Consider the following 144,179-nt stretch of genomic DNA (forward strand, 5'->3'; position numbering starts at 1 on the left):
AAGACATTCAGAGTCAAGGGAATGCTAGACTCCGGCTCAATGGCTTGTACAGTAAACGAAACAACGGCATCTAGGATGCTAGAAGAAAATGTAATTACTACTGACAAGCAGTTAAATGAGAAAATCATCCTGATCGGTTGTGGGGGTCATCAAACTCACCCTAAATGTGTGTATGAAGTGGAGATAGAAGTGTATGGTGTACAGTGTATCGTTCCCATTCTTGTGGTCCCAGGGCAGAAAGATGACCTCATTCTCGGATCTAACGTCATAAAGTACATCATGCATCAAATGAAGAGCAGTGACGATTATTGGAGGGTGACCGGTCAGAGCTGTGGCATGTCGTTGTCTCCTGACGCTTCTCAATTCCTTGACATGATGGCAGGGTTGACAAGATGGCAGGGTGTCGATACTCCTAACAAGATCGGGACTGTAAAGTTGACACAAGCTGTAACACTCTTGGCTAGACATGAGCATCTTGTATGGGGCAAACTGCCGAATAACACCCCTATGTCCCCCGGCAGCACAGTGGTTGTCGAACCCACATCTTCAAAATCCATGCCGCGAAACATTATGGTTGGACGGGTGGTTACACCCATGTGGGGTGACAGATATGTCCCCATGAGGATAGTGAATCTCTCTGATCGGCCTGTGACTTTGAAGAGGAATTGCAAGTTGGCCGATGTATCGCCCTGTATGGCAGCTGAAGACTTTACAGTTTTCCAGAACTCCAGTCAGGTTGAGGCTGGTGATCAAGCAATGAGGTATCCCGAAGCAAGCAATGAGGATTTTGAGAAGAAACTTGCAGAAGCTGGTCTGAAAGATCTAGACCTCAAGTCGTGCCAAGTTAGTCACTCTATCAAAAGGGAGTTAGTTCAGCTTTTAGTCAGCTATAATGACATCTTCTCAAAACACGCTTTGGATTGTGGTGAGGCAAAAGGCTTCTCTCATCGCATTCGCCTGATGGATGAACGTCCATTTCGCCTTCCTTACAGGAGAGTTCCACCAGCTCATTACCAAAAATTGAGACAGGTCTTGACAGAAATGGAGGATCAGGGCATAATAAGGAAATCTACCAGCGAATTTGCCTCACCATTGGTAATGGTATGGAAAAAGGATGGCAGTTTGAGAATTTGTACCGACTTCAGGTGGCTTAATGCCAGGACTTTAAAAGACGCACACCCACTCCCGCACCAATCAGATTGTCTGGCAGCTCTGGGCGGAAATGTCTATTTTAGCACAATGGATTTGACCTCCGGCTTCTATAACATCCCCATGCACGAGGAGGATAAAAAATACACAGCATTCACCACACCACTCGGATTGCATGAATACAATCGAATGCCACAAGGTCTGTGCAATAGTCCGGCCTCATTTATGCGAATGATGCTGAGTATATTTGGTGACATGAACTTCACCCAGCTGTTGTGCTACTTAGATGACTTGCTGGTATTTGCAGCCACTGAGAAGGAAGCCTTGAGTAGGCTAGAAGCGGTATTCCAGAGACTCCGCCAGCATAATCTGAAGCTCAGCCCGAAAAAGTGTCACCTCCTGCGAACTTCCGTGAGATTTTTGGGACACATCATCGAAGGGGGTGGAGTTGCTGTGGACCCCGAAAAGGTGGGCGTCATTTCCCGCATGACCAAGAATGATCTTATGGAGGATGACGGAGTTACTCCTTCGGTAAAAAGAGTTAAATCCTTTCTGGGGATGGTCTTTTATTATCAACATTTCATATCAAATTGTTCTGCCATTGCCAAACCATTGTTTGCCCTCACTGCTGGTCAGAAGAGGAAGAGTAGAGGAAATGTTGCAAAAAAAGCTGGTACTTTTAGAAAATTGAAGGCCTCCGACTGGACAGAAGAATGTGACATGAGTTTCAGTGCTTTGAAAGAGAAGCTGTTGAACTGCGCAGTCCTGGCGCATCCTGATTTTTCAAGACCCCTGATATTGTCCATTGATGCTTCTCTAGATGGTTTAGGGGCGGTATTGTCTCAAATACCTCTGGGCGAAGACAAAGCAAGGCCCATCGCTTTTGCAAGTAAGACACTTAGTGCTTCCCAGAGGCGATATCCAGCCCATCGTTTAGAATTCTTGGCCTTAAAGTGGAGTGTTTGCGAGAAGTTTAGTCATTGGCTTAAAGGACACACATTCTCTGTCTGGACGGATAACAATCCTCTGACGTATATAATGACTAAACCGAAGCTTGATGCCTGCGAACAACGCTGGGTCGCGAAGCTAGCCCCTTATACCTTCGAGATACGTCATATAGCGGGCAACAAGAACATTGTGGCTGATGCTCTTAGTCGAGACCCTTTTTCAAAGACAATCGGCCATAGGCTGCTCAACGAACAGTATGAGAGTTTGCTGTCTGAAGCTGAGGGAGTCAGTGAGGAAGGGATACAGGATACCTTTCGACTGAAAGTTCAATGTCAGCGGCAGGGGTCGGAGACTGACCCAGAAGAGATCTTTCCTGTGGCTAGCTCAGGCACTTGTAGTGTTGGTGCCGTTCATGCTGTTTGTGAAGCTCACGACAATTGGGAGCTGGCAGCAGAGTCCAGAGCGGTGCAGTTGATCCAATCTGTTCAGCAGTTTACACCATCAAGTCTGGACATGTTGCCAGAACTCTCCCTACAGGAACTTCAACAAAGACAAGAACAAGATCCAAACATATCTGTGGTTGTTCCTTTTGTGGTTCGTAAAAGAAGGCCTTCTAGACGTGAGAGAGAAAACTTCAATCTAAGTGCACTTTCTCTCAGCAAACAATGGGAGAGACTTACCTTCCTGGATGGCATACTCTATCGAGTAATCAAGGACCCATTGAGTAAGCACAAGAGATATCAATTTGTGCTCCCAAAGAGTCTTAGAGCAAAAGCATTGAGTGGCATTCATGATCTCGCTGGACATCAAGGGCAAGCAAGAACTCTTCATTTAGCGAGGCGGCGATTCTATTGGCCAAAGATGGAGCAAGACATCAAGTCTTATGTTAAATGTTGCCAAAGATGCATTCTCGCTAAGTCGCCTGAGCCATCTGCTAGAGCCCCGTTGGAGAGTATCAGAACCTCAGCACCCATGGAATTGGTATGTTTGGATTTCTGGAGCGCAGAAGACTCTAGGCAGAACTCTGTTGATGTGCTGGTGGTCACTGACCACTTTACAAAATTAGCTCACGCATTTCCATGTGCAAATCAGACAGCTAAGCAAGTGGCCAGGAAGCTGTGGGATCACATTTTCTGCGTCTATGGCTTTCCTGAACGTATACACACCGATCAGGGCGCTAATTTTGAGAGTGGTTTGATTGCCGAGCTACTTAAATTGTCAGGAGTGGCTAAGTCGCATACCACAGCGTATCATCCAATGGGCAACGGAGGGACTGAGCGATTTAATAGGACTCTAGGAGCTATGTTGCGTTCTTTGCCCCTCAAAGCTAAACATCAGTGGCCCCAACAAATCCAGACCCTGACATTCGCTTATAATGCCACTGTGCACGAAACAACAGGTTTCTCACCTTTTTACCTCATGTTTGGCCGTGTGCCGAGACTTCCGGTAGACGTGATGTTCAAACAGGTGCTCAGAGATCCCGTGGTGGTTGATTACAGTAGTCATGCCAAGACACTGCTCTCCCATCTCCATGAAGCAGCAACTATTGCACAGCAGCATGCTGTCAAAGAGCAGAAAAAGCAAGCTGAGGGATATAACAAAAGAGTGAAGGGTACTCACCTAAGCATTGGAGATCGTGTGCTGATTGCTAACAAGGGAGAGAGAGGGAGGAGAAAACTCGCCGACAAGTGGGAGTCAACCCTGTATGTTGTCATCAACCAGAATCCCCAGACGCATACCTATATGGTGCAGGATCAAAAAGGAACAAGGAGAGTCGTACATCGCAATCTCTTGTTGAACATCAGCTTCTTACCCATTCAGACGGAACTCGGAGGAGCCAGTAACCCGTATCTCAATGACTGTGATGATGATGGGGAGTCAGTTGCTCATCCGCAGCCTCAGGATCTTGCAGATTGCTTGGAGAGTGAAAGTTCAGAGAGACGGACAAGCCTCTGGGTATTAGATGAAACGGAACATTCCCTGGGTCAAAGCTCACTAAGTGAAACTGGATCTGTGCAGTTCCATACTGAGGGAGAACAGCAGAGTCAAGATGGTGATTGTTCCGAGAAGTTTTGTGATGAGGACGGTCATATTACAGAGCCTTGTAATGTTCAGACAGACTGTCTTAGTCTTGATGGTGACAGAGCCTCCTCCATGGTGGAAACAAGAGACATGCCCAATACGGAACAGCCTAGTCAAGAGACTGGAGACCGAGACACTCTGGGTGTAGAAAATACTCAAGAACGAGTTACACGTGCTGGAAGAGTGGTTAAGAAGGTCAATCGTCTTATTGAATCTATGGCACAAAGGCAGTTAAAGATTAAATCACTTACAAACACATTGGGTAGAAAGTCCCAGTCACTACTCACCTTGTTTTAAGAGGTTTTCTATAGTCCAAGTCCATATTCTCTGATACATTTGAGTATTATCCCTGTGGCCGTAAAACAATCCATTTGATGTGACTTAGAGATTTTATACATTTGATTTAAAGATTTGGGGTTTAAAACCCGGTATGGTGTAAAAGGCATCATTTTATTCTGTGAGTTTTTTAAGGCTTGATCACCCTTGAACTTCTCTCAACCTTTTAAGAAGGTAGCATTTTCAGGCTGAAATTGGTAAAGAGACATTTTGGAGACATCAGTCAAGTGTATAAATGAAGTTGGTTGAGTCTTTGGGATTTTGGTGAATTCAGAAGGGGGTGAATGTAACAGGTATTAATTATAACTTGTGTTTTAATTTAGATTCACACAAAATCCTAGTTTTTCTATTACATATGTACGTGAGAAAAGAAAAGAAAATGTATTTTATTGTGTCTTTAGTAAGTTTTGCGTTCGTCGCAGTTGTGACGTCATTGGCGCGTCGCGCCGCTCGCACGCGCTCTCTCGCGCTCTCTCAGTCCGCGGGAGGTCTGAGCAGAGCGAGGTATGCATTGTGTGCACTCCTGTTCAAAAGAGTGTTAGAAGTGAACATAATCACTAATTAGTTTATTTGTTTCGATAAAAATGTCAATGAGTATGCACTAGTATGTAATCTATCCTCTTAAAGATGTTTTTCCTGCATAAGTGAGAGTTTAACCGAGTGAATGCAGTGTCACGTTGTATTGTATGTTAGTGTGAAAGTTGGCCTGTGAAGCGTGTCTGCTGATATCTTTTCTATGTTCAAATGTTTGACAGGAGAGGGCTGATTAACTTTGCACAACACTGAATGCAACATATTTACTGCATATTTTCAACTCATGCAGGTATGGTTATGAATTGTTTTTGTGATTTCTTCGTTATGTGTTCAACCATATTGGTTATATAAAATGCTGGAATGTGGGTGATTTAAAGATGTATATTATATGAGTTTGGTTAGTGTGTATATATATATATATATATATATATATATATATATATATATATATATATATATATATATATATATTGTATTATTTCACTGACTGTTGATAAATCTGATGTGATATTTTCTTTATATTTTCTCTGACTGTAAATGAGATTGTGTATCGTGAACTCGCCTCAGTCCGCGGGAGGTCTGAGCAGAGCGAGGAGAGGGCTGATTAACTTTGCACAACACTGAATGCAACATATTTACTGCATATTTTCAACTCATGCAGATAAAGCAACCTTTGGACCAGCAATTCGACTCCAGTCTTTATTCTTAACACAACACAACGCAGAGGGGTAGCCGAGCTGTAGTGACAGAGACACACGCGAGGCGCAAACCGGCTACACTCGCACCGGAGGGATTTAGATTTATCGCTCCCCCGTCTCTCAACCTGTTCCACCCAGAAAGCCTTAACAAAATAAAAAATAATAAAAAATAAAAAGTATAATTAAAAACTAAAAATAAAACAGGGTTAAAATGAAACACATAATTAAAGTGCAAGCAGTTCGGACAAAGCACAGAGCTCATTGAGTAAATGCATAAGATAAGGTGCAATCAGTCGGACGTACAGTGGCATAGCTCATTCAGTAAATGCACAGCTAAACAGATGTGTTTTGAGTCTGGATTTGAAAGTGGCTACTGTTGGAGCACATCTGATCTGTTCAGGAAGCTGGTTCCAGCTATGGCTGGCATAATAGCTAAAAGCACACTTTCCTTGCTTTGAGTGAACCCTTCTAATTGACTTGATCCTGATGATCTGAGTGATCTGTTCTGTTAGTATTTAATCAGCATATCTGCAATGTATTGAGGTCCTAGGTCATTTAGTGATTTATATACAAGTAATAGTACTTTAAAATCGATCCTAAATGTAACTGGAAGCCAGTGTAAAGACCTGAGGACTGGTGTGATATGGTCATATTTTCTGGTTCTGCTCAGAATCCTGGCAGCAGCTTTCTGTATGAGCTGCAGCTTTCTAATGGTCTTTTTGGGAAGGCCAGTGAGAAGACCATTACAATAGTCCACCCTGCTGGTGATAAAAGCATGAACGAGTTTCTCTAAGTCTTGCCTGGAAATAAAGCTTCTAATTCTTGCAATATTTTTCAGATGATAGTAAGCTGATTTAGTTATTGCTTTGACATGACTACTGAAACTCAGGTCTGACTCCAAAATCACACCAAGATTCCTGACTTGATTTTTTGATTTTAGACCTTTAGCCTCAAGATATGCGTTCACCTTGAGAATTTCATCTTTGTTTCCTAATGTAGTGATTTCAGTTTTGTCTTTGTTTAATTGAAGAAAGTTTTGGCACACCCAACTGCGAAAGATTACTGTAGCTTTACGAAATCTGTATGGACAATAACCAATATGGTACCACTATATTGTGAATCTCTAGCAGTCCCTCCCCCAGGTTTAGTCTCAGTCCATAACTCTCTGTAGGTGTTTGGATGTTATTTTATTTTTGTCTCATACTTGTATCACTATCATTATCAGGCTTTCGATTTCTCCAAGAAAGTCTTAGGACCCCTATGGTGTGGTGGTGAATACAATCAGATTGAATCTATGAAGCTCATGTGGGTGTGATTGTGTTTGAATGAATGTATGTTCATGCATGTGGTTAATGCGTGAGAGAAGAAGCTAAGCAAGACTATATATTAAAAAAAAAATCCCTCTATCCTGAGACCTCTTCACCTCACTCATGTCCACCCATATGAACTAATCAGACTTATAATTACGACCTTGAGCGGCGCACAGAACACAGAGCAAATTCAATAAACTGCAGCCTCCCAGCTGATAGAGGGATGGATTTCTTTTGTCATGGTGTTGCCTTGCCATCCCAACATTATTAGAAAAAATGTTTTGGCAATGAGATTTGTTGTTTATTTTCAGAGATGACAGGTATGGGGAAAAGATCAAAACGTATCCGGAAAATCAATGAGTACCCCTTGCTTCTTTTCACCCCTACCATGTCATTGTTTCATTAAAACTCACTTTAGATCTTTATCAGGCTTAGATGTTTTATGTGTTTTGAGAGTTAGTAAAGGGACCGTTCACATTCAGCATTCAAATGTTTAAAATTTTGTTTTAGTAGTCTCTTATGCTCACCAAGGTGCCATTCATTTGATCAAAAATATTGTAAAAACATATTGCGAAATATTATTAATTATTTAATAAATATTATCTTGAATTAATATATTTTAAAATCTAACTTATTCCTGTGATTGCAGAGCTGAATTTTTGGCAGCCATTACTCCAGTCTTCAGTGTCACATGATCGTTCAGAAATCATTGTATTGCTGATTTGGTTCTGAATAAGTAATTTCTTATTATTATCAATTTTGAAAACAGCTGCTTAATATTAGTACCTAATATTATTGTGGAAATTGTTTGTTTGTGTGTGTGTGTGTGTGTGTGTGTGGTCCAGGTATACCATACATTATGGGGACAAAATGTCAAGTGATGTTTTTTAAAAAATGTAAAACTGCAGAAAGTTTCCTGTGATAGGTAGGTTTCCTGTTATGTCTATGGAATGTCCCCATAAAAACACAACAGTGTGTGTGTGTGTGTGTGTGTGTGTGTGTGTGTGGTTCTGGTATACTTATGGGGACCAAATGTTCCCACAAAGATAGTAATACCAGTCATTTTTTATCTTGTGGGGACACGTTTTGAGGAAAACCGCTTGTTTCATAAACAATGTTTTTGGAAAATGCTGAAATTTTTCTGTGATTGGAAGGTTTAGGGGTAAGGGATAGAATATACAGATCTTTAGCTCCTCTGGTGGAAGATAAAATAATGTTTGATTAGGAGAAATGTTCAGGGCTCAAAAATTTCCCATGCGTTGCACAGAGTGGGTGCTGGCTTTTTCATGGCTTTCCCTTTTTATTTTGTTTTCTGAGGGAAAGATATATTGTGGTGCATGACATTTCATAGTGCTGATCAGCAAAAGTGTGATTTTCAGTTAGATTATTAAGTATCTCAGTGTTAATTTAACTTTTAGCCTAACCTGGAATCGTATTGCACAGTTTATGTTTAATATTGCTGTGGGGTACCCATGCAGTTTATGGGGATATTACTTTTTAAAGACCATCTTCTGGTGATTTATATACACACACATTGGATTTCCATGTTTTATGGGGACTTTTTATAGAAAAGTTTAATGAATTCCCCATAAAACTCTTTTCAATTTTATGATGGCAAGAAACCTGACTTTGCTTAAATAATTTCTTTAAGATTCAATGTTGAGCTTCAAATGGGTTCAAGATGCATCAAATGGGATTAATTAATGCAGGATACAGAGAATGGATCTCTTTGGATCCATGCTGAAAATGGATCTGTTGCACAGTCCAACACTTAGATGTTCTACTTTTCTTGAAAACTTCACTTATAGATTTAGACCTCATAAGTGGTACAAAGCACAATGAAATCCCACGTCAATAGAATTGATTGCGGAGCAATTCACTGATGCCCCTTGTGGAAAAAGATGGATAAATAGGGAGAGAAAATTGCTTTTCCTGACCTCTCACCTCTTAAAAAGAATCCCTTTAAGAGGTAAATATGTTTAGAAAGGAAATTAGTGATCAGGCAACCAAGTTAATGAACAGTCAGAAATAAACTCCTTAAATGAAGGGTATGAGGGGTATGAAAAACAGGGGTATGATTTATTTTTTGGAAACACTGAAGTTTTATTGACCACAAAATCTGTTCCCTCATTGAACGCATCTAATCTTGGTCTCATTTCTAAAATATTGTTATTTTCCCCCCACAGGTGTCAGTGTTCAGCAAAGACAAAACTGGAATATTAGAAATCAAATTTGTTGCCTGGTTTAAAAATATATATATATATATTTTTTTTTTTTTAAATCTAGAACTAATTTAGTCTGAAACATAAATTAAGTAAATTATGAAAAACTTAATATATGTACATACAATATGCATCTTTTTTTCAGGTGACAGCTCATGTAGGTTGCTACTTACAAAAACATATTAAAATCTTAATACAATAATTGATGTGATTACTAAAGATGTCATTATATTAAAACAACAACAGTTTTTTTACTATGGGTTTCAAAGCTCTTTCAGAGTTTATCTTGGAGTAGAATTAAAATCTCTGCTTTAATTATAATAAAATTAATGTAATTAATATAATTGTTTTTAACAATGAAAACTATTGTAATATTGTGAAAATGAACAACAACAACAAATTGGTAAAAAGTACAGTGAATGTGTTTTTTTTTTACCTCTGACCCTTAAAAGTAATTTTTTATGTTGCAATCTAATGGATTTATGAAGATTTTGTCCAGTTTTTACGTGATTAAATGCAGTTAATTTATATTTTACCACATGAGTCATATTTAAAATGTATACCTCATCGAGAAAGAGAAAGGTAACACAACCATATTAAAATGAAAAGAAAAAAACATAAAACTGCAGGAATTTGCTAATAAATCAGCATTGTGCTTTCAACAGACTTAGTTCACTTGCTTAGGCTATTTCATAAAGCAAGTTTCCATGTTGCAGCACAGACTACAATATAAGGTAACGTAAAATAGTTTCATAGCTCGTTTTATGTCAAAAATTAACCTGGGTTCATTAAGTAATTTTCAGGTTCAAATAAATATATAACATACCTTCTTATTTGCACATTTTACTTGTAGGCTACTGTTTAGATTCCTGTATGACTTGACCTATTTAACTCTTTAATGCTTTAATTAGCATTTTGCATTTTAGTCAATAAATAAGGAATGGCTTTAAGGGTGAAAAGGGAAAGAGGAAAGAGTGACATATTGGCATATGAAGATCGGTGGCTTGAGACGTAGACGTCAGCTAGGCGGGGGGTAATAAAAACTCCCATTCATCCCAAGGAGGGGCATAATTGGCTTGACCACATCTTGAAACCTCTATCTGTGGCAATAATGTACTTCTGCATTTAGCGTTTGGTGAACTCTAGTCCCAGTGAAATAATGGGTTAGAAAACCCTCCACCGAATTTACAAAGTACAGACTCTCGTTTCAAAACCAAACTGACTAAATCCTTTACATAAGCCATAATTAATGGTGCAATGATTGAGTCCAACGTGAGTCGGAGTTGCGCGTGGTGCGCTGGAGGAGGTGACGGGACCAGCGCGCATTTGGATGAGAATCACTCAACACACACTCTGAGTCCGACGGGACACTTGGTGGTCGCGGTGTTCCTTGGATTCATCGGAACTTTCGGGTTTATCAACAACACGCTCGTTCTCATTCTGTTCTGTCGCTACAAAGTGCTGCGCTCGCCCATGAACTGTCTTCTGGTGAGCATCGCAGTCAGCGATCTCCTCGTGTGCGTCCTCGGCACTCCGTTCAGCTTCGCCGCCAGTACGCAGGGACGGTGGCTCATCGGACGCGCGGGATGCGTGTGGTATGGCTTCATCAATTCATGCCTGGGTAAGTCTGTGTGTTACAGCGATGTCAATCGATTAAAGTTGGATTTGCATGCAGTTGCCATATTTTGGTACTTTTGAATCACGCCTCGCAAGCCAAGCTACGTTGCAAAACGCGTTTTAATTGTGCAAGTGTTATGATAACTCGTGTGTGTTCGATAGGCTTCTACAGATGTTTACCATTCTAAATGCGTATTTCCACAACGTTGCAGAAATGTTTTTTTAGCACGTTCCATTTGGAACGCGTTGGGAACCTAGTCTTTCAATGTCTTTCGAAGTAAAATTCTACCAGTAACATAACAGTGTGAGAAAGAGAGAAGGATATGAGGTCTATTTTTTATATTTCTTCATGCTAACTTGTCGTTTTGAACTGGTCATGGCGTTCTAATCGTATTTTCTTAAAAAAAATTATCCTTACCTTTAGGTAACCCATACACTTCAATGTTATCAGAAAAGCTATCGTGTTTTTTTTTTTACATCGTTTTATTCAAATTATTTGTATTATTTATCGTGAGGTAAAGCGTCTCACCTCAGAAGCCTCCTGTCAGACTCGTGCTCGCGCTGCTGTAGAATGTTTGTTTGTTTTCGCCAGGCAGATAGGCTAGCCTACTCTACGCCGTTTCCATTCCAAAAGTTGAAATAATATGAATAATTGCAACTTATTTAAGTTAAATGTTTGCAGTTGTGGTATTGTAACAGTTACAATACAACGCCCCACCAACGTTGTTTGTATGACAGTATGTAGGCCTATGACACATTGAAATCGACATATTCTTTATGAAAAAGATTTCTTCAACACTTAACATTTTTTTTATTCTATCCTTTCATGTTTTATTTTTTTTACGTAGTTTCTAGTTTTTTTGTTGTTTATAGCACAGAATCCAAAAATGAATGCACCTGTAATATAAACATATCCGCTTAATCCAATGTATCATATGTTTACACATAATAGGAAAGCAGCAGGATATAACTCCCCTCGGTCCATAGATGGCAATCAGTTTAAAATGATGTTTTCTTGTAGACAGATTAAACTCCATGCACTGGTTGTGCTATAGTTTATGGAACATATGTTGTGCGCCTATTGCACTAACACAAAAAATGGTTGTAGTACCATGTTTCTGGAAATGTACCACAGTAATAGGCTTACATATTCTTTGCATGATGTGCTATTCCAAAGTATATGAAAGTATTACCATCTGATGCCATAATGTGGTGGCGCATAGTACATTTTTGTAGGGATGTAAACAAAAAAGACACCAAAAAGAAACGCTTGAAAGTACACTGTAAAAAAGTCAACTAACAGTTTTAATTTATTTACTGATGAAGAAAATGAAGTTGGAACTATTAAATGAGTTAAAAACTGTAGATGATGAAAACGTGTACAGTTGAAAAGACCCATAAGTGTGTTTTCAGATACAAAGTTTACAGCTTTATTAGCACCCCCGAAAAGGCATAAGGTCTGTATTTGTTTACTGTTAGTTTTATGAGTGTTTTTGTATAATTTGCTGTGTGTGTTAATGATAACGCAATGTGGAGAGAGAGTTTGTGAATGAGACGTTAATGTGCACTTCTTATGCTTTGTTTTTGTTCAGCTCTTACAGTGATTTTTTTGAAAGAAATAAAGTGAGGAACTTCATAAACCATCAGTTAAGTTTGGCCATCATTCGGAGGGGGTCCGGAACATTCTGTGTCCAAAAACAGCGTGGGATAAGGTTTTCACACTGACAGCTGTCATTGTAAGACAATTAGCAACTCTGTTTGTTTGTCCGAGCAACATTAACTAAGGGGGTGGGGCTTACTGGTCAATTGGAAAGACATTAGATAAACACACCATGTGGGCAGGGCTGGATTTTTCCTGATTGGGGTTTAGCACTTGACCTGAAGGCGTGGAGAACTGTATTCAGGGAAAAGAGATGTGTGCTGTCCTGTACTTGACCCATAACACAGGCTCTGATGAGGCAGAGATGATGAGAGTAGTATTTCCAGTCAGTAGAATAGCTGTTTTGTTGTTAATTAACAGGTGTCATTTTTCTGGTGCCAGCAGCCCTTAAGATCAAATTGATCTGTATTATATGACAACATTTTTTCACATAAGTGCTTATAAACTAAGTGCAATCAAAATAAAGAACGTTGCCGACATTGTAACTGACAAAAACTAAATGACCGGTCAGGGACCTCGGCTAAGCAAAGCAGAATGAATCGCCATTGGTTCATTAAACTACGCTTGTTGGAGAACTAAGTATGCTTTTTATGGAGAAAAGCTCTGTAATCAGCTCCACTCCTTGAACGCCTGATGACAAATGCTTCTCATTGCTTTGAAAAGGCTCATTACTCCCCTTCCTGATTAGCTTTCATCAGGAACCGCAATGCTTATGAGAGAAGTTTCTATACTCGTTCACAATGTCTAATTTCATAATGATGTTAATTGTAAGCAGTGGACTATACACTTGTTTCACGGATTATTTCCCTTGAATAAATTACACACATAAAAGTGCTACAATGCTAAAATTTGTAAGAAATGTCAGCCTTTATTCGTTGAATCATCAGTATAGCAAACACATTGTCAGGCTCATGAGGACGTAGCTTCATCCAGATGTTACACAGTGTAGGTTTTATACACACACATATATCAGGCTGGGAAATATGACATTCAAAATGTTCTTGTGATATATATTTTTCAGGCTTATAGTTTAAATATTCAAGCTTATAGACTCTTTGAACGATTTTTGAGCAGTCTTTCTAAGAAGCTTTCTTTATGGTTAAGATGGCAGGATTTTAGGAGATCATTTTCATGAAATGATCTCCCAAAGAGTTTCCGCAAGAGACCGGAAACACAAGTGCACGTGAAAAAGTTTTCACTGCTTAGCAAAGTTTGGTGAACTCTGATCGGCGAATTCACGGAGCAAAAAAACCTAAACATCAAAAATTGACCTCTTGGCTTAATTAGTATTGTGGAGTCCTTGTTTCCTTGCTCAATTAAAGGGATAGTTCACCCAAAAATGAAAATTATGTCATCATTTACTCACCCTCAAGTTGTTCCAAACCTATATGAGTTTCTTTGTCCTGCTGAACACAAAAGAAGATATTTTGAAGAATGTTGGTAACCAAGCAGACAGAGCAACCATTGACTACCACAGTATTTTTTTTCCTACTATGGTAGTCAATGGTTGTTCTATCTGCTTGGTTACAAACATTATTCAAAATATCTTCTTTTGTGTTCAGCAGAACAAAGAAACTCATACAGGTTTGGAACAACTTGAGGGTGAGTAAATGATGACAGAATTTTCATTTTTGGGTGAACTATCCCTTTAAGCCCAATGGTAGTACCATGTAGTGATAGGTAGACCGAGGCTTCGTGAAACACTGAAACAGTTGAAGCAATTGTGCCGTATTGTGTCGAAGATTCGAAACAATCCGACACCTGTCTCCACGGTGACCCCTGCTGGTCAGAACTGTGTAAATGTAACAAAACCCAGGCCAAACCTTATGGGCCAAACCTGCATAAAAACCCTTTTACAAATCTATTGTAAATGTTTTATTGAAAATAAAATCTTTCAAATGCAATTAACTAATCATCTACTAAAATGAATTATTAAGTGTCTATATGTTCTTTTATAAATTGCCAGGGTTTTGTTGGTTCCATGGATGGCTCTGATAAACAGGCCAATATGACATTATTAACTACTATCATTCCTTTTAAATATACTTATGTCTAATTAAAACATCTACAAATGTATAAACTGATCAGAGATCAGGTAAAACATACGGACAGTTGTGCAATGGTTCTCAGTGACTCCTTATGATTCATGGGTTCACAGCGATCGTCGCCTCCTATCGGTGAACCATTGACATTTTGAAGTGTTGAAACAGTGATGACGTAACGAAGCCTCATTTACTGAAATCACATGACTTTGGCAGTTTGATACACGATCCAAACCTATTGATTCGAAACAGAAGATTCGTAAAGCTTCGAAGCTTCATGAAGCAGTGTTTTGAAATTGCCATGACTTGTAGCCTACCATGTTTCTGGAAATGTACCATAGTAATACTAGGATATACTTTACAAGAAGTGCTATTCCAAAAGTACATGGAAGTATCACCAAAAAGAAATGCTCGAAAGTACACTGTAAAAATGTCAACTAAACGTTTTAATTTATTTACTGATGAATTTGGAACTATTAAATGAATTAAAAACTCATAAATTGGAAACAAAGATGATGAAAACATTCTTACACTGTACTGTTGAAAAGACCCATAAAGTCTCCATAATTGGAAAGTTGGCTTACTTTAAAAAAACTAAATAACATAGTGTGTATTGTGGAGTCCTTGTTTCTTTGCTCAATTAAGCCTAAAAAGGCCCTTAAATTTGAATAATGAATATGGTAGGGTTGCAACTTCTGACACTTTTATGTTATTATAATCCTGTATTTGTTTGCTACAAATGAAAGTAGTTCCTAGAGTTCAGAAATCATGCACTGAATTGAGTCTGAATTGAACTGTTTTGTTATTGTTTATTGCAGTATCAACTTGGTATCAGCACATTTGAAACCCTTACTTGGCACTATTTCGCAATACATTTGGCTTGATCGTAATAATACACACTCCCTTGTGCCTTACCAAGAGACTTTGCAGTTAGACACATCTCAACTGAGTGTGAACACCTGCTCTTCACAGTTACAATGGCAGGGACATGATAGCTGCCTTCGGGTTCAGGTGAGCTATTGTTAGAACCCCGTGAGTTTTTTGGTTTTGCCAGCACAAATGGCAGTACACTGTACAATGACAGAGGAGGAGTGCACAATAAAACAGAAGTGTCCCTTACCAGATGCACAAAAAGCTGTCTACATGTGTATTGTGTAGAGCACTGATAGCGATGCTTGCATTGTTCGGTTCTTATAAGACTATAAATCACCAATGTAACTCAGCTTCCTCTAACAACAACAACAACAATACTAAAGCAAGGTTTCTAAAGAGGAACTCGATAAGATAAATAACACTTGTTAGTATAGAAAGTCCGGTTCTTATTACGTATGGCACTGTAATAAAAGAAGAAAAAAAAGAAATTTACAATAAAAAGGCAGCTGTGGTTGCCAGACCTTAACTGTAAAAAACGTGGTTCCAACACTTTCAAGTTTTACCAATTTAACTGAACTTTTTTCAGTAAAATATCCAAAAACCACTAGGCCAGTGTTATATATTTTGTTCAGTTGAGTACTTAAGATATACCAAATGTTTCCAACTATTTGTAAATCATGAGAAAATTGCTATTTTAACCAAGGAACCGGAACACGCCTGTCAATTGCGTCATATCTGCGTTAGCCTCGGTTTCCGGTTTTATTTAGCAGAAAAGCTTTACTCTTACTACAGTGTGAACAAGTGTCATAGCAGCCACTGCGCGAACGCACAGAATAACGTCATAACATAATTTTCAACACACACAGATGTATCTAATATGATGAACAGAGCTGCGTTACCTCATACTCATGACTGGCAAAGGGTAAATGGCACCGGCGACTGTGGTATAATAAAAGCCCCGCTGGCGACTATGCCATAATAAAAGTCCCGCTACTCGCAAGGCGTGTGTTGCGCTCTTCTTATTAACAATCGCTCCTGCGGCCTTGCTCGGCTCCCACAACACTCGGCCCTGCTCTGCTTCATACTACAGTAACGTTAATAATCGCATCCATGAACATGATTTCTGCCCGAGTCCTATCCCGATTATTTTCCACCGGCTGTGAGGTGAAGACCACATGTCCCAAGATTCTGCGCTCAAATTTGGCGTCATCAAACTACGCCTTTGTTTTGAATAGGCGACCTCTAGCGGACTGAAAAGTTACATAGTGCACCTTTAAAATACATTTAATTACCTGAAATAATGCTTATAGGATATCAAATTACTGAAATTACATTTTTACCTTTGAGATAAACTGACAACCACCTAAAAAACACAGGTGGTGAAGAATAAGCCACATGATGAATCAAAGTCCAATACAAGTAACTTTTCCACAAGCTGAGGTAGCTGCAAAGTGCATCTAAATTCTCATTTTTTTCCTGTTAAGCAAGGGAAACCCACATCACTGAGTTTGATGTATGTTTGCAGTGTATGCAATAAACTTACAGATTTGGCCTTTTACTTGATGTAAACAAACCCTCAAAGACAATAAGGAACTGTAAGCAACCCAGGACCGCAGCTATTACTCATAACAGAGTGTTGTTTTGTCTGTATCTCTCTTCTGTTTGCACAGGCGTCGTGTCGCTAATCTCCCTGGCGGTGCTCTCTTACGAGCGCTACTGCACAATGATGGGGGCCACGCAGGCCGACTCTACCAATTACAGAAAGGTGGCCATGGGTATTGCCTTCTCCTGGATATATTCCATGGTTTGGACTCTTCCGCCACTGTTTGGATGGAGCTGCTACGGTCCAGAGGGTCCCGGCACCACCTGCAGTGTCAACTGGGCCGCCAGGACGGCCAACAACGTGTCTTACATTATCTGTCTGTTTATCTTCTGCCTTATTCTCCCTTTTATCGTGATTGTCTACAGCTATGGCAAACTCCTCCAGGCTATCACACAGGTAGGTGTCAAAAAACATAACCGTATACTACAGCTGATGAGTTATTGATTTCAAAGAAGCTTTATGCCTAATGTTGCAGACCATTATTATGGGATTTTTATAGAGACTTGGCTTGGATGCGTTACCTGTTGCAAATTGGCCAGGCTCAGTGACGTTAACTGATTAGTAAATTATGAATTAAGTGCTTTTCTTTCAAGTTACTGTTTGAGTAATGCTACATCATTGTTTTCAGACATTCATTTAGTGAATAATTTGCTCTCATCCTTCCCTCGGGTCATTTTGACCCAAACCAAAAAAAAACGTGTTTTTATTCGAGTTTAAATTTTTTATTTGAGTGTTCATCGGAGTGGTGCAAGACCCTAGGACTTTTGTTGTACTTGAACTATGAATACACACACACACAAATTGACTGGATTCAAGTTTTGTGGTTGAAATAATAAAAAAGAGTCATAAATCCTTCCCTCACTAGTCAATTTAACCCCCTTAGGAATACATGGAATGTAAGGAATGCTTCAGTACACATAAAAAAAAACTAAAAATGCTCAAATATCACACTTAAAATTCAAAAACTTTTCTAAAAAATGTATTTTATAATGTCTACATGTGTATCCGAATGCATACTGAAGAGAAACTGATTTTAGGACCCAGTGGAACAGCTAATTTGCTCCACTTAGAGCTATTGTGTAAAGGCCATCTAGTGGCAAGAGTTATGAAATATCATGTTATATTATTATTTTTCCTCAAGAGGTGGGCAAAGACACCCAATGTAAGATATTTTGAGCTGCATTAAAAGGGTTATGCATGAAATTGTGAGTTATTTTGAATTTAAGTTGAAAGAATGTGTTAAAATTATTATTTATAAAATAATATATTATTGATAAAATATAGTAATTTAAAGATAAATACAATAACAAAAAAATCTATATTATCAAAATGAAATAAAATAAGTACAATAAGGACCAAAAAAAAGTATAATATTAGGGCTTCGGCTCTTTTTGACCCGTGATTTGTTACAAAGTGCGAGGGAGGGATGAGGGTTAATGCAAACAGCGTGTGCAAATAAACAATGCAATAGTTTGTGAATTTCCGCAACAAAAGTGTAGATTAAGGCATCTGCTTTCATATTTTATCAAGAAGTAATACATCATATTGTATTAAAATGTATGTTATACAATTGCTCTCGATGATCTTGAGTGAAAAACTTTACACTGCAGCTCAATATTGTAACAGAAAATGCAGCAAATGATGTATGCAACATTAGACTAGAGGAACAGTTACCTTGACTAACTTCAACTTCAGTTAGCATAATAGTCATAAATGATTCGTTTTCACAATGACCTTTTTGCAACATTAATTGACAAAACCACTCAGCAGTCCTCTCAACGTGTAGTTTAAATTAAAAACAGTTTGAATATTTCAGCTCACGGCAGTTTCCTGTCTGTGTTCCTCTATCAGTTCTAATTTACCAGCGGAAGCAAGATTAATTCTTTTTCGACTGCTCGACGGGAATTGTCCCGTGTTGTCCGATGATCAACACCGGCAGTCAGGAACAATTGACAATTATTTTCAGTGGTTTTTTGCGTGAAACGTCTTGAATGCAAATTAAGCACCTATTACGTCAGGCACAGAGCAAATCATGTCAGAATTTGCATGAGGATGGGATGAAAATAACATTTCAATTTAGAAGTAGTTTTTATTTGAATCCCCAGTGGCCCAATTTTCTGAAGTAAACACAAAACAAACGCTCTAAAGCTCCAATAATTCCTTTCCTCCCTCCTGCTCCTTGCCGAGTGGGTGAGTTAACCGAGGCCACCAACTGCTTACATCAAATCCTCTGACACAACAAAGCGATTTGATTTGCAACCGAATTACTTTCAATAGCAACAATGAATGAAAACTCTCTTAGTGGAGTACAATGTATGGAATAGATGTTTCAGCACTTTTAATATACTGTGATGTACAGAGAGAGTTTGGAAATTAAAACATTCATGTTTATGCAAATTAGCCCTGTCTAAAAGGGGCCATTGATGCTTTCAGAACTGGAAGCGTCACCTTTTCGTTTCACTTCATTCAGCAGCAACTCAAATCGCTCAGCCTGTGTCATTGCATTAACATAAGCACTTTCTCCATAAAGGTTCTTTTGCGGTGCGAAAACCCTGCTGAATCTCATTTCTGTCTGAAAGTCTTCTGTAGATTCATGCACAGTGTCATCCGCAATGTATGTGAAGACACAGTTATACTGTATGTGTTGCATACTGTATTTAGGTCAAGACTTATCGCTAGACATCAGTGGTGTGATCTAACCTCAGTGGTGAAAAGACTTCTCTGACAGATACATTGTTGTGCAAGCAGATAACTTTGAGTCTGGGCTTGTGTTGATAGATGCAGGAACAAAGGGAGGTCTCTCCTTAAGCCTGAGCGGAAATCATTTCCAATTAACGAGTCACTATCTCAAAAGGGCAGGGAGGAAAACGAACCTTTAGAATGGGCTCCTCACAGGGCTTATGACCTTGCGGTCTCCTTTTATTTAGTCTGTCTCAGAATATGATATACATTCAATTTCTAAGCATTATTATTGTAGAAAATTAGCTCACGGGGAAATATGAATAATTAATTATAAAATATTTGGAACTGTTAATAGAATTAGCTTGATGTAGCAGAATTAATACCATATCAACAATGTTCGCCCAGCAAACGTTCAGTATTTATTCATTATTAATTCTAAGAAAGGAAAATAACTTTATTAAAGGGTTAGTTCACCCAAAAATGAAAATTCTGTCATTAATTACTCACCCTCATGTCGTTGGACACCCATAAGACCTCCGTTCATATTCGGAACACAAATGAAGATATTTTAGTTGAAAGCTGATGGCTGAGAAAGGCTTCACACAGGCCTCCATTGGCATTCAGTACATTGACACTTCCAAGATCCATGAAAGGCACTTAAAACGTCGTTACAAAGTCTATCTCACCACAGTGGCTCTACAATAATCATACAATGCGACGACAATAGTTTTTGTGCGCAAAAAAAAATCAAAATTCCAACTTGTTCTTGTCTTCCGTGTGCGCCTCCACGACGCATGCGCGAGAATATGACGTAGCGCCGGTGTTCGGGAATCGATGAAATACACACTGAAGCCCCATTTTGAGCACTACGCCGAGACCTAAAGCACGATCAATGTAGAATCCAACAGCTTAGACACGCGCGTCTTCCTCTGCTCGTAAACAAATCGCTTCTGGGTCATATGTCCGAACGCCGGATCTGCGTCATATTCTCGCGCATGCGTCGTGGAGGCGCACACGGAAGACAAGAACAAGTTGGATAAAGGTGTTATTTTGATTTTTTTTTGCGCACAAAAACTATTGTCGTCGCATTGTATGATTATTGTAGAGCCACTGTGGTGAGATAGACTTTGTAACGACGTTTTAAGTGCCTTTCATGGATCTTGGAAGTGTCAATGTACTGAATGCCAATGGAGGCCTGTGTGAAGCCTTTCTCAGCCATCAGCTTTCAACTAAAATATCTTCATTTGTGTTCCGAATATGAACGGAGGTCTTACGGGTGTCCAACGACATGAGGGTGAGTAATTAATGACAGAATTTTAATTTTTGGGTGAACTAACCCTTTAATGTACAGTACCACTCAGAGCATGTAGCCAAAATCGGCATGATTCTCAGTATATGAGCATGAACCACATACAACTTTACACGTGACACAAACAAGACTTTATTAACTAAACGCTTAAGGCCTCGTTTCCTCCGAGTGGTATGGAACGATTCAGTACAGTACAGTACGATTCAGTACGGTAAAACCCTGCTTGTGTTTCCACCGCCAACAGTACCCTTATGATAGGCGTGGTGTAGCGATTGACGTCATTCTCGCGTGAAGAAGAAAGCGACACAGTAAACAACAATGGACAGCATACAGCTGATCTTATTCTTATTATTGCGTCCTGGCATGATGCTGTGTTCTTCAAAAGAAGACACGTTTTATTTGAGCCAAGGCTGCAAGGAAAAACACAGCCGAAAAAGCACAATGTGAAAAAGCAAGTGACGATTCTCTGTCAACCAATCAGTGTTCTGCAGTGAGTCTAGTTCCAGCCTTTAGTACTGGAGTACTGTGCTAGGTACCACAATGGAAGGGTGCCAAAAAAATGGTATGGTATGGTTCAGAATTAGGGTACCATTCACAGCTTCTGACAATGGAAACGGCAAAAATTGCGTACTGTACTGAACCTCACTGCTCAGTGGAAAAAAGCCATAAGACTAATCTAACACACACAGTCACATGCATACATTTTAGCAATGGAAAGAGAGCTGAAGCAAAATAAAGGAAAGCAAGAAGTTATTTCTTGTATTGTTTAAAGGGGTCATGAACTGGCTTTTTTTTTATTATTATACTGTTGTCTGAGGTCAACTTATTGCATTTGCGCGGTTTTTACATTCAAAAACTAGCCTGGATGCCAGCCGAACTTAGCCCCGCCCACAACATTTTTACTCGGGCAGTTCGGTCTGGACTTGATCGGTAGAGAAGTAATTATGCCCGAACAGAAACTGTTCGGACCAATGAAATTGTCAGGGTGGGCTTTAGACGATGATGGACAGATGATCAACATTAACGTAATCATCCACGTCACCAAAGGCGCTTGGGTTGAGTTTGTTCTAATCCTAAATGGAGAACTTGTTCGTATATGCATTCACCTTTACTATTTCTCTCAGAAATGATGATCGTGTTGGTAAGTACTCTGTGTATCATTAAATTCTTTTTTTACAACACCGGCAAAGATAGTTTACACTCATCTTTTTCTTCTAACGTTAGGCTACTTATTCCAGCGTGCGTGCAGGTACAGGGTTGCCAAGTTTTTACAACAAAACCCGCCCAATTGCTAACGTTCCTCAAAACTAGCCAAAAACAAGCCAAATAGCTTTCCGGGGGGGTTCTCCGGGAAAAAAGGCATTTGGGGGGTAAAATACGTGTTATTTTGGCAGGGCTGGCAGCTAAAAATCGCATTCCTGGGTCTGTATATCACATAATTGGGGTCGCTTCAACCCGCGTACATGGCAACACAGTGCAGTTGAGTTCTGTTGACATTTGACAACTAACGTGATGCGTCGCTCCGTTGCTCTGATTGGTTGTAGGTCTATCCAATTGAGGTCTTTCCTGGTTTGGTTGAAACACGCCCCATAATCACAGCCCAACGGAGCAGTATCAGACTCATATTCTGACTAGAATTGAGTATGACGACGTCAGGCTATTCAAAAACATCATAATGAATAAATAATAGGCTCTTTTCTGCCCTGGTTTTGAGGCTCTCTCCTGCACGCTCGGATTTTATGGGCGTGCCGCACTGAAGACTTGGAAGTAAACGCCCACGGCTAGGATTGGATAAGATATGCATATTTAATGAGCTTCAGCTCCCCTGTCAGTGAAAGTGTGTGGCAAACGGCAACCGGAATGAATCGCCCAGCCCACAGCCAGGGCTCGCAAAATGTCTTTATCAAACAAACACAATGATTCATCTCTCATCCACCCGCAATTGATTGGAATTATATGTTTAATTAACGTTACTTGGCCCGTCCGATCAATGAATATAACCACGCGCGCGCGCCCTTCAAATATCGAGTAAAGAGAGTTAACAACGCACATCAAGACAGTAATGAACCAAGAACACCACAAATAAAGTATTCTCCAGCCTGTGACAGCATGCTAGACACGTACACATAATTCATATATATCAAACGATCTGTAACAATGCAATACTATCACATATACAAAACAATTTTTTACTCACTTTAGTGTGTTGCTTCATTCATTCATGTAATCTCATCCTGTCTGCAAATCCAGTCTCTTGTTTACAAACAGCTCCGTGGTTAAATGAACATACGTGCAATGTCTTTCCCACCCCACGTGAGCTGGATATTCATTAAAAATAGTTTCATCCATGCATTCATAATATTGGAAATCCGAATGAAACTTATGTGGTATATTTACTGCTTAGAAATTCAATGCTGTTTAGCTCTATGCTGCTCTTAGCCGTCATGTTAGTGGCACGAGTCGGTGGGCGGGGCTACAGAATGTACAGCTTTTGTTTGACTAACAAGGAAGTTTTCAGCTCTGAAACTTACAGGATATTCTTATATTACCATGACCTTTTATATATCATAAGCTTAAGGGAAAGTTGATTTCTCAGTTCATCACCCCTTTAAAATTCAGCAGATCAGATTCAGCAGTTTGTGCCAAGCCAAATATCCTCTGACTCCAACTGGTTCTCTCAAACCAACAGTTACTTAATGTATCAAATTACGAATCAAGTTTTATACTTGCATGTCTCGGCCATTTGAATAAAACTGTCCTGATGCAATTTGTTGAGGCTTCAGTTGATCTTTGCTGATGTTGTTGAGAGAGAGAGAGAGAGAGAGAGAGAGAGAGAGAGAGAACCCGTTGGAGTCAGAGGATAGGGGTCCTATAGAAGACTTCTAGCTCAGCATCATCTTCACATCAGAAATGCTCAGAATCCACCTGGGATATTGTTATCAGTGATCTTTTAAAGTGTGAAGATGTCACACCCTCGGGAGGTGAGTGAGCCAATAAGGAGTTATTCCTTTGGAGGGAAACATTACAATCCTTTGTCTTCTAGCAGAGTATTTGCATATGAAATTGGATTGGGTGTTTAAGAGAAGATTCTTATAATATTAATGTGTCACAGAGTTAGAAAAATGTAGTTGTAGTAAGGTTAGTTGTTATGGGAAGAAGGAGGTGGGAACCGGCGAACAACTTTAATAAATCAAAATAAACAAACACAAAGTGACAGCCCCTCTCGGATGACTGCCGCACACACACACACACACACACATAATACATTTACATTTACATTTATGCATTTAGCAGACGCTTTTATCCAAAGCGACTTACAACTTGGGGGAACAATAAGAGATTGGTCGTGAAGAGTCGAGTGAGCGCAACAAGTGCCTGACATACTTGGTCCGTGTACATTTCTCAGTGTAGCACAGGTTAGAGTAGGGAGGGAAAGAGGAGGAAAAGAGGAAAGGAAAGTTTTTTTTTTTTTTTTTTTTTTTTTTTTTAGGAGGTTAAGTGCTCACGGAAGAGATGAGTTTTTAGTTGACTTTTGAATGTTGTCAATGAATCCGCATTTCGGATGGCGGTGGGCAGATCGTTCCACCAGCTGGGAACGTTGAATGAAAATGTTCTGGAGAGGGATTTTTTGCCTCTCTGTGATGGTACCACAAGCCTTCGCTCCTTAGCTGAACGAAGGCTTCTGGTGGGAGTGTGGCGACGTAGAATCGAGTCAAAGTATGCAGGAGCTGAGCGCGTGGTGGCTCTGTAGGCAAGCGTCAGCGACTTAAACTTGATGCGAGCAGCGAGTGGTAGCCAGTGCAGAGAGATGAAGAGTGGTGTGACGTGGGTCCTTTTGGGCTCGTTGAAGACCAGACGTGCCGCTGCATTCTGGATCATTCGAAGTGTTTGGATCGCACAAGAGGGGAGTCCAGCCAGAAGCGCATTGCAGTAGTCAAGTCTAGAAATAACCAGGGCCTGGACAAAAAGCTGTGTTGCGTGTTCTGTTAGGAACGGTCTGATCTTCCTGATGTTGTAGAGCGCAAACCTGCAAGAGCGAGCTGTCTTAGCAATGTGATCTCTGAAGGACAACTGGTCATCAAATGTAACTCCAAGATTTCTGACTGATTTTGAAGGGGAGATCAGGGATGCACCTAGCTGGATGGTGAAGTCATGTTGCATAGTGGGACTGGCCGGAAAGATGAGGAACTCAGTCTTTGCCAGGTTGAGCTGTAGGTGATTTTTACTCATCCATGCAGAGATGTCAGCCAGACAGCCGGAGATTCGTGCAGCTACTGTGGGGTCGTCTGGTTGGAATGAAAGGTAGGGAAGGTAATAATAAAACATAACACAGCGTAAAATCCAGGCCTGATCCTCTCTCGTCCTTCACTGTCGTCGCTTCTCCTTTTTTGATTAAATAAATGCAGCCTTGGTGAGTATAAGAGACTTAATTTAGAAACATTTGAAAAATCTTAGTGACCCTAAACTTTTGAATGGTATAGAATTGACGCACTTCCTGTTTAGGCCAACTCCCACAACTGTCTTAATACCTATATTTTTGTAATTGCAGGTATAGATGCGTACAGATATTGCCTTTGCTCTGCATCCTAACACTAAGTTTCGTCAATTGAAAAAAACCAAAACACAGCTAGTCTTACAAGTTAGTCATCTAATTTTTTCTTTAATGGGGACATTGGATGCCCCTTTCACAAGATGTAAAATAAGTCTCTGATGTCCCCAGAGTGTGTATGTGAAGTTTTAGCTCGAAATACCTCACAGATAATTTTTATAGCATGTTAAAATTGCCATTTTTGGGGGGTGAGCAAAAATGGAAATGAGCTGGTGCTCCCGGCACAGAGGGCGGAGTGCTCAAATCCACTACAATCTCTGCCATGCTCCGAATTTTTTTTTTTTTTTTAAACAATCCACTGCGTCTTCAGCGGCACTGATGTCGGGAGTATATGAAGACTGTTATGTTTACTCATACATCCAATGGGGCGGGATAAACGGTCTTTCAAATTCCCTCTGCACACAATTGGATAGCGCCATGAGCGCCACAACCAATCAGAGCGAAGAAAAAGGTGAAGCCGACCTAAAGTTAGTTGATAGACTTTCGCCGTATCCGGTAGGCAAAACTTTGAACATATCTTCCTTTCTTAAGAATGACTTCAGTGCCGTTCTTTGTTCTTTTCTCAAAGAAAAGCTTAACTCCAAGTCTTCCAGAGTCGCGGCCAAAACCGATTCAAAAGACCGCTGTTCGTCAGCTTTGTTTACGAGTAGCACGCAGAACCTCCACAACTCTGCCGTGACGTGTCGTCATTATGTTAAGCCCGCCCACCGACTCTACACACGCTGTGATTGGCCTGACCAGAGTTTGGTTTTTCCAGCTCTCAGCTCTACCGAGAGTTGCTAGACTACACTCGCGGCAAAATACATTTTCTGCCGCTAGGGTGCGTCTAGATTTCTAGGCTAGTAGATTGGTCTGATTTGAATACAAAAAGAAAGACTGATTAGCCCTAACTAATTGCTAGTTTTTAACAGCTATCTTTATGCAACTGGCCCCAGGGATTCAATTGTACCATTAGTCCCTTTGCAGCAACCCAGGGTTAAGTGCTTAAGTGCTCAAGATTTGCAGTTTTATAGTCACCTCTACATGACTTTACACTTTATACCGCCATTCAAGATTTTAAGGGTTATTTAGGCCTGTAAATAGACCATTAGTAACGTCATTGCCATCATAACACTTGATATGATTCATGTAGATGCTTAGAGAGCATACATAAATGACACCTCACACAAAATGATTTGCATAATAGTCCTGAAGATGATAAAATCATTGAATTTGATCAAAGGCATTTTTCCTAATCCGCTGCCTTCAATTTGTTTAGATGTCATTTAATGCAAGCCAATTATAGGCCAATCGTAGCATGAGATCAGATAACTAGAGTGCCGTCTCCACTGTGTAAGAGTGATTGTAGCTCCTCACCGATGGTATTGAACCAAAGGCGCAGAGACGGAATGCTGATAAGCTCAGAGTCTTTTAGACAATTAGCACCCTGTGTGTTTATTCGAGATGCGACTCTTGACGGTTCGATGCAGTGGAGTCCTAGGGGGACAGGTGTCAAATATTCACCCTCCACTCTGATAAATCTCAAAGGGGGTGATAAAAAAAAGCTACATGATGTTTTATTACACATTGACCAGCTCTTTGATTAAGTTAAATCAGTTAAGTTAAAAGGCTCTTTTTAAGTGCATGCATCACACGCAGTCGATTGGATAGTGATTCACAATCAATAAGACCACCTTAGGCTTTCATTGAGTAAACTAGAAAATGATAACATATTACAACATGCTACACTCTTAAAATCACCATGAAATGAATTGACAATTCCTATTTTTCTATTAGAATGTTGCAGCATTTATAATAAATTATTTATCCCTGCACAATATGATTTTTTTTTTAAAGTCCTCGTAATCTTTCATCAGAATAAATTCCCCTTACAGCAATTTCACTTCTCTGTTTTTATTCTCTGACATATTTACTGGCACGAGGGCGGGACAGCCTGTCACTCACATGAGATCAGAGCAACAGCAAACCACAAAGATCCAATCATCCCGATGGACAAAATGTCCCGTCCTACATTTGTACTTGTTCGAGAAGTCGTTTCACTTGGATATACGTTGAAACCAGGAAGAAAAGACTATCCCAGCTTCTGTTATGGCCATTTTAAATTCGTTATTGGCGTCTATGGTTCCATGAAGAACCTCAAACATCCATGGAACCTTACAAAACGTTCTTTTAAAGTAGAATAAGGCATAGAATAAGTGTTCTTCAAACTAAGAAAAAAAAAATATTTTAAAGGAGTACTTCAGCGCTGGAAAGATGAATGTGTATTTAAATTGGGTCATTTATGTAGTAGAAATGTGAAATTATTTTTGAAGTTGGTGCCTTCTAGACTGATAAAAGCCAGCAAATGTATTTTTGGCTCATGTCGATGAAAGACAACAACTCCCAGAATGCACTTGCTTCGCTGCCCTATGAGGCCACTCCCAAGCCACGCCTACCGGTTACATCTCTTGCCCACCGTGGCAAAACCCCACCGTCGTTTTGATTTTTATAGTAATAAAATAATTTAGTTCAGTTAGAGAACCGACACTGCAATTAAAAACTGAACGTGTCTGCTCAATACAGCACGAGCCGAATGAGTGTCGCCGCACAGACCAGCAGCAGGAGTCAGACCAGATGATCGCGTAAGATTTGGTTTCAAAGAGAAATGCGCCTATTTTAAGTGAGTTTCTCATTGTACCGTTTTGTAGTTGTATTTTCATGAACCCACAATTCAAGCAACCCGCCCCCGAATTGCCGCTAACTAAACTAAATGAAACTAAAATGAGCACAGCCGATCGGCATTCACTCATGGCCGCATTGTCATTCACCTTGCACAGGGCCAGACCAAGCCCTTATGGGGCCCTAAGCAGAATTTTATTTGGGGGCCCCTCAGTGCCACCATTACAATTGACTATTGTCAATTCTTGATAATTCACACACCCAGTATCGATGTTATTAATTGTAGCTGTGTTGCTTACATCTTGTCTGCCTGTCATGTTTTTACCCTTATACAGTTTTTAATTGTGACAGTAGCAAACCCACAAGTGCTCAGGTGTTAATATTAAAAGTCTTACAGCACTACAGTTCAGATTGGGATATGTACTTTTTAAAAAAAGAAGTCTCTTGTGCTGAATCTGCTCACTTTTCCCCAGGATTCTTTGATGAATAGAAGGTTCAAAAGAACAGCATTTATCTGAAATAGAAAGCTTTCAAAGAATCCTAAAAACATCTGTACACATCTGTTTTCAACACTGATAATAATAATCATAAATGTTTGTTGAGCACCAAATCCCATGTGACACTGAAGACTGGAGTAATGATGATAAATTCAGCTTTGATCACAGGAATAAATTGCACTTTACTAGCCTATATATTCAGAAAACCTGTTTTACACTGGAACAATATTTCACAATATTACTGTTTTTACTGTATTTTTTGATCAAATAAATGCAGCCTTGGTGAGCAGAAGAGACTTATTTTAAAAACAAGAAAAGTTGATTTTTTTCAAACATTAAATTTGGCGGAAATAATTTTTTTTGCATTCCATTCGACTGTGTAGAAAGAACCTTTTTATTTTCTAAATAAAAACGTCCAAATGTTGAGCGGGGGAAGCATGATCATTCGAATATACTACTGGGTTTCTACTGATACAGAGCTTAATGCGAAATCGTTGAAGTAACCCTTTGAGAACTATTCACTAAAAGGTTATTTGGGTAACTTGAAATGTTTTTTCTATGGCATTGCTGCAAAAAAAAACCTTTCTGGAAACTTTATTTTTAAGAGTGCAGGGTGGATACTGACAGTCTGAATGTTACCTACAGTAAGTAGACCTACAGGCTTTGTCCCTTCGTCCACCAGAAAGTGTCACATTGTTATATAAGTTTGAATGAAGATGTGACAGTTGCATATTCACTGTGCATAGAGCACACACCGTTACCCTCCCAGCTCCTGTCGCTCCACTCAGCCGTTGACTAACCCATCCAAAATGTCACTTGGTAGGGGGCCGCTGTCCCAAAGAACTGCCTCATTTGCTCGGACACGGCCTGTCTCTTTCTGTAAACTCACACTGCGGGTGGAAATGAGCACACTGGGGGAAACGTAGGGAGAAAAGCCCAGCGGATTTACCACGCTCGTTTTCGCCATCCTTCCAGATCCAGAACTGTCCGTTCGCACAGAGGTTGGCTGGGTAGACAGAACAAGAGAGAGAAATGAAGTTCACATCTGCTGCATGTCACGTTGCCAGCTCTGAAAAGTTTTGACCTCAAGTGAGGGTTCAAGAAATAAATTTTGCAGATGAATCAGTTTGATTTATTTCGATAGGTTCGGATTTGAAGGCTGGGGTTGAATGGTTTTCGTCAGGGTTTACTGCTGGCTGTCAGTGCTTTCTAACTTCTAAAATTGCATTTCTTTAAAGGGATGGTTCACCTAAAAATTTAAATTCTGTCATTTACTCTAGCTTTCTTCAGCAGAACAGCATTTCAACTGATTTTGCCTATAGAATGAACATCAGAGGGAAACGATGTTGGACCCTATTTACTGTCATTGTATGGGCAGAAAATGTAGATTTTTCGAAATATTATTTGTCTTCTACAGAAAAGAAAACACAAGAAATAATGTAGGAAGGCATGAGGATGAATAAAGGATGACAGTTTTCATTTTTCGGTGAAAAAACTTTGTGAATTTGATAGAGGTAGCTGGATATGGGTATCGTGTTAACTACTTTTTAGTTTAATTTGTTTTGAAGTTGAGTCTGATGACTTACAACTCAATTTGTCTGCAATTTACAGTGCAGTCCCTCTTAATTATGAGCCTTCAAATGACATTGGCAATGAAGTAAAAGGTTTTTTAGAGAATTGGCATTCTAGATTAAGTGGCCATATGTTATGAAAGCTAAAGTTGTACTGTCATGGACTTCAAAGACCAATGATAGCTTGATACTCACAGCAGTTGGTCGATATTAGCCAAGGGTGTCCTGAAGGGTCACTATCCGTCTCTGGTTACGTATGTAACCTCTGTTCCCTGAGAACAGGGAACGAGACGCTGCGTCAGCTTGACGCTACGGGGAACGCCTCCAGCGTGACAGGTGTCTGAAGCTACTATCGAATCACATCAATCCTATTGACCATTAATATGCGACCCGGAAGTATATAAGGGCGCCGTGCCAACACATACACATCTTTCTCGTCTGAAGGGACTGTATGGCAGATAGGCCCTGAGGCATGGAAAAGCGACACAGCGTTTCGTTCCCTGTTCTCAGGGAACAGAGGTTACATACGTAACCAGAGACGTTCCCTTTCGAAAGGGAACTCGCGCTGCATCAGCTTGACGCTACGGGGAACGAAATACCAACGCCGCCATGCTGAGGGGAGTGTCTGAGGGGAGTAAGGAGGCCGGAGAGGCCTACGGTCTGATCTAACAGGGAGACCTCACGAGAGGCCTACGACCGTCTGACCAGGCTCAGGCGGCTGTGTGCTCATAGTCGACCCTCAGTGAGGGGAGCAGCTGAGCCTGCCTGGCGGGTAACCTCCAGCTGTAGGCCCAACTATGACCAGTTCTAACACAGAGAACTGGTAACCAAGAAGTGCCTAACTTGGGAACTTCGCCTTCAAGGAGGCCCCGTGGGCCTACTACCTGATAACGGGTTTGTCCCCCAGGGAGGCCTATAAAGGCCTACTACCTAACAGCACGCCATGCTGGCAACCCGAGCATCCTGGCTCGGGAATCCACCCTCAGGGAGGCCTAGTGAGGCCTACTACCTGACAGCAATATATGCCAACTTACAGAGCATTCAAGCTCACCTTCAGGGAGGCCTAGAGAGGCCTACCACCTGCCAGCGAAGCATGCTAACTGCTGAGGTTACGTCTAGGGAGGTCCCGTGGGCCACCTGATAACAGTTAAAGCTGTCTGTCAAGGCTAGAAAACTGAACTTGTTTTCTCAAGGAGGCCTAATGGAGGCCTACTACCTGACAGTCATGCTACGCAGGCTAGCCGAGCATCCTGACTCAGGAACTCGCCCTCAAGGGAGGCCTATTGAGGCCTACTACCTGATAGCCAGCCTTTAGGGAGGCCTGGAGAGGCCTGCTACCTGTTTGCGCCTCGTGCTAACTGTTTCTCAGGTGACTGGGCCCCAGGAAAGCCTTAGGGAGGCCTAATGAGGCCTACTACCTGCCTCTGGGTAAAACCGGTGTGGGCCTACTGTCAGATAGCAATTTATGCTACTGTTCTAGTGACCACAACCTGGGAACTCACCTTCAGGGAGGCTTTTGTAAAGCCTTCCACCTGTTTAACCTGCTAGGCCGCAGACCCGGACGCCGTGCGCCGGTGCTCGCCTTTGGAAAGACCTGGTTAAGGCCTTCCAACTACAACAGGCCTTCAGGGAGGCCTGATGAGGCCTGCAACCTGCTAGCCGGCAGGCCAGTTGTCCCGATGTGACCATCGGTACTTCCTCCAGTGAGGCCTGGTCGAGGCCTTCCAACTGACAATGTGCCTTGTTCAAGAGGCCTATTGAGGCCTTCCACTTGACAGCCGACCCTCAGGGGAGCGTAATGGCTCTTTACAACCTGATAGCCAGCTAGGCTGGCTCTACCTCGATGCCAAAACATTGGTACCTGCCTTCAGGGAGGCCTGATAAGGCCTACCACCTGAATAGCCTGCCAAGCTAGAATACTCCCGATGCCCACACATCGGTACTTGCCTCCCGGGAGGCCTGACTGAGGCCTTCCACCTAACAGCCGACCGTCAGGGAGGCTTAGTTTGTGGCCTATACCCTGATAGCCAACCGGGCTATTTTTCCCCGATGCCCTGCATCGATACTTGCCTTCCCAGGAGGCCTGGTGAGGCCTACCCTGATAGCAAGTCATGCTAGCTGCCCGGGAAACCTACTCCGGTAGCTCACCCTCAAAAAGAAGCCTGATGAGGCCTTCTATCTGATCGCAAGCCTACTAGGGAGGCCTAGTGAGGCCTACCACCTGCTAGCACTAACTCAACCATGCTAGCCGTCAAGTGACTGAGACTCAGAGCACTCCTCCAGCGAGGCCTAGCTTCAGAGGCCTGCCAACTGATAACAAACATTTTGCACAATGTGAGAGTAACAAAAACCCTAGGGGCTCGTCTCCACGGAGGCCTGATGAGGCCTACCACTTGATAGCCGTCAGGCTAGCCATACCAATGTCACACATCGGCCCTCGCCCTCAAGGAGGCCTGAAGAGGCCTACTACCTGATAGCAAGCCATGCTAGCTCCCCGAGTAACCCACTCAGGAACTCGCCTCCAAGGAGGCCTGGTGAGGCCTACCACCTGGTAGCAAGTTTAACTGACTGCTATGAAACCCTTGACAGTTAGACCACTGGCTGACTAATAACTATGGCTGCTTTGACCAAACGACTCTCAAGTGAGAGGAGGCTGACATCCACAGGGATGGTACAAAGGGCTCAGAATCACAAAGTGAACGGCCAGAGGTGACAGTGCCTCAGCAACGCAGCTCCCTCATCCACATAGCCTAGGCCACATGCACTCCATTCTCCCAGAAGGGTGTGCTACCGCTTAGTATTCCGCAAACATTTCAAAGAAAAGAGCGGCGGCCTAGACACCACTCTCACCCTGAGAGGAGGCCCTAATTACATACATATGATACCATGAGCGATGGCCTGCCTCGCGAAACCTTGATCGCCAAGGGAAAGCCAACACACTCTCAAACAGCACCTGGTGCTGTCATAAGCCACATACAGGGGAAAACTTCAGTTAGCTCCGTCTCAGAAAATCCCATACTCCAACAGGGAATGGAGGTCTGTAAGAAACACATTCTTTAGTGTTTTAACACAAAAATGACCACTCTCACCTGCGGCACGTAGAGCGAAGACTCACCAAGCAGCTATCACCGCGATCTTCTACCGCCCTTGCATGCCTGAAAGCGGCGCTCTCACTAACCAAGCTAAAGCGGGCCGTCAGAACAAAGTTCTAATCATCATAGGCCCGCCTCAGGCCTGATGTAAGAAGCGCCTGGGAATTAAAAGACATAAAATGATGTTAGAATGTGCATTAAAAAGGCCTTTAAAAAGGAAAAGGGAGAGGGTAGGATTGAAATCCCCTCAAAGGAGGTGACCCATTACCAACGCCGGGCGCGTTTGTCCTGGATCACCTCCCTTAGATCCCTTTTCCTGCGGGACTGGCGTCTCCTCTGTGTCCTACTCCTCACCTGAGGAGGGGCACGGGAGGAGACGCTCACTCTCTGGTCCATTCTACGGCCCTCGAGCCGCGATGGACCAGGTCCCGCCTGCCTGGGTGTGGACGCAGACCTCAGCGGTATACAGGTCTTGAACGCGGCTGAGCGCGCCTTCGCCTCCCTGAACATCCCAACCACCGCCTCCACGGAGGTGCCGAAAAGTTCAGTGGGCGAAACTGGTGAATCGAGGAGAAAGCTTTTCTCTTTCTCCCCGATGTCAGCCAAGCTCAGCCACAGGTGCCTCTCCGTGGCCGCCATCGATCGCCCGATCGCGGCAGCGGTTTGTTTAGTGGCCCGGAGAGCCAGGTCTGTGGTGCGGTGCAACTCAGCCACCGCCTCAGGGGACAGCCCCGCCCCCTGGTCGAGGTCTCTCAGCAGATCCGCCTGGTACGCCTGCAACACAGCCATCGTGTGCAAGGTCGCACCAGCCTGACCCGCTGCCGCGTACGCTCTGCCATTCAACCGCGAAGTCGCCCTCAGCGGTCTGGATGGCAGAGTCGGAGCTCTCAGTGTCGATGTACGCCCTGAGACGAGATAGTTCGCGAACGTCTCGTCCATGGGGGGCATCGACACATACCCGTGCTCACCCATCCCCTCGACATCAGCGAAACTAGCTCGCTGATGTCGGTGGATGCGGGCGGAGTACGGGTTCTTCCATGCCGCCCGGAACTCATCATTAAGGTCCGGGAGGAATGGAAGGCTCGACTGAGGTACTGGGCTGTGACCGGGGAGAAATCGATCGTCGAGCCTGCTGCGCACGATCTCTCCCCTAGCGCGCCGCCAAGGCAGCCTCAGCCTGCCTGCGGCGCGCTCCACAGCATCCAGCAGCTCAGTGTACGCGGGACAGGGTGGCTGAGAGGGTCCAGGCTGATCCTGGTCACTGTTACCACCCTCCTCAGCCATCTCCTGCCCGTCCAGAAGAGCGCTCGCTGCAGAGCTACGTGGGGAACTGCCATTCTCCACGTCGACCTGCAGCTCACTCTCGTCAGCCACTGGATCGTCTGAGAGAACAACGCCTCTCTCCAGATGATCAGCGAGCTCCATCTGGGAGCCCCACGATGTGCGTAGCCGCTCCGCCTCAGCGCGAGCGGGACTCACATCGGTGGCGCCAGATGAAGTGCCCCCTTCCCTCGAGAAGAGGGCCAAACGAGAGCGGAGAGTTCTCAGCGGAAACCTCTCACAGTTTGCACAAGCAGAACCCTCAAGAACTGCTTGTGCATGATCTTCTCCCAGGCAGAAAACGCACAGAGTGTGTGTGTCTTCCGGTGTCAGAAACCTCTGACACGGGTCGGCACACTTTCTGAAGCACTGCCTCTTCTCTGTGCGTTTCATCTCAAGTTAAGTCTTATTACCAGGATCCGTAGAATTACGCTTCGACAGACAGTCCCTGAAGACGAAAAAGATGTGTATGTGTTGGCACGGCGCCCTTATATACTTCCGGGTCGCATATTAATGACGTCATGGGCTGTCGCCGGTCAATAGGATTGATGTGATTCGATAGTAGCTTCAGACACCTGTCACGCTGGAGGCGTTCCCCGTAGCGTCAAGCTGACGCAGCGTGAGTTCCCTTTCGAAAGGGAACTGCAGAGTTAGCTCCATACAAATATTTTATTTCAGTTAGCATGTAAACTTATTTTATTTCAGCTAGTTGCCAAGGAAATATTTCAAATTTTCATTCAATTAACAAAAATGAACAAATACTGTAACAAATGTACTGTTCATTGTTTGTTTGTTAATGTTAGTTAATGCATTCACTAATGTTAATGGGATATATATACACGTAGCGCAGGCACTAATGAGGGATCTATGTATATATCTATGATTGCGCTGGTATTTAGCATGTATATTGACCTTATTCGCCGGAAGTGATGGCGCGAGGACGGCTCATGCAGAGCCATATACATTTTTTTTTTTTTTTTTTAAATATGGATATTTTTCTACACAAACGCATCGATTCGCTTCAGAAGGACTTTATTAACACCCCGGAGCCGCGTGGAGCACGTTATTTGACGGACAGATGTATTTTTTATGGACTTCAAAAACAAATTTTGCTTGGATTAGCCAGAACATTTTTAATATAACTCTATTCGTCTAATATAATTTTATTTGTCTGAAAGAAGAATGTCATATACACCTCGGATGACTTGAGGGTGAGTAAAACATGGGCTAATTTTCATTTTTTGGGTGAACTATCCCTTTAACAAATGGACCTTATGGTAAAGTGTTACCAAAAAAAAAAAAAAAGACAAAATCACACAACAAAATTACTAAAACTATCAAAAATGGAAAATATAAAATCTATTTCAAACTTAAAATCTATAGTAGCCTAGTATCTAATTTATACTAAAATAACACTGGAACCAACTAATAAAAGTCTTCTTACTGGAACCTTGCAAGTTTGTTGAGGTGGGTTGAAGCTAAACTCTGCAGGACAAATTCCCCCCCTCAGGAGCAGGATTGGACACCCCTGCTCGTTGCTAGCCATCTCTCTCCCAGGCTTTCCACATTTCCTGTTTCGTTTCAGACAGAACAGACAGCCCTTAGGATGTCAGAAAATTCACCAAAACTCTGTTGTCACATGTCCTTATTATATCCACTGCTGAAATGCTACTCTGCACTCCTGAAAGAGAAAGTTATGAGACAATTCTGAAAATGTGCTGCGCTGTCATATTCTGGCTTGTACTGTTTAGAGCAGTGTTTGTTTTTGTTGTGTTTGGGCAAATGTCTCAGCAGTTCTAATGTGGACAGGTGGAATGAATGGGTATGTTAAATGGGAGGGACTTCTGCAAAACGAATTCAGAATTTACTGACTTACCTGGGTAATTTTACTCAGTAAGCGGATAACTTGAGGTAACTACTCAGGTTATGCAAGTAGCCATATCAACTTACTCTCTGAACATAATCTGCTCCTGAGCAGGTTAGTTTACTTCAGAGGTATTCACATATAACTGATTAAAGATTAATGAAAAAAAAAGATTGCACAACTGCCCTGTAGGTGGCGATATGCATTAAGAATTTAAGTCGCCATTAAACAAAAGAAGTATGGCGCCAGATGGTGCACTTTTTAGACGCTCGGTTGAGAATGTCTTTGCTTGTATCCGAAATCACATACTTCCCTACTACACTCACCTAAAGGATTATTAGGAACACCAAACTAATACTGTGTTTGACCCCCTTTCGCCTTCAGAACTGCCTTAATTCTACGTGGCATTGATTCAACAAGGTGCTGAAAGCATTCTTTAGAAATGTTGGCCCATATTGATAGGATAGCATCTTGCAGTTGATGGAGATTTGTGGGATGCACATCTAGGGCATGAAGCTCCCGTTCCACCACATCCCAAAGATGCTCTATTGGGTTGAGATCTGGTGACTGTGGGGGCCATTTTAGTACAGTGAACTCATTGTCATGTTCAAGAAACCAATTTGAAATGATTCGAGCTTTGTGACATGGTGCATTATCCTGCTGGAAGTAGCCATCAGAGGAAGGGTACATGGTGGTCATAAAGGGATGGACATGGTCAGAAACAATGCTCAGGTAGGCCGTGGAATTTAAACGATGCCCAATTGGCACTAAGGGGCCTAAAGTGTGCCAAGAAAACATCCCCCACACCATTACACCACCAACACCAGCCTGCACAGGGGTACCAAGGCATGATGGATCCATGTTCTCATTCTGTTTACGCCAAATTCTGACTCTACCATCTGAATGTCTCAACAGAAATCGAGACTCATCAGACCAGGCAACATTTTTCTAGTCTCCAACTGTCCAATTTTGGTGAGCTCGTGCAATTTGTAGCCTCTTTTTCCTATTTGTAGTGGAGATGAGTGGTACCCGGTGGGGTCTTCTGCTGTTGTAGCCCATCCGCCTCAAGGTTGTGCGTGTTGTGGCTTCACAAATGCTTTGCTGCATACCTCGGTTGTAACGAGTGGTTATTTCAGTCAAAGTTGCACTTCTATCAGCTTGAATCAGTCGGCCCATTCTCCTCTGACCTCTAGCATCAACAAGGCATTTTCGCCCACAGGACTGCCGCATTCTGGATGTTTTTCCCTTTTCACACCATTCTTTGTAAACTCTAGAAATGGTTGTGCGTGAAAATCCCAGTAACTGAGCAGATTGTGAAATACTCAGACCGGCCCGTCTGGCACCAATAACCATGCCACGCTCAAAATTGCTTAAGTCACCTTTCTTTCCCATTCTGACATTCAGTTTGGAGTTCAGGAGATTGTCTTGACCAGGACCACACCCCTAAATGCATTGAAGCAACTGCCATGTGATTGGCAGATTAGATCATTGCATTAATGAGAAATTGAACAGGTGTTCCTAATAATCCTTTAGGTGAGTGTATATAGTAGGTTTAAAACAGTATGTGACAAGAGTTGAGTCCGAATACACGGTACAAAAAGGACCCGGGTGACCTGCTTATTCTGAAAAGGTTCAGAAGTGTGCATACGATGGATACTTTACTATCCCATGAGGCCACAGGAGAGGATTTGTCAGTGATAGTGCACTGACGCTGCGAGGTCACATAATGTCAACATGGCAAATGTAGTACGTCCGGATTACAATCAAACTACACACATACATGCTTTATAGAACATCTTTTTTTAGGGGTTAAGTAAGTACTTATTCAAAATAGCTACCTACTTGGGAGACTCTGGGTTGACTCAACCTGGATACTTCAAGTAAATAAGGTTTGGGTTAATCAACTGAGAGATATGTGATGTTTTAACCTTGCTTTCTGAACAAACCAAAATATCAAAATGATTTGACTTTTTTCAGAAATACATAAAGGTTGATACAAGTTGATATGGTGTTCTTTCTGCTCAAACATGCACGTATACTATGACATTCTGTAGGTGGTCTTGGATGTAGCCACCCGATGATTAAAAATGTATTTCTCAGGACTGATCGCACACACGTGTCAGGGTTATGTTCTGTTTTGTCTTAGTTTTCATTGTGTTCAGTTGCTGTTTTCCTTTGACCTATGTGTTTCATTGATTCATCCTATTCATGTGTGCCTAGTTTGCACCTTTGTTTGCCCTTTGTACTTAAGCCGTCGGTTTCATTCTGTTCTTTGTCCTGTATTGTTTATGGTCTACGTGTAATGTGATTGTATATTTTCCTGAATTTTCTCCTGTTTGGTGTGTTGATTATTAGATTAAAGTTTATTCAAGTATCTCCTTCCGTATCAGTTCCTGTCTCCCAGTAGATTTAGTTAATCATTGCAGGAATATACACTGTATTGCCAAAAGTATTGGGACACCTCTCCAAATCATTCCAATCACTTCCATGGCCAAAGGTGTATAAAATCAAGCACCTAGGCATGCAGAATGCTTCTACAAACATTTGTGAAAGAATCTCTCAGGAGTTCAGTGAGTTCAAGCGTGGTACCGTGATAGGTTGCAATAAGTACATTTGTGAAATTTCCTCACTACTAAATATTCCACGTTCAACTGTTAGTGATATTATAACAAAGTGGAAGCAATTGGGAACAACAGAAACTCAGCCACGAAGTGGTAGACCACCTAAAATCACAGAGTGGGGTCAGCGCATGCTGAGGCTCACAGTGGGCAGAAGTCGCCAACTTTCTGCAGAGTCAATAGCTACAGACCTCCAAACTTCATGTGGCCTTCAGATTAGCTCAAGAACAATGCGTAGAGAGCTTCATGGAATGGGTTTCCATGGCTGAGCAGCTGCATCCAAGCCTTACATCACCAAGTGCAATGCAAAGCATCAGATGCAGTGGTGTAAAGTGCGCCGTTACTGGACTGTAGTTCAGTGGAGACGTGTTCTCTGGAGTGACGAATCACGCTTCTCTGTCTGGCAATCTGATGGATGAGTCTGGGTTTGGCGATATGAAGGAGAACGGTACTTGCCTGACTGCATTGTGTCAAGTGTAAAGTTTGGTGGAGGGGGGATTATGGTGTTGGGGTTGTATTTCAGGGGTTGGGCTTGGCCCCTTAGTTCCAGTGAAAGGAACTCTTAATGCTTCAGCATACCAAGACATTTTGGACAATTTCATGTTCCCAACTTTTTGGGAACAGTTTGGGGATGGCCCATTCCTGTTGCAGCAAGACTGTGCACCAGTGCACAAAGCAAAGTCCATAAAGACATGAATGAGCGAGTTTGGTGTGGAGGAACTTGACTGGCCTGCACAGAGTCCTGACCTCAACCCAATAGAACATTTTTGGATGAATTAGAGCTGAGACTGTGAGCCAGGCCTTCTCGTCCAACATCAGTGCCTGACCTCATAAATGCACTTCTAGAAGAATGGTTATTCCCATATGGAAAAATTCCCATAAACACACTCCTAAACCTTGTGTAAAGCCTTCCCAGAAGAGTTGAAGCTGTTATAGCTGCAAAGGGTGGGCCAACTCCATATTAAACCCTTACATATTAAGAATGGGATGTTATTAAAGTTCATGTGCATGTAAAGGCAGGCGTCCCAAAACTTTTGGCAATATAGTGTATGAATTATGTTCTCTGGCTGAATAGTTCGGATTTCATTATTGAGGAAATTTTAGAGTCCAGTCCAGTGAGTGATATTCCCTTGTACACTCCAGAAAGTGAAATACCCGAGTCTGAGAAAGAGAAAGCAGTTTCAGAGCCTGCTCCAGAGGAAACTGTTTCAGAGCCACTTCTTCCTGTCTGTTCTGACATGATTGAAGAGGTGGTCATTTCTCTATACATTGCTGCTATGTTTCTGGGCCACACACACACAACCACTCCAGCCCATGAGTTAGTTCCAAAGCCTGCTCCAGCCCCAGATCTCAGTCACTTATCTGCTCCAGCCACTGAGTCTGCACTGGAGCCCACTCCAGTCCATGAGTCTGCACCGGAGTCCGTTCCTACCCAAGAGCTCAGCCAAGAGGCCACTCAAGCCCCAGAACTAAGCCCAGAGAAGGCAGCGCTGTACTTGATGGCTACAGCCATCTTGTGTGTGTGCAGGGAGCCAGCCTTCCGGGAGGGGGGAGTAATTTCAGGGTTATTTGTCTTAGTTTTCATTATGTTCAGTTGCTGTTTTCCTTTGACCTAGTTTTCCTATGTCTTTCATTGATTCATCCTATTCACCTGTGCCTAGTTAATTAACTTGTTAGCTCCTTTGTTTGCCTTTTGTACTTAAGCCGTCAGTTTCAGTCTGTTCTTTGTCCTGTATTGTTTATGGTCTACGTGTAATGTGGTTGTATATTCTCCCGGATTTTCTCCGGTTTGGTGTGTTGATTATTAGATTAAAATCTGTTCAAGCATCTCCTTCATCGTGCACTTCATTATAGCCACTAACCGTGACAAGTCGCTGTCCAATTGAAACATCCTGTACAGTTTAAATAAAAAGGATAAAATGTGACTCATTTATTTATAATGCATTCATGCTTTTCTTATCAACTTATCTCTCTCTCTCTCTCCATAAAACTCCCGCACAGACCTTGTGTAATGTATATCATTGCCATTTGATTGGGTCAAATATAATTATAAGTCTATAATTAGTGGACACTGAATTTCATCAAAATGTTATGACAAATAGAGGGATATACTGTAATTACACACTGAGAAAATGAGATTAGTGGTGGAAGGAGTGTTTTTGTATTAGAGAACACACCCTTGACCTCATCATCAGTTTACATGAGGACAGAGAATAGAGTGCAGACGTGAATGAATAAACTAATTTTGCCAGACTGTTTACTCAAAGGCATTGATTTATGTATGCACTATAAGAAACTAGCTGCTTAAGAGAATAGAAGGAGACCAAGAGTAATAAAGAAAGAGAGGCACAGAGCAACACACTCTCCTGGGAGCTTTTTAAGCAGCTGTACTCACAACTGTTCTGCCCACCTGTCAGGCAGAAGATTTAATGATCTAGTCCACTGGATTTGTTTAGTGCGGGCGGCGACGGATCAGGTTATGCCCCAAATCAATCAGGAGAGGATCGCCAGGCCCTATTTTACTGAAATGGGTTGGTCTAGAATGTTTTAGCCTTCCTTCTCCCTTGTCACTCTACTTCTACTCCTCATCAATATACTGTACAGTTACCTTTTTTCTCTCTCTGGCTGCTACTTTCTTTAAGTCTGTTTTTGACCTGTTTTTGCTCTGTGCTTCTCACTCACTCACTGCTCAATCTGTCACTCCAGCCATCCGTCTTTCAACTATCAACTCTCTTTCTCTACTTGTTTTCTCTCACTTGTTTGAGAGAGAGAGAGAGGGAGAGAGATTTTTGAGTTCCTTTTTTGTATTGAATTATTTTGGTGTTTTTAGAAAAATGTCCTTTGTTACTCGCGAATAATTATTTTAATTAGAACTTAAATACAGGCACTTTCTGAGACCACATCCAGCCATTTTTCTTTATCTATTAATATATATATATATATATTCACTGTTATACTGACAATTTGTTATGGATATAATAAATAAAAAATTAAGAGAAAAAATCTAAATAGAAGCATTTTACTAGTGTTCTCAGACTTTTGTACATGTACAAACAAGTGTTTTAGACTGTACAATACGTTTTTATTTGTTAACATTAGTTAACATTAGTTACATAAACTAATGTTAATCTCAAAATGTACTTACACATTATTAAAGGGATAGTTCACCCCAAAACTAAATTTTTATGTTTATCTGCTTACCCCCAGGGCATCCAAGATGTAGGTGTCTTTGTTTCTTCAGTAGAACACAAATGAAGATTTTCAGTTTCAGTTTCAGTGTGATAGTCTATAATGCATGTCAATGGAGATATTTTAGAGTATGAGAGCAATGAGAGTAAAAACACATAGACATACGAATCCATATTAACCCATGCGGCTCGTGGCAACACATTGATGCCTTAAGACACGAAACGATCTGTTTCTGCGAGAAACCGAACAGTATTTATGTTATTTTTTTACCTCTTATCAGACGAATGTCATCTAGTATTCCCAGCGCCATAACTTCCGGCAAATAAGGTCAAAATACTGGCGCGATCAAAGATATATATACGTAGATGCCTCATTCGACTGATCCGCGCAAGCACTAATGAGGAATCTATGTATATATCTATGATCGCGCAGGTATTTTGCATGTATTTTGACCGTGATGGTGCGGGGACGGCTGATGCAGAGCCATAGAAAAAAATGTAATACATTTTTAAATATGGATATTTTTCTTACACAAACGCATCGATTCGCTTCAGAAGGCCTTTATTAACACCCCGGAGCCGCGTGGAGCACGTTATTTGGGACAGATGCATTTTTTATGGACTTCAAAAACAGAGCAACGATTACTGCTATTATAATGCTTGGATTATCCAGAACATTTATTATTTAATATAACTCTTTTATATTTCATTCGTCTGAAAGAAGAATGTCATATACACCTTGGATGACTTGAGGGTGAGTAAATCATGGGCTAATTTTCATTTTTGGGTGAACTATCCCTTTAAAGCAAACATTGTATCTGTTAACATTAGTTAACGTGTGAATTAACATGAATATGAATATCTTTATTAACAAAAGTTATAATAAATACTGAAAAAAATACATTGCTCACTGTTATGTAAGTTAATGCATAAACTAATGTTAACAAATGAGACCTTATTGTAAAGTGTTACCAGTGTTTCCTAAATTAATTCTCTCTTTTAAAAACTTTGGTAATTGCGCAACTCTATTATATTTAATGGTGTAAAATATATAGCTGGGGATGCACAGGACAATATTCGTAATGGAGTGATGCTGATGTCATAAATGTCAGAATTTTATTGACAAATAAAATTTCCCATTATAGGCTTTAATGATTAAGAGGCCCAGAGGGAATCTGGTGATTTATTTTCTGTGTTTATTTGTGGGGAAATCTGCCAAATGGATTTAAGCAAGGGAAAAATGTGTTAATCTGAGCTGAGAGTATTGGTAGCTGAAAACATAATGAAATTAGCCCAAATATGTAATTATATAGCATGACAGGGTTGGGGGATGTGTAGAACTTGCTGAACGAAGAGTGTTCTAGTTCTGTGGAAATCTTCTGTGAGTGCAGATTGTGTGTGGGCCCGCTGATTACAACTGTTCTATCGCCAATTTTTTGTTCTTTTTAATGATTACATACATTTGTGTCATCAAACAAATGTGCCTCTTTTCATAATTGATATATGGAGACAGTTACTGTTATTTCACTACAATAGCATGCTCAGAGAAATTATTTAATGATAAGAAACCATACTCTGTATCAGTTTTCATGAACTTCATGGAAACATTCAGACTTATATCAACTGGTAACTGTTATTTCTAAGACTGGTAGCAAGTGAAATTTATATTGTGTATGTGTGTGTGAGAACAGTATTCATGATCATTTGTACTGTGAGGCTGGATACAGATTTACAGATACAGATTTTTTGACTCAATATGATTTTGATTCAGAAGTGCTCAATTTAATTGTGATTTGATTCAGATTCATTTGGGCATATTTCAGTTATAAATTATAATATAAATTTGGATAAGTCGACACTAGTTGCCAAGGGCCAGTCTGGAGAGTGGACTACACTCTTAAAATAAAGGTTCTTAAATGTTTCTTTGTCGGGTTGTATGAACCTTTAATATCCAAAGAACCGTTTCATTGCACAAAAGGTCCTTTGTGGTGCAGAAAGGTTCTTTAGACTATAAAATGGTTAGGAAAAAATTGTTTAAAGAACCTTTCCAAAAACGGTTCTTCAGGGTACCATCAATGGTTCTTATATGGCATCACTGTGAAAACCCCCTTTCTTCTTCAACAAGGGGGTTTGGTGTCACGGCATTTGTTTCCAGGAGGACCTTTAAAGAACGCAACACACGCGTCTCGCATATATCCTGTAGAATTCAACCAATCAGATGATGACTTTGAAACTCCTGAAGTGTTTCCAGATAAGTGTGCCATATGCATCAGATGTCACGCCCACGGACCGTTGGCTGAACGTCTGATGCATATGGCCGAAGCCCATCTTTATGCAAATTAATCCATTGAACGCGACGCGACTATCCAATAGAAGTAGAGTGCAAGGAGACTGAGGGAAGTCTCTCGCTGGTTTGTTTTTCATTCCCCGCTGGCTTAAACGCACGCCCATAGCAGTAAACTTGAGGAACGGCCATCAACATACACATGATGGGAAGCGTCACAACACCACGCTTCAGTCGAGCCGCAAAAGTGGATCTGTACCGTAAGAGTTGACAGACTTCACAGAAATTTGCATTGTGTATGATGGGCACTGATTTTTTGGACTTCACATTATTCCATCCAGTCTGAGGGTATCAAGCATTTATGATAATTTGAGCTGAGTTTTTTTTTGTCCAGTGTCTCCTAGCAATGAGGCGCATGTTTCTGTGTGAGTTTGTGATCGAAATAACCTGAAAGTCTAGTGTGTGATCCTCAGCTTGAGGCTTATACCATGGAACTGACAATGCAACTGTTGCAAATCTATTTGTACTTCGTGTCAGATGTTGCGCAAGCACTTACTAAAGACACACAGTGAAAAATATGCGCTGAAAAGGTGTGGACATTTCTCATATTTTTGCGGCTGACCTTATTGCATATTGCATTTGTAGGAGTTTCCCTTTCAGACACAAAATATATGGGAGGATTTAAATGAATCACACAAGCATAGAAAAAAAAACTTGAGTATCACCATCTTGCTTAAGCCCTGTTGAATTTAACCCACCAGATCAGCAAAATATCAGGTTCACTGGAGAACAGGAAGATTTAGTTCCCATGTTCCCCAGACTGCTGACAGACATTTCTTTTTCTAAGGGAGACTGTTGCATTAGCAGGATCAGAGAAGACCACAGAGATCTCCAGCAACCAAGTTTATTTTGCTGATCTCTGCTGTGATCACAGCCACACAGCATTCAGAATCCTCTTGGCAACATAATGTTTAACGTCCACCTGCCCACATACCCGAGGGATCCTCCCTGACCAAACGCTCTCTGACAGGCACAGGATCTGCCACGCGCATTAGCATCTCCTTCACAGCTCTCCATCCTGCTGGGTTTGCCACCTTCTGACTGCAGGGCTCACACACACCCCGAGGGGAGAGCCTCATTACCACAACACCACCACAACATCGGGGTTAGGTGTGTAATGCACGCCTGGATTTACATAAACTCGCCCGCTCTAATGATGCAACTTTGAGCACGGTTGCAGTTTGTCTCTCCAGGCACATTTTAGAAGTTTGACAGCTCTGAATGTCATCAGATTGTGGTGTTTTTTAGTTTTTAATCTATTCGATCTCGATGTCTTGTTTTTCGGGAGCTAAAGAAAATGTATTTATGCTAATAAGGGCTTGAGCCATTGCCGTGTGATTATTGTAATGTTCCCAAAGCCTATTTTCTGTCCTACTTAGACAAATTTTCCCTATTTCACAGTTTATTTGTTTAATCCATTTAGCATTTCGGCACTTTTAAATAATCGCTTATAATTGCTATTCCCCAGCAATAATGTTTCATCAGGAGTTGTGCTGTAATTACTGGAATTCATCGGAGAATTACGAAAAGCGGACACACACCTACACAGACACACGACAAACTCGCGGTCTCCTATTGTGATTCACATCTGAGGTTGTCCGTCTTTAGTCTGCTGGGCATTTCCACCTGCTAATCGATCTCCAAATGTGTTGAAGTTGTGGATGACTTGCCACCTCGGACAGCCATCACGTCTTCTCTCCTAATTGGTAACGGCTGCAGATGTGCCACTGGCTGTGGCCTCCAGTGATGTTCTTCACCATGACTTCACACCCCCGTATGCCTTCACACCTCGCAGGCCGTGTTATTCACAGCCTGAACCCCTGCGTGGTGCCCTTCTGTGCATATAGGACTTTTTTAATGTAACCACTAAAAAAAATCCCAAAACTGTGGCTCAACTCAATGGGGAGCCTATTAGCAACTTGACATTGATCTGACATTCTGCTAAGTAATAATTTGTCAAGTTGCGGCTTCTGCTCAAGGTGGTCGGTGGAATCGAGGGTGTCTAGCGAGGAAAGGGCTGCACACGTTCCACTCCAATGCTCTTAATTAGCTCTTAGTCAAAGCCCAATTATGTTACTCAGGGCTCTGGATATTACATTACATTCCAGAAGCACAGGCCCATTAGGAAGAAATGTGTTCACGTTGTAATTTAAAAATAGCATATAATTCAAAGTGCTGTATGAGTCTGATCATTAAGTTGCGTTTGAGGAAATATTGCTTAAAGTAGAGGTGAATTCTTCACATTTTAACTGGGTTAGGCTACTTCCCGATGCATGCTTTCGCTCTTTTTCCCACCAGCTTTATTAATTTTACTTGAATAGTTATTTTTGTGTTTTCTTTTCGGTACCCCATTTTTTTCCGTTTAAAGAATAAATCTAACAAAATGTAGTTAAATTTAACCTTAAAACAAGAAAACAACATTGTTAGGTAATTTCACATATGGGACCAAACTGTATGTAAAACATTTATATCATGAAAGCAAAAAAAATGCTTTCATTTAAAATAATTTATGTTGATTTAAATATGCAATACATTTGCATTTAGCAGAAACTTTAGTTTGGTTGCACAATATTTTAGGCCTATCGCGATTGGTCCATACAATCGACTGCCTCGATGCTGTTAATTATGCTGCGTCGCAGGCAGGTTTTTGAGCCTGTGAATTACAACTTCAAACCACGACTCACGACTTTGTAGTGTTCCAGGCAAAGTCACGCCAAACTGCCTGAGCGCAAGGAATTGTGTCGTAGTTAGATGTAAACAAAGGACCGTAGGGGGTGTATGCGAAAGGTGCTTACTCCTTGCTTATTTGAGGGAAACAGAGGAGAAAAACAGCGCAGACTGCAAGAAAAGCTGTTATACCTTTTATTTTACGTTATTTGTATATTTATTTCATAAACACTGCATCCGTAGGGGGCTGCCATTGTTGCTTCGCGGGCTATGTGACATCAAAACTCGTAACTGAGTACATCGATCTAGTTCGAGTTCACGGGTGGGAAGTCACGGGTGTGACTGCCGTTCCAGTGCACTTTCACGGGTAGAAGGTTGGAAAAACACGGGTTACGGGTTGCCTGGAACGCGGCATTAGTCTACGTCAAACTGTTTAAGTTTGGTACGATATGAAATTGTATTAGTACCGGTAGCCTACTTTAAAAATTACAGCACTCTAATAAGAGCAGTATTTCTTAATCTGCGTCGATGTGTGACAGCAGGAGTGAGGACGTGTGTGTGAGCTCTGCTTCCACTGAAGTTTCATTAAACAATGGAAGCAGAACAGTCAAATGTATATGCGCAGCTCAGGAAAAAGAACGCAACAGAAAAGTGCGGCGCGATCAGGACGTGCTCGCCGGACTCTGACCTGAAGCTCACGCAGCCGCCTTTCACTCAGACAGATCGCAATGCCAATTTCACGGATAATTGGGTTTGAATGGGAAAAAATATGTAAAAATGCACGTCCTGGCGAGTATTCGGGTAAACGCAGTCAGATATGTCTTTAGTGAACGTATACAGAGTTGAATGAGAAATCGGGTGTTACAATGAATTTGGTCTGTGCAGCTCTTAAAGGGCTGGGCCTAATATTCTGTGTGAAGCAGGGCAGGAACATGCCGGCCAAGCGAGTTTTTAGGGTTTTTTAACCCTAAAACAATGATAAAACAATGAATAGTAAGTTCTGTCATATTATACAATTACGTTTACAGTTTTTTGCCATGGTATCGATTCAGTATTGAGGTATTTTAGTCTGGTATCGTATCGAAGTCATCATTTTGGTATTGTGACAACACTATTCTTTGCTGATATTCTCTTTTTTGTTATGTTGGTTTACAAATTTGTACCTTTTTACATTCTTACTCTTTTAGTTTTAAATTTTGTCAAGGGCTTGTTTACATTTATACTTTTTTATAGTACACTACTGAATGCCAACGTTGCAAGTTAGATTAAATGTTTTTAAGTAAAATTGTTGAAAATAATTGTGATAAATTAGTCGAAAGATTAATCGATAAATTTGTCGATAGATTAATCAATATAAAAATTATTGTTAGTGGCAGCCCTGCAATATTTGTCCTCAACCAGTGGCATTTGATGTTTGAAGATCCCATGACCAAAGTTGATCACATAAATTACTACACATGTTTATAATTTACATACACTGCTGTTCAGTTTTTTAAGAAGTCTCTTATATTCAAAAAAACTTAATTTACTTAATCAAAAATACGATACAAATACAATATTGTGAAATATTACTACAATCTAAAATCTATCTGTTTTATATTGTAAATGTAATTTATTTCTCTGATGGCAAAGTTGAATTTTCAGCATCATTACTCCAGTCTTCAGTCACATGATCCTTCAGAAATCATTCTAATATGCTGATTTTAAGAAAAAATACATATTGTCACTGATGAAAACAGTTACTGCTTAATATTTTTGTGGATGTTTTTTTTTCATGATTCTTTGATTAATAGAAAGTTCAAAATAACATATTTATTTAAAATAGAAATCTTTTGTAACTTAATTAATGTCATTAATGTCTTCACTTTTGATCAATGTAATGCATCCTTGCTGAATTGAAGTATTAATGTAAGTAAATGTATCTGGTGGACGGTTTATTTTACTGAAAGAAAAGACAAAAGCACTGATAAAGAAAATGACTCCAGATCCACTTTGCGTTCTGAGAGTAAATAGCACTGCAGAGCGCCACTGCACCAAACTTCAGGGACTAAAGTTCAACCAAAGTAGCAACTCTCAGCTCTTGGGCACCTACACCAAAAGAGCACTTAGCAGCTGTCAGACAAAGTGCTACAACACTGAGAAAATGGTGCATCATGCTCAGTAGGCAATTCTACAATGTGTAATGGGCCTTCTGCTCACCCATTGTTGTGTTTAAGGGTCTATTATAGACCAGAGTGATCGATTCACAACTGTATCCATTTCTGCCCAGCTGGCCTGAAGCTAAATGCTAACGTTCATCTAATCTGTGAATGTCTGCATGTTCAGTTTTATCACTTTGCTCTAGAAGCAATGACACAGCTGCTTGATGTAATGTCATGTTCCTCACATCTCTTTCATTTTTCTTTGTCTCCTTTCCCCTCTTATTCCTCTTCCCTCATTGCACTTACAAAGGTGAGCCGAATCAATACGGTGGTGAGTCGTAAACGGGAGCAGCGTGTGCTCTTCATGGTGGTCACCATGGTGGTGTGTTACCTGCTGTGTTGGCTGCCCTACGGGATTATGGCCCTTCTAGCCACGTTTGGGCGGCCCGGCCTGGTCACACCAGCGGCCAGCATTGTTCCTTCTCTGTTAGCCAAGAGCAGCACTGTCATAAACCCCATCATCTACATCTTCATGAACAAACAGGTGGGTAACAGAAAAGCTACTAATAATAGTGTATGTGTATGGCTGCTATTTTTGTTAGATGTTATATTTTTGTTATTGAGATTTTATATTTGCATTAGTTTGCATCCAAGTTTAGCACATACTGTAAGTATTTGAAGGCTAAAGTCACTTAAAAATGGATGAATGTCATTGCAAATTAAGAAAACACACTTTAATGCTAAACATTTCATTGTGTTAAGCTAAAAATAACCTTCAGTGCTTGCAAACATGACTAAAGACCCATTCACACCAAGAACGATAACTATGAAGATAACCATAATGATAACTTAAGTAGCGTCCACATCAACGGTGTACATTCTAAGTGCACTCTGTAGGTTTGTCGTCTGCTGCTTTAAATGCTCAAGCTCTTTAAAGTCCCCATGAAATCATGACGTTTTTTGGCTTTTAGTATGAATAGGTTAGTCTTACTGTTATCTATAAGCTAATGTGCTCCAAAACAATGACAAAATTCGCATTTAGAAGATATAAGCATTCAAAACTTACAGTTTCTCACTTTCGCCAATATGGATCAGTGATTTTGATGACATCACCCTGCACTTCAGCTTCTCATCAGATTTTCTGTCCAATCAAATCCTCTCTAGAATCTACAGCGTCCCGCCCCCAAATAGACGCTGAAGCTCCGGCTAAAATCGATCACTTATTTACACATTTACTATTTTCTACATGGTAGATTGCAAAGAGTGCACTACATAAGGAACGATTCAGACAGTGTAAATATGATTTCCATTGGGGCGAATTAAGTCTGGTTTCCCGTTAGTGTCACGTGACCCGTTGCAGTGCGCAAACAGTTTGCTCCAGTCCAGAGTTAACTTTATGATGCCCGCGGTGGTGGCTTTCGCAAATTTTGTAGAGCAGATGTAGAGGGGGGGGGGGGGGGGGTGTCGTCGCATAGCAGAAAACATATCGGACACATTTTTATTCTGCACAGAATGCTATATTTTAAAGCAATATGGCAGAAGCAGTTCGATATTATGAGGAAACGGCTTTACCGAGCTCAACGGCACTATTGGCTATTTTAAAAAAGGTGAGGAGCTCTTCGATATGTCCCGCCCTGTCTTCCTGTTTCACTGGAAATTACATCAACCCATTGAATAACGCTGCTGGAATGGATTCTGATTGGCTGTCAATATTTGTATCGTTCATCAGCTGGAAAAGTGATTGCAAGTGATTTTTCGGTTATCTTTATAGTTGTGGTGGTGACTATTCTTTTGTATTTAGAATTATTATAATTATCTTCCTTGGTCTGAAGGGCCTTAAGAAAAGCAATGTCAGTTTAACATGTGTTTGCATCATTCATTTAGTTGCTATTTTGTAAGCCAATGCATTGAAATTAATGCAAAGCATGACTTAACTCACGGTTTGCTTTTGTTGCTACTGAGTTTTTTGCATGCTATTCTTTGCTATGTTTAGACTAACAGTTTTTCTTTCAAATAACACACTGTCAGCAGGATCACTTGAGGTCTGTAATATTTCATAAGGTTTTCAGTTGGGGTGTAATTCCCAAAAGCACATGATCAACACCTCATTTTAGGACGTGTATTTAACAGCACAGATCGCACAAACTAATTAGTTAAACTCATTTTTGGACAAGTAAGTCCAAACTGCTTTTGAATGTGAAATATAGCAGCTGTGTTTTGCTTGGGAACTTTTTTTTGTCCAAAACATGTGTGCTGAAACAAATGAAAAGGCAAATTTGTATGAATGTCTGGGTTGCTTAAGTTAAACTAGCACCATAAAAATAAAAAGTCCACTTGTTTCCTCTAGTTCCTCTAGTAATTATAACCTTTTATAGGTTATGTATTGAAAAATTACAAGGCTGTCATACAAAGACCATATGATTTAAACTGTACCATTTGAATATTTCATTAAGCAGTAATATTACAATTTTCAGGTTTGGTTTTTCACTGGGGACAAGAAGATGACAAAGAATCTGAATAAGTATTTGTTTGTTTGTTTTTTACTGGTTTTGAATTGTTTTCTGCTCATAACATATAATATCTCTCTTTCTGCTCAATCTTTTCCTCTCTTACTCTGCACTGTAAAAAAAAAGAGCTGTACTTGAGAGCAAAACCTTTTTTGATTAGTTGAAATGATCTCATTTTATGCAAATGTACTGAATGAACTTAAAATGTCAAGTTTACACAAACTGAGTTTATATATTGAGATTTATTTAATGGATATTTCACCCAAAAATTAAAATTCTGTCATTTACAGTGGTGTCCTTACAAACCTGTATGACTTTATTTATGCATGGAACATAAATTAAGATATTTTGAGAAATAGCTCCGGGTTTTTGGTCCATACAATGGAAGTCTGTTTTATTACCAAAATTCTTCAAAATATCTTATTTTCAGTTGCACAGAAGAAAGCAAATAATACAGGTTTGGAACGGAATAAGAGTCAGTTATGACTGAATTTTCATGTTTGGGTGAATAAGCTTGAAAAGGGTCAGCTTGCAAAGAGTTCTATGCAGACTTTTCCTTTTATTTACATGGTTTTAAATTGTTCAGTATTATTTTCTTTTGTACTGTTCATTAATTGGAATTAAACTGGCAAAGGGCCAAACAATGCAACCATATTCCAGCTCCATTGAATGCTGGAAAGAGAGAAAAATGAGACTGAATCAAAACCATTTTTTTTCTTCCAATTTTATTTGAGCTAAAAATGCATTAATCCAACTAACCTTCTAAGTTTGTCAGAGAAGCTGCTTTGAGATGCATTACTTTTTTTTCCTGAAACCAAAAAACTACAATAATCAAGTAAATCATTGGTTGTTTTATGTTGTTGTTGTTGTTTTAGTGTTTTTTACTTTATCTTTGGATCATATTTTACAGTGTGCATTCTCCTGTAAATCCCATGCAGCTTTGATGGCTGGTTTGTATTACATTTGTATTTTCATTCTGGCTGGACAAAACAATGAAACTGCAAATAGTTTTGCTAGTCTTTGGAAGAATGCACAAACCATTCGAGTGAATATAATCTTCCAATGCTCTAGGATTGTATCAGAGTATGCTCAACGAAAGTTTTCAAAGAAACTTTTCATTTAAAGAAGCACTTCTTATTTGATCAAACTGATACAAGATGCACATTTTATTGTTATTTCTGAACCTGTGTACATGTAAACAAGTTTTGTAATATCTCTTCTGTATGGGTTTAAGCTTCTGCTCCAAACAATTGCTTGTGATAAGACCGGAGATGAAGACTTGGAGGAACTAGTTTTGACTGTCGGAGGAGACACCAGTCACCTGTATGTCATTTTCAGTCTTCAATTCCTCCCAGCCCGTAACCATGGAAACTGTGAGTTGAGGCGAGTTGAAGACTTAAAGTGCTGTACAGATTCAAGTATCTACTCGGCATGTGTCGATATGACCAGCGGAGATTGAAAGACAGCAGAAAATGGAAGAGTATGAAAAAAAAAGAGTGAGTTTTGGAGTTCGAGAGAGCTGCGAAGTCCCTGAGCCCGTGAGTAAATAACTGTACTGTTATACCGCCCGGGTTCAGGAGCTGTCATGCTGTGTGGTAATTGCATTTACTGCTTCCTTTTTCCTGGGACGCAAAGAATTTTTTGGCACATTTCACATTTTTTCCCTTATTAAGAGCACAATGTGTGCTTAGGGTAAGCATCAGTGCACTGAAAACCTCCCTTGTTCATTAGATGGCAATAAGAGTCACAAGCACATGAAAATTGGCATGCAAAAAAGTCATTTTTTTCATTATTTTTGTCTTGGTTTCCAAAAAAAAACAAAAACTTCCTTAAAGCATCCTTAAAACAATATCTATTTTCTTGAGATGCAAAACTGTGTATTATAATAAGTGGAAATATCTTGAATTAAGTTTCTTACCACACTGGCACATTGCTTTGTTTTATTTCAATCATGGCAACTCTCTGAATAGTTTTAGCATGTTATTGAATATGCCGGTATTAATGTTTTTGGTCTTGGCGGACTAGATCTGCTGCGCTGTTGCTTTTGCTGCTGAGCAAGTATGGACTTGCTATAAATTCCATAGCAGACTAGACAGGTGGAGCTGGGGGAGGAGAAGGGTGTCAGAGGAACTCTGATAACTTGTTGCAGGACTAGCTTACTAGCTTATAGTGTTGTCACGATACTGGAATTTCTAACTTCGATACCTAAAAAAGTATCGATATTCGATACCACGGGGGGGGGAAAACGCTGCATATACTGTCAAATAGATATTTTTAATACAATTTATTTTTTTGTCCGTCTATTGAAAGTCTAGGCAATTAAAAATTTATTTTGAAGATATCAGTTTATATAATCAAGCTTTTTCTTAAATATAAATGTTGATCAATTACCATTACAATTATCTCACAAATATTTGCTACCTAATTGTTTTGCAATATCTTACATACAGCACAAGGAAGCTTGATTTCAAATTGAATTTAAAAAGACGAGTAAACAGTAATAAAATAAGAACAAATTACAAACAATAGCACAAACAAATACAATAGAATAAAGATACAAATGAGATAGACTGCTTTATTTTTTCAGTTAGGTCTAACATTATTCAAGAAACTGAATTTAAAAAAAACAAAGTAATCAAATTTAAAATAACATTGGATAATCTTCATAGTAAAAAATGTAAAACAGATTAATCCATTAAAGTTACACAAGTTAATGAGTCAAGAGCAGTAGGTGATCGTTTGTCTTTTTGTAGTTTGAATAATTAATAACTGCTGTCCCTTTAAGACCCGACACGCATGGATCCCAAACACTGTTCCTGTTACACATTCTGAACTGGTTACGACTGTGTTTACGTTAATACTCACCAAGATGGACATTGAGACATTATTTGAGTGTATTTGACCATTAATAAGCTGGAAAAAGGAGCTCATTTTTGCACTTGTATGTCAGAGGCGGCTTTATTACATGGTATATGTGTGTGCTTTAGATGAGAGCGCGAAATCTGCAAGAATTAGTAGAATTAACGTTGTGTGCAATCCCGCGCGAAATTCAGACCAGTCACACCAATACTAACACGCAGTCATGAAGAAAAATTCAGCAGAACACGCGTTCACCGTGTTCAGAGGGTTAACCGGACTGAATGAGAGGCGGGTGCGTGTCAACTCTCTGTCGGTCGGATCGGAGAGGAGAGCGCAGCTGGTATCGATACTCTAAAAAAGGAGTATCGTATCGTTTCAGATATTTCAGTATTGATACATATCGAAATATCAATGTTTTTGACAACACTACTAGCTTAATAGAGTTGCTATGGCTATGTACATACCCTGAAAGTTACCTCTGTTTTTGGAACTGAAAGTTGAGGTTATCCTGTCACAACCTGCTTTCTGGATTACCCCCCTGAACAAAACAAACACAAAACAATTAGAAACCATTGTGAACCAGACTATTTAAATGTTGAGAAAGCAATCTCATTGGCTGCAGGATCAGCAGAGGCCAATCAGCTTGTGGCATGCGGTAATGATGAATTGCTTGCAGATCTAGCCCTCTAGAGTTTCATGACTGAACTAGACGTTTATTTATTTGTTTGTTTATTTATTTATTTTGTTTTATTTTTCATTGTGTGATGGGGCTACAATTGTTTTCATAAAAATAACATTTAGTGAGGTTTATGCTTAAAACAAGAAACCAAATTTGTACAATTAAAAATAATAATAATAATTCTCCTTAGTCTTACACCATTTTTCTGCTCTGGTAGAGTATCTTTTTGTAGGAGAATTTGATGTCTTTACTGCAAAACAAGACAAAACTATAAGTATGTTTTTTTTGGGGGGGGGGGGGGGGGTTTGCTGTAAAAGTGACTGCAAATAGACCTTTTATTGTCTACACTATGTATAAGAGGATAAGAAAAACAAAACTGCCCACGTCCGAAGTAAGAGCTTTCCAGAGAGACAGGCAGTTCATCCAAGTACTGGGATCAGTTATTCCGGACCACCTGTGAACAGTTGTAGCATAATTGGCGAGAAAGTTCTGTCCTTATCTCCCAAGCTTCTCAGCACCCCGCAGAGAGCTAATCATCTCCTTTCCAGGCCATCATCTGCTCAAAAGTCTGCTACCCAGCAGTCCTCGTTGATCCGAATTGTACCCGGCTACCCCGGCCAAAAGAACATGCACTTATTAAGAATGAGTATACAGTGAAATTATTGCCCATTATCAGCCCTAGATGAGAAAGATTCCCTAAAGCCCAACTACTTAAGTCAAGTTCAGACCTTTAGGAGATTGCAATTTGCAAAGATATTTTTTCCCTCCAGCTTCAGTTGGAATTTTCATGCTTGGAGTTATGAGATGTTCACATCATGTGGAACATGTAATCGCAAGCTCTGCTGATTTCTGCAAAATACTACATGTCCTTCATCACTTCCTCATTAAATATTTTGACTAATTTGATGAAAGCTTTTAGCTCACAATAAGAGTAGTAGCTCCAATGATACTGACAAAATAACAAAGTTCTGAAATCGGCTTTTTATCTTTGACTTACATCCTTGAAGTTTCTGTGCTTTGCCTACAAGCTAAGCTTTATTGACAGAATTTGTTACATAATGTCTGGAAATATTTGACTCATTTTATTTAAAAATGCAAAAATGTGGTTAGAGTGTCACAGACTGGTTACTGTGGTGACAAACTGACAGGGGACAGAAGATGACAGGAGTAATTAACAACTTAGAAGCTAACTAGAAACAATGAAAATGAAAACCGAACATACACGTGACATTACACCCACCCTCCTGGAAGGCCAGGGAGGGGCCAGCAGCTCAGGGACAGCCTCCTTGGCCATGTCTGGGAGAGCAGGAGGTTCTGAGACGGCCTCCTTAAAGGAACACGCCGACTTTTTGGGACTTTGGCTTATTCACCGTATCCCCCAGAGTTAGAGAAGTCCATACATACAATTTTCATCTCTGTGCGTGCCATAACTCTGTCTGACGCACCCACCACTAGCCTAGCTTCGCACAAAGACTGGAGGTAAACGGCTCCAGCTAGCCTACTGCTCAAAAACTCAGAAAAAAACGTCAACATTTTCCTATTTACATGTTGTGATGCGTATAGTCACAGCATGTACAAATAACAAGGTTACATGAGACACAGCCATCTTATAAACGTATACATACTGTATACAATCTAACCCTTACACATTTCATCTGTATATCTTTTAACATGATTGCCTACAATTATTTTATTGCTTATTAAAGTACACTCACTGAAACAGTAAAAGTAAAGATTACAGATTTGCAAATTTAAGGTCAATTTGTTGTAAACAAATAAATATTAATAATTTAGCATTAACAATATATAGTTAACTTACAACATTAGCCATAGTGGTATGCGGCTCGCTATGCTCTACTGAAGCAGCAGTAGAGTCACCTCCTCCAGCTGTTGAGATTACAATATAATTAATAATAAATACAGTATGCAGAGTAGATAAAACACATTAATTTTAAATTAATATTAAAGTACAATTAAGTACAACATAGTGAATTATGATTATAAAACTACATTTTTTATTGGCAAGAGGAAAATTAGCTATATGTTGAAGTTGCGCACAAAACTATTCAAAAGAAAGGCAGTGGGAAATATTTACTTGTGTCATCTCTGGTGTCAGCCTCCTGAAATGTTTCTCCACGACCACCAAAATATTTAAGAATGGCTCCTCCTGAGAAAGTGACATTTTGTTTTTTACAATTATGTTAAGGGTAAATTAAAAGAAATCCAATGTTAAATTATATTATTTAATTATTGGTTGATTAACTCTGACATACTGTTCATATTTTAAACCTTCACAGCATGGAGTGAGATATTTTTTACCTTTTATGATTACATACAGTAATACATTCACTATAAAAAAAAATCAGGTGCCCAATTGAAAATTTTCTAGTGAACCATCACATCTAAAATTTTCAGTTGGCCAAATTTAATTTCTTGAATTTTAATTTAATTAAATTGCATCAATTCACATTAATTCAATTTGGCCAACTGAAAAATTTAGATGTGATCGCTCACTAGAAAATTTTCAATTGGGGACCTGCTTTTTTTTTACAGTGTTCTTTACTAAAATTTACCACAAATCCATTTTGCTTTTAGGTGTCTTGTATCGATCATCATTCAATAATGTTTCAGAGAGGACACTGTGTTTTCTTTAGGTTTAAATGTTCTGGGCGATTTAGCTTAACAATATATAAAATATTTCATAATAGTATATAGATTAATATTTATTAATAATCTTTAATTGCCTATTCAATTAAGACCATAAGAAAAAGCTTGTATTTAACCGCTTTATTTTAAACTTCATTTTGATTTTGACTCATTTTGACAAATGATTGCTCTTTCTCTTCCTTTTTACTTTCTTTCTCTCGAATGTTCAATAATTAAACTATTTTTTATTGTAATAAGCGTCTATTGAGACAAAGATTTTTCGTTTTTTTCTTTCCCAGAACTAGTGTAGGTCATGTAACGTTAACTGTTAAAAAGAAAATACATTCATAGGAGGTGGGTCTGTCTCTACGCGGTCTGTAGCCCAGAGCTGGGGCCGACGGCTGGACCATAGCGCAAGCAATGTTGATTCAGCATAATCGACGGACAGCTAACGTTATGCTGCGTTCACACCAAACGCAAATAGAGTGTCTGGCGCGAGTGATTTGATTTCAATGTTAAGCCAATGGAAAGGCGCGTTGACGCGCGTCTGGAGGTCCTGCGGCGCGGAAGGCGCTTTTCGCGCGGTGCGAATGACGCGAATTGAGCGTCTTGCGTGATAAACTGCGGCGACGCTGGCGAGTGCAATCTGTAGTTAGGGGGCCCCCTAGTGGCGGCGGGGCTCTAAGCAGCCGCTTAGTTCGCTCATAGGGAGAGCCGGCTCTGTTTACAATCATGGGTGGTCGGTGTATTGTAAAGAACTGCGACAATAAACAGGAGAGAAAAGGTAATACCATGATATTTCATAGAATTCCAATCCAAAACGCTGACCAGATGAATCTATGGCTGCTTGCTCTGGATATAGGCTAGATCCAAAAACACCTGAAGCCATCATGAATATTTGCTCAGAACATTTAACAGAGGACGACTATTTTGAAAAAATTGAATTTGCCACACGGACCATGAAACGTGTGCTGAAGGATACGGCCATTCCATCGGTAGTAAAGACAGGACAAAGCGGATCACCTGCGGTATGGTAAGTGTTCCGTTATGTTTTTAGATGACTAGCCTACTGTAACAGTGCCATTAGCTACATCTAATGTAACGTTAGTGACACTAAGAATAGGGTGGTCACTACTGTATTGCATTTGTTGCCGTGCTCCATGTATCCCCTGTAATGTTAGTATTGTGTTGTCACGAACGCGCTCTGTCACAGTAACAAATGAGTGGTGCTAGAGTTAATTCGGCGTCTTGTCTATCAGCTTCCAAAGTTGGTTTTGTTGACGGAAGTACCAACGGGGCTTCTCAGGTGCTGCGAGCAAATCACTCCGCAGAAGTAGAGCAGTGCTGCGCCTTCTGAGAATATAGTCCCCGGTATGTATACGTTTATAAGATGGCCGTGTCTAGTGTAACCTTGTTATTTGTACACGCTGTGACTATACACATCACAACATGTAAATTGGAAAATGTTGGCGTTATTTTGTGAGTTTTTGAGCTGTAGGCTAGCTGGAGCCGTTTACCTCCAGTCTTTGTGCTAAGCTAGGCTGGCGGTGGGTGCTTGTGTGAGACAGAGTTATGGCACGCGCGGAGATGAGAATGGTATGTATGGACTTATCTAACTCTGGGGGATACAGTGAATAACCCAAAGTGCCAAAAAGTTGGCGTGTTCCTTTAACCGTTTCTGGGATGGCCTGCATGGCCGTGTCTGGGAGAGCGGGCAGCTCTGGAAATGATGGGAATCATGGTCAGCATAGCAGTTGCTGGGCTCTGGCTGGTGTGGATCTGTGTGTGGCCCAGACACGCATAAATGTTAGAGCCTTTATGGACTGTGCAATGCTCTCTGGGTTGGGCTCTGGAATCTTCCTCACTGGAAAAGACTCTGGAATTTGTTTCACTGGAACAGACTCAGGAACTTCTCTCACTGGAACAGACTCAGGAATTTCAAAATCAGGAATGGACTCTGGAACATTACTCACTGGAGCGGACTCGGGAAGATCACTCACTGGAAGCATTATGACCATTGGAATCAGCAATGCTGTAATCCTTGGATCAGGAATTTTTCTCACTGCTCCTAGAATCATTTTAAGTGGTCTGTCGCTCTGTCACAGGCTGGTTGTAGCAGAGATGAAACTGGATCTAGTGCAGCAGTCTTTATTGAAAATAAAATCAAGCTAACAGAATGTTGGGGTAACAGCTTAGGACCCAGGACCAGTAGTGAAAAATGAAGACCAGGAGTCAGGAGTCAGATTAATTAAAGAAAATTTTACTGAAGAATAGTTTGCAGTTTCATCAGCAGAAGCCAGCTCAAGAGGAGTTTGTAGGCCACGCTCCCTCTAACAGTCTCCCCGCCTCCGTCTAACGTACATACAATTTTCTGATTTCTGAATATATACAATATTTAAGTTCTCATCTTGTTTTATTGAAGACCTTAATGAACGCATGGCTCAAATTTACAAAACATTGAGTCAAACAAGTTCTGTAGCTTTACAAAAGGAATATGCTACAACTTCTGAAAAAACGAATAAATAACTTCCAGTTTTACAGAGGGAGCTATACAAAACAGACATTTGAGTGCTTCCAATGCGCAAATTGCAATCTCTTAAAGGGTTAGTTCACCCAAAAATGAAAATTCTTTAATTAATGACTCCCCCTCATGTCGTTGGACACCCGTAAGACCTCCGTTCATCTTCGGAACACAAATGAAGATATTTTAGTTGAAATCCGATGGCTCAGAAAGGCCTCCATTGGCACAATGAACTGTGCACTCTCAAGACCCATAAAAGGTACTAAAGACGTCGTTACAAAGTCCATCTCACTACAGTGGTTCTACAACAACTTTATGAAGCGACGAGAACAGTTTTTGTGCTAAAACCTATATAACGACTTATATAGTGATGACCGATTTCAAAAAACAGCATCATAAAGTTTCGAAGCGTTATGAATCAGCGAGTCGATTCATGATTCGGATCGAAATACGTGACTTTGGCGATCCAAACCGCTGAATCGACTCACTGATTCATAACCCTTCGAAGCTTCATGATGCTGTTTTTTGAAATCAGTCAAAAATGAAATCATGCTAGCCCCGCATATTTTGCACGCGGAAATAGGCAATTTACGTGGCGAAAGTGCGGCGTATATGAAAAAATGCGGCCCCCGCATAAATATGTGGACTTTGGCTGATTATGCATTAAATCATGCCATCTCATAATCAAGTTTTTCTGGAGGGACTGAGAACTCTCGGTTGATTAACCCAAACCAGGCTTACTCGAGGTATGCTGGTTCCAAAAACGTGTCCGTGAGTAAGTTCAGACATCTCAGAGTATGTCAACCATGAACAGACAAAACATTCTCAACAGAGCAACGAATCAATGATTCAACATGGAAACAGACGCTAAGAAAAAGTGTGCCATTCTATTTTCTTCTCTTGTTTAATGGCGATTTACATAACCTACTTAGTGCACATCGCCACCTATTTGGTGGTTGTGCAATCATTTTTCAATATTTTTGTTTAATAAGTATTCTTTATTCACTGAGAATAAGGATTTTATTGTTTGGTTTTGATGATAATTAATTGAATGCAGATCCATGTGTGAGATGACAATAAAATAAATAATACATATATTTTAATTGAATTAACATTTAAACTTTACCTTGTTATAATAGTGATTTAGAAATAATATATAATGTTGTATATTATTTAACTGTAACTATATAACAAATTTGTTTATGTTAATATAACTACATTAATTATATAACACGCATCTGAATTCCTCTTAAGCAAACTAACCCTGGTTATGTTCAAAGAGTAAGTTGCAATGGCTACTTACATAGCCTGAAAGTTACCTCCGTTTTTGGAACTGAAAGTTGAGGTTATCTGCTTACTTACTCTTAAACATACCCAGGTATGTCACATAACCTTCTTTCTGGAATACCCTCCTGAACAAAACTAACACAAAACAATTAGAAACCATAGTGACAAACTGACAGGGGACAGAGGATGACAGGACTAATTAACAACTTAGAAGCTAACTAGAAACACAACAATGAAAACTGAATGAAAACAGAAAATACACGTGAGTGACGTGACATAGAGTAAGGCACTTACAATTAAAGCAAACACTGCTGCCATCCAAAATTTGCAACTTGTCAGTGCATTTACATTAATTCATCCATAATTTTTTTTTTATTATTAGAGATGTAAAGATGTCTAAATAATTTCTGTGAAAAATTAACCAATTATTCACTAACGTAATATCTGTGGGTGGCAATTATAAGCAACATTTATAGTATCATGAAAATTAAGCTGTAATATTGAATTATATATGCTAACGTCTATAATATTTAATTTTTGTGGCTACACTATACTCATGGATATAAACAGTTGTTGTTTTAATACTGCCTGGCCCTGAAGGATCTAAGGATTCTCAATAGCAATGCGTTACTTTGAGAGAGAGCAACCATACATCTGGGTTGTTTTATTTTCTTTTTTTTAGTTTGTTTTTTATATGATTTAATTATATATTTATATAAAAAATTATTAGTCATTTATGTAGTTGTCATTTGATTTATCATTTAATAAATTGCCATTTCACATAAAATATTTGTCATTTTATGGTTTTATATTACTTTTTTTTTGCTAATGCTTGCTACTTAATCTTATGATTGCACGGTTTTAAAGGGATAGTTCACCCAAAAACGAAAATTTGACGTTTCTCTGCTTACCCCTAAGGCATCAAAGATGTAGGAGTCTTCGTTTCTTCAGTAGAACACAAATTAAGATTTTTAACTCCAACCGTTGCAGTGTGTCACTCATATAATGCTTGTCATTGTTGTCAATGGGGTCGAATTCTATTAGAGTAAAAAAAACATGGACAGACAACTTCAAATTGAACCCCGCTGCTCGTGACGACACATTGATGTCTTAAGACACGAAACGATCGGTTTCAGAGAGAAACCAAACGGTATTTATGCAATTAATTTCACCTCATATCAGACGAATACTTCAGCTCTCCAGACTGCCATCACTTCCCGTGAGTGAGGTCAAATAGCAGCCGGGTCATAGATATGTGTAGATCCTCATTCGAGCGATCCACGCAGGCACTAATGAGGAATCTATGTATATATCTATGACCCGGCTGCTATTTGACCTCACTGACAGGATGTGATGGCAGTCTGGAGAGCTGAAGCATTCGTCTGATATGAGGTGAAATTAATTGCATAAATACCGTTCGGTTTATCTCAGAAAGACATCATTGTGTTGTCACGAGCCGCGGGATTAATTTGAAGTTGTCTGTCCCATGTTTTTTTTACTCTAATAGAATTAGACCCCATTGACAAGCATTATATGAGTGACACACAGCAACGGTTGGAGTTAAAAATCTTAATTTGTGTTCTACTGAAGAAACGAAGACACCTACTAGAGGGCTGCATTGGGATTGAGTCCCGCCGGGTCCCGCGGGACCCAACGTAAATCTCGCGGGAGCGGGCGGTTTGAATTTTGCTGCGGGCGGGAATGGGCGGCTAAAAAAAACACAGCGGGAATCGGCGGGATAGGGAGGTTGCCTAATGACATGATGGAGAAGATGTCAATAGATGATGTAGAAAAGAACCTCAAACGAGGTATTTACAGCACAAAAGCTAAGCAAGGAAAGTCTGACATTTGGAGAAGTTTCTCAATTGTTTTGGTAGGCAAAATCATGCGGTATAACGTTATATGTATCCACATTTTGCGCAGCTGGCAAATACATAGCTACTTGATCATACCTCACCAAAAACGCTCAGCACTCCCTGCAGGTCAAGTTGACTGTTTGGTGTTTTTGACAAACAATACATAGAAGTTTAGTGAGTGGAAATGGGTTGTTTCTAAATGTCCGTTTGCTATTTTGTGTTCACATTACGTTCTGTTGAAGCATGTTTTCTCAGGTTTCCTTTCAGTCGGTCACGTTCGACGTACGTCGGAACTGACCGACGAATTGGGATCTGTTTTTTGTTTCTCAATCTGTTTTTCTGTTTTGCAAAGCAGTCTATTTTTATGTGCAAAGTTTTTGATAAAAACGAAATTATATTTGAATGTATTTGTCTTTGTTGTTTTTTTTTGACATGCAGGCCAGGGAAACTAAACAAACAACCCCATGAATCTCTTTAATAATATCAATACAAATACGTGTGTTTTTTTCTCCTGCGGGACGGGAGAAGACACAAAATCAATGCATCTCTATTATTGAGCGGGAATAAATTCTCAGAGTTTTGCGGGTGCGGGCGGGAGTGGACATACATATTGCGGGAGCGGGCGGGAGTGTAACACATACGTTGCGGGAGCGGGCGGTAATGGTCAGAAATTCGGCGGGTGCGGGCGGGAGCGGGATGAAGAAAACAGTCCCGCGCAGGGCTCTAACACCTACATCTTGGATGCCTTAGGGGTAAGCAGAAAAACATCAAATTTTCATTTTTGGGTGAACTATCCCTTTAAGGGATATTTGTTTAATTGAGTAAGAGATAAGAGAATGTCTCCTTTTCAAGGTTTTTAACATCACAGGACAATGTTGTGAAGCAGTCGTTTTCCATTGTTTTTGCTGTGTTATAATAACACTTGTTTTGATTTGTACTGGTCAGATGAAATCTGAGCATTGAAACATACGCAACTAAGATTATTCAGTTAATCACGTCTCCTGATTCTGCTCTCCCCTGGCTTTCTCAGTCTTCTAATCTAATTTATGATCTAATATATTTGATATGTCTGACGTAGAGAGCCATCCGATCTATCAGCCCATGTACTTCCCTTGTAGATGCCTTACTAAAACTATGGGACGAGTCAAAAGTATTTTCTCTGGTGATCAACATTTTGCCACAAATACTGGCAATAGAGTTTAATTTTCATTTAAACCAGGAACATTACTTATGAATGAAATTACACACACTAATGAACAAAACTAATGTCATCTAATCCTTGTAAATTCAGTTAATGACCATATCAAATCAGTGTTCCATATGCGCAAAATCTGATTCTGATGGAAACACCCAGCCAGATAGTTGTGTTAACTGTCTTACAGCATGTCCAGATGCAAAGCCACCTTCTGTGCCACCTTCGTCATCACCGCGGGGTTCAACAGACCTCCTGCCAGCCCCTGTAATGAGAGTGTGGATCTGAATCCATTTATAGACTCGTTCCTCCCACCTCATCACATTCCTCACCTGCTCGCTCGCCCCCCAAAAAAGCTGCACACCTGCGATGGTTGACAGCAACATGACCAATTTTCAGATTCATTATTATAGGTCATCTGTGCCTGTAGAAACGCTAAGGACATGCATGTCTGGACTAGCTGTGGATTTATGGTGGAGGCATGAAGAGCGTTTTGGGAGGACTAGCGCTGTGGTCATGCATGATTGCTTCCCATCAGCGCAAACAGAACACTGAATAGCCATTAACAGGCTCACTGAAGTCAGATGTCTTGGGAAAAGTGTGTATCTGCAGTCTGCCATTAACCGTGACCCCTTGACCCCAATCTAAACCCCTGCAGTGGACTTCTTTTTTTGTTGTCGTTCTATTTCAAAGGCACTTATAATAGCTGTATTAAAACATACGTGATTTTTTGATACTCAATGTTTCAGTATATAATATACAACGAGACATGATGGTTCTGCAGTGTTTGGCATCTTCTGAGGAAATGTAGTAGACTATAAGTATACAGTGAACATGGACGTATACTAAGTACACTACGTTTTCTCAAGGGGTGAAATCTCGCTCTGTGTTTTGTGGATTATGTAACTAAAATGTGCAGAAAATCATTGGAACAGCAAAAAATGACTTTTACTATTACACTAATATTTACTTCTATCATTAAGGAATGCTACAAAAACGTTCTTTTATCTTTTTAATGGATTTTATAAAAATCTTGTTTCGAGTTTAAAGGTTTATTTTACAAGAAATATGTAATTAAGTATTTCTAGGTCACAAAAAAAGTATGTCAATAATATATATTGTACAATAATGTTTATAGAAATTCTTTAGAAATACACAATTACATCTTGTTCATTTTATGTCCTAATGTTTGTGTTTGTCAAACACCTTAAAGCTGCACTATGTAACTTTTCCATCCGCTAGAGGTCGCCTATTCAAAACAAAGGCGTAGTTTGATGACGGCAAGTTTGAGCACAGAATCCTGGGACATGTGGTCTTCACCTCACAGTCGGTGGAAAAGAATCGGGATAGGACTCTGGCAGAAATCATGTTCATGTGATTATTAACGTTACTGTAGTATGAAGCAGAGCAGGACCGAGTGTTGTGGAGCTGAGCAAGGCCGCTGGAGCGATTGTTAATAAGATGAACGCAACACACGCCTCGCGAGCAGTGGGACTTTTATTATGACACAGTCGCTGGCGCCACTTCCGCTTTCCCGGTCATGATTATGAGGTAACGCAGCTCTGTTTAACATATGAGATACATTTTAGTGTGTTGAAAATTATGTTATGACGTTACTCTGTGCGTTCGCGCGGTGGCTGCTATGACACTTGTTGCACACTAGTAAGAGTAAAGCGTTTCTGCAAAATAAAACTGGAAACCGAGGGTAACGCAGATATGATGCAATTGACAGGTTATTCCCTCACACGTCCCGGTTCCTTGGTTAAAATAGCAATTTTCTCATGATTTACAAATAGTTGGAAACATTTGGGATATTTTAAGTACTCAACTGAACAAAATATATAACACTGGCCTAGTGGTTTTTGGATATTTTACTGAAAAAATGTTACATAGTGCACCTTTAAATTTAATTTATTTCCAGGTTGAAATTAGATTTTTGAATCCCAGCTTTTCAGTGTTTTTCAAAAGCCACTGTTCCAGAATCAAGGAGGTTTTTAAAGGGCGGATTAGTTACACTCTCCTTCTGAGGGAACAATTCATGACTAGCCATTCATCTAATCAACACTTGCATGAAATCCTTTTGCAATCTGAAGGTGGTATAGAGCCATGGCCATACAAACATTTCTTCTATAAATGGGTTTGCTCGGAGCAAAATATTTTGCTTTGTCATTGTTTAAGGTTAAAATAGGTGTTTCGGGTACAGAAATGGAATTGCTGAACCTTTGTGACTAATACGTTCACCTCTGCGTTTTAGTGTTCATAAAACTCTCCTCAAAGTTTTGGCTGAATTTGACAATTTAATGGTGAAGGTTGTTTTGTGAGGAGGTGTTAAACCTCTCGCGCATATCAACAAAACACCTTCTCTTGGAAAATTTGTTTTTTCTCCTCTGAGACCTTTGCAGACAGTTATGATTAATTACAATAAGACTTTATCTATAATGAAAAGTGCAGCGTAAGAACGCAGACATAGCTTTGGACCGTAATAAATTTCTTTAGCGTTTTTTTGAGTATCCACTGTGCTGTAAGTTGTTTTTTTCTCAGCTTAAATCAGCCCACTTTGCTTTCATCTGTGGTGACCTGATGGTCAAAGCCCGCAAGCTGTTTCCTCTGAGTGTGTGATCCGCTTGCGGGGGAATGTAGAGGTATATACACAGACGCTCAGTGAGGGATTGGCACCTTCCAACAGGCATCTCCATCACTCTCAAATAATCACTGCCTATACACTCCTGCTGAGAGGTCCTGCCTCCGTTAATGAATTTTTGTTCACGGAGAGCTTTCAATTTGCAAACAAGCCTGTCCACATTAGAGGAGACTGTTGTTCCAGGGCTGATAATTCCCACGTCTGGCTGGGTTTTTATTCTTCCTGCTGTCTGTACAGTTGCAAATCCAGCAAAGAAAGGGAGAAATGAGCTGTGCTGTGCAATCAAGTGAACATCCAGGCGTTGTCTTGTTTTGCCATCTTGGAATTATAAGGTTCTATCTGCATTCTGAGCAGTTTTGATATATTGAGCTTCAAAGTTTTTGCATTCCATTTGACTTTGTAGATAGAACCTACACAACATAAAAAGCATCACATAATGTACATAAGCTGTCACAGAATCTGTGAATAACTCAATTTTGACAAAAATGTCAGATAGAACCTTATATTTCCAAGGTGATGGTTTGTCTTTTGACTGATAATGTGCATCTCCTTCTCTTAAAGTTTGTTCCAAATATGTTTGACATTCTTCTGTGGACCACAAAATAAGATATTTTGAAGAAAAGCTTTTGACCATACAATGTGTTTGACAAAACAACATTGGACCCCATTGACTTTCATTGTATGGACAAAAAACACTAAATGCCTGTTCGCACCAAAAACAAGAACTATAATGAAAACTATATTCGTGGTATTGATATCGTTGTATGACTGCCGACTCTATAGAACAGTGTCAAGGGAAATTGAATGTCCGGCGAATATGTCCGCTCTCTTTATAAATAAACCACAGATTTGAGCTTTAAACAACTACATTCTCACCTGAAAAAGTCTTAAAACTACCTTTTGTGACACAATAGTAGTATTTTTAAATGATGCAGGGTTTCTCATCACGTCACTTTACCACGTGACCGCAGCAAGCAGGCTCCTGATTGGTTAACGCGACGCGAATTGACGGCAAAGTAAAAAAAAATTTAACTCGGGCGTCAGACGCGAATTTGCTTCAAACGCGTGAATGCACAAAAAGCACCATTCGCGCGTATCGCGCAAGATGCTCAATTCGCGCGTATCGCGCAAGATGCTCAATTCGCATCAAATTCGCTCCAAATTCGCGCAAACTGGACGGCGGCATCGCGTCCATCGCGCCGCGTGAAACGCGTTTATCACGCAGGACCTCCAGACGCGCGTCAACACGCCTTTCCATTGACTTAACATTGAAATCACTCGCTCCTGACACTCTATTCGCGTTTGGTGTGAACGCAGCATAAAACTAACTTTACGCTAAAAAAATTAAATACAGCACACGAGAGCCCCCTAGTGGTCGGGAGCATATCCGTTGTGTTGTGGCTTGATTTTGTTTTATTGTGGCTTGATTCGTTTGTGTTGTACACTCCTGGGTCACTGTAGAAACATCTCTTTTGCCATTAAAAAACTAATATCAGGATTTACTAAATACACACAGTGAAAAATTTGCTCTGAAAAGGTGTGGACAAAGTAATTTTTGCGGCTGACCTTATTGCATATGCATTTTAAGGAGTTTCCCTTTCAGATGCAAAATTTATTGGAGGAGAGTATTTAAATGAATCATGCAAGGTGATTTACTAAGGTTTGCGCTAGTCAATTTACTGGTATTTGTGCCATTATTTAACAGCCAAAAAAAGCACCAGAAACACAGCGTCTGTGTGCTTTAATTTGCGCGTCATCAATAGATCACAAGCAGAACCTTCGACTTCCCTCTGCACTTTTTTGGAATTGCGCTCACGCTATTTGCCCTGTTTAGTAAATCTGGCCCTTAGTGTGAACAGGCATTTTCCAAAATATATTCTTTTGTTTCCACAGAAGAAAGATACCCTAGGTTTGAACCGACATGAGGGTGAGTAAGAAAATGGCAAAAATGTTCTTTTCTGTGTGAGCTATCCCTTTAAGGATTAGAAATGTAATCCCTGCTCTCTCAATCTGTCTTTGTGTGTCAGTTTTGCAGATGTTTCCATGCGCTCGTCATGTGCACCACCCCAGAGAGAGGCTCCAGCTTTAAAAACTCCTCCAAAGTCACCAAAACTCTCAGGACAGTGCGACGCGCCAATGGCCAGAATGTGACCTTCGCGGTGGCCTCGGCTGGTCATCCTTCTATCTATGCCCCAAATAGCGGCGGGCAGAAAAGTTCCTCAGAGGGTGTTCCAGCTGCGGGCCAGGGCAATAACAGACCTGTTGTCTCTCTTGTGGCCTATTACAATGGTGGAGCTCATACAGTCAGGCCAAACCAACACTAATACAGTGGAATTAGAGGTGAATGAGGTCACGGATTGCGTTAAAAGAAAAGAGAATTGATAAGTGGGCGTGTCTTGGAATACGGAACTAGGACATGCCCCTCACTGACAATCATGTTATGTTGCATGTATGACCTTTCTGGTGAAAAAAAAAAACTAAGAATGGATATGTAAAATGAACAGCTGGAGAAAGGGATGACTATTGACTATGAACATGTAGGAAACATTTAAAACACGCACATGGATCTAATTGTTAATTTAGTTGATGTTTCTTCAGTCCAGAATGTAAATGTGCTCTCAGATTTTGGTGAGGTGTAACTGATGAGCCTATTTGTTTCTGATATTTTACTTTAACAAGGATGCTTATGCTACCAGTTCCTTCCCATGGTTAGACAACAAGAGTAGCACAGATTGTTTAAAGTGATACTTGTCTTACTCTTCTTGTAATTCTTCTCATCATGTGGACATATACAAGTACAGTAAGCACATGAAGGCATGTTTTTTAAAGTTCCCCAGTGGTGAAAATCAAGGTTTTAATGTTGGTTATATGTCTGTGTGGTGTTTTAAATATGCTTTAAGACAAATCATGGGCAAATTCATAAGTCAGCACCGTAGCATTGTAGTTGAGTAACACTGAGTATTTTCTCCTTAAAATTGCAGTGAACCAAAGACAGTCTCAAAAACACGGTTTGAAATAGCTGGTGTTTCTGACGCCACAAACTACCTTGTAACCAATGTATGATCGCCAATGTGTGATCATCAATGGGTGGATCTCTGAGCTTGTGCGAGTGAGTGGAGGCGGGCAAATTTTCATTTTCATAGAACCGCATATACTTAATGAGGCAAGAGTGTAGAGTTACATTTAAGCTATTTTAAGGCATGAAGATTTTGTTTCAAGGAAAAAAAAACATTTAAATATGTAATTTTGGTGATCAAAGATGAGTTTTAAGGGATAAAATTATTGACTACAGGGGGACTTTAAAGGATACATGTTGCTGAAATTTAAAGGGGTCATATTGTTTTCTTTGATCTTTCTGAATACAGTAATAGAGTTTCATAACTTCCTCCTCAATCCAAAAGGAGGATCTGTTCAATTTTGAACATTCTGAAGTCATTCTGCTATCAAAATCCAAATACATTTAACCCATCCACATATCAATTTTTATTGGTGCGTGTTTAAAGTCGCCACGAAACAGAAGTTGCTTTTTGTCCCTATTTTGACTTATATCCAAGTGAAATTGCTTCTCGAACAAGAAAAAATGTAGAGCAGGGCTTGATTTTGTCCATCAAGATTTGATTAAATCATTGGATAGTTGTGGTTTGCTATTGGTCAATCTCATGTGAGTGACAGGTTATCCCACCCTCATGCCAGTAAACAGGTCACCGGAGAAGAGAAGCGATGTTGAGTTATTTTAACGTTATTTTAATTGAAGATTACAAGGGCACATTAATAAAAATATATATAATGAAACGTGAACATGGGCACATAATTTATGATAAATATTGTAATATTCCATAAAAATAAGAAAATAAGAATTGTCAACACTTTATTTTTTATAAAGTAACCCTGATCGCATCAGTCAGTTCACACAGCTCATTACAGCTGAATTTGTTTTATGATAATCCTCAAAATGTTAGAAGAAACCCCATTATTAATGGACCTCAGGGAAAAGTGTTAAAAATGTATCATATGTCTACATGAAATACACTTTTACATATATTTATATGTAAGCTCTGAAGTTCTATTTTAGCACTATTTTAACAGATGTTGTGTAACATGTAAATCTGCTTAGCAATTGAAAACAGTTTGATAATAGTTCGCTGTAGCCTTGCCAGTATATTTCCAGGTTTAAATAAGCAAATCATTCATTTTTAAATACACAATTTCCTTGGCATGTTAAGTGAAATTGGCTGCAAGCACCATCCCATGAAATCCCTTCATCATATGGTTTGCCAATACACAGAGAATAATAATTAAATGCCAAAAATGGTTCATAACCCATAATGTATTGTAAAGCAATGATGCCTTGAAGCCAAAACATGAAACAGAAACTCTTGACAACTTATTTACAGTTTTTAATCATTTATAGCATTTCATATGTTTTCATTAGTATTCATATTTTTTGATTCTGGTAGTTAGGTTTTGTAATCAATATGTAAATTTCTTTGGAATCAAAGGGACAGGCTTCTCAGCGATGAGCAGGCTGTTGACTCCTCAAGACTTGAATAATGTGGGATTGGCCCAAGGGTCCCAAGTGGGGCTGTGACTGTTCTATTCAGTTGGTCTGCATTTACCAATGCAGCAACATTCACAATCAGACAAGGAAAAGGTTGATTTATTTTAGTGCTGGGGAAAAATTAATCGCATCCAAAATAAAAGTTTATGTTTACATAATATATGTGTGTGTATAAAATATTTTTTATATATATATATATATATATATATATATATATATATATATATATATATATATATATATATATATATATATATATATATATACAATTTTTCTTAAATATATACATGCATGTGTGTGTATTTGTATATACACAATAATTACAGTACACACATATATTATGTCAACAAAAAACTTTGATTTATTAATCACGATTCATTTTTCCCCTGCATTAATTTATTTCTATTATAAGAGAATTATAAGATTTTGAACTCTCAAGCAGATTTGAAAGATGTAGATATTTTTTTTATGACTTCTTCAAAGCATTTCTTACTGTAAGTGTTTTGTGTTTTGATATCAAATTTTTACTGATCAGTTTCATTTGTCATGTTTTGTACAGTACTTTCTTGTTAAGGTCACTCTAAAAACTAATGTAAAAAAAAATCAGTATCTAAAACCCTAAAAGTCTAAAAGTTTGAGGGCAGTACTCCTTACGAAAAAGAAGTTTATTCAAGTGTGCTATTAGATACTCTTTTAAACTAAAAAAATAAGAAAGGTACTTCTCAGAAATATACTTAAAAGTGCACTTAAGTATACTTGACATATACTGACAGAAAAGTCCAAGTATATTTGGACAACACTTGTACTCAATCTTTATTGAGATATATTTAAAAGTATAATTAAGTATTCTAAGTATATACTTGGTTTGTATTTGTGTTTACTCTTTTGATTGAGTAGCATATTAAATACTTTTTTTCACATAGTTTTTACATACAAACTTACATTCTTTATAAATCAATATTTTCAAACAAAGCAAATATGTTCCTAATTACAGTAGTATCTGAATTTTTGTGTAGGCAAGTCCACTGGTAGGTACATAGGAATTGACTTCAAATCTACTTTACACTTTTTGTTCAAAATGTTGCTTTTTTATTAAACTTACCCACATTCAAGTGTTGATTAAAAAAGAATGCACGAAGCTAGAATAAAATGTAACAGTTAAAGTACAGTTAAAGGTATATTTTTTAAAAAATGAATACCTAAATAGGAACATAGTAGTATACTTAAAGTGTAAAAAATTATATATAAATAGTAAACTAGAAGTGATGTTATGTTCACTTAAAGGTCCCATGGCATGAAAATGTCATTTTATGAGTTTTTTTAACATTAATATGAATTCCCCTAGCCTTTATATGTTCCCCAAGTGGCTAGAAATTTTGATGGGTGTAAACTGAGTTCTGGCTGCCTTTCTCTGCCTTTGAGGAAATGACAGCTCAGTCGAGCTGATCTGGAATTTTCCTGTTATGACGTCATACCAGGAAAGGTTACCTCCCCTTCTTCTGCTTTGCCCGCCCAGAGAATTAGGAGAAAATTGATTCAGTTTATGTCAGCACAGGCTTTACAAACAGACTTTACGATATGGATTCGACAGCACCGCGACAAACAGTGAGTAATTTCAGATGTGTATAGCTAATCATTCAAGTTCACTCAGACTTTCTTTCTAGATCGTTTAATGATCGCCGTCTTGATGCCCTAAGCGTAATGCATCAGTGAATCAAGCCAGTGACTAAAACGACCATTTCTGTTAGTAGCATGAAACAAATCCGTTTTTAAGTGATTAAACTACAGAGAGCGATCAAAGAACACTCTCTTTATAATGTTCAGATCTGTCAATCACACGTCGCAAGTGTATCTGCACACTTACCCAAACTGCCATTATAATGAATGACAAAGCTCTTACTGTATACATGTCGATGTCGTGTTTGCTGTTAGTTGTGGTGAAAGCATTTTGTGAGAGAGAACGCGCTGCAATGACGAGATCACTGCATTCACGTGATCAACAGACTGCCTGTCTCCTCAATGCTCATCACTGCAGCCTTTCATGTGAGGAATAGATCATAAAACAATGCTGTAATCCACATTTTGACGATTCGTTCATCTTGACGGATGTAATGGTACATTACATGTGTTACAAAGTTCCTAGAATAAGGTGCAAGAAGACAGAGTTGACATGACTGGGACTGTTTATTCGGAACTCTCAAATGTATATATATATATACAAATAAGCTTGCGCTAACAGCACAGCGCTCTCAACAACTCAGTACAATAAAACTTCCTCCAGCTCTCAGTGGTTCATGAGTGCCCTGTCAGTCTCTCTCTCTCTCTCTCTCTCTCTCTCATGCATGCAGTCAGTGCGTGCAGTGCCTCGCTAAACCACACCCCCTCCGCAACATAATCTAACACTCATTTCAAATGCAAAGATGTGAGCCAATCACAACAGTGGGCGTTTTCACTGAAGTCTCGCAGCAGACACGCCCCTTGAAACAGGGCATTCAGCCAGAGGGGTAATAACAGTATAGAAAAAATGCCTTTTATTTCGAAATTATGACATTTTTAATGTAAAAATCATACTAACAATATAAGTACACCTCAAGAAACATTATAAAATAATAGAAAAATGCCATGCCATGGGACCTTTAAAGAAATCCATAAAGCAAGTATACTTGCAGTATAAAACTATTAAACTAATAGTTTACTGAGAGTATACTTCAAAGTGTACTTTCATTACACTACAAGTATTAAAATAGTAAACTACTACCTATAAGTTAACTTGTAGAACAAATGCAGTACAAATGAGAAACGTTGTGCACTTAAAGTTTACCACTGTTGCACACTTAATCTTATACTTTTATATACTAAAAAGTGGGTCAATTTATTCCCAAACAGTATTGAAATAGTACTTACTTTTTACTAAGTTTATTACTAGTACATTGATATTAGTATACTTACTACATAAAGTATACTTAAAAATAAACTTGAACTTTATTTAAGGATACTTCCTAAAATGAACTTGAAGTATACTTCTTTTTCGTAAGAGAAGTTACACTTTAATTTCACAAAGTTGCATTAATCAAAACATTTAGATATCATATTAGAATGATTTCTGAAGGATCATGTGACACGGAATTCTGGAGTAATGATGCTGAAAATTCAGCTTTGACATCAGTATTACATTTTAAAATATAAAATAGTTATTTTAAATTGTAATAGTACTGTTTTTACTGTTTTTTCAAATAAATGCAGCCATGGTGAGCATAAGAGACAAAAACATTTTAAATCATTTACCAACCCCAAAGTTTTGAACAGCACGGTATTTTTTATTTTTTAATTACAAAATGATTACAAATCATTATAGTAATGGAGGATTACCCAGAAACAGTCATATAATATAAATGCATAGAACATAAACACAAGCATTCAGATGAGAGCCGTTTCACATGATTATTTTTTACAAGAGTTGGATTTCTGAAACAAACTGACATTTATCTGAAAGTTTGATTACAATGTGTATTTTGAGGGTTATTTGAAGGGTTTTTGGTGGGTTATTTGTGTGTTTTCTAGATGAACGTGTATGTATGCCAATTTTATGAGTTGCGGTTCTGGTACGCAATAGTGCAAAGCTGACGATGCGCAAAACTTTCTGTGAATTCTGTACATTAAGCAAGAATGTTGTGTAAGCAGTCATTGCTGTACATATTGTGTCAGAATACATCTGGAAATGCAAGATAACAGCACTTTGAAATGCATAAAAATGCAAATGAACAGCACAGTGAGTGAATGCAATTTTTGTACATTAATGAAAAACTACATTTTTACAGTCAGTGCTAATATTACAGCTGTTTTGTTTTGGGTTTTTTTTCTAGCTCACTTAATACAATCTATATAAGATTGAAATTGCTGATTTTATTTTATTGTATTTTTTTGCTTCCTTTGATAAGGTTTTTTTTTTGACATGCCCCAAAATGAAGCTAATACATCATAGTGATCACCAAATCGAGATTTTGTTTTGTTGTTGTGTGTTGTGATTGCATGTTAAAAAAATGTTTGACAGATGATCACTAATTTGTTTGAACAAGTGTGTGTGAGTGTGTTCTAAAATCCGTCTGTATTATGTATTACCAAAGCAGATTTTTTTTCTTTTCCTCTAAATGTTGCAAATTTTAATGCTAATAATAAAAATATCTGTCTGCTCTGGATATGCAATCTGTATGTGGCTTTTATATAAATTGCTTCTTTGTTGTTGTTGTTGTTGTTTATTTGTAACATACAATTTGTAGAACAGAGAGAAGCATATTTCAGAGGTTGTGCTCTATTGATATTTCCAGATTACTTTGTCATTGTGTATAAGAAATCTACGGTGATCTGAGCTGTCAAATGTTTTCTGAGATATCCTCTCTTGTGCAAAATGACTAATGTTTTCTATTCGTTCATACCAAAATGCAAAGGGTAAAGCATCTGTGTCATCTGTCTTTGTGACAGATGTCTGCTTTAGTTTCTGTCATAACAGTGTGATGTACTGAGATTTGATTTGAGACTTGAAAATGGGAAAGTCACACCATAGTATGATAAATCCCACTCTGAAAAGGATGAATCAATAGTCAAGGTGGTGGAGAGCCAGTGTGTGAGAGAGAAATGCTGAAAGACAGAGAGTTCTCACACCTTGAAAAAAAAAGTAGTTGTTGATGGCTTTCACTTATAGTTCCACATCATGCATCCATAAATATATAGGGAGTGTTTAGAAAATGTGTGTATATATGTGTATATGAGTGGTGTTGATGGGTGAATGTCAGTAGGAAGTCGGTCTGTACAACTTTGTCTATTCAGGTCTTCAGGCTTCACACTGTAAGACTGAGCTGTTGACAGTTCTATCACTTATTTGTAACTTCACACTTGCATCAATATGGACTTCATAGCAGTCACACAATTTTACTCTCACCTTGGTCACTGTGTGGATGTAAGTGCACATATGAGTGTGTGGGTGAGTTATAGATAACAAGGACATGAAGGGTTTTTTCAACAGTTTTTATTTTTAATTAATAATTTAATAATTGAAAAATATATCTAGATACTGTAACTGGTTAGCGTATGTTTTACATTATAAATACACACCGATCAGGCATAACATTATGAGGTGAAGTGAATAACACATAATTAACACCATTAATAACACTAATATATTAGGCAGCAAGTGAACATTTTGTCCTTAAAGTTGATGTGTTAGAAGCAGGAAAAATGGGCAAATGTAAGGATTTGAGCGAGTTTGACAAGGGCCAATTTGTGATGGCTAGACGACTGTGTCAGAGCATCTCCAAAACTGCAGCTCTTGTGGGGTGTTTCTGGTCTGCAGTGGTCAGTATCTGTCAAAAGTGGTCCAAGGAAGGAATAGTGGTGAGCTTGGTTACAGGGTCATGCGGCCAAGGCTCATTGCACGTGGGGAGCGAAGGCTGGCCCGTGTGGACTGATCAAAGAGACGAGCTACTGTAGAATTGCTCAAGAAGTTAATGCTGGTTCTGATAGAAAGGTGTCAGAATACACAGTGCATCGTATTTTGTTGCGTATGGGGCTGCATAGGCGCAGACCAGTCAGGGTGCCCATGCTGACCCCTGTCCACCGCCGAAAGCACCAACAGTGGGCACGTGAGCATCAGAACTGGACCACGGAGCAACAGAAGAAGGTGGTCTGGTCTGATGAATCGCCTTTTCTTTTATATCACATGGATGGCAACTTAAAGGAATATTTAATAATTCATATATTTTTCACATTTTTCATATATAATGTACAAATTTCTGTTCACAAAAGAATGAGAAAATCCCTTCATTTACTCACTCTCGTGCTCTTCCAAACCCATATGACTTTGTTACTTCCAGGAACCATGATGCATTACACCAGGTCTGACGTCAATTACATCAGATAATATTGGTTTCGAAAAGGACGGTGAGTACGTTTTGAACTATCCCTTTAATATGAGGTCATAAAACTGTGTACACAAATAAAATGCAGTTTAAACATATTTAAGCTAAAGTATACACTGCAGAACACATGCTGTGTGAACTGTCCTTGTGTTTGTGTTCATATGAATTTAAATACAGTTGAACGGAGGAGCAGATGGTATTAAATATACACAGAACATAACAGAGCAACACGTATCTGCTAATTTAAATACAAACTTCCCACCTGCATCATAATCAATCTCCAACAGCGAGGGATGAATGTTCAGCAGTACACACTTATCCTTATGTGCAGAAAAAGATTCACTTACTGTGAACTATCGCCAAAGCCCTGAGGCCTGACAGTAATCATTTCATTATTGTTTTGGCAGAGCGTCAATGTCAATGACTTCTGTGATGGATCTGATTGTTTATCGTAGGGAAAAGCATGTGATATTCATTTTTAAAAAATAAATATGAGGACATTTTTATGAGAATTCCTCTAATGCAGTGGCCTGGCTCCGCCCTCCTACGTACTACCACTCAATTTTAATTTACCTTACTCCGTCTGCGATTGTGGTATATTCTCTGGTTTTCTCCGGTCAAATTTTAACCAGTCCAATCAGCGGAGTGGCTGAGAACGATGATGTTGATGCGCTAGTTTGAGATGACATGCATCACGACCAAACGTTAGCGATTGGTTATGGCTGATCAAGAGTGGCTCTGGGCAGATTCAATAGTTTTAAACTTCCTGTTTTAGTACCTGCCTTCAAGGAACTTAACGCTTGTCAATGGAGAGTGTTTAGACTCTCTGTACAAATGAAATGTACGACAGTTTGGTTGGACCAGGCTACTAATGCAGGGGTGTCTCCTAAAATTTGATTGGCCACTCCAGATGCCGCCCCAAAATTCTATATTGTGATCACCCATAGCCACAGGTGTATAAAGTCAAGCACCTAGGCATGCAGACGCTTCTACAAACATTTGAGAAAGAATAGATTGCTCTCAGGAGCTCAGTGAATTCAAGTGTGGTAATTAAAGTGTTAAGCAATTTTGAGCGTGGCATGGTTGTTGGTGCCAGACGGGCCGGTCTGAGTATTTCACAATCTGCTCAGTTACTGTGATTTTCACGCACAACCATTTCTAGGGTTTACAAAGAATGGTGTGAAAAGGGAAAAACATCCAGTATGCGGCAGTCCTGTGGGCGAAAATGCCTTGTTGATGCTAGAGGTCAGAGGAGAATGGGCCGACTGATTCAAGCAGAAGAGCAACTTTGACTGAAATAACCACTCGTTACAACCAAGGTATGCAGCAAAGCATTTGTGAAGCCACAACACACACAACCTTGAGGCGGATGGGCTACAACAGCAGAAGACCCCACCGGGTACCACTCATCTCCACTACAAATAGGAAAAAGAGGCTACAATTTGCACGAGCTCACCAAAATTGGACAGTTGAAAACTGGAAAAATGTTGCCTGGTCTGATGAGTCTCAATTTCTGTTGAGACATTCAGATGGTAGAGTCAGAATTTGCCGTAAACAGAATGAGAACATGGATCCATCATGCCTTGTTACCACTGTGCAGGCTGGTGGTGGTGTAATGGTTTGGGGGATGTTTTCTTGGCACACTTTAGGCCCCTTAGTGCCAATTGGGCATCGTTTAAATGCCACGGCCTACCTGAGCATTGTTTCTGACTATGTCCATCCCTTTATGACCACCATGTACCCATCCTCTGATGGCTACTTCCAGCAGGATAATGCACCATGTCACAAAGCTCGAATCATTTAAAATTGGTTTCTTGAACATGAAAATGAGTTCACTGTACTAAAATGGCCCCCACAGTCACCAGATCTCAACCCAATAGAGCATCTTTGGGATGTGGTGGAACGGGAGCTTCGCGCCCTGGATGTGCATCCCACAAATCTCCATCAACTGCAAGATGCTATCCTATCAATATGGCCCAACATTTCTAAAGAATGCTTTCAGCACCTTGTTGAATCAATGCCACCTAGAATTAAGGCAGTTCTGAAGGCGAAAGGGGGTCAAACACAGTATTAGTATGGTGTTCCTAATAATCCTTTAGGTGAGTGTAATTGCCATACTTTGGTCTTTTTTGTATTTGTGACAAAAATGTACGCCCACCCAATCTCTCTCTTTCTCCGTTTTTGCATCTCCTCTCTGTTACTGCCAGTTCATAGAGAGAGCCATCTGCTGATGTGCTTCTCTACGGCAGGAGCCAGATGCCCTCAGTGACAGATTGGACGCCAGTGACCCGCAGTGACTGGCTCCAGTTAGGCGTACGGGAGGGAGCAGCACTGGCATGCTGGGCCGTCCGCTGTGGCACACTGGCATCCTACCACCCCGCAGCTCGGTAAGCCCATCACAGCCCAACGCTTATCTCAATCGTGCCACAGCATGCAAAGTTACACACGCACCCAATAGAGCGTTTAACCAAGTAAGTACAACTGCCACATAAAAACAAGATAAACAATAGCAGGGAAACATTTTATGCTGCTTCTGAACACTATTAACCAAATCCATTAGAGGCTGTACACACTGCTGTGTTTATCCAAAAGCAAGATGCAATTCCATAAATAGAAATGCAGCTCCCTTGTATGTCCAGAGCTATATAAATTCAACATAAAAGTTTAACAATGTTTTACTCTCTTAAAACATTTTTCTACTCTTATCATACATTCTATTTGAGGGGGAGGGGGGGTAATCTTCATAATCAAAATTTGTTCTGACGTGCCTATTCAGGTGATCAACAAGCTCTCATTTTTCAGCCAGTTCCCTCCAACCGCCTGCCATTCAGAGAACACTTTTCAGATACAGTATGTTGGTACCAATACCAGCATCTTTGTGCTGTGGTATCTGGCACCAAGATGTTAGCAGCAGATCCTATAAGTCCTCAAAGTTGTGAAGTGGGGCATCCATGGATTGGACTTGGGAGATCTGGGGAATTTGGAGGCCAAATCAACACCTCAAACTCGTTGTTGTGCTCCTCAAACCATTCCTGAACCATTTTTGTTTTGTGGCAGGGTGCATTATCCTGCTGAAAGAGACCACAGCCACCAGGGAATACCGTTGAAAGGGTGTACATGGTCTGCAACAATGCTTAGGTAGGTGGTATGTGTCAAAGTAACATCCACATGGATGGACCCAAGGTTTCCCAGCAGAACATTGCCCAAAGCATCACACTGCCTCCGCCAGCTTGCCTTCTTCCCATAGTACATCCTGGTGTAATGTGTTCCCAAGGTAAGTGACGCACACAAACCCGGCCATCCAAAAATACCACTCACTCCCCAGGTGCATCAATATGCCTTGGCCATCCATGACCCTGTCGCCGGTTCAGCACTGTTCCTTCCTTGGACCACTTTTGATAGATACTGACCACTGCAGACCGGGAACACCCCACAAGAGCTGCAGTTTTGGAGATGCTCTGACCCAGTCGTCTAGCCATCACGATTTGGCCCTTGTCAAACTCGCTCAATTCCTTAGGTTTGTCCATTTTTTCCTGCTTCTAACACATCAACTTTGAGGACAAAATGTTCACTGCCTTATATATATCCCACCCACTAACAAGTTGGTCCCACCCACTAACTAGATAGATAGATAGATAGATAGATAGATAGATAGATAGATAGATAGATAGATAGATAGATAGATAGATAGATAGATAGATAGATAGATAGATAGATAGATAGATAGATAGATAGATAGATAGATAGATAGATAGATAGATAGATAGATAGATAGATAGATAGATAGATAGATAGATAGATAGATAGATAGATAGATAGATATTGATTGATTGATTGATTGATTAGAAAATGGTTGCAAACATTGTTTTATATTGACTTTCAGCTGTATATATACATATACGTTTAAATAATAATTCACAGTTAAAAACCAACAAATAGCTCTCTGCCAGTATTTGAACATTCACACTTGTGTCTTCAATACCCTTTGGTGCCCTTTTCCAGGCCATTTGCACAGCAGTCTCCCAGAGCGCATTGCTCTCGTAAAAGATTTCTGTCATCGAATGCCTTTCCTGTGCATCAGAGCACAACCTCTTTAGAGATTTCCCAATGAACAGTCGAAACTGCCCCTAAATGGCTCTATTATGTCTGACCTCAGGTTCCTCAGTTGAAAAGGTTTGAATCGTTGCGTGTCAAACTGGGTCAGCACACCATTTCTACTTAGCTGCTGTTCTTTTATGGTGCGTAAATGTCATCTGTGTGAATGTGTGCTTGGCTCTGGGATATGAAAAAGTTCAATTACATTAATCGCACAAACCGGTGATTAAAATACATCTGTGAATTCAGGGGGTGGTAATAGAAAATGATTAAAAGATCATTGTGATGCTAATTTGTTCCTCAGAGGGAATTTTCTGCTTAATCTTATTTGTGAAATATTTGCTAAATTGAAAGCACGATAGTTCAGTCACTGTATCGCTATTTTATTATAATTTTTTTTATAAATAACCATGTTAGTTTGAATATTAACATTTTATTTAATAACGTTTTCACTTTGATAAAGTTTACTTTTTGATACAGTGTATACTTCTAGATACAGTGTTTACTTCTAGATAGGATAAAATACTTCAGGGAAAATCTGTAAAAGTCATGACATTTTAAGTCTTTTTAATCTTGAAACTGCATTTTCAGGATTCAGAGTAAAGATGTAGGTGTTTTTATTTATGCTTTTATTTCATTTTGTAGCTGTAACTATATTTTAAAAATTAATACCCTGATTTTGTACATGCAGGAACCTAATTTGTCTTTCACAGGTTATTTGTTTTTGGGGGTCAGCCATTATGAATTATAGATGTGTGAAATTTCCTTATCTCACAAGAAAGAAAGATCAGTGTTCAATTTTTCTTCAAAACAAGAGGAACATTTCCAATTTCTCTCTCTTTTCCAATATGATTTTTATCCAAATCAACAGAAGATAATGGTAAATATTCCAGAATACCGTCAGCTGTGCTGAATTTATGTTATCATAAGAACATCACATAAAGAAGATAGGAAGACATAAAGGATCAAAGGTCACTCATGGTGGTCTAGATGAATCACACTGTGACTTTGTGACCATGGATTTTTTCAAAAATATAATAAACTATTGGCCATGCATCAGTGGGTTAAAAGATAAAAAATAATGTAGATGTGTACATATGTAATGTCTATTAAATTCATAGATAGGCTACAGCTAACCTAAGTAATATGTAAGTAATCGCATAAATCGGTGATTAAAATACATCTGTGAATTCAGGGGGTTGTAACGTTAATAGAAAATGATTAAAAGATCATTGTGATGCTAATTTGTTCCTCAGAGGGGATTTTCTGCTTAATCTTATCTGTGAAATATTTGAAAGCACAATAGTTCAGTCACTTTATTGCTATTTATTAATCTTTGTTCATGTTAGTTAATAAAAGCCAGCTGTTCATTGATTCTTCATGTTATGTGTTTTTCCAACCTACCTGTGAAAGTGCACTGGAACGGCAGTCAAACCTGTGACTTCCCACCAGCGAACTCGTACTAGATCAATATACTCAGTTACGAGCTCTGACTTGACATAGCCAGCGAAACAGCAATGGCAGCGGCCACAGATGCGGTGTTTATGGAAGTCGTAGCCGTAGGCTACACGTTATTTTACAAATAACGTCAAATAAAAGTTATAACATCTACTCTTGCCTTATGCACCGTTTTCTCCTCTGTTTCCCTCAAATAAGCAAGGAGTAAGCACCTTTGGCGATAGAAACGATTATAAATAAGCATAAGCCCCATACGGCCCACCACGCTTTGTTTACATCTAGCTACCGCAATTCCTTGCGCTCAGGCAGTTTAGCATGACTTTGCCTGGAACACTACAAAGTCGTGAGTCGTGGTTTGAAGTCGAGACTCACTGGCTCAAAAAACTGCCTGGAACGCAGCATTAGTTCACATGCATTAACTAATGTTAACAAATACAACATTTGATTTTGATAATGTATTAGTAAATGTTGAAATTAACTAAGAGAAATAAATGCAGTAGATGTATTGTTTATTGTTAATTCATGTTAACTAAATAGTTAACTAATGTTAAAGGGGTCGTATAATGTCCCTTTTTACAAGATGAAAAATAAGTCTATGATGATGTGTATGTGAAGTTTTAGCTCAAAATACCCCACCGATATTTTTTTATAGCATGTTAAAATTGTCACTTTTTGACGGTGAGCAGAAACGTGACGTTTATGTATGTGTCCCTTTAAATGCAAATGAGCTGCTGCTCCCAGCCCCCTTTCTAGAAGGGGTGTAGCCTGCTTCAAGAGCTGGAGTTAAGAGCTCTGATTCCCTTAAGCAGACACGTACTGAAAATGTCAGAAACTGTTCAGTTAACTATCTTCAGGTCATTGATTAGCATATTCTGTAATAATAATCTATAAATTGCTCATGTGGGAACTGTTGTAAAATGCCTACAGAGCATTTGTTGCGCATTCCCGGGGGCAGGGTTTATGTACATTTTAGGGTTAGTCACTAACCACTAACCCGTGAATAAGCTTGTTAGTCCCTACCAGGCGTTTGTAGTCCTTAAAAAGTGATTTCTTTAAAAGAAAATATCTCCCTTTGCATTGAACTTTGAGTGTCGTAACTTTGCTGATGTTGTTTATGCTCAAACAACTACATTACACACTAATTTAAGTAAAAAAAAAAATTAATCATAATCAACCACCCTTTTAACGTTTTATCATCACATATTTTCTTTTTAATTCACCTTTATTTCAGTTACTGAAAATTATTTTAATAGCTTAGTTTAAGTTACAATAACAACACTAAAGTGCAGAGGCCAGAAATTCGTTTTAAAAGTGACATGCCACATTCTTGTGGCAATTCCTAACTATTTTATATTTTGGCAATGTCCTTTCTATGTTCACATACGATCTGCTTATGCCCCACTGATGATTGTGTTTATGGGTTGTGTTGCACCTTCAAGCTTACATTTTTTTTCTAAAAATCATTGTTTCCATACATCGTATGAAATGCATACCGCCACCTTGTAAAATAGCGAAAATGAGAAACATGAGATTGTGTTGGTGACATCAGGCTGTTTGTGAACACACCGCAACCAATCTTAAAATATGTACAGCAAAAAAAAAAGATGTGCAGTCAAGCATGAGCAGAAATGACCATGAAATGCTCTGCCGCGTGATTAAAGAACGGAGACGCTGTCTGATGAGTGTCCAGGAGAAAAATTGAAGCGGTGGAGATGAAGGTGCACATCACACCCTGTTCAACAGACTGATAATATGTGAATGCGTACTTCAGTCCAAACCCATGATTTATTCATATGGACAGCAAGCGGGGAGCAGGAAATGGCAATGGTGGGAGCTGACTGTTGAACGGCTCTCAAGGACGCTGTTGTCTAGCGCAGATCCAGAGACCAACGTTCTCTTACAGGGCCTCTCTGTATGCGCAATCTCGCTGTCGGCCCCTTCATTAATTCACACGCAGTTCTCCCTTCACACGCCATGTTCACACTACCAATGGCTGTCTGGCCCTCAGGGACCCTGGCAGAAACACTGTGGCTTTTGAAGAGTTCTTTTGGCTCACTTTGTGTCCTCGAAGGTGGGATAGATTAAACAGACTTCTGAATACAGAAAAGCATGGGGAAGAACCTTTTCAAGGTCCTCTGTCATTCAAACACAGACTCAATCTGACTGTCAAAAGGGTTTGATTTGTCAGGATAATGGATCCGTGCCACGCGGAAAAACAACGAAGCGATAGCAATTCTCTTGTCACTTGCCGATATTCAAAAAGATTTCTACCTTGAAGACAAACAATGCCTCCGAAAATCTCGTACTGTCTGAGTCATAGACTGCAAGATCTTCGCACCTTCACTCCCTTCCATCTCTTCAAATGTCCCAATATGGCGCTGACATCTTGCGCTGATTCTGGACCTGAGTCGGCGCAGTATAGTGTGAGCGTGAAGTGGAGCCGCCCACACTCCCACAGCACAATTTACTGCAGAACAACTCATTATGTCGGTGTGAAAAAAACAGTTATGGAAATATAGAAATTAAAGTTAAAGCTCCAAGCTCCTCTCGAAAAGTCTGTTGATGCATCAGTGACTACTTCGCTCAGAGAAGCTGTCAATCTCAGCTGTCAATCATGACATCACGCCGCCTGTTTTGATAGCATCAAATAACTAAAACCAAACTTATTTCATAAAATGAAAACTTACAACTTACAACTACCTAAAATGACAGAAAAATATTTGAAGTGTTATTTGATTGTTTAGTTTGTCTCACGTCCCATTACATTACATGGAGAGGGCAGGGTTTATGACTTATACTGGGACCACCACCAACCACCTGGGGGCGATCAAGATGCTTTTGCTTCACTTTTCAGGATTTGTGTCTGGTCTGAGTATGTAACGTTACTACATTTGAATTTGAATTTACTTTGCGACCATTAAAAAAGTATCTACTCTAGTATATGAGTATGAATGAAATGCAGATGTATCCACCCTGTTGCTACTGTTACCATGTTGTGGCCTCACAGGTATACTAAAGTGTCCATCGAATCTAATGGTGTATCCGAAATCGTGTACTGTCTGAGTAGGTACTACATTTGAATTTGAGCTTGTTTCACGACTGTTAAAAATTTTCTGTTCTATATAGTATGAATGTATGGACGTACAACATCCACCATTTTGTCATTATTATGTGACTTACCATCTTTCGCTTACTTTTTTTGAATATGATGTATTCAGACATAATACTCTTTTGGCGTACTGTTTTCGCTTACTATAGTAGGGAGGTATATGAATTTGGACGCAGCTAAAGTCTTCCCTCTGTGGTTGTAAAGATCATAAATATATGTTTTTGCTCCTGGAAAATCCTCTTTACAGAGCACTGTTATGTAAAACACTTTTGATAATCTGCCAGATGTTTTGATGTTATGACAGAACTGTGCTCCTCTAGCAAAAGCAAAGTGTACCTTTGAGAAAAGGAAAGAGATGAGGGAGACTCTGCAGCCATACCATTAGTGGACAAACCAGCAGTGTGCTCAGCATATAAAGGTATCTTTTGTCTTTTTGTCTCACAATCTGGTTTTAACCCAGCTATTGTCTAGAAACTCCCCATGACTTACTATTAACAGGATACTCAATTTAGTCAAGTGTAATGAAATTATTAAATAAAACATCATTTTATTTCACATTGTTTTTCATCTAAATATACACCATGTTGCAACAAAAAAAAAATCAGGTGTTCCAATCACTTCCATGGCCAAAGCTGTATAAAATCAAGCACCTAGACATGCAGACGCTTCTACAAACATCTGTGAAAGAATAGATTGCTCTCAGAAGCTCAGTGAATTCAAGTGCGGTATCGTGATAGGTTGCCACCTGTGCAATAAGTCCATTCGTGAAATTTCCTCGCTTCTTAATATTCTATGGTCAACTGCTAGTGGTATTATAACAAAGTGGAGTCAATTGGGAACAACAGCAATTCAGGCAACTCTTAATGCTTCAGCAAACCAAGACATTTTGGACAATTTCATGCTCCCAACTTTGTGGGAACAGTTTGGGGATGGCCCTTCCTGTTCCAACATGAATATATGTTATGGATGGGCGATTTTGGTGTGGAGGAACTTGACTGGCCTGACCTCAACCCAATAAAACAGTTTTGGGATGAGATAGAGTGGAGACTGCGAGCCAGGCCTTCTCGTCCAACATCAGTGCCTGACCTCACAAATGCGTTTCTAGAAGAATGGTCAAAAATTCCCATAAACACACATTTCTAAACCTTGTGGAAAGCCTTCCCAGAAGAGTTGAAGCTGTTATAGCTGCAAAGGGTGTTATTAAAGTTCATGTGCATGTAAAGGCAGGCGTCCCAAAACTTTTGGCAATGTATGTTGCATCTTCACATATTGCATGTACCCCATATTATGCATTTACTTTACTTTATGCTCTTTTATTTTACTGTATTATATATGCATTCTTTTTTATATATATAAATAAGTTTCCTTTACAGTCCTTGTCAGTATTTCAAGATTGGTCTTTTCAAGTTCAATAGTTATTTATGGGAGAGGAATCTAATTTATACATTTTGTCTCAAATGGATTTTGACTGTAAAATAATGTGATGTGGAGCAATTATATTTGTTTACGGTCACTTTTAGAATTTTTTTGTAGCCTATAACCTTCAATTTTATTTGTTGACCGCTAATCTAAATATTCACATATTTCCACCCTACATGGTGGAACTGTCTATGGTGGTTAAGTCACTGGTATTTTGTGGTAAGAAGATTTTTTTAAAGTTCATCAGTTCATCAGTAACCTTTTTCAAAGGGATTTTTTTTCCAATAACATAAGGCACAGTTTCCTGAGAATAACCCAAATCTCCAGTGTGCTCACATGATTACAAAACTGTCAAAATGTAGACTGTTTGACATTTAACACTGACATTTTTAATTAAGTCAAGAGGGGTAAGTCTGTATGCTCACCCCCCTAATCACAGTGCACAACAACTTACATAGGCTACTATTTGTGTGCTTTATCAGCCTCTGACTTAATAAAACAGTTTAATTCCTTCATGCTAATTAAATGTGTAGCCACAGCTGAAGCTGGTCAAGTGATATGAATCGCTGAAGAGACTACATTTGAGGATGCTGTGGGGTCTCAGGCTTTAAACAGCTGAGTTGGGATGTGTTGTAGCCTATGGGTGGGTTATTTTGAAGTCCTCTCCTTTCTGCTACTTTTGATGGCAGTAGTAAATGGTCATGACACAGTTTGTTTCTGCTGAGTTGTTAACTGCTGCAATCCAACGAAGTTCGGAATCGGATCAGTCGAATTCACAAATGAATCATTCAAAGCAAAAAGGAAATAATCGGCTCAAAAGAATAATTTGTCCGAAAGCGACGACGAGGAACAGGTCACTTGTAATCAACGAGGAACTTTCTTTGGAAATGTAGTGGAGTAAAAAAGCAGATACTACGGCTGTGAGTGTGTGAAAAACTTTGTTACTGTCCACCACTTAAAAATAGCCTATGTTTAACATCATGCACGCTCACGTGAGTTGAAGTAGCCAACTTTACAATGCAATAGAGTGGTGCAGGTATGACGTCATTTTGTGGCTAATCGGCAGTTAGCATTACACTGGTTCCCTCGATAAAAACACAATAGGATTTTCCCAAAAATCTAAAAAAAAATAAGCTCTATGATCAACAAACGTTTATGATATTTACACATTTTGTCACTCAAGATAATGTTCACAGATGAACGCAACTTTTATGAATTTTGAAGCTTAAATTGCCAGAAGTAAAAAGTAGGCTACACACGAACTACACCACGGTCCCACGAATACAATGTCACCATCACTAAGAACTCCTAGTTCCTAGTAGGCCTAATAGTGTATAAGAGCACTATTACAAGAATAATGAAGCTGTAAAAGCGGCGTGATGACGTTTAATCTCTTCAACAAAGTCCCATTTAGCCACTTGTTAGCAACCGCCTTTTTCAAGAAAAAAATCAGTGTGGGGTAATACTGATGTATTTTATGTTGTGGAATAAAACGTAAAAGTGTCTTGAACCTGTGTTCACCACAGACCTTGTTTCAGCCATTTAAACAAAATCCCATTCCAAAAACCCATTGACTTCGGTACGATGGAACCAGAAGTGTTCAAATGCTAACTCACTTCCGCGTTTTGGCCTACAAAGTGATGCCATACCTGCAACACTCTATATCGACAGCACAACATAAATATATATTACGTGAGTACACCTAATGTCAAGAACAAGCATACATGGAGGATTTTGAGTAACTCAAATTGCTGTATGAGGATCAGATACGCACAGTGTTCAGTTCACTCAATGTGTGAAATTGAATACTCCCTTATACAAACATAAAGTTTTACCTTGGCACAGGTTTATCTTTGTAAGTGTTTTTACCATTCCCAAAATGTAATGACCTATCATGTCACATTTTATGATTTACTGCAGCCTGATGTGAACTGTTGTTGGTGGTGTTGATGTGAGATTGGTGTGGGCGGGAGGTGCACTGCTGCTTTCCTATTAAACTGAGCGTCCATCTTTCCCTATGTGGCTTTCATTGCACTGACAGAGGAGAAGGGCATGGTGGGACATGAATAATTCTTCTTTGATAAATCTACCTAATTTTATATACATCCAGCCTGTCAGTCATGTGTTATGTGTATTGAATACATACAGTTTTGCCATCAGTCCATGGTCATTGGATTTATTGAGTGAAAGACAGTTGCTTGAAGGGAGTTTTTGAGAGTTACTGTAAAGGTGAGTTTGTTCAATAAAAAGATTTTAGATGAGAACCTCCTTCGAGCGCTGAAGGGCAAAAACAAACATATTGATCACCCTCCTGTTAACTTTGAGCAAGTTGTCTGGAAGGTTGTGACTGAGGCCACACAATACCTTACTCACAGCAACGCCATCTTTCATTTTTAAGGGGAATGAAAGCGAGGCTGTGGGGACATGTATCTCTTCAGTGGGTTGTACTGTTATTTAATGTTTTTTTGAATTGTTCTGCTGACAAAAGATATTTCAGAGAAATTTCAGTAGAAAAAAACAAAACAAACCCAGACAATATGAGCTGTGGAAAATGATAAGTGATCTAAAAGCTTTTTGCAGCGATATTGAAAATACGTCTGCAAGTTTATAGGCCCGTTCACACCAACAATGATAAGAAAGAAAACTAGAATGAGGATAACTATATAATGCTGCTTTCCAGGCAGGTTTTTGAGCCCGTAAGTTACAACTTCAAACCACGACACATGACTTTGTAGCGTTCCAGGCAGTCATGGCAAACTGTTTGAGTGCATGGAATTGTGGTAGCTAGATGTATAAAAAGCATGGCGGACCATACGGGACTTATGCTCATTTACAATAATTTATATCGCCAAAGGTGCTTACTCCTGGCTTATTTGAGGGAAATGGAGGAGAAAATGGCGCATAAGGCAAGAGAAGCTGTTACACCATTTTTTTACGTTATTTGTGTACGACTTTCATAAACACCGCAACTGTAGGGGCTGCCATTGTTGTTTCGTGGGATATTAGTGCATTCAAGTTCTCCTGGGATGTTCGTATTTACGAGGTGAGAAGTCGTGTTTACGACATCATGTGTGTTCAAGTCTCTTTTTGGTCAGAGCAAGATGGCGGTGTACCTTCTTTTAACGAATTTCACAAAAATACAACAAGGTTTGTTATCTTGCTTATAGAAAATGAAGAACAAAGAATGCGCATAAGGTGAGTTTGAATCGTTTACGTTTTTAATTAATCTATGAAGCCACTGTAAACTGTATCGTTATATATAGGCTAATTGTTATATTACAATGCTAGCTTACTTTGTTGTAAATGACAAAGCCTGACAGTGTCACTGCTAAATACCCGTTATATTCAACTACAGACGGTGCATCCATTGATTCGGCCATGTTTCTCACTGACACGCCCCCAACTCGTACAGATCGGGGCTTAAAGAAAAACACGGGTTACGGGTTATGGGTTGCCTGGAACATGGCATAATGCTGCGTTCCTGGCAACCCGTAACCCTTGTTTTTCCAACCTTCTACCCATGAAAGTGCACTGGCAGTCAAACCTGTGACTTACCACCTGTGAACTCGTACTAGATCGATATACTCCTAATTACGATCTCTGACATCACATAGCCCGCGAAACAGCAATGGCAGCCCCTACGGAAGTCGTACACATTATTTTACAAATAACGTAAAATATAAGGTATAACAGCTTCTCTTGCCTTATGTGCCCTTTTTTCCCCTCTGTTTCCCTCAAATAAGCAAGGAGTAAGCACCTTTGGCGATATAAATTATTATAAATGCGCATAAGGTCCACCATGCTTTGTTTACATCTAGCTAAGTTACCACAATTCCTTGCGCTCAGGCAGTTTAGCGTGACTTTGCATGGAATGATACAAAGTCGTGAGTCGTGGTTTGAAGTCGTGACTTACCGGCTCAAAAACCTGCCAGGAACAACAAAAGTATCCACAGCAACAGAGGACGATATCTCTGTTTATTCTGAGCATGTGCTTTACTGTCACAAATGCTCGAGCTTGTTACAGCAGGATGGATTCTGATTGGCTGTCAATGTTTTTATCGTTCATCAGCTGGATAAAATGGTTCTGAAAATGTTTCCAGTGGTATCGTTTCTCTATACCGTTATCGTTATAGCTGTGGTGTGAACCCTGCTATTATTTAATATTGAGAACGATTTTTAGAACTATGTCTTTATCGTTATCTTTATAGTTATGGTCTTTGGTGTGAACAGGCCTTTATCCCTCACAGCCTCTCTTCATAACTGTCAATGCGCTGCTCTAAATAAGGTCTAGACTAGAGTGATCTTATCTAAGTTGCCAGGTTTGTGTACTTTTGGATGTTCCCTCTGCAAGTCGTTGTCAGTGAACGGCCTTTTAATGTGAAACACACCTGCACCCACTGATTTAGCTTTCTTTTATTAGTTTGAGATTGGATTTAGATTTTGCAAATGGAGTAACTCTTTTATCTGATACCATAGCAAACACATTGGAGGACGAACACCAACACAAAATTGAAGAAAGATACTTATCTAAGGTAAGTGTTATCCTCTTTTGTTTTAATTTACTTTTAGCAGAGCCCTCACCATTACTAAGTATTTACACGTACACAGAAAAGTTTGTGAGGATATTGGAATAGTAATGATTTGACATAAATAATCTAAATGTTACATTTTCTGAAGAAAAACTTTGCCCATGGTGGTAATGGTATTCTCTAGAACTCCTTGTTCTCTATTGTTCACATTAATTGCTTTCCATGTATGCGTGTTCTCATTATGTCTGTGTGTAGGACAAATATTTATTTGTGCTCAGGCAATAATACTGTTTGAATTGCTGTAGCACAGGATTTAGTGCTCTACTGTCGCAGCAGGACCAAAGCTTTGCTGCTTCCTTTCTCCCCAGCGAGAGCTGAGGCCGGTCCAGTAATAATGAAGGCCCAGTTGAAGCTGGTAGGCTGCATGGTCAGCTGGGACCAGACCTGCTGCTCCCTAATATACTACATCCCATAGCCTGATATGACCTCAGCACAGTTTCTGCAGACCCAGCAGACTTTACACTCCTTACTGTTTCTGTGTTGATTGATCCAGCAAAGTCAATAAAGAAAGAGGGAACACAAGGGGGTTTGACGAAAGCAGGCAAACTGCAATGTATGTTTTAGCATCATTTTTAGTTAAAGAAGCAAAATTGCAGCATTTTGTACCATTGCTGTCAGATTTTATTAAGATTTATTTGAAATATGTTACTGAAACATAATCTTAACAAACGGTTTTGAACATTTTGGTCTTTCCTTATTTAAATAGATGGAGCTGTACCTGTATGCCAAATGCCTACATATTAACCACACAGAGGTGTTATTCCAACCAAGAAGAACTCTTAGGTAAGATAAGGTTTTTATTTACATAGCCTATTTCATCACACAGTGGATACTTTAAAGTGCTACATTGACATAATAAAAGTCAGTTTTAAAATAAAAAGTATACATTTTCATAACTTAAAATGACATAAATTATTTCATTATTTAATCGTATATATAAAAGATTAAAGGGATAGTTCACACAAAAATGAAAATTACCCCATGATTTACTTACCCTTAAGCCGTCCTAGGTGTATGCTTCTTTCAGGCGAATACAATCAGAGTTACATTAAAAATGTCCTGGCTAATCCAAGCTTTATAATATAAGCCCAATAAAGTGTATCCATCCATTACAAAAGTATAATAAAGGCCTTCTGAAGCAAAGCGATGCGTTTGTGTAAGAAAAATATCTGTATTTAAAACTTTATATAGCAAAATATCAGACCGCTTTCCGTATTCAACTTACACTTTGATGGCACCCACACTATTTTAAAAAAATCTTTCCATGTCGGCTTATTACTGTAGTGTAATTTGTGTCCTATAATACTGTCTCTAGATGGCACATACTGGAAAAGCGACCAATCAGAGTTTTTGTTTTTAAATTTGCCAGACAGTCTTTTCCTCTCTAGGATAGCGGTTTTTGTTTAAAATGATTGTCTTTGCAAGATTGATAACGCATCTTTTTCTCTCTGTTTTGGCCTTCCGTCCCTGCACTAAGAAAGCGTTTTTACTTACGAAAACAAAGCTTTTTGAAAATGCCCTCCAAAGTGGATAAATTGAAAATGTTGTTTTCATTTGAAACCGATGACGCAGGTTTAGTCATGTGATGCATATTGTACCGATATATTTCATGTTTATACCGATATTGTGCTGGTTTTGTGCCATTCACTTTCACACAGTTGCTAAAACAGGTTACTTAGCACATTTATCGTATCACAGTTCTGCGAATATGACAGAACATTTACTCGCATTTGCTGTCCTGCAGCAAAACATGAGAACAGTTGCTTTTAAGACTATAATGGTGAGTGAGTGAGTGAGTGCGACCTGGATGCATCATTGAATAGTGAGATTTTTTTACCAAATAAAATGATCCAAAAGAATTGCGTGATAGCTTTTTTATGTCTAGTTCCGTCTCTATCATCTGATCTTCTCAGTGAGCTTTTATGCGGGTGTACACATGCGCAGTAAGGTGAAATTTGTATTTTTGTATTAAAATGAAAACGCTGTTTTAAATTGTATCCGGATTAATGTAGCCTCAGACTTATGGATACAGAGATTTTCCTTCATTCCTCTTCTTTCTTGTCTCTTCTATGTCTCTCTATCAAATGACCTTCGGATCGTGTTGAACACGAGTGTGTGGAGCGGATCATCTGGGGAATCTGCCCTGGGTCCATCATTAAAAAGTTTCTCAGGCAGAGAATACAGCAGCTGCGTCTCAGTGGTCCAACATCTGGGGCCTGTTGAGGAAGGGGGGGGGGGGGGGGTGATGGGTTGTGTGTGTGGAGAGGAAAGATAATTAATAAGAGTCATTAAGTAATTAGCACAACAGTATGCAAAGAGAGAAGGGGTAAACGTGATTTTCAGAGGTACAAATGAAGCATGGAGGCTATTTCTGGATGTGGATACCTACCATGTTCAGTGTTGACATGCAGTTAATAAACTCTTGGTGTGTTTGTGGTCTGCTGAGATGAATATAGAAAAAGGAGAAGAAGCAATATCAATGGAAAATGGGTGGGAAAAAAAGTTTCTGAATAGTGACAAAGTTTGAGCTCTCAGGAAACCTTTGTGTCTGATTACATCTAAAATTCATAATCTTCAAACATTTTTATCTGCAAGATAATAATTTCTTCATCCATGACCTGCACACAATACAATCGCAAGTTGTTTCTCTGAAGACCTTATTATTATGATTTGTGTGAGGGTCTTCATCATATTCATGACTTTGTACGATATGCGAATATAAACTAACTTCCTGTTAGCAAACAATACCCATGACTCTCTTGTCTTCTTCCGCATCAGTTGCTTTTCTCTCATGGTACAGTCAGTCGTTTCTCATTTAATGAACCTTCACCCATTGCCTTATTACTATTATTATTATTATTTATGATTGTTTTTTCTATGATATTCATTCACATCTATGCATAATTCAGATGATCCACAGGATGCTTTTTATGGAAATGTGACCTACCCATAGGGCCTCCAACGTATCTAAAAAAAATGGAAAAAGGCACCTGACTGCAAGACTTTGAAATCGATACCAGACTGCAGTTCCTGCCTCTCCGTCTTTTCTGCACTAAATATTCATGCAGAAAGTCCACAGAGTGATGTGGTGGCCAGGGATTTTGTCAGTCAACCCCTCACTGTGAATGTCCTGTCTATATATAGGCCTATCGATTCTAGATGTTCCTCCTCATGCAGTTGCGGTGGAGCGCTAATATGCAAAAGTATTAAAAAGCGAAAGAAAATAAAAACAGAAATACCCAGGTGCAAACTGTTCTACAGCTCAATATTTCACTAGATACCTCCGATAACAACTTCAGTTGTCATAAGGTCCATGGCTCTAGGGAAATGGACCCTGTATAAGTGAAATGGTGTCTACTTTCCTAAAACAGCCCCGGGGCAGAGAGAGAGAAATATGGAGAGCGAGGGAAAGGTTCGAACGCATACCAATAGACAAGCTAAAACCTCATTATTCCAGCTGTCACTAACTGAAGAGATGACATAACCAGGTCTCTATTCTGTTCGTTGGCAATTTACAAAATGCCTTTTTCTCATTTTTTTCACCAATCGTCAATGTCTTGGTTGCGTGCCTTGGCCTTTATGGAGTATTTTAAGCAGTTTATGAAGTCGTCTATATTTTATAACATTGTGACAGTACATCTACACTGGCAGTCGTAGGCTGTCTGCTGATTGTTTGAGCGAGTGCTTGGTCAGCTGCCGCGCTTCACAGAGCAATTAGCGGATGTTGCGCCTCTCAGGGGCACTGTATTTCAATGGAAAAATACAATGGAAAAACATTAAAATAGTGCTTTGCCTTGAGTATTTAAATGAAGTCCTTAGTTATGTCCCAAATGACATACTGTACACTATGCATTTATACAAAGCACTCTACCGGTTGGTGTATACATTTTATAAGGTTAATGTGTCACATGTGTCAGCATTAAAGTCATACAGAAGGAAAGCTGAGACACTTAATGCAGTAATAATACTTTTATTCAGCAAGGACACATTAATCAAAAGTGACAGTAAAGGCATTGATCATGTTAAAAAAGATTTCTATTTCAAATAAATGCTGTTCTTTTAAAGGAGGGGTCTAATGCTATGTAATGCATTCTGAACTATTTACACTGTTAACGAGTTGGATGCTAAACATGGGCAAAATTTGTGACAAAGTATTTCTGTGCCAAATTGACCCCTTCAGGATTCGAACAAGTTTCGGAACGTTTTTTTTTTTAGTATGACCTTGTATGACGTCATAAAGGGCGGAATTCCTTGCATGGGCACTTCTACCAAATGAGCGTGTGCGCACATCAACCAGAGCGGAAGCCGTCGGCAGCACCGCAACCCTCTACAATGCGAGTAAAACACTCGCATATGCGAGTAAATCATCACTCTGGATAATCACTAATAATCACTCGATTAAATAATATCTATCATTAGCCATTGGCTAATAAATTCTCTGATTTTACTCGCCAGTGTGTGTGTTAGATGCTAAAAATAAGTTTTGCATAAATATATTTTTACTCGCTGAACACTCTGAATGAGTGCTTGAGAGTTTCGCTCTTGTCAAGCAATCTATACGATTTCAAATCAGCTCATCTGACGTACCGTGAACTCTAGTGTGAAGAACTCCGTCACTTTGCTGAGAGAGAGAGAGAGAGAGAGAGAGAGAGAGAGAGAGAGAGAGAGAGAGAGAGAGAGAGAGAGAGAGAGAGAGAGAGAGAGAGAGAGAGAGAGAGAAAGAGAGTCTTAAATACCACGCAAAATCGACGCGCTACATGTTAACCATATTTTTTGTTGTATTTTCCTGTCAAAATAACGTTCAATTGGAATTATTCAGCTTTTAAGAACAAGCAGAAGATATGCCGTTTTTTACCGGTAGTGGGCGGAACTAATGTGCAAACGGCAATCTCATTGGCTGGTGCTCATCTTTTCCTGTCCCTGTTTTGATTTCAGCAAATCAGTTTGAGCGAATGCTGTCAATGTGATTAATATTCATGAACCCAGCAGCTCATCAATCCTTCGTTGTATATTGTTATTAGTAGTAGAATTAGTAGTAGTATTATTATTATCTTTTATTAATATAATATAATTACTATTATCATTTTTTTTACAGAAACACCAACAATATCTTAAGCACCACCACCAGTCCAAAGTTCAGTTAAATGACAAATATGCATTAATACATGCTTTCCAACTGTTTTAGTTCTAATTAGTTCTATCATTATATAGTGCTTGATTATCATAATATCATAACATAGTCTAATGCTAACTGATGTTAAGCGTGTACGTTCAGATATTTAAAAAGCTGTGCCATTTTACAAAGATATTGATACATTTGGTGGTATAAACGCTATATAAATATAATATAATAAAGTATATCAGTCTGGCGACTAAACAAAAAAATGTACTAGCCAAAGGCGATTCTATTACCAAGGTGTGCGTGGAGGGTTGCGCTGTCATTTTGTTTTTAGACCACGAAATCAACAATGTCACAATGTCACACAGTGTGTTTTTGGTTGTGAGGGTGGGGCAAGGTTATCTTTTCCTCTGTGGCAACTGGCAAGCAGGACGCCACCGGCCTCGCCACATTCTCATGGTACCTCAGCTTCGTCTTGCTTGCCATAGAGGAAATTATTTTTTTTTTTTTTCCCGGAGCCGCTATGGTTCCTGGTCGTGAGTCGAAATCGCAAACCGCAGGCGGTGAGTGAAACTGCATCAAAGCTGCGCGTAAGTGCATATAATGTAAACAATATGAACGTATAGTGAATGCTGTGTGTGTGTGTGTGTGTGTGTGTGTGTGTGTGTGTGTGTGTGTGTGTGTGTGTGTGTGTGTGTGTGTGTGTGTGTGTGTGTGTGTGTGTGTGTGTGTGTGTGTGTGTGTGTGTGTGTGTGTGTGTGTGTGTGTGTGTGTGTGTGTGTGTGTGTGTGTGTGTGTGTGTGTGTGTGTGTGTGCAAACTGTGCATGTGTGCTCCTGACTCTTTAGCTCCGCCCACTGCACGCCTGCACGAGCTCGGCTGTTTTCAGAAAGAATCGGTACAGCGTGTATCTGTATTTTTTTTTAAATGATACAACTAAAGACTCTTCGGAGATATGAAGGATGAAATACTACTCTATGTACTCAAGATTAACATGAGATTGGCAGAAACTATGTTTGTTATGAACCCTTTAAACTTTCTTTTCAAAGAGTCCTGAAAAAAATACATGATTTCCACAAAAAAAGCAGCATAATTGTTTTCAACATTGAACATAAGAAATGTTTCTTGAGCAGGATCAAGTGAAGGATCATGTAACACTGAAAACTGGCGTAATGATGCTGAAAATTCAGCTTTGCCGTCACATGAATAAATAATATATTAAAATGTATTAAAATACAGTTTTTTTAAATTGTAAAAAAAAATTCACAGTAGCTATTACTGTTTTTTTACTCGATTTTTGATCACATGAAGCCTTTGTGAGCATAAGAGACTTTCAAAAACGTTTTTAAAAATCTGACTGAACCCAAACTTTTAGCGTATAATTAACTAGTTCAGTATGGATGGCATCAGTTTGGTTCCCTGACCTACATTAAGGTCTAGATGGCGTGCCTCCATATTTAGCCATGTGAAATCTCAAATTATTATATCTGGTGAAGACCAACTCTCTGACATACTTTTATGTCTCCGGTTTATTTCTACCTAGTTTCTCGAAGTGTCAAGATGCTGTTTGGAGGAAATGCTTCAGTGTTTGGTAACATGTTTCTTATAATGTTGGAAATAGATTTCATTGGATTCCATTAGTTGAGGGGAAAAAAATTCCCACGTAGAAGCCGTTCAGACTGAAAATTGCTGAAAAGATTGATCACCATATTTCTGGTCTATTACACATATGTACATGTATGAGGTTCAGCATGGGAGCTCTTTTTCTGATAGGGAGCCACAAATCCCATTAAAGGAAGGAAATGAGAGAGAGATGAAGGTGGTGGGAATGCTCATAAAAAAAGAGAGGCTATGTGTCCCAGTAGACCTCTCGTGTTCATTAGCACGGCCCATGGAGTTAGGATGAATTACCTGTCCAGCATGAATCATTACATTTGCCCTTTACTTAGCTCTCATCTTATTTAATTTTCCTCAGACCAGCTATGTCCCAAACCCTGTCCCTTGGCTATTACCTTTACGTTTAATGGTGTAAATGGTATTGTTCCCAAAACACATTAGGGTGTGATTACAACGAAACCCTGGTCGCATTGTGCACCTGCTGCTGTGAGCTCTGGGCTCTGATATATAGTTTATCTATAATCAGAATCTCTAGAAGAGTCCACTGCGGTGACTTTGCTGTGGTTGGTCACTGGAGTAAGACTTCTATTTTGGTCATGCTTTTAAAGGGATAGTTGACCTAAAAGCGAAAATTCTCATGACGTTCCAAAACTGTATTTTTCAAGTTGCTTTCAGTTATTTTTAATAACTTTCCTTCATAGTGACCTAGCTAAAACCCTTAAAAGTGGTCCATGCAAGAGTTGTGCTGCAAACGATGCAAGCACAGCATTCCAACAGCGCATATTTACATAGAAAACCAACTGAAAAGTAGTTTGATGCAAAAACGTTCTATGTGAACGATAAATGATAACGATAATTGTCACAAAATAATTTCCCTTGATAAATGTTCGATATATTGTTTATGCGGCAAAAGCGGAACAAAACGGCGCTACTCATTTGAACCGTGCCACGTGGACCATTTATCCGCTCGACTCAAAGTTAAAGCGCCAGCGCAGCGCGAGCTTATGTGTCACGCGATCACTAAACAGCGAGAAACACTGCACACAACAATTAATCATTTACCATGGATTTACTGTAGTAACAATAACTGCACCATGGCATTGTGGTAGAAATGTGGGATATACAAATCAAATTTTATTATTTTATTAATGTAGACATGAATTAAAGGGGTAATGGAATATAATTACATATTTTTTTTGTGATTAAGCTAGCATTTGTGCATTTATACTAAATGTATTTAGGCTAAAAAAAAATTATACAGACACCATAGAAACCACAGTTACATTTTACCATGGTATTTTAACTGTGGTTATCATGATCTGTATGCTACTATGGAAGACCAATGGTTCATTAAAAAAAAAAAAAACCCTAAAAAAAAGTCAGAATATTTAAAATTTACCATATAAAAATGAGGTTGTTACAATTTTTACAGATGTTACTGTTTTTAAAATAATAAAGATTTGACATTTATTGTGATAATTATCAAATTCGACTGATGGAAATTATCATAAAAATAATTATTTGGGGCCATATCGCCCTATGTGAACTTGCTATTCCCTTGCCTTGCTGTCATTACTTTATACAAAAATAATCAAGTTTAATATACAACCCCAAATCAGAAAAAGTTGGGACAGTTTGGAAAACACAAATAAAAAAAAAAGAAGTGATTTCTAAATTTACTTTGGCTTGTATTTCATTGCAGACAATATGAACACCAAAATATTTCATGTTTTGGCTGGTCAACTTCATGTAATTTGTAAATATGCATCCTTTCCTGTCATTCAGACCTGCAACACATTTCAAAAAAAGTTGGGACAGGAGCAATTTAGGGCTAGTAATGAGGTAAAATGGTTAAATTATGATGTGATTTGAAACGTCTCGGTTACGTATGTAACCCTCGTTCCCTGAAGGAGGGAACGGAGACGTACGTCGGAACTGACCGACGAATTGGGATCTGATCTTGTTGTACCCCTGAAAAGGGGGAGAAGATTAATACACACAAAACTCACGCAGTTTCTCCACTGGAAGCTTTATGTAGAATGGAAAAACCCGCAAGCTCTCCCCCTAGTGTTGACGCAGACCTGAACAATCGATCGTCCAACTTATCGTGCCCATAAACTGATCACAGATTAACTCAGTATAACTATAAAGTAACATATTTATATTTTATAGACTTTTCTACGTATTGTAAATAGTGAATATATTTATATTTTCTTGTATATAATTATATATTACCGTGTACACAGACTTATGCATTTAAATGTACATTTTCAATCTGTCACACACTCCCCTACAAAAATAAATGTTGTCTCGACATTCTCTTTAAAGGGTCTCTAAGTACCTTTTGTAAGTTGCATAAAATAAAATACATTTTCTTGTGCAAGAATTTTCTATTCAATCTTTTCACAGTCCATAGTTTTTCAAAATGTCAAAGTTCAAAACTGTTCCAGGTAATAATCCTCAGACAAAACAGTCCATCTTTTTTTCAAAGTGCCCGACTGTAACAGTCTACAATGCAAAGAGTCTTCAAGATTTCAAGTACAGTCTCGTATGGACTTTAACTGTGCATAGTCCTTATTTAGTGAATTGTATACACCAAAGGCAACTGGTAGCAGTATTGCTGAACAGGTGGCAACCATGTCGACAGGCACTGTGCAGGCATGTAAAGTAAGTTATGTTGTGGTGTTTGCAAGATTCCATTTAGTTGCTTGACATCATACGACGGTGTACCAAGCTCATCATAGGTTAGTACTCTTGGTGGGTATCTTTCTCTTTTAGGCAGCTGGTAAGTTTGCTCACTTTGACTCTCTTGGTCACTTTCAGCAGGCGACATGGGAGCAGGAACTTGTTCATCAGCAGGTAAGTTAAACTCTTGTTCTGCACTGTAAGTCCCTGCAGTTGGCTCTTGTTCCTCTTGGTCATTTTCCACAGAAGACATGTACTCAGGAACCTGTGCCAGGACCTCATTTGGATGCTCATCGGACTCTGAGGTAAGTATCGGTTGTTCAAGGTTTTCAGGTTCATCAGCAAAGTCTGATTGAAATACTTGTGGAGACACATAATGCAAGTCCATTTCATCTTCGCTCCCCTCATCAGACTCTGTATCATTTCTTTGAGGCTTTGTCAACTCACGTTTCTGTCTGGGTTTTGGATGTGGAGCAGTTTCGAGAGGTAAGTGGTCACAAGGCATTAATAAATTGCGATGGAGAACTCTGGATCGTCCCTTTCCCCTTTCTGGCTTAACTTCATAAATTGGAAGTTCACCACCCATCTGTCGCACAACTGTATGGATGCTATCTTCCCAGAAATTGCGAAGTTTTCCCGGGCCTCCTCGTGGTGTTAAGTTCTTTACCAGGACACGATCACCTGGCTGCAGTGTGGTGCTCCTCACTTTGTTGTCAAAGTTCTTTTTGCTCCTGTCTGCAGATTTTTTAGCACACTCTCTGGCAATTTTATATGCCTCTTCCATTCCATGTTTCCATTTTTCAACATACTCTCTCTGGTTACAGGAAGGCATTCCTGAATTTAACCCAAACAGCATGTCAACAGGCAATCTCGGAGACCTCCCATATAACAGGTAGAAAGGAGAGAACCCTGTGACTTCTGAGCGGGTACAATTGTAAGCATACAGCAGCTTATTCAAGGAATCTTTCCAGTCAGACTTTTGACTTTCTGTGAGTGTTCTGAGCATCTGTAATAGTGTCCTATTAAAACGTTCGGCTTGGCCATTGCCTTGAGGGTGATATGGGGTTGTCCTTGAGCCTGTGATGCCGCAGTACTTTTGGAGCTGCTCAAACAATTGATTCTCAAACTCCCCACCTTGATCATGGTGGATGCGAGAGGGGAAGCCAAATTTTAAGGCGAAATCATTAAAGATGCAACCTGCAGCAGTTTTACCTGATTTGGAGGTAGTGGCGTATGCTTGGGCGAATCGGGTGAAATGGTCTACTACCACAAGAATATACTCAAAACCTCCTTTACAACGGTCTAAGTGTAGAAAATCAATTGAGATCAATTCAAAGGGCTGGGTCGTAACAATGTTTGTTAATGGGGCTCTTGTCTCATAACAGGGCTTCTTCTGCTTTAGGCATGTGCATATTTTTGTGACATAACGTTCAATGTCTGCCTGCATGTATGGCCAAAAGAAACGTTCACGAATGAGTGAGAGAGTGCGCTCTGTACCTTGATGACCCATTTCATCGTGAAGCTCTCGCAAGACTGTTTCTTTAAATTTCTCAGGCAGGACCAACTGCGTGCGGGTGGGAGTGGTTCGGCAGAGGACACCATCCTTATCAATGGTAAGTTTTCTCCATTCACGAAAAAGGCATTTTGTTTTTAGGCTGTATGTCTTGAGCTGTTTCACTTGTGGTTTTAATTCAGACAACTTGCATTGGTATACAGGACTAATTTCTTGGTCATTGATTTGAGCTTCTCTTATCTCATTTACAGACAATGGGGTGATGGTTGGAACTGCTGAACAGACTTCGATGGAAGAACAGTTTGTCGAGACTGACCATGGAATGCTGGGTCCTTCTTGAACTTCTACCGCCTGAATTGTTGCACCTATTACGTCTGATGACAGCTCCTCACAACACTCATTCATCACAGTTCCGATGTCAAGGGGCATTCTGGATAGTGTATCAGCGTCAATATTTTCTCGGCCAGGGCGATATCTGATTGTGAAGTGGAAATCTGCTAATTCAGCCACCCACCTGCAGCCTGTAGCATTCAATTTAGCAGTTGACAGGACATATGTAAGGGGATTGTTGTCACTATAAACGGTAAAGGTTGGGGCATAATACAAGTAATCACGGAATTTTTCAGTGACTGACCACTTCAGAGCAAGAAATTCCAGCTTGCCTGAGTGTAGGTGGTAATTTTTCTCAGCAGCAGATAAAGTACGAGATCCGTAGGCAATCACACGAAGTTTTCCATTTTGATTCTGGTACAATACTGCACCCAAGCCTTTGGCTGACGCATCTGTATGCAGGACAAAAGACTGTGAAAAGTCAGGGAATGCTAATACAGGGGGCTGGAGCAGACAGTCAATTAGTTGCTCAAGAGTGTTCTGATGCTGATCAGTCCAGGTAATAGGCTTACTCGATGGAACACCAGTTTTCATGCATTTTGTTTTTGACTTTCTCTGATTGTCTCTCATGTGGGCATTATCTTCTGGGGTGCTTCTTAACAGGTCGTACAAAGGGATAGCGATGCAAGAGAAATCTTTAATGTACTGCCTGTAGTAGCTAAGTAGACCAAGAATTCTCCTCAACTCACCGACATTTTGTGGTTGTTTGTCTTTCAGGGATCTGACAGCTTCTGTGTCTGCAGGATCAACTTTACTTCCCTCAGCAGAGACTATTCTAAAAAAAACGGAGGTGTTACTTATTGGTCCAAAAAACTGCCCACAAAACCTCTCGCAATACAATTTTACCTTGGAAGGATGTCCTGTCACTTTATCCACTACAGTAAAAGACCTGGGTGTTATATTAGACCGCAACCTGACATTCGAAAATCATATTTCATATGTTACAAGAACGGCATTTTTCCATCTTAGAAACATTGCTAAGCTACGTAACATGCTATCTATTTCTGATGCAGAAAAGTTAGTTCATGCATTCATGACCTCGAGATTAGATTACTGTAATGCTTTATTAGCTGGTTGTCCTGCATCCTCAATAAACAAACTACAGTTAGTCCAAAACGCGGCTGCTAGAGTTCTTACTAGGTCAAGAAAATATGATCATATAACACCAATTTTATCATCTCTACACTGGTTACCTGTGAAGTTCCGCATCAATTACAAACTATTGCTACTAACCTATAAAGCCCTAAATGGTTTAGCTCCAGTGTATCTAACGGATCTTCTATTGCCCTACAATCCATCGCGCTCTTTAAGATCACTAAACTCTAGGCTTCTGGTCATTCCTAGGATATCTAAGTCCACTAAAGGAGGAAGGGCATTTTCACATTTAGCTCCTAAACTCTGGAATAGTCTTCCTGATATTGTTCGAGGTTCAGACTCGCTGTCCCAGTTTAAAACTAGATTAAAGACGCATCTCTTTAGCCAAGCATTCACATTATAATTATCTTTTTATACTACAGTTAAATCAGATCAAAAGCATTAATATAATATTCTGAACAGCAGCTACGCTAATCATTTCCCATCTGCTTTTCTGTTATCTCGGGACACTAGTCCCGAGGTAAATAGTTCATCAGCTCCAGTTTGTATCCAGCCTCTCATGGAGACTTCGGATGCCCCGACACCTGTGATGAGACGACTCCACGCCTGTGAAGAGACGACTCAACGCCAGCGTTGTTATGGCCTAAATTAATACACGATTGATTAACTTTTTCGAACATTATTCTTTAACATTGTCTTTCTAAAATTTTTACTGTACATCTATGAAATGCACTTTCTGTAAAGCTGCTTTGAAACAATGTGTATTGTGAAAAGCGCTATACAAATAAATTTGAATTGAATAAATAAATTTGAATTATTCTTCCCAGGTAACGGACTTCAGGTTTGAAAAGCTCACACTTCTTTGGCTTGAGTTTGATGCCATGTTCCTTCAGCCGTTGCAGCACTTTCTTTACATCCTGGACATGGTTCTCAAAGGTCTTACTAAACACCAAGGTGTCATCAAGGTATGGGATGCATATCTCGTCTCGCAGGCCTTCTAAACACTCTTCCATACACCGCTGCAAGGCCGCTGGAGCATTCATCAGCCCAAAAGGAATTCGTACCCATTCATATAGACCCCAGGGTGTCACAAAAGCCGTTAGGTGCTTACTTTCTTTTGACATGAACCCCTGGTGGTAGGCCTTCCCTTGATCTAATGATGAAAACCAAGCATTACCCCAAAGGCTGTCCATAATGTCCTGCACTCTCGGAATCGGTTGTCTATCTGGGTGAGTCTTTCGGTTTAAGTCTCTGTAATCAATGCATAAACGAAGGCTGCCATCTTTCTTCCTTACGCAGACGATTGGAGATGAATATGATGAGTTGGATTTTTCAATCCATCCTTGTGCTATGAGGTCATGCAAATATTCTTTCATTTCACGATACAAGGGTTTTGGCAGAGACAAGTAACTGCGACTGACTGGCTCCTCATCCTTAAGTGAGATACTCAATTGCAAATCTCTGATGCACCCAATGTAACTGTCTGACTTAGAAAATGAATGGCATTCTTCTCTTAGCATTTGCTGTACTATCTGTTTCTGGTATTGACTCAGGTGACTGACATCGACGGGCGGGTCCCATTCATCAGTGCTGGTGAGGTCAAGACAGTGATCCGCAGCCTGGATGTGACATACTTCAACAGGGGTAGGGTTTGCTGACACCTCAAACATACTAGCAGGTAGGACATTCTTGACAAGCTGTACTGTACCGATCGGAGTCTGGCCCATAAGAGTAACATCATGGTCAGTGTAATTGTACACCTCAATTGTGATATTTGTTGGAGCCCCCTTTTTTAGCTTCACTAGACTTTCTGTGAATTCAAGCCCCTCCGGCCACTGGTGATTCACATCAGGTTCAAAAATGATTCTGCTGTCCTCTTTCACTGGCTGTATATACACTCGGCATGAGACCTGCACAGTACTACGTTTGGGGACGTTAACATGCTCTTTTGTGGTCTTCACTGTGTATTCACATGAGCTCTCTGCACTCAGAAGTTGAATGAATGCCTGGACTTTGCTCCTCTTTAGGCTGGGAAATGCAGTTTTCACAGTTCTCTCCAGTATTTTGTGATTGACGGTGTTTGGTTGTGCTTGTTCAATGGCGTTAACAATTTGTTCTATCACATTGAAACCTATGAGAGGGTGAGAGAGGTTTTGACCCCTTGCTACGAGCATAGGAATGACAAGTTCAGCTTCGTGAGATGCCTGTGATGATAATTTAAATGTCACTTCCACATACCCAATATATGGTATATTAATGCCGTTGGCAGCTACAAGGTTCAACGTATTTGGAGCCTCAAGAATGTCAGACACATCCCTCAATGGTACTTCTGGTAAGTACTCCTGTTTCTAAACTTCATCAATGACACATACCTGAGAGCCAGTGTCCCACAGTGCTTGAAATCGTTGGCCGTGCAGGTAACATTCAACAAGACATTGTCTCCCAACTAATGACGTCACCAGGGAATGCTGGTTAAGCTGAGTGCTGCAAGGGTTGTGAATACTCATTGTCCTAGAGAAGTTTGACATTGATTTTGTTGCGTCGATGCAAGTTTGCTTATGTTCAGCCCAATGGTGAGTTTGGCAGGTCTTAGAACAATACAGTATTTTTTTACATTGTGAACACTGCTTCATCTGCCTATCGGTCTTTCCACAGGCTGCACATCTCCGGGACTGATCAGTAGATCTGGTTACTCCCTGTCCCGCGGAAGTAACCGGTCTCCGTTTAAAGGAGTCTCTCTTGAAGGCCTAATGCCACGAATTTTGCATCCGGCTTGGAAGTGCTCACCACTGCCACATCGAAAACAATGCATGCAACGTTCCTCTGTTCTTTGCTGCTGACAATTGAAGCATTTTCTTGCTTGTTAACGAGGAGTCAGTCCATAATATTGTCGAGGCATATACTGGGGTTGAAACTGAGTGTTCACTCTTGTTTGGTTGGCACCCGGTGAGGTCCAATAGGGCGGCACTTGAAACTGAACAACTTCTCTGTCAGAATTTCTCTGTGAAGGAATGGGAAATTGTGGTGTGGCAAAGGCTGGTTGCTGCAACGATTCCCTGATGTGAGCTATTTCAGCATTGAGTGTTTTTAGTGAAGCTACATCATTTCTCAGCTCTTTAAGTTCGGTCAACATGTCAAAAGATGATTTCGGCACATTTTGAGTCACATTGGATTTCTTATCAGTCACTTCATCACTGGACTTAAGTGCATGGACAACCGTAGTTGTGTGCTGCACATTGATTTTCTTTTTCTTTTGTCTTTCTGCCTCATTAGCACAAGCACTGTTTAATTTCTCCAACAGAGCCTCATCAGTGGTTTTGGGGTTCAGAAGTAGGGGCTGCATGTCTACTTTTATGCTGTCACTTTGGAGACCGGTGAGTACAGTATGTAGGAACATGCTTTGGACTAATGCTGGATCATATTTGAGGCCCGATTCGGCTTCTTGAGATGCAAACAGGATTTTCTGGCGCAGGTCAAGAACACGCATAAGGAAATTCTGTGGTGTTTCTTTGTTTGCTTGGCATTCAGAGGTGAGTAGCTTATAAAGTTCAGTTGCATTTTTTATCTTGGAAGTGAGAGCGCAGGATTCGTCTTAAGGTAGGTAGAGTCAGGTTTGATTTTCCTTCTAAATAGCTTCTTAACTGTGAGCCTGGGGAAATGGCACGAATGACTGCATCAACAATCTCACATTCTGGGTAGCCTCTGCTCAACCCGTTCTCAATTTGGTGTGCTAAACTTGAAAAAGTTAATTTTTCTTTTTGACCTGGGTCACCAATTTGTCCAGAAATTTTTAAATCTTTGCGCCAATGTGGGCTGGGGTGTTGGGCATTCACTAATTGTTGTGGGTATGCAGCAATTTGAAGCTGAGGCTGGAAAACACTAGGTTTTGCGTTCACTTCTTCCAGCTGTTGAATTTCACTCAATTTTAGTTTCATTGCACTTTGTAGCTCATCTAACTCCCTTTGCAATCGATCTTTTTCTGTGACTTCACTTGTTTCTGCGATCTTCTTTTCAGTGACTGTTTTTACTTCTTTAATTTGATCTCTCAGGCTTAACAGTACCGACATGCCGCCATCTTCTAGTTCTGCCATGTCTTCTTCGAGATGTTGAAGGATATGAGAGATCAAAGACATGCGAGATTTAGATGAAATATTCTCTTGATCTGCTATTTTCAGGAACTCACAAACACTAAGAAGCTTGTCTTTGGGTAGTGGGTTTAGCATGGCGATGACTTCAACTTGCATTTCCTCTAGCACTGTTGTTTCCATTTTGACAATAGAGTGGGCCTTTTCACTGAGTTGGGGCTTAATTGAGACTGACTGAACTTTGTGTTTCACCTGATGATCTCTGTGGCCTCAGGTTTCTGGTTCTTTGCCTCGGTCTTGCCTTTACTGCAGGAACTCAATCCACTGTTCACTGTTAAGCTGGGTTGTGTTAGGGGATGTACTGCATCAGGAAGTGTCGGCCAGGTATGTGACGACTGCCCTCCGAAGAGTATATCCCAGCGGTGCCTCCAAAATGTTGTACCCCTGAAAAGGGGGAGAAGATTAATACACACAAAACTCGCGCAGTTTCTCCACTGGAAGCTTTATGTAGAATGGAAAAACCCGCAAGCTCTCCCCCTAGTGTTGACGCAGACCTGAACAATCGATCGTCCAACTTATCGTGCCCATAAACTGATCACAGATTAACTCAGTATAACTATAAAGTAACATATTTATATTTTATAGACTTTTCTACGTATTGTAAATAGTGAATATATTTATATTTTCTTGTATATAATTATATATTACCGTGTACACAGACTTATGCATTTAAATGTACATTTTCAATCTGTCACAATCTCAGAGACCAATCTACTTCGAGTGTATTAAAAACGAGCCAATGGAGATTGGCATGCGATCCACGCATTCCACGCACCGGCCCGCAGCGCGGGTATAAATAAGGAAGTGGAATGCTTGATCATTGCTTTTTTCTGCTGAGGAGCCGAACTAGTGACTCGGCCCCCTAGCGGAAGCACAGCACCTGGCGACGGGACGTACGTCTCCGTTCCCTCCTTCAGGGAACGAGGGTTACATACGTAACCGAGACGTTCCCTTTCAGTCGGTCACGTTCGACGTACGTCGGAACTGACCGACGAATTGGGATCCCTACCAAAACGCCAGGGCGCTGGCCCTTCCAGCGTCCTGCTTGAGCGCACTGGACCGTCTTAGATGGTACGGAAGTCAGGGCTCCAAGCAGGGAGGTCAGTCACTGCTGTTTCTGCAAGACCCACTCAGTGTGACTATTGGATAACGCTGGGAAAGCGTGCCCGTCTCGGGAGATGGTACGCTGCGGAGCCACGTCCTTCGTAGAAGGCTAGGTGGCAGAATACACATAAGGACTAACCTGGCAGGGTAGTGCAACATATGGCAGTCTCTGGGGTGGTTCCAGCCTGGTCCCAGGGGGGAAAGAACACGCCCAGAGACGACAGAGCGGGCTCTGTCAAGGGAAAGACACGGGGCTAGCCGAGTAGGGTAGCTGGTACCGTGGAAGAATACACATATGGGGTAGCCGTGAGGGGACCGCTACATATGGAACCCAGCCTTCACACACGTTTCACAAGCATACGGGTGCAGGCCTGGCGTCAGACGGCCGCAACGTCTGGCACAGCAGGGGTGACGGAGGAGCTCGACAGGGTTAGCCGTTTCCGGGGAACACAACTGGAGAAAATAGACGCACGTATCCGGCCCAGAGGGCGGGAGTGGCGTTGCAAGCCGACACTTAGAACGGGCACTTAGCGCTACTGGCCACTGGGGGCGAGGATGCGGGAAGATACCGGCTCTACACGGAGGCTATAGAATCTAGCGAACGTGTTAGGTGTCGCCCAGCCCGCAGCTCTACATATATCTGTCAGCGAGGCGCCTTGAGCCAGCGCCCAGGAAGAAGCAACACTCCTTGTTGAGTGTGCTCGCAACCCGAACGGGCAAGGCACGTCTTGGGACTGGTAAGCCAAGACGATAGCATCCACTATCCAGTGGGCTAACCTCTGCTTGGAGACAGCCTTTCCCTTCTGCTGGCCTCCGTAACAGACAAAGAGTTGCTCTGAGGTCCGAAAGCTTTGAGTCCGGTCGACATAAGCGCGAAGAGCGCGGACGGGACATAACAATGGGTCTGCCTCCTCCGAGGGCAGCGCTTGCAGGTTCACTACCTGGTCCCGGAAGGGAGTGGTAGGAACCTTGGGCACGTATCCAGGCCGGGGTCTCAGGACAACGTGAGACTTGGCCGGCCCGAATTCTAGGCACGATTCGTTGACCGAAAGTGCATGCAGGTCCCCTACCCTCTTGATGGAGGCCAATGCCGTCACAAGCACTGTCTTCATTGACAGGATTTTAAGCTCCACAGACTGCAAAGGCTCAAAGGGAGGGCTCTGAAGTGCTCTGAGCACTAGAGCTAAGTCCCAAGAGGGTAACGAGTTTGGACGAGGAGGATTTAGCCTCCTCGCACCTCTGAGGAACCTGACGATTAAGTCGTGCTTTCCTACGGACTTACCTTCAACTGCGTCGTGATACGCTGCTATTGCTGCGACGTACACTTTGAGGGTGGAGGGAGACAGCCTTCGCTCCAGCCCATCTTGCAGGAAAGAAAGCACGACACTAACCGAACACCTTCGGGGGTCTTCCTGGTGGGAAGAGCACCATTCAAGGAGGGCACTCAAACGTGTGGATGTCAGGAAAGCTGCTGGGCCGGATGGTATTTCAGGTCGTGTTCTGCGGTCCTGTGCTGATCAGCTCGCAGGGCTCTTTACATCCATATTCAACGAGTCCCTTGCTACATCTGTTGTCCCCACCTCCTTCAAACGATCCTCCATCATCCCTGTACCTAAGATCAGTAAACCCTCTTGCCTAAATGACTATCGTCCAGTGGCTCTCACATCTTTAGTCATGAAGGTCTTTGAGAGACTCATTAAAAACAACATTTGCTCCTCCATTCCTGACACTTTGGACCCTCTTCAGTTTGCCTATCGTCCCAATAGATCGACTGAAGATGCCATTTCTCACGTCCTTCACTCCTGCCTCACTCACATCGACAGCAAAAGTGGGAACTATGTCAGGCTGCTATTTATTGACTATAGCTCAGCCTTTAACACCATAGTTCCCATTAAGCTAACACACAAACTCCTGGATCTAGGCCTGAATTCTTCTCTCTGCCTCTGGATTGAAGATTTCCTCACTGGCAGACCCCAGGCGGTGAGAGTAGGCCAGTTCACCTCCACCTCCATCACCCTGAGTGTTGGAGCTCCACAGGGCTGTGTGCTGAGTCCCCTGCTCTACTCTCTCTACACCCATGACTGTTTGTCCACACACAGCTCCACCTCGATCATCAAGTTTGCTGATGATACTGTTGTCCTGGGTCTCATCTCCAACAACAATGAGACGGCATACTTGGACGAAGTGGAGCAACTGACATCATGGTGCCAGGACAACTGTCTCTCTCTGAATGTTAACAAGACCAAAGAACTGATTGTGGACTTCAGGAAGAGACAGCATCGGTCATACTCCCCTCTCATGATCAGCGGGACACCGGTAGAGAGAGTGAGCAGCTTCAAATACCTGGGTGTGAACATCTCCGAGGATCTGACCTGGACTACACACATCCAGACACAGGTGAAAAAAGCCAGGCAAAGACTGTACCACCTGCGCCAGCTGAGGAAATTCAGGGTTTCACCAGCCATCCTAAAAACTTTCTATCGAGGGGCGATAGAAAGTGTCCTGACTCAGTGCATCACAGCGTGGTACGGGAACAGCACCAGTCACGACTGCAAAGCCCTGCAAAGAGTGGTGCGCTTATCCGAGCGCATCTCAGGCTCAGCTCTCCCGTCTCTGCAGGACATCTTCACCAAACGCTGCAGAGGTAGAGCTACTAAAATCATCAGAGACATTAATCACCCTGCAAACTCTCACTTCACCCTGCTGCCATCTGGTAAGCGCTTCCGTAGCCTGATGGCAAAGACTGAAAGACTCAGGAGGAGTTTCTTCCCCCAGGCCATCAGACTCCTGAACTCAGACACGTGACTTCACTTCACCCCGCACACGCATAAACATACAGTTTAAACATTAACATTCACATACTGCATTGCACTGCACTTTACGTTCCTATTGTTACTGCGTAACAACCTGTAATAAACCTTGCACATTATACTTCTTTATATATACATATTATATATATTATGTTAACCACTTATTTTTAAGTCTACAGTTTATCTCACTTACCATATCCACATATTTTTTATATTTTTATTTTTATCTTATTTCCTATTTTTATCTTTTACTTGATTTATTTATAATTCTACTTATGTTAATACTTTTTTATTCTAATTTTATTCTATTTCTATTTAATTTCTTGTAACTGTTATTTGCACTGTCCATGGAGCGGACCTGTTTACATTTCACTGCCAGTTGTATATTGTGTATATAACTGTGTATGTGACAAATAAAACTCTTGAATCTTGAATTGAAAATCAACTAACAGGTTCCACTTCAAAGCGTAGAGGCGCCTCGTAGAGGGGGCTCTAGCAGAAGAGATGGTGTCCACCACTGCCTGTGGTAGACCACCTAGAACCCCCGCGTCCCATCCAGGGACCAGACATGGAGTTTCCAGAGGTCTGGACGCGGGTGCCATAGAGTGCCCCGCCCCTGAGAAAGAAGGTCCCTCCTCAGGGGGATCGGCCAAGGAGGGGCTGTCGCGAGGAGAGTTAGTTCTGGGAACCAGGTCCGGTTGGGCCAGTAGGGCGCAACTAACAAGACCTGCTCCTCGTCCTCCCTGACCTTGCACACGGTCTGTGCAAGAAGGCTCACTGGGGGAAACGCATATTTGCGCAGGTCCCGGGGCCAGCTGTGCGCCAGTGCATCCGTGCCGAGGGTGCCCCCGGTCAGGGAATAGTACCACTGGCAATGGGTCGAGTCCGGAGAGGCAAACAGGTCTACCTGTGCGGCTCCGAAGAGGTCCCATATCAGCTGGACCGCCTGGGGATGGAGTCGCCACTCCCCCGGAGGTGTCGACTGGCGAGAGAGCTCGTCGGCTGTCTGGTTCAGCGCACCTGGGATGTGAATGGCACGAAGCGACCTCAGATGCTTCTGACTCCAAAGGAGGAGGTGGCGGGCGAGTTGGAACATGCAACGGGAGCGTAGACCACCCTGACGGTTGATGTACGCAACGGCCGCAGTGCTGTCCGTACGGACCAGTACATGCTTGCCACGTAGCGGCCCCTTGAGGCTGCGCAGTGCCAAGTGTACCGCTAACAACTCGAGGCAATTGATATGCCAATGCAATTGAGGTCCCGTCCACAGACCTGAAACTGCATGCCCGTTGTACGTGGCCCCCCAGCCCGTGGAGGAGGCATCCGTGAAGAGCACAGCATGCCTGGACACTTGTTCTAAGGGCACCCCGGCCCGGAGAAACGAAGCGTCGGACCATGGGCTGAAAGTTTGGCGGCAGTAAGGAGTCACTGGGACCCGGTACTGGCCGCTCTGCCACGCCCACCTCGGGACTCGGCCATGGAGCCAGTGTTGAAGCGGTCTCATATGAAGCAATCCGAGCGGCGTTACCGCGGCTGCAGATGCCATATGCCCCAGGAGCCTCTGAAAAAATTTCAGTGGGACCGCTGTCCTGTTCTTGAACGAATTCAAGCAGTTCAACACCGACCGGACCCGCTCTTCCGTGAGGCGCGCAGTCTGGTTGACCGAATCCAGCTCCATACCGAGATAAGAGATCCTCTGCGTGGGACAGAGTTTGCTCTTCTCTCGGTTGACCCGAAGGCCCAACAGGCTGAGGTGACTGAGCACCATGTCCCTGTGTTCGCACAACTGCTCCCGAGACTGGGCGAGTATAAGCCAGTCGTCGAGATAGTTGAGAATGCGAACGCCGCGTTCTCTGAGCGGAACAATGGCTGCCTCTGCGACTTTCGTGAAGACGCGAGGCAACAGGGACAGCCCGAAGGGCAAGACTTTGTACTGATATGCCTTCCCCTCGAACGCAAAACGTAGGAACGGTCTGTGTCGAGGAAGGATAGAGACATGAAAGTACGCGTCCTTCAGGTCGATCGCTGCGAACCAATCTTGGGGACGGATGCATTCGAAAATGCGTTTCTGCGTTAGCATCCGGAACGGGAGCTTGTGCAGGGCCCGATTCAGGATACGCAGGTCCAAGATTGGCCGTAACCCACCCCCTTTCTTGGGTACAATGAAGTAGGGGCTGTAGAACCCCGCCTTCATATCGGCTGGAGGAACCGGCTCGACCGCGTCCTTCGCCAGTAGGACATCGATCTCTGACCGCAAGACCTGGGCATCGCTGCTCCGCACGGAGGTGAAGAGGATGCCCCTGTACTTGGGAGGCCGGCGAGCGAACTGAATCGCGTAGCCGAGTCTGATGGTACGGATGAGCCAGCGAGACGGCCTAGGGAGCTGAAGCCAAGCCCCCAGAGACCGTACAAGCGGGACCAACGGCACCACAGACGTACTCGGGGTGGGGCAGCGAAGGGGAATAGACAGACCCGACTCGGGAGGCCCGGATGCGGCCCGGAGTGTTGTCTGAATATTCCAGGGTGGGGCAGAGTGTGGGTGAGAAGGCCCGGGGGCGTTCTCGGTGCCCACACTGCTGCCCCCTGGCGAGGGGGAGAGGGGAGGAAAGGAGTGGCAAGGCCCGGGGGCGTCGCGCACTGCCAACCTGGCCCTCTTGGGGCCCAGGGAAAATAGAAACTGCTCTTTTATTGAAAATGTGGGTACCGCTGGACTCCGGAGAGCCAGCGGCAGAGATGTTACACCAGTCAGAGCCCCCCGGTCCTCCTCCGGGGGGTGGGAGAAGGATGCGGACATCATCTCCCTCAGAGCAGCTCCCGTCTTCCCTGGGCTGCCCGTCTCAGGGCCGCTTCCCCTTGCGCTTGCCGGCTGGTTTAGCGGGGCCCTGAGCGGGTTGGGCGCCTCCCTTACGTCCGGCACCCTGCTTTCCCGGTGGAGGCTGCTGCTTGGGTTTCGCAGGGGCGGAGGCGGACGCAGGGGGACGCCCTCGGCGACGAGCAGGCGGATGTGCTGCCGACGACGACTGGGTGGAGGCAGCAGCGGGTCGTCGGGGCAGGATGTTTTTGATGGCCTCCGTCTGCTTCTGGGCCACCGAGAACTGCTGGGCGAAGCTCTCGATGGCGTCGCCGAAGAGGCCGGCCTGACAGACAGGGGCGTTGAGAAACCGGACCTTGTCGGAATCACGCATGTCTGCCAGGTTCAGCCACAGGTGGCGTTCCTGGACCACTAGTGTGGAGCGTGCAGGGAGCGTGCAGTGACTTTCGTCGCCCGGAGAGTGAGGTCAGTCGCCGCACGCAGTTCCTGCATAACACCCTGGCAGCCGAATCTTCATCCTCAGAGCCCATTAGCTCGTCCCCCGATGCTGCAATCGACAGCATGTCCTCAGCCGGAGCCCCAAAAGAAACGCCTGGGACCTCCCGGGGGAGACCAGCGCGCTCTTCTGGAAGCTCCACCGGCGCAGCGGAGGGGGGAGGGGCCCGAGGAGCCATTTGACCCGTCGGGGAAGCCCTCACAGTAACCCTCAGGTCCCCACCAAGGCCATCAGCCAAAGTAGCAGCCCTCTGCTTTGCAGCGGGAGGACCACTAGATCGGGGGATGCGCAATGGTGCTCCGCCCCTTTCGAGGTAATGGAGTCTGGACCGTAAAACTGCGATGGTCATGTTCCCGCAATGGGAACATGAGTCATTCACGAACGCAGCCTCAGCGTGCTGAACGCCCAAACACGTGAGACAACGAACGTGACCGTCAGCTGGGGAAAGATATCGACCGCATCCAGAAACACACGGTTTGAATGATATCTTGAAAAAGACGCAGGGTCAAACAGTGTTGCTCTTTTAGAAAGGAAACTGCTCTTTTATGTGCTGAAGCACTCAGGGAGATGACCGCGGCACCACACAGTACAAAGGTGCAAGCCTGTGTGTGCACTCAGAATGGGAAACGCCCAGCGAACCAACAGCTGATCTCCGTCTGAAGCAGCACTCGCTGACGCGCCGTCACACCCGCACTGGAAGCAGCAGATCCTCTCACGAGACTAGTCTTAGAAACACTCTTCGTAGAAACAGGAAGCATTCACTGTTCGGCTCCGAAGTAGAAAGCAATGATCAAGCATTCCACTTCCTTATTTATACCCGCGCTGCGGGGCGGTGCGTGGAATGCGTGGATCGCATGCCAATCTCCATTGGCTCGTTTTTAATACACTCGAAGTAGATTGGTCTCTGAGATCAGATCCCAATTCGTCGGTCAGTTCCGACGTACGTCGAACGTGACCGACTGAAAGGGAACATGTGATGTCAACAGGTGATTGTAATTATGATTTGGTACAAAAGCAGCATCCAAGAAAGGTCTAATCCTTTAGGAGCAAAGATGGGCCGAGGATCGCCAGTTTGCCAACAAATACGTGAGAAAATTATTGAAATGTTTAAAAACAATGTTCCTCAAAGAAAGATAGGAAGAGATTTGGATATTTCACATTCAACAGTGCATAACATAATTCAAAGATTCAAGGAATCTGGAGGAATTTCAGTGCGTAAAGGACAAGTGCACAAGCCTAAGCTGAACAACCGTGATCTCCGATCCCTCAGGCGGCATTGCATCAAGAATCGTCATTCATCTATAAGCGATATCACCACATGGGCTCAGGACTACTTTGGCAAACCTTTGTCAAGTACCACAATACGTAGTTACATCCACAAATGCCAGTTAAAACTGTACTGTGCCAAAAGGAAGCCCTATGTTAACAGTGTCCAGAAGCGCCGTCGACTTCTCTGGGCGCGGAGGCATCTGGGATGGACCATCACACAGTGGAAACGTGTACTGTGGTCAGATGAATCAGTATTTCAGGTATTTTTTGGGAGGAATGGACACCGTGTGCTCCGGACCAAAGAAGAAAAGGATCATCCAGACTGTTACCAGCAACAAGTCCAAAAGCCAGGGTCTGTCATGGTATGGGGTTGTGTCAGTGCCCTTGGCAAAGGTAACTTACACTTCTGTGAAGGCACCATTAATGCTGAAAAGTACATAGAGATTTTGGAGCATAATATGCTGCCTTCAAGAAGACATCTTTTCCAGGGACGTCCATGCATATTTCAACAAGACAATGCAAAACCATATTCTGCACACATTACAAAGTCCTAGCTGCGGAGGAAGAGGGTACGGGTACTTGACTGGCCTGCCTGCAGTCCCGACCTGTCTCCAATAGAGAATGTGTGGCACATTTTGAAGCGCAAAATGCGACAACGAAGACCCCGTACTGTTGCCCACCTTAAGACTTGTTTGCAGGAAGAATGGGACAAAATTACACCTGAAACACTTCATCACTTGGTGTCTTCAGTCCCTAAACGTCTTTTAAGTGTTGTGAAAAGGAATGGCAACATTAAAAAAAGTGGTAAATGCTTTACTGTCCCAACTTTTTTTAAATGTGTTGCAGGTCTGAATGACAGGAAAGGATGCATATTTACAAATGACATGAAGTTGACCAGACAAAACATGAAATATTTTGTGTTCATATTGTCTGCAATGAAATACAAGTCAAAGTAAATTTAGAAATCACTTCTTTTTATTTTTTTGCGTTTTCCATACGGTCCCAACTTTTTCTGATTTGGGTAACTAACATTTTAGGGTACGTTTACATGACAACGATGTACTAAAAACAGATCAAATGTTTTTCCTTTGTGTTTTTGCACATACACATGCAGCGTTGTCAGCAGCGTTACAACTGTTTTACAATGGATGTTTAACGAAGTACAGTAACACACAGTGATGCAAACTACTCAACTTATTCAATGCAGGCATAATTTCGCCATTTTTAATTGAAAATATGCTATAATTTAAATGATGCTATTCTGAAAGTGATGAGAATTTTTTTTCGTAATATTTTTGACATATTAGAAATTAGACAAATGAGTGAATGTGTGCATAATTTTTAAATAAAATATTATTTGCAAAGAGTTTAAATTGATTTCTTCACAAGTTTATAATAGGCTACAATTAGAAATGAGAGTTCTTTTATCGTTCTTATTTACTCTTCTTTATTCCCTTAAATCCCTTTTAATCCTTTAGTTATTTAATGTATTTAAAACAATTCTTCAAATAAACTTTGGTGCCAACAATGTTCAAGACACGGTTACGCCCGCCCCTTGGTTGCCAGTAACTTTGTCTGTTTTTGCTCCGCCAAACAAAAATAGTTCCAAACAAAGCAGCAGCAAACCGTGGTGCTTTGTTCCTCAATGATTCAGTTTATAATTTTTAATCTATAAAGTATTCAATTATTCATTCTAAAAGACAGTCACTTGTTCGTTACATTGTTGAAAGAATCAGTTTAGTGAACAAATCAGCAATTCACCAACGAACGTTCGCAAACAGCGTCGCAAACTTGCGTGGTTGGAACGACAGCTCTCGACCTGTGGTTAGAAGCATAGAAGCATAGTTTCTTGTTTGCATGACATGTGGACTTAATAAATCCTTACCTTGAGCAAAATAAGCAAGCTGACACTCAGTACAACCTATATCTTTTATTTAGAATACATACAAATGTCAATTATGTCTTTTAGTTTGTCAAAAGATTTAAAGCACCGTTTTTGAAGAGTGCGGACGTGCACTAGTATGTAAAATCGAGCTTGTGATTGAATTTGAAAATAAAGCAAAATAACTGAGAAAAATAAGAATTAATCCTCAGATGCCATGTCTGTAATTTATAGCAAAAAGTCTAGCCTTAATTTGATCTCAAACTAATTAAATACAATAAGTTAATACTCCACCACCTGCGTGACATCATTAACCAACGTGGTTGAACGACAGATTTGCAATAGCTAGTTGATTTCTTCAACGATGCATCGTACTATGGTAGTTAAGCAGTGAGTTCCTGATCCCGGTGCTGTTGGACAGTTTCACATTCTTTAAATTCCACAGATAAAATTGAAAAACATGATGTTGAGTAAAAGGAATCATCCATTTAAATTAATTTTTAAAAACCCTGAGTTGTTCGACTTGCTATCTCAGGCTTCTGGTTTTGTGTCCAGTGCTAATTGGCAGCTGGGTAAAATCTGTTTATTCTGGGCTTCTACTTTATTTATATTTCATCAGTGACACATCAGCCCCGACAGTGTCAGCCACATATGCAGTCAGACATGGCAGACGGCGCCCAAAGGGAGAACGCACGCTTTGACCGATGGCAGCTGTGAGCCTGTCCTCCTGGACGCCCTGTTTCCAGAATAAATATATTGTCATTAATCCACATTGTATCTGGAAATCCCCAAATGTGTTTGCAGAGGTTTTGTTTCAAAAGCTAATTGAGCTGTCATCTTTGTTTCAGTACAGAGCCTGTCAGACAAAGTGGTTTGAGATTTTATTATGCTACTAGAAAATGTAGCATTGTTCACCCCAGCAATGATTGTCATGTCCTCTTTACAGGAGAAAGTAACCGTTGATAAAAAGTTTAAAAAGCAGAAGGCTCAACCTTAATACCCAAAACGCAATCCACTGTCCCCTAGATTGTATAGATAGATCACAGCATCTACTATACAGTAGAGCTTGATACCCTCATTTTTTGTCATCACTTCTTTATCCATTCATCACAATCAGCCACTGCCCTTGCTGTAGGGATGGTCATGAAAATGGAGATACGGGAGGATCACGCTCATCCATTCTGAGCAGCTCCACCTTCTCTTTCTTATATATTTTTAAAGGTAAATCTCGGTGGTGCTTTTCAGAGGCGCAGCAGTCTGTGGCTCCAGGGAAGATCTGTCAGGTACCGCAATGCTAGCAACTTCACCTGATAAATAGCCAGATGTAGGACTGCACAAGTGATCGAAAAAATTAATCAATATTGCGATTTACAGCTAATTGTTGCCGATTACAGCATTCTCTGTCATTGCAGTGCCATTGTTAACAATCCAGGGTTTGTTAGTCATTCAGAACTGAATTTAGAATGCCTTTTGAATGAATTAATTTCAACTGAGGTACAAAAAGTCAATTTGATGAGAAATTAACTGAAATTCATATGACTGTAATTTTTCAGCAAAGTTTGTCATGATGACAGACTTTAACCCCCCGTTTTGCAGACAAGGCATAAGCTAGTCCCAGACTAAAATGCATGTTTGAGCTGTTTTAACTAAAAGCAACTTGCACTGAGATATCTTAAAATATGTCAGTGCCATTGTTTTGTCTCAAGATGCACACCAGCAATGTTTTTTAGGGCATGTATGCAACCCATTCTAACTCCCAAGGTGTCAAAATCTGAAGCATGGTCAAGTGCTTTCCGCGTCACAATGAAGACGCTAAAGGTACCCTTAGGCGACACTATATCGACACGCAGGGAACTCCATTGATTTCAGTTGTTTGCCCATTGCGTCAGATCAAGACGCATTTAATTCTTTGCATTTGTAAAAGCAGACATGATTATACTAATATTTATGGGCTACTTTTATATTTTGGATCCACTAACCCAACTCCTACACTAAACCTTCCCACTTCTCAACAATCTAAATCACGTAACAGGCAAATAAAAGCACAGTCACAGGTATTTACTGCAAAAACTGACCAAAAACAGTATAAAAGTATTAACTAGTGTTGCATTCCAAGTCTTCTGAAGTCATACGATATCTTCATGTAAAGAACAGCGTTGATCTTAATGTTTTAATCGCTGAAATGATGATCCCGCCGCTCCGTGCACACACGCGCTCAGTCAGTCACATCTCATTTAAATGATACACACGACTCTTTAGCATGACGCAATCGGTCACAAAACACACGAGAGCCAATTACATTTTACAGTCAAAGCTGACATAACGTTTCTTCGGGCTGCAGTTTTTGACATTTTAATGTGTGCATGATCTTCGGCGGATGGAGACGCTTATCACTTTTGGGGATTTTCTTCACACAAATCAATCGTTTGGCCTTGGGAGTCGGAATACTTGGAATATTTGTACTTTTGAATAAATTGTGCCTGCAGTCGTATATATGCCTGTTATTTCCTGTTTTATATCATATAATACACAAATGGGTAGGTTTAGGGATGGGATTGGGTTGGGTTACATGTTCAAACCTGTCTAAATAGCGTAAATAAAGTAAATGTAAATAAAATTATGCTGGCTGATTAAATTGAGAATCACACTCCAACATGTCATAATGGCAAAATCATAACCCAATATAGGGTTTCATCATGACGATAACGTTCCCATGCCCATGATGCCAAAGGTTTTTCATTGAAATCAATGGAGTACCCCTGCGCGTTGATATAGTGACTCCTAGGGGTACCTTTAGCATCTTCATTGTGATGAGGAAGGCACTTGACCATGCTTCAGATTTTGATGCCTTGGGAGTAAGAACGGGTTGATGTATATAAAAGCTACTTAAATGCCTAATCCCATTTTATTTTATTAATCCTAGGATTAATACCTAATCTTAGTTTATTCTAAGTCCTGTCTGTGAAAACGGGCCTAAATGTTTGCTTGCTAAAGCTTTGTTTGAAAATTACAACAAAAAAAAATCCTTGAAGTTTGAAGCATATGTAATTATAGTGTGTAAAATATTGTGGGGGGGGAAATAATGTAGTTATAAAATATGAAAATAGAAATGTGTGCATCATTCAAATTATGCAGATTTTGTCAAATTATTAAAACATATATATGTTAGTATTTATATAGTGTCTTTTTATATTTTGAATGAGTTTTTTATATTTTGAGTTTTCATTTTAATTTTTTGTAATTTTGTTCTGTGCATTTCTCATTTTTATATATATATATATATATATATATATATAAAAATGAGAAATGCACATATAATGCATATATATATATATATATATATATATATATATATATATATATATATATATATATATATATATATATATATATATATATATATATATATATATATATATATATATATATATATATATATATATATATAGTTTTAGTTTAAGTCAAAATATTCTACAATTAATTTTTTTGTCATAATAAAATGTGTAATTCCAGTGCAGAATTTTAAAGAGGAGATTATTTCTGCTCTATGACATGACATGCTCATATTTACCTGCAGTTCATTTCCATTAGGAGATCATCCAATCATGATGAATCAGTATCGCACACAGATGTTCACATTATCAAGGGAGGTTGTCCGATGAAAGATACTTTGCATTTGTTATATCACGCTTTCAGACACCTCACGTTGAGCCTGCGATTCCTTAGCGGCTTCTGGTATCAAAACCATCTGTTGCCAAAAGATTTAATTTGAAAGTTTTCTTTTTAACTGAGCCAAAATAGATTTTATACGAGGGACTAGTTGTTCCACACGCTGTACAGCAAAATCAAATCAGCAATAAGAACTGTTTAAGCTCTTCCTTCCCCTGGCGTTCACTGCTAAAGAAAATAATTAAAATCGTAGTACTCCTGGGATATGGGAGGAACTACGAGCGCTTGAGTTTCAGCTGTAAGGAAGAACTGTTTGGCAGCCGTTTACCTCAGGCAGAGATCATCACAGTGCACTGATGCGTTACAGGGCCTTGGAGACAGTCGGCAACCTTCTCGCTTTCTCCAGATAAAAAGATAAGAGAAAGTGCACTCTTATGTGTGTTCAAAGGAAAATGGAGGTGGAATGGATTTAGCGTATGTCAAAGATCAGGAAAGTCTGATGGCATCAAGTGAAGAGTGTGTACACTGCCCTAGGAGAGGATGCAGTTTCATCTGTCAAAGAGGAAGTAGTATCCTGAGACGCTGCTTTACTCTCTCTTTCTCACACACGCTTAGACCTCAGGCGTCTTTGACTGCCTATGAAGATTACAGCTGCTCTCTACTTCATGTAACTTCTTAAAAATTTAAATGATCAGAGACTAAAGCCAGGTTCACACGACTACGATTTTGGCTACTACGATTAATGAACAAGATTTACATCTGATGAAATTCTGGCACTGTCTGAAGATTTGACGCACAGTCCTGTAGTGTAGCTTCTCCTAGGACCTACGACAACCGTAAAATCAAAAACCAATAGGAGCACCGAAACTGATGCCGCAATTAGTGAGACAACAACAAACCACCACTTGCATCCAAAATCTAATTCTTCCCGATTTTATATGTGACAAGTACTCACAGTACTCATAAAAGAGTAGGCAAAAAGTACCCGGATTACCTACTTCTTCTGGCTAAATTCTGTAGTGTGCATAAAATGGACACTTTACTATCCCATGAGGTCACGGAGAGGATTTATGAATGGAGGTGAAGCGACGTAACTGGTGCTGGTAGGGCATATGATAATGATAACATTCATACTACACACATACTATATAGAACATACACACTCGAGAGTATGCGATTTCGGATGCAGCCTCCTTTTCAAGAGAAGCCATGATCAAAATGAATGCTAGAGATTGTTTTTGAGTGCTAGCCACATTTCATTCCCGCATGTAAAAGCAGTTCACAGTCACCGAACGCATCAGATTGATGATATAAAAACTTCTATCATGCGTTCTTTTTTAATGCGTCTTGACTGGCGTATAGTCTGACATGAATGACAACTGAGATCCTACTGTGTGACATGGCTTACAACGGGGATCATGTTTGTACAAGCAACATCAGTCTGATAAGCAACAGTCACAAAGGACTAATTTCCCACTATACATAATACATATTTCTGTCAGGACCACTATCGTCAAAGATGATTGATTGACTATTAGCATATCGTTTGGATTGCCGGTATGGTTCTGTTCTGGGCAAGAACTCCCTGCGCATCCATGCAGCCTAGCATGGATAAGAGCTAGGAGAGCAGCAATAACCCCCTTTAGGGAAAACAGAACAGAACCAACATGTGTATTGCAGATATCATTAATGTTGATATTAAATGTGCAAAATAATTCAGTAATTTAGTCTGATTCAAGGGGAATTAGAATACCAAATCCTGACTGACAAGAGGAGGAGCTGGGGATGGAGGAGGGCAAATGAGCTCTGGAGAAACACGATAGCTGCTGACAATAATGAGGAGCTATATATATATATGCGGTGATAGACGTCGTATTCCTATAGGTAGACGTGATCAGCTGACAGTCAGCTGAACGGAGCTTGACTGACGTGACCTGCCAGAACTAACGCTATACACTTGATTTATGTACTTAAAAGGGTCATGAACTGTTTTTTTTATAAATTTGTTACTGTTGTCTGAGGTCTATTTGTGACGTTTGTGTGGTTTTTACATTCAAAAACATCATAATGAATAAGTAATAGGCTATTTTCTGCCACGGTGTTGAGCCTCTCTCTAGACATGTTCGGTTTTAATGGCTGTTCGGTTTTAATGGGCGTGCCCACAGCTAGGATTGGATAGGATTTGCATATTTAATGAGCTTTGGCTCCCGGTGAGTACGCGTGAGACATTGTTTTGAAAGCGGCAAATGGAATGATTCGCGCGCAAAGTATGTAGCAGACAGTAAAAACTTCCACGATTTGTATTTTTCCTTCAAATATCAAGTCAAGAGAGTGAACAACGCTCATCCCAGGGACGTTGGGCTTTGCGAGCACTGTGACAGTTGTAAGCTATGTTTACTGCAGCCGGGGCTACAGAATCAGGCGTACATATTTTTCTGTGTTTTTCATAGAATGTAGTTTCTGCATTCTATGACGTCAATGTCGACATATTCTGAGATTGAGCGTTTCCTGGGCCTGGTGTCTATAAAAGCTTTTCTTTGACTAACAAGGAAGTTTTCAGCTCTGAAACTTACAGGATATTCTTATATCATCAAAGGCTCAAGGGAAAGTTGATTTCTCAATTCATCACCCCTTTAATATAAATACCCTACAATTTTACTTTTGGAATACTAAACTGATATACTTAAACTTAAATTTGTACTTGATGCACTTTAATTATCTGGAGGTAGTGCTGAGGTCCAACTAAAGTTATGTGATCCTGGACCACAAAACCAGTCATAAGTCCATTTTCATCATCTGAAAGCTGATTGAATAAGCTTTCCATTGATGTATGGTTTGTTAGGATATGACAATATTTGGCCGAGATACAACTATTTGATAATATGGAATCTGAGGGTGCAAAAAAATCTAAATATTGAGAATATCGCCTTTAAAATTGTCCAAATAAAGTCCTTAGCAACGTATATAAATAATAATAGTAATTACAGACGGACATTTACAAAATATCTTCATGGAGCATGATCTTAATATCCTAATGATTTTTGGCATGAAAGAAAAATCGATAATTTTGACCCATACAATGTATTGTTGGCTATTGCCACAAATATACCCGTGCAACTTATGACTGGTTTTGTGGTCCAGGGTCACATAAATGTAAGTATTAAGTATATACTTAGTACATACTTAAATCACAAATTTTGATTGTGGTAAAATGGAACTATTGCGAGTAAACTTCAGGTACACTTTAAACATCTAATAGTGATATTAAAACACGTTTTAGGTTTAATTTTAAGAAATGTGCATTGTGCAATTAAAAAGTACTCCAAATAAAGGTTAATTATAATATTTATATCAGTAAGTCTCAAGCGGTATTTCAGTAAATATGTTAATGGGTTTATATGTTAATGGGTTTGTAGTAAACTTAGTATGAAATAAATGCATTTTAAATACATTTTGGCATAGTTTTTTCTAGGGTAATAATAGACAAAATAAGACTAGAATCTTTATTTAGTCATCTTTATGTTCCACTGGGTAAAAAAATAATTAGTTAGTGTACTTGTACTGGTGTATTTGAGACAGCTGTGTAAATGAAGAGCTTGAGATGTGTGATGTGTGATTTTTATTCTGGGTCATTTCCAATCAAGCTGTAATTTTGCTAGATTGTGTGAAAATACTATTTAATTTATAATGCATAAAATGAAAAGAACTAAATAATCCTTACAAACGCAAAGGTTTTAAAACATTTAAAAAAATGTCATTTCCACCACAAAATAATACATAAATAAAACTGCTGTGTTGCCTATGGACATTAGTAGGGGACAAATAAAATAAAATATTGAAAGTATAATAAGTCTTAATAAAAATAATATTTATTATGAATATTTAAATTTAAAATATTTTAACTAGGCCTATTGGAAAATTTTCAAAGGTAATAATTGCAGATGATTGTGGTAAAATATCCTCTGCCGTGACTGTCAAAGATAAATGGCCGTGTATTGGGGGAAGCTAATAAGATAAACACCAAAATAGTTCAAGGCTGACAGCAAAATAAAAGCCATCCATCAAGCGAAGGCTGCTTGGACGACCTGCTGTGGCATCAGAGGAGTCCCATGGACTGTCTGTACCTGTCCCATCTGTACACAGTCCAATGTTACACATGCTAAATAACATCTACAAACACTACCTTGGTGCTTTTGTCAAGTTAACTTGTGCATCTGTGCAAGCTTGTTATTTATAGGCTAGTCTCAGCCTCAGCCTCATGCTCACGGACCGTTGACTTCTGCCGTCAGTCTGAAGGTCTGGCTATGCGAGACTATATATATGGAGGCTTGTACAAAAGTGTATTTTTTTCTTTTTATAAAATGTTCATGCAGCATCATAAACAAATCTAATCATTTTCCAGCTTGTCAGTCAGACCTTCCCCAATTACTCTCCTTTATGATGATTCATGTGCTTTAAGGCCTAAAGAAGATCTGCCCATGACCTCATATCACAGCAATCAAATAGTGATGCTTCTAGTGACCCATCGGTGCTTTTAAAGCATCCAGCATCCACATCTATCATGGCGTGTTTAAAATGTGTTTGTAAGTCCTGCATTCAAGACATTTCTCACCTAATGAACTGTAATAAACATCCCCTAAATACTGAAAAACAACCCAGAGAATTATAGTGGATTAATTTTCTTCTGCTCTCCAGTGTTTGAATGATGTTTCCTCCAAATGATTTTCATAACTTAATATCTGGCATTTGAGAAATGATCTGCCGTGCTGCCATAAATCTTCATTAAAAACCAGCAGTTGCCTTCCTCATATGTTAGGGTGACCAGACATCTTTGTTTTCCAAGGACAGTTCCCATTTTTGGTTGCTCATCCACAGGTGGAGATGTCCTTTCCTCGAACATGTCCCCATTTACTGTTTTAGTGAAATGATGAAGTGTAATAATCCTTAAATACAGAAATGATGTGAAATAATACATAATGTGCTAGATATTGCACATCATATTTTTTTTAATAATTTAATTAAAAACTGTGTAATTTCATTTATTTTAGTCAATGTATTCTAATTTTCCTATGTAGTATAATAACTGTCCTCATTTGTCCTGTCCGGTCCTGGATTTGTGCAAGTTTGACAAGGGCCAAATTGTAATGGCTAGATGACTGGGTCAGAGCATCTCCAAAACTGCAGCTCTTGTGGGGTGTTCCCGGTCTGCAGTGGTCAGTATCTATCAAAAGGGGTCCAAGGAAGGAACAGTGGTGAACCGGCGACAGGGTCATGGGCGGCCAAGGCTCATTGATGCACGTAGGGAGCGAAGGCTGGCCCGTGTGGTCCAATCAAACAGACGAGCTACTGTAGCTCAAATTGCTCAAGAAGTTAATGCTGGTTCTGATAGAAAGGTGTCAGAATACACAGTGCATCGCAGTTTGTTGCATATGGGGCTGCATAGCCGCAGACCAGTCAGGGTGCCCGTGCTGACCCCTGCCCACTGGTAGTTATTACCAAATTAATCAATTTATTTCATTCGAAATTTCAATTATATATTAAGCTGAGCTAGTAATGTAAAGCCTGGTTTTCATTTCAGAAATGTGGTCAGCTTATCATATGTCTAAGCCTCTCAGATGTAAAGAGTTCAGAGTTGATTGTTTACAGAGACTTTCATTAAGCTAATCATTAGACGTAAGGGAGATGAACTTACTGAACACGCTATTTGATCAAACGTTAATATCACTGGCACACAATGAAATGTCCCTAATTTTCATGATTTCATCCCCATTTGTGATTAAAGGGATCAAGGGGTCATTTGGCTAATGTTTATCCAATTGCGGGCTCTGTTTGCGCTAACTAGCAGCTTGCCTGAGCTGTCTTCAATGAGAGAGAGATAGACTTTGACAGGCTTTGGGAACTTTTCCTCAAACTTCAGCCTGACAACTTTCTACCTCCAACAATAGTCATTTAAAGTTGCACTTTCAAACCGTTTATTTTGAAACATGGGACATCATGAAAACCCATTTTCAACTGTAACTGCATATTTTTCCCTCCCAAATGAAGCTGTCATAATCGAAATAAACCCCTCACAGTATTATTCCTCTATTACCTGTATAATCCAATTCTAGAGGTATCCTTTTAGAGCTGCAAACAAGCAGCCACGAATTGACTCTAACTAGGCATATTGGAAACCTCTGCAGTAGTAAGATAAGCCTATTTGGATTGCCGTATACCATTCATGCTCTTCACAGGGCTTTTCCTCCTCGCACGTTTTACACCGCTGGGTTGATTCCTCATTTGTATCCATGGTATTCGATGCGCACTTATTTACATTTTGATTCTGATTAGTGCACTTTGAGTGTGCCCTGAATGATCTCAATGATGACTTTCCCTGCAGATGCATGTTACTTCTGAGTGCAATAGAATGAATCTCCTTAAGGTCTCTGAACTAAATATAGTGCTTTCATGTAAAAATCAGGTTAATTACTTGGCATTAAACCTAATACTTACATTTAATGCTCCAGTTTTCTCTTTTTGTTTGACAATATAAAACTTCTGTACCAAAACAGCTCTAAAATGCTCCTCTAAATCTACATTGCTAATATTTAAATGGCTTTACCAAGTCATTATGTTTCAAAGGTCCTTATGTCAAATCTGCATTATCTTTTAAAAATTAGCTTTTTTGTACACTATAGTCAACAGGGGTTGCACAGACTAGTCGACTAACCGACTTTAATGCTCTGCCATGACGCTTGGCGTCAACTAGTCGCTGGCCTGGAGGGCGCAACAGGATAAGCCATTTCTTGACACACACTCGTTTCCAACAGTTAAAATGATAAATAAATGCATACTCAGAGAGCTCTCCACAAGACATGTTTTATTATACCATCTGGTTGCTCAAATTGATCAGGAGAATGCACGCTTATTGTACAGGTCAGTTAATCACCGTTCTAAACTAATGTGTGCTGCATCCATTAACGCACACACACAGCTCGCACATCACACAAAATCATTCAGTAGTGCAGAAATGTATTGTCAACACTGTTCTGTGATTTATTAATAATAGCTTAGCTCAGAAACTGAAACGTTCTAGCATATTATTAGTAACTAAAACTCACAGCTTCACTATTAGTGGAGAGATGCTGCCTGGTTGAATTAATTAACACGCAATCGCTCTCTCAATAATGCATTCAGTTTCTTATACATGTAATCTTTATTGTGCTACTTCATCTGTATCTGATTCAGAAATGGCAGAAATCTGTGAGAAATATAATGACCCAAAGACAAAATAACTGATACAAAAGCTGTTATGTAGGAACAATAACCTTATGGTCATATGCCACCTGTGCACAAGAAACCCTGTGTTCGCGTCTCACGCTCTGTCCCAAATGGCACCCTAAACCCTCACAGTCTTCCTCTGAGTCCGCACTTTCACTACATAATGCCGCTTTGACTGCCGGGAAGAAGTCTGCTGCGTAACCCTATAGACAGTAAAGAAATAGACACAGCGACCCCATAGACTTCAACGGGAAAAAGTGAAGTCAGTTAGAAGCACTCACTTCCTGATGGCTGAGCGTACTGCGCAGCCCCAGACTGAGCTTGATGACGTAGATGTGACGTGAGCAACCTGTCTGACAGTTGTAAGTTTTCTTGTAGTTGTGCAAAGTGAAATCTGAATCACATTGTTGAAATATTTTGTCCCGTTGCTTTTGGCTCTCTATGGGCTTCTCCCCGTGCTTCTCCCTTGACTTTATCAGACTTTATGCCTCCATGTCCCCCCGATTGCCTCATAGACAGTAAAAGATTGCCTGTGAGCTTCTTCTCCTGTCTATACGGTAATTTCTCTACTGTGCGACAGAGTCGCGTGGTTATGACGCAATCGTTAGCCTATTTTTTACAAAAACGGCTTCTATGTGGCGATAGTGTAAGATACAAGGTAATGGAGCCTTTTATACATTGTTGTGTTTCTTTAGAAATAAACAATAGTCAAATGGACTCTTTAAATGCCTCAGATGTAAAGTTATTCACTGTCAAAGTGACGCCAAAATGAATGGGAGTCAATGGAATGCTAACAGCAGGTGATGGCTTGGTTAGCAATGGCTGCCCCTATGGAAGGTACGCTTTCCGGGTGCTGGATTACTCCCTTGCGTAACCCGCAGTAGTGCGGGCTCAGCAGAAGTGCGCATCGAGGGCGCATATCGATCTCAAAGGGGAACTCAAATTCTGAGACCTTAAATTGACAAATGGGACACCCTGCTGTCTCGTGGACTTAAAGGACACGTGCATGCAGCGGTCAGTGTAAGTCCACAAGACCGAAAGTGCACATGAAGTGTGCCATTTGGGACAGGGCCTCAGTTCAGGGTTATTTGTTAATTAATGATGTCATCAGCGACTCATCGACTCGACTCTCACATGTCGACTTTAAAAATGACGTTCAACACCAGAAAGCGGCAAATACAACAAGCATCCCTCAACCCTGTAAAGCCTGATATATGAAATAATAGTAATATACAAAATGTGTGTTTTTATATTTATATATATATATATATATATATATATATATATATATATATATATATATATATATATATATATATATATATATATATATATATATATATATATATATATATATATAAATAGAGGGGTGTAACGGTACACGTATTCGTACAGAACCGTTTTGGTACAGGGCTTTTGGCTCGGTGCATGCGTGTACCGAAAGGTTTCCGAATGCAATCTTACAGTCGACTTGTTTTAAACGCGGAACACACTTCCATCCTAGTTCCCACACGAACATATTAAGTATTTAGTCCATTTTATCACGAAATTCAAATGATAAATGCCGTTTTGACGCTCTTTAATGAGGCGTGACTGAAAATCGCGATCACCTGTGAACGCTATCGATCATCTCTACCTAAAGAATAAACAAGAATGAACATCTGAAGGTATGTTGAGGATACATTACAACTTACTGTCACTTATCATATGTGGTGTAATTTCTCAATCTGTGTTTCAACTGCGGAAAGACCCCGATCTCACGAAAATGCGTTTAAATAATACGAGTGTGCAATGTTGTGGAATGTATATGCCAAAATGAGTTTTGTCGTGCATATGGTACGCAGTTTTCGCGTGCATATGATACGCACTTTACGAATTTTGGCATATACATTTCACAACATTGCACACTCGTTCTATTGATACGCATTGTCATGAGATCGTGTTGGACCCTTACCTCAGGCAGTCATTCAGTGTCCACAAAATTTTATTCACTAGAGAAATCAACTCTTTCACTAAATATGCACTATATTAGCCTATATTCATTATTCTACTTAACCTGTTAAGGGATGTCTTGATTGATTCATGTATGTTTAAATAAACCTGTCATGAAAATGACAGCCACTGTGTAGGCTAAAATTATTATATTTCAACAACGAATTGGAGAAAAAAATATTTTATAATTAGATTTAGAAGTTATTGCAAAAACCTATGTGAAGTTTACATGTTGGCATACAATGTGTTATTTGAATGTTGATTATTTTATCTGAAAATAAATAGCAACTGAATTTAGGCCAATAGTTTGGTCTCTGTTGTTAACCTTTAATAGTAATGTGCAAGTAAGGGCTCCCTATATATTTTACAGCAATATCGTCAATAAACTTTTAGTTATAATTTAATTCATTTAAGGACAGACACTTTTTTTCAGTAAACCACTGTTTAATAAAAATAAATTAAAAGCAATTTTGTAAAACTGCTGACTTCAAAACAGAGGTACGTACCAAACTGTCAGTTTTGTGTACCGTTACACCCCTAATATATATATATATATATATATAATATATAAAGCAATTCGACTTACACCAAAAGAGTAACCCCTGGTGTGAGTAACTCCCTCGCAGTTCAAACAAATACGGCTGGGCAACAAACTCAAGCTCCTCTTCTCTTATATTGAAATCTTATACGACATTACTCTTTTAAAAATGCTTTAAAATGTTTTAGACCTCCAATTTGTGACCGGTGCTTTGTTTTGCTCTATCCTCTGCGCTTCCTTGTTCGTCAACTCGTCATGCGTCAGTTAGGGGGTTACTCTTTCGCCGTCAATCGATGCGTACGGCCATCTGTCGGAAGCTAGGTTTAGTTTATGAGTGTATATAGTACATAAATATGGATATTTTTCTTACACAAATGCCTTTATTAACTCCCCGGAGCCGTGTATAGTATGTTTATGATGGATGCACTTTTTTGAGCTTCAAAATTTCGTCCTCCATTCACTGCAATTATAAAGGTTGGACATTTTTAAATATATCACCAATATCTGTATTCGTCTGAAGGAAGAAAGTCATATACACCTAGGATGGCTTGGCTTGTCATGGGGTCATTTTAATTTTGACTATCCCTTTAATTTAGATAAACTTGTGTGGATCAAATATGATACAGTAGCCTTTAAAGGGTTAATACCCCCTCCCTGGTATGTATGACTGACCTATTATGAGTAATTATTGATTAAATTTAAATTAACAGGGTCTTTTCTTGCTCTCAACACAACTAATGTTAACATTGTGCTCACACCTGATATCCTCTTAAACAAAGTAGATCGACTGTGCAGATTCAAAGGTGAAATAGAAGGACGATTATTCATAGTCCTGACATTTCAGCAAAACATTGTTTTTACCAAAATATGTTGGCATTTTATAATCAGTACAAGCTATACAATTAGTTCAGTGAAGTGTCAGGTGGCGCACAGGGAGCTGTGTGAGATGAACATTGACCTTTTACAGGACAACTGAGATGAAAAGAGCAGAGAATGGAGAACTTCCTTCATATCTAATGGTTTCATGTTTAAATGAAGCGTCTAATTAACTGTGAGAGTCCTTATAAAGACCTGGAGACTCATGCACTATACGTAATAGCTACATTATGCATAGCGATCAAATTACCATGTCCGTTGAGCTCTGTTGTACTAAACATTTTGATTATAGACCAGCCTGCCTTGAAAGTGCTTCAAAAAACAGAATTACATTTAATATATCGTATAATAGTCTATCTTTCATTTTTGTTATAGAGAACTTTTACATGAATAATGTGTGCACATATATATATATGGCTGTCAAAAGATTAATCGCGATTAATCACATCCAAAATAAAAGTTTGTGTTTACATAATATATTTGTGTGTACTCTGAATAATTATTATGTATATATAAATACAAACACATTCATGTATATATTTAAGAAATATTTGCATGTATATACTCATTATACATTTATATAATTTATATTATATATAAAAATAAATATTTTATATATAAATATAATACATTTTCTTTAATATATACATGCTTGTGTGTGTTTTTATATATAAATAATAATTATACACAGTACACACACATATATTATGTAAACACAAACTTTTATTTTGGATGAGATTAATCGCGATTAATCTTTTGACAGCCCTAATATATATATATATATATATATATATATATATATATATATATATATATATATATATATATATATATATATATATATATATATATATATATATATATATATATATATATATATATATATATATAGTGAGGAAAATAAGTATTTGAACACCCTGCTATTTTGCAAGTTCTCCCACTTAGAAATCATGGAGGGGTCTGAAATTGTCATCGTAGGTGCATGTCCACTGTGAGAGACATAATCTAAAAAAAAATCCAGAAATCACAATGTATGCTTTTTTTTTACTATTTATTTGTATGATTCAGCTGCAAATAAGTATTTGAACACCTGTCTATCAGCTAGAATTCTGACCCTGAAAGACCTGACCCTCAAAGACCTGTTAGTCTGCCTTTAAAATGTCCACCTCCACTCCATTTATTATCCTAAATTAGATGCACCTGTTTGAGGTCGTTAGCTGCATAAAGACACCTATCCACCCCATAAAATCAGTAAGAATCCAACTACTAACATGGCCAAGACCAAAGAGCTGTCCAGACACTAGGGACAAAATTGTACACCTCCACAAGGCTGGAAAGGGCTACGGGGAAATTGCCAAGCAGCTTGGTGAAAAAAATGTCCACTGTTGGAGTAATCATTAGAAAATGGAAGAAGCTAAACATGACTGTCAATCTCCCTTGCACTGGGGCTCCATGCAAGATCTCACCTCGTGGGGTCTCAATGATCCTAAGAAAGGTGAGAAATCAGCCCAGAACTACACGGGAGGAGCTGGTCAATGACCTGAAAAGAGCTGGGACCACCATTTCCAAGGTTACTTTTGGTAATACACTAAGACGTCATGGTGTGAAATCATGCATGGCACGGAAGGTTCCCCTGCTTAAACCAGCACATGACCAGGCCCGTCTTAAAGGGTAACTAAACCCCTGCTCAGAGCTTAAAGGGTAACTAAACCCCTGCTCAGAGCTTAACTCCACCCACTGGCAATTTTCAAAAAATGCTGGAAAAGTGGGCAGAGCCCGGCGGACACAGAGGGGACGAACCGAGGGCGGGGCTGAGCGGAGGGCGTGCACCTGAGACCCGCAGTGACGGATTGACTGACAGCTGTCAGACTCGCGAGTCGCAAAGATGGAGAATGACTGGAGTGACGCCAGCTTTGCAACAGAGCGGTCATTTCTCCTACCTTCACCTGAAGTGGAGGAGGGTGGATTGTCTGTAGACACAAACCCGGAGCCTTATCAATGCGAGCCGCTGCTCAAACTGCGTTAACTCCCGATGCCGACGATGCTAGTGAAGCAGCCGCGCAAGAGAACCGAGCTAATCTATCTGCGTCCGCGGCAACCACTTGCGTGTCAGGGTTTGAAAGCGCGTCTCATGTATGAAAATTATCTGTACACATGACGGGCGGCAATAATATCGCAAGAAAAGCCTGACGTGTACTGACAACTGCATTATTTAACCGTATTTTCTTCAATACAATGTTAAAGCAAGTGTCAAGTGAGTTTCATTCATAATGTTTCTACTTCATGTAATATGACAGTTCATACTGGAGTGAAGCCGTTCTCATCATGTGATTGGGGAAACATTTCTGAGGGCGTGGTGAGCTCGTGCCAGGGGCGCGGATAGTGAGCCGTTGGAGGTACCATCCTACGTCACGATGTACCACAACGTCCAATAGGAAAATTCAACTGCAGTAGCCACCGTTCAACCTTAAGAGGGCAGCACTTTGACGGTTTTACACCATATTTTATAGAATTAAAACACTTTATACTCAAATGTCAAAACATTTACTCGAATCATTGAACAGCATTAATAAAGCCCCATTATTACAGATCATTAACTAAAAAAAGTTGGTTTAGGGTTTAGTTACCCTTTAAGTTTGCCAATGACCATTTGGATGATCCAGAGGAGTCATGGGAGAAAGTCATGTGGTCAGATGAGACCAAAATAGAACTTTTTGGTCATAATTCAAAAATAATTATGAAAACAAATAAATAGTTAAAAAATCATACATTGTGATTTCTGGAGAAAAAAAAATTCAGATTATGTCTCTCACAGTGGACATGCATCTACGATGACAATTTCAGACCCCTCCATGATTTCTAAGTGGGAGAACTTGCAAAATAGCAGGGTGTTCAAATACTTATTTTCCTCACTGTATATATATATATATTTTAGGCTGTACGATTTAAAAATAAAAATGTTATGCTCACCAAGGCTGCATTTTAAAATCAAACACACAGTAAAAAAGAATAATATTGTGAAACAACGTAAAATTATATATAATATGTTTTAATTAATTCCTGTAATGGCAAAGCGAATTTTAGCAGTCTTCAGTGTCACGTGATCCTTCAGAAATCATTTTAATATGTGTTTTTGTCTCATGTACACACTTTTTCTATAAATACTGATACTTATATTAGCCACAAGGTGGCACCCTATGATTAGATTACAGAAGTTCTCCCTGTTCTCATGTTAGCTATATTGGTGAATTGTATGGCTAGTTTCCAAAGGGTCTTACAGACAGTAATCTCCTCCATCTCCCTCCTGAAATAAGCAAACCCCTCACAATATTCAGAAAGATCGAAAAAGCAATCAGATAACATATTAGCTACATTCTATTAGCTATCCACAGCAAGTGTGCATTAACCTGACTAGCATTAAGCAAAATGAATCAATCAACAACAATAAATATAGAAAACTCATACGGTCTTCTTATCTGAATGTGATAGTGTGACCGCTTGTTTAATACCACCAGCTGCTTTGCATGTCAGATATTTTTAGGGGTGACAAGCACAGAGGAAACTTGCACACAGGATCTCAAAAGGCAAAAGGACAACAGCTCATGCTATCACTCCACATAAAACACTGTAAATGACATAACTCTTGATGGCAAGGTAGGATAAAACATGCTTGTCTATTCCCGAAATTTGATGTCTTTACTTATCTAAATGCTATTTCATTGTAACGCAACAGATTGATCACATGGCTCTTACAATGAAGCGTGCATGGATAGCTGTGCTTTTTGTGATAATGACAGCCAGACTGGGCGTCTCTCAGGAGGAAAACACAGAGCTGGCTGAGCAGGACAGCAGGGAACCTTGTGCCCGCTGGATGAGGGGTGTTTCTGGAACCCCAGGGTTCAATGGAATCCCCGGGCGGGATGGACGTGATGGGCATGAAGGGGAGCAGGGAGATATCGGAGATCCAGGTGATTCATTAGCAGACCCATGAAAGTACACTTTATTGTCTAATATCAAAATGGACTCTAATTTGTTTCAATAGGCCTACAATTCCCAGAAAATCACACTATGCAAAACAAACAAAATAAATCAGGTAAAAACAATAAACATAAAAGCATCTGCCAAAATGGATATAAATGTAAATGGGAAATTGAAAAAAGGGTAGTTGAAAAACTTACATTACAAAATGCCTCAAATGTTTTTATTTTGGCCCTGTCAATTTCCTGTCAAATATTATAATCTTAATAGACATTTTGTACAAACTCACACACTCTCTTAAAATTAAAGGTTCCAAAAGGGTTTTCAGCAATGCCATAGAACAGGGTTCCTCAAATCCGGTCCTGGAGGGCCACTTCCCTGCAGAGATTAGTTCCTACTACCCTAATCAAACACACCTAATCAAGTCAAAAGCTGTGTCTCATTTCGAAAGGCTGTGTCCTCCAGAGGTCGCATTCAAAGGCTGCATGTGTCATCAAGGCTGTCTCATTTCAGAAAAGTAAGTAGGACACTCCAAATGTGACCTTCAAATGCGCCCTTCTTTCACAGGAATTCGGAGTGTGCATGAGGTGTATCCTTCGCTGCTGCTGCAGATAACACACAATTCTTTGCATTGCCATTAACAATGCATTTTTTCAAATAATATTTAAAAAAACATGACAGACGCTGGCAGATATGCAGTGGGGAGAACAAGTATTTGATACACTGCCGATTTTGCAGGTTTTCCTACTTTCAAAGCATGTAGAAGTCTGTAATTTTTATCATAGGTACTCTTCAACTGTGAGTGACGGAATCTAAAAATCCAAATCCAAAAATCCAGAAAATCACATTGTATGATTTTTAAATAATTAATTTGCATTTTATTGCATGACATAAGTATTTGATCACCTACCAACCAGTAAGAATTCCGGCTCTCACAGACCTGTTCGTTTTTCTTTAAGAAGCCCTCCTGTTCTCCACTCATTACCTGTATTAACTGCACCTGTTTGAACTTGTTACCTGTATAAAATACATCTGTCCACACACTCAATCAAACAGACTCCAACCTCTCCACAATGGCCAAGACCAGAGAGCTGTGTAAGGACATCAGGGATAAAATTGTAGACCTGCACAAGGCTGGGATGGGCTACAGGACAATAGGCAAGCAGCTTGGTGAGAAGGCAACAACTGTTGGCGCAATTATTATAAAATGGAAGTTCAAGATGACGGTCAATCTCCCTCGGTCTGGGGCACCATGCAAGATCTCTCCTCGTGGGGCATCAATGATCCTTAGGAAGGTGAGGGATCAGCCCAGAACTACATGGCAGGACCTGGTCGATGACCTGAAGAGAGCTGGGACCACAGTCTCAAAGAAAACCATTAGTAACACACCAGGCCGTCATGGATTAAAATCCTGCAGCGCACGCAAGGTCCCCCTGCTCAAGCCAGCACATGTCTAGGCCCGTCTGAAATTTGCCAATGACCATCTGGATTATCCAGAGGAGGAATGGGAGAAGGTCATGTGGTCTGATGAGACCAAAATAGAGCTTTTTGGTCTAAACTCCACTCGCCGTGTTTGGAGGAAGAAGAAGGATGAGTACAACCCCAAGAACACCATCCCAACCGTGAAGCATGGAGGTGGAAACATCATTCTTTGGGGATGCTTTTCTGCAAAGGGGACAGGACGACTGCACCGTATTGAGGGGAGGATGGATGGGGCCATGTATCACGAGATCTTGGCCAACAACCTCCTTCCCTCAGTAAGAGCATTGAAGATGGGTCGTGGCTGGGTCTTCCAGCATGACAACGACCCGAAACACACAGCCAAGGCAACTAAGGAGTGGCTCCGTAAGAAGCATCTCAAGGTCCTGGAGTGGTCTCGCCAGTCTCCAGACCTGAACCCAATAGAAAATCTTTGGAGGGAGCTGAAAGTCCATATTGACCAGCGACAGCCCCGAAACCTGAAGAATCTGGAGAAGGTCTGTGTGGAGGAGTAAGCCAAAATCCCTGCTGCAGTGTGTGCAAACCTGGTCAAGAACTACAGGAAACGTATGATCTCTGTAATTGCAAACAAAGGTTTATTTTTTTAGATTCCGTCACTCACAGTTGAAGAGTACCTATGATAAACATTACAGACCTCTACATGCTTTGTAAGTAGGAAAACCTGCAAAATCGGCAGTGTATCAAATACTTGTTCTCCCCACTGTACACAAAAGCGAAGATGTGGTGTTTAAATATAAGATGTTTCAAGCTTGTTTTTGTTTTTAAGCTGTATTACCTCAAATAGATAGTTGTGGTAAACAGGATTACAAGTGTTTAGTGATTTTTAAACGTTTAGAACAGTACTTTGCTGTCAAGGCAAGAAACATATCATAGTCATTTTCAAGTTATAAATAATTTTCATTCATATAACTGGTGTGAGAGCGCAACGACGCTGTGAAAGTGTTGGCATAGCAACGTGATTCTTCCTGCCTGTGTGTCCTACGAAGGACGTCTCGTTTAATTCTGATTAAGGACACTCCGCATACCGCATCCTTCACAGGATGTGTCCTCCGGAGGCTAATGTCATCAGAGTTACTAGAAAATTGCAGGTAGGTGAGTTTGATCATGGTTTGAGTTAAACTCTGCAGGACAGTGGACCTAAAGGGCTGGGTTTGCGGAACCCACCATTTGGGTTCCCCAAAAAACCTTTTGGTGAACAGTTCTTAAAAGAAACTTTTTTTTCTCTCAGAACATTTTGAGGATGTTAAAGGTGCTTCATTGAACCATCAATGCCACTAAAGAACCTTTATCAATACAACAAATCACAGTGTCGACCCTTTGCAGGCATGTTCATGAACTTAAATGAGAAAAAGTCACAAAAGTTCAACAAAAACATCACAGGTTAACCAGTACTTCTGACAACTCAAAAATCAAAATGGGTCAAATTGACCGGCAACATAATACGTAGAAACACACTCAAATAAGTTGTGAGTGAAGTATACAGTACCTTTGTGGACTCTTCTCATTTAACAAGATAAAATGTTTGTCTACCAAAAAAAAACCTTATGCTACGTTCACACTGTCACTTTTTTGGGATTGACAACCGCATTTACTTACAGGTGTATGAGTCTTGAAATGTCCCGTTCACAGCAGCTTCTAATAGCATCTCGAGTATTGTCTGTATGACTGTGCAGCGGGAGTCAATCCCGTATTTTTTTCCAGTAAACATCGCTTTTAACATAAGAGTCCAATCGAGCCGTGAGTTCATACATCAAATCTTTATTAACCAATGGCCATCACTGTAAGTTCCCGAGAATGCAGTCCTGAAAATGTACAGGTTTGGTTATGCAGTTGTCACTCCCGTAAATAACTGAACTGTGTGTGAATGTAAACGTATTAAGGACTCAAATACCAGAGTGACCACCGTATTCTGCTGTCAAGGTTCCAAGGGTCCAAATGGAGAGCCAGGTGAACCAGGGGACGAGGGACTTGCGGGCAAAAGAGGATTTCCTGGAAACCCAGGTCTGAAAGGAGAAAGTGGAGAGGGTTCATTCCCCTACCACTCAGCTTTTAGCATGGGACTTGCAGGTAAAATCAGTCTTAGTGGAGCTCCCATTCGCTTCACTAAGACCTTCTACAATGAGCAGCACCACTATGATGACATCTCCGGAAAGTTTCGCTGTGCAATCCCTGGGATCTACTACTTCACGTATCACCTCACTATCAACGGAAAGGAGACCAAGGTAGCTATGTTCCGAAATGGCCGGACTGTGGCCTTCACTCTTGACCAGTTCCACAATGGAAATCTGGATCAAGCCTCCGGAGGGGCAATTTTAAATCTGTCTGCTGGAGATGAGGTTTGGCTTCAGTTGTATGATGACATATTTGATGCAGGGATTTATGCTGATACCAACAATGACTCCACCTTCACTGGCTTCCTTTTGACTCCTCAAATCTTAAGCAACCCATTTGACAACCGCAGACGCTGACATCTATGTCGATGTATTTGTATCCATATGTTCTCTTAATCTTATTGAACAGTCAGTTTAATGCAGCATGCAGATATCATTTGCAGTGTGTTTTTTTTATACTGTCACAAGCCCTGTCATTTTTAGATTTATAGGCCAGATCACAGGGAGTCTGCCCGCTCAACCGCTAAACGTCACATCTAGCCAACTGGCTTTCTTTCAACACAGCGGTCTAGTTTAGCACACATCATCCTAGCAGATATTTGAATCAATGTTCAAGGTCAGTATATGTCATCATACATGCTGAGCTACGACCTTATAATTATATTTTGTTTAGATTGTGTGTTGGGGTGTAAAATACTTGCGATCTTGTACGTTGCAACAGCTCTTTAATCACTTAACCAAAATAGCATCACGGCTGTTGAGAATTTATATTCATTAATGTTAATTTGAAGTATTTTAGGCTAATGGCGGTCACAACTTGAACTGTGTTCTTGAAGAAACTGCTTCAGTATGGAGTGTTTCATCTTTCTAAACTCCCAAGACCGTTAACTGGAAAATAATGCAAATTATGTGACATATTACTGACAAAGACAAAGTTAAGATTGCTAAAGTTTAAATGTGAAAGCAGTATATGTACTGGTGGGTTGCTTGTAATTAAATATGGATTTGTATGCTAATTTGGTGCAATTTCATTATTTGTGTGTCAACTTCACTTCAATTTACATTTCTTTTCAAAGCAGCTTTACAGAAAAAGAGATGGAAAAGTGCCATAATTAATTAATTTGTAATATTGCATTGCTCTGTGAATGACAATAGGAGTTATGGCATACTAATTCACTTGTATGATATAGTCCAATCAAAATAATGTGAGCAACAACCATTTCTGCCAAAAGCAGAAATTGTACAATGTAATTTCATTGTATTATACTGAAAAACTATTTGTTTAATTGGGTAGTAATCATACATTTGCAACAAAAAAGAGCTCAAGATCTTTAAAGCTTTTATTTGAAACATTCAAAGAAAAACATCTTACAAATATGCAAACAAATCACAAAGCATCAATTTGGCAATTTAAAAAAAGAATACAAATAAGCAAGGGCCCAGAAGTTCATTAAATATTAATTTGAAGGGAGATTGTCCAATGAATCTAACGAAAATGGGAGAGGTGATCATGATTACAGTATATTCAAGTACACTATTGATCTTTCATACACTTTGTTTGGCTTATTTTTCCCGCCACAAAGATATGGAGAGCTAGGAAGAGTGCTCCTCTATTAGAAAATAGAGCTGACAACACCCTCTGTCTATAAGTCAATCTCCTAGAGAAGCTGCAACAAACAATAAGGTTACATGGGCTAAAAGAATCAGCAAGAAGTCATAAGAAACAAAACAACTTTTTTCCCTATACAAGTGCTCCAGAGCTAGGAAATTTCAGCAGCTCTCGAAAATATTGTGTGAAATCCTGTGAAACTGATGTGCACCTTTTCTACAAGTGTGCATTTCAATATTTATCTACAAAAAAACACACACACATTCTGTCCTGATCTACTTTTCTTGGCATACATTGTCACAGGTATTTATTTATTTCTGTAGTCTCCATTGTAGGCACGGTGGTCATCCTGGCCAGGATACCGACCACCATATCCTCTCAGGACATCTTGAAAATTAATTGGTCCTGGTTCCTGGGGGCCGTATCCTGCGTATGGATCCTCTTGTCCGCTCACGTAGGGATCGTATTGCTGTTGGTCATAGCCTGGGGTCTCGGGGTAGGGCTCTTCTCGATGCTGGGGGACCTCCTCGTGGGATTGCTCCCGAGCTGGATGCTCCTCTTGAGGTGAAGGACTAGCTGGTTCGGCCGGCTGGTAGCGGCGCAAGCGGCAGTTTCTGTCGTACTCTGGGTCGCAGTCGGGATCAGGCTCGATCACCCCACTTCTGGATCCATCAGCATTTAGGTGGGGCTCATAGGGTTCGGTCTGTCTGTGCACAGCAGGACGGGGCTCGTTTTGGGAACCCAGTGG

At 40.3% G+C, this 144,179-nt stretch overlaps 3 protein-coding genes across 5 annotated transcripts in view; 2 read left to right on the forward strand and 1 right to left on the reverse strand.

The window, feature by feature from the left end:
* Nucleotides 1-10,400: 10,400 nt before the first annotated feature.
* On the forward strand, nucleotides 10,401-71,658 carry tmtopsb (teleost multiple tissue opsin b). The gene is made up of 4 exons (XM_079805851.1): nucleotides 10,401-10,900; nucleotides 17,142-17,470; nucleotides 49,945-50,178; nucleotides 69,850-71,658. The coding sequence occupies exons 1-4, from the start codon at nucleotides 10,537-10,539 to the stop codon at nucleotides 70,144-70,146; spliced, it is 1,224 nt and encodes a 407-aa protein (XP_079661977.1). The 5' UTR covers nucleotides 10,401-10,536; the 3' UTR covers nucleotides 70,147-71,658.
* Nucleotides 71,659-137,762: 66,104 nt separating this feature from the next.
* On the forward strand, nucleotides 137,763-143,177 carry adipoqa (adiponectin, C1Q and collagen domain containing, a). Of its 3 annotated transcripts, none has more exons than XM_079806726.1 (3): nucleotides 137,763-137,887; nucleotides 138,051-138,201; nucleotides 141,632-142,836. In XM_079806726.1, the coding sequence occupies exons 2-3, from the start codon at nucleotides 138,105-138,107 to the stop codon at nucleotides 142,177-142,179; spliced, it is 645 nt and encodes a 214-aa protein (XP_079662852.1). In that variant the 5' UTR covers nucleotides 137,763-137,887; nucleotides 138,051-138,104; the 3' UTR covers nucleotides 142,180-142,836. The 3 variants fall into 3 exon arrangements, with proteins under 3 accessions (XP_079662852.1, XP_079662850.1, XP_079662851.1); XM_079806724.1 differs by having other exon boundaries at nucleotides 137,767-137,887; nucleotides 137,967-138,201; nucleotides 141,632-143,177; XM_079806725.1 differs by having other exon boundaries at nucleotides 137,799-137,887; nucleotides 138,031-138,201.
* and1 (actinodin1) overlaps nucleotides 143,152-144,179 on the reverse strand; it is a 6,119-nt gene continuing 5,091 nt past the window's right edge. Inside the window, exon 5 of the mRNA XM_079806723.1 lies at nucleotides 143,152-144,179. This exon is cut by the window's right edge and continues 1,023 nt beyond it. Coding sequence (XP_079662849.1) covers nucleotides 143,739-144,179 — 441 coding nt within the window. The 3' untranslated portion in view covers nucleotides 143,152-143,738.

This window comes from Gobio gobio (genome assembly GCF_949357685.1).
Source record: "Gobio gobio genome assembly, chromosome: 23".
Taxonomy (NCBI): Eukaryota; Metazoa; Chordata; class Actinopteri; order Cypriniformes; family Gobionidae; genus Gobio; species Gobio gobio.

Coding starts and splice junctions, on each gene's coding strand:
- tmtopsb (XM_079805851.1), top strand. CDS start 10,537: ATGATTGAGTCCAACGTGAGTCGGAGTTGCGCGTGGTGCGCTGGAGGA. Junction 10,901..17,141: donor CTTCATCAATTCATGCCTGG/GTAAGTCTGTGT, acceptor CTGTTTGCACAG/GCGTCGTGTCGCTAATCTCC. Junction 17,471..49,944: donor TCCTCCAGGCTATCACACAG/GTAGGTGTCAAA, acceptor GCACTTACAAAG/GTGAGCCGAATCAATACGGT.
- adipoqa (XM_079806724.1), top strand. CDS start 137,976: ATGGCTCTTACAATGAAGCGTGCATGGATAGCTGTGCTTTTTGTGATA. Junction 138,202..141,631: donor GGGAGATATCGGAGATCCAG/GTGATTCATTAG, acceptor TCTGCTGTCAAG/GTTCCAAGGGTCCAAATGGA.